We start from the raw sequence: 144,179 nt of genomic DNA, 5'->3' as shown, positions 1-144,179 counted from the left end.
ACATGAGTCAGGCTTATGGTATGGTGATGAGATAGCGCTGTCTGCGACTTCAAAAGGGAGTTTCCTCTTGGTCTATTGGTCAAGACGTTGGTTTTTTCCGTTGGAGACCAGGGTTCAGATCCCGCCCGTGAGAGTTCCGCCTAACTGGGGGACTGTCTCTCATGGGAGAGGATGTCAAAGGGCAGATGAATGTAGCGGACATGAATCGGGCTCATGGTCTTGTGATGAGGTAGCCCTGCCTGCGACTTCAAAATCAGTGTCACCCTCTGCCAAAGAGGGAATTACCTCTTGGTCTAATGGTCAAGATGTTGATTTCACCTGTGGGTGGCCAAGGTCCATTTCCCTCCCGTGACATAAAATGACAAGTCAACATAAGGAAATTAATTTTCAGTTAAAAAACAAATAGTTCATTTAGTTAAAGGGCAAGTCCAGTATTTTGCAACTTAATGTTAATCCATTGTTTGGTTTTCTTTAAACAGCCACTACAAACTTCAGCTAACTTCAGCCATCGCTAACTAGAAATCAATGGAAGAGATAGGTGCAGCCGCACAATTTTAAAAGTAATTATGGCCAAATCAACCGGAATTAACTGAAATATTTGGTTTGGCTTTTTACAAACACTTCCATTGATTTTAGCCAGATGTAGCTAAAGTTAGCTAAAGTTTGTAGTGGCTGTTTAAATAACTTATCCTTTTTATTGCTATGAGTGACATCAAGGGTTTGTGAATAAAACGAAGCAATTTAAAACCTCCTGGGATGGATGAAGTTTGACAGTTATCTCTTAAAGAGTAAAGTAAGCCTTGTCCGAGCCAAAATGGCACGTAGGGCATAAGCCTATCTCCTGTTTCTGTAGATTATGACAGCTGATGTACAAGTACACTCCCTGGATAGGACGCTACCAAATACCTTACCACCAAATGCCGAGTGGAAAGCAGAGAGGCATCGGGTCCCATTTTTAAAGTCTTTGGTATGTATATCTTAGAGCAGGGTTCCCCAATTAGATTTCCAAAAGGGCCAAATTTGGTCAGGCATGCCAAGCCGAGGGCCAACATGTTTGTTTTTTTGGCGACAGTTTTATGTTTTATCAGTTTTCACTTCTATTGTGATTTTATAATTATTAGTAGTGGTGTTAGGAGTCACATAAGAGAAAAATGAAAAATACTGAATTAGTCCAAAACCAACAATTGAATTATGAAATGCCCCTGGAGCATATTCTGTGCAAACAGTCAGCAAACAAAAAGTCCAGCAAACACATTCTCACACACACACACACACACACACACACACACACACACACAGCGCCCACTTCTGTCTGGAACACCCATGCTTTGGATATCTGCATTCAGGCGGTCTTTCTAAGAGAAGAGACAGAAGGACAAACACAGACAGACAGAGATTTTTAGTTAGGTACTTTTCAAATGTGTTATCAGAATATGCAGAATATTAGTTTTTCAACTTTTAAAATATGTGAACCAAATAATATCAAGCTGTTAACAACCAAAAGTGTTTGATATTAATGTGACAATATCATTAATTAGCTTTTATTTGTGTATAATTGTTTTATTGCTGTGTATTAAGTTTTAAATTTTACTAACTAGTTGGATGCTCCACTAAGGCAGTTATTTATCTTATAACTTGTCCTTGTGGTAAAAATGATGTGGGTAAAACAAAGCGCAAATTAAAAGTACGAATCTCGGAGCATCGTAGCACCATTAGGTGCCAAAACTCGACATACCTAGTCGCTGCCCACTTTTTGGAATTGAACCACTCGATTTCTTCCTTACGTTATATCGGCATCGAACATGTCACCCTCCCTAGGAGAGGGAGTGACCTCGACAACTTATTGTTAAAACGAGAGGCTGCCTGGATCTTTAATTTAAAGACCCTTGCTCCCTTCGGTCTCAACGTAGACTTTGATTTGAAGCCATTCTTGTGATTTTGCTATTCATTGTAAATGTTGTGGGCCTATGTAGCTAAGTATCTATGATCATATGCTATCCATGTTTTTTGTATGTTGTTTTTATCTGTGAATTGGCCAATGCTATTAGGCCACACCCGGCCATGATTGCAGACACCTGTGTGTGTCCTTTCACACTATATAAACCAGTGACCCGCAGTGTTTGTCATTATACCCTGATGAAGACAGCTTGTCTGTCGAAACGTTGGTTATTAAGATATTAAATTATTGCATCTGAGCTCCTAGAGTGTGCAGCTTTCCTTTTCTTTTTGAAGTGTTTTACGCTGTCAGCCAGCACCTCGCCTAAATAGGTGTGCGTTTCTTTCGCCTTTACACTAACTAGTTGGATGCCATTTATTTTTATTTAAGCTGTGTAGCATATTTAGTAGGAAACATGCTATTAAATATGAAATGGTTATTTCATTGTAATAATTATTATACCACAAGAAGATTGAAAAATAGCAAAAAAATAATTGGATCTGGTTCACTCACCAATCAGTGAGAGAAGTGAGAGCGACGGGATGAGGCAACCTTTCTGATGTCAGGCTTGTATTCTGTTGTGGCAATCCTGAGGCGCTGTCCAAGATGTGAATCTGAGAGTCTGTTTCTGTCCTGGCTCTTGATAGCATTCATTGAAGAAAATGCTGATTCACAGATGTATGTTGAGGGGAACATCGTGAGTAGGAGCATTGCAATATCTCTGGTGTTTTTAAAACGAGCTTGGGGAACCACGTTGATCCAAAAGTCACTCACCAGTGCATCCTTGTGTTGAGCTTTGAGCAAATCAGATGTTCCCATCTCCAAGATTTCCATCTGAAGAGCAGCCTCATCTATGGAAGGCACCAGCTTTTTGGCCTCTGCAGTCCACTGGCCGTCAGCTGACACAGAAAACGGCTGTCTTACAAAGAGAAGGATGTCAGCTGAGAGTTTAGGGGAGCTTTCAAATATTTCCTTGAAGTTTTCTGTCAGCCTGGACACAAAGCAGGTCACACACCCTCTCCAACACACGGCCTTTGCTCAGCCAGCGAATGTCATTGTGGAGCAAAAGATCCTTGTGTTCAGCTGACATTTCCTCGAGTAATGGTCTAAAAAGGCGATGCTGCAGACTAGAGCTCTCACGGACAAAGTTAACTAGTCGAGTCACAGTATCCATGGTCTCTTTCATTTTCCCACACAGTTTTGCGCACAAAACTGACTTGTGAATAATGCAGTGAAATGCCAGGAGTGCTGGGTTAACGGTAGAAAGCCTGCTTACCAAGCCCTGGCGGTGTCCCACCATTGACGGAGCCCCGTCGGTAACAACGGAGACAATTTTAAGCCATTCCTTTCGAAGAACTGTGTCAGCTCGTTGAATATTATTTCCCTGGTTGTACGCCCGGGTAGAGAAATGAAACACAGCAGCTCCTCCCGGAATGACTTCCCATCAAAAAATCTTGCGAACACAGACAGCTGTTCCATGTCGGTTCGGTCACAAGACGAGTCTATTGCCAGTGAGAATGCTTCGGTTTTCCTCAAATCTGTGAGTAGACTGGAAAAACACTCCTCCGCTAAAACTTCGACTCTTCTGGTTGCCGTGTTAGCCGACAGCGGCACTTGCTTCAACAGCTCAACAACTTCTTTTTTTATTGGTTCCTCTTGGTTTAAAACTTCGGCAGCCATGTCGATTGCACATTGTTTAATTAACTCTGCATCGGCGAATGGCTTCTTAGCTCTTGCAAGCTTCCAAGAAACATGTAATGAGGCAGCTGTTGCGCTCTCTTGTGCCGATGTTGTTTTACACATAGTTAAAACCGAGTGCTTGTATGACGTTAACATGCTTGCAATTTTTTGTTTGCGCTGGTCAGATTTTTCTGGGTAGTTTGCATTAAAACTGGCAGCATGAATATAGTTAAAATGCCGCTTCAGATTGTCCGCTTTGATTACAGCTACAGTCTGCATGCATATTAAGCATGTGGGCTTAGCACTGTTGTGGTCCAGTAAAAAAAAGCAATACCTCTCAGTCCAGTCAGTTTTGAACTGACGGTTCTCCTGGTCTACCTTGCGTATTTTGGCGAATGCCATGTTCGTTTGATTGGATTTAATAATTTTTTGTAAGGAAATGGTCAGTCCTTTTGATGAAAGAGGGTTAACTGGTGAGCGGCTGCGGCTACTGTGTGTGTTTGACACTACACTAGGTAGCTAGTCGAGTGGAGACGAGTACGCAAAGTGCACAAAGCACGTCCTACGTATGCACGCGGTAAAGGCCACAGGTCAAGGTGTGGGATAATTTCAAAATAAAGCAGAGCCGCGGATATTAAATTCATGTTTATTATAACAAGTGAATGCCAATGCTGTCAGTGTGGGCCAGACATTTGGCTCTTGCGGGCCGGATCTGGCCCGCGGGCCGCTTATTGGGGTTGGCTGTCTTAGAGAGTGGCCAGGTTGATTCTCTGTGTTGTTTATGCTGCAGGTATTGGCGGAGTGGACAGCCTGACAGCTCTGGAAGAGACCATGGTGACTGTGTGGAACTCAAACACTCAGACCCATGGGGAGTGGGATGTCAAATCATGTTCTGTACACGAATCTGGATCTGTGAGAAATACGATTCTGATAGATACTCTCAGAACCCGTAATTACAGAACTGTTGCAACTATTGATCTTCATCTTCACTGCCTGCACATTTTCAACCCAACCGACTAGTTTAGCTTACTACATTTGGTATAATTTTCTTTAGCCTCTTATCCATCTACAGATCATATGTCTCAGCTAATTTACACTAACATCCACAGCAAAAAAATACAAGGTTGAGGTTTTTCGTCTGAAATTAATTGATGTGGTTACGTTATTAAAGAACTGTTGGTGATGATGAAAGACATTGCTGTAAATTTGCTACAAATGTAGCCGTTGAGTTTCTAACCAAATTAGAGCAATATGCGTGTGTTATCTAGATTCCAAAAGGGGCATAATAACGCATGATATTATTGTAGCGAGCTTACCATATCCAGAGCCTTATCCTGCATATTCTGCCTAACTTCAGCAACTTAACTTTTGGGGGATGAATATTGCACCAATCCTGTCAGTAGAGACCTTCAAGAGTAGGAATATGTCAATAAATAGTTCAAATGTAAAAAGGCTAAAAGCAAGAATTTTGTAGAAATTGGTGGCTCTGGCTAGGTTTATGGTATTTGTCTTGTTAATTAACTGGTTGTGTGCTGTGTTGCTCATGCATCTATCCCCAGAGAAAATTGACCAATATACTGTAACAGACAGTTGGGAAAGCCAATGAGGAAATGTTTTTGTTGCACCTCAATCACAGACACACACACAAGCACCTCAGATAGACAGCCATGCACACCCACACACATAGGCACACACATGCAGACACAGTTCAGACTTGTGGCTCAACCAGCACCACTGGCAAACAGATTCAAGTTAGTTTTTTCTATCGCTTTGGTACTATATTCACATGTATGTGATACATTTTCACAACTCTCAGCACAAAACCCCAAACTGGTCACACTTGTAACGCAGTCAGTCTTTCATTCAAAACCTGTCATTGTGCATTCATTTGGATTGTAAACATCTCTCACCACACAACCATTGATTCAAAATATAAGTTTATTGTGAAATGTAATGATAACATTGGTTTAATCACCGAAACACAACATAATGATGATATCTTTTCAATTTAGTCGTTTTAATTACCAGTTAATCCAATAGCAAACAATGCAAGATACGTCTTTCAAATGGCCCTTAGAAGTGCTGACAGTAATATGCTACAATACTGTAAATTACACCGTTTTCACATTAGGCAATACACTGACATTACCCTAAAACATTGACATAAATCTATAATTTCCATAATATCTATCCAATGTGTAATCAAAGGTGTGATCAATGAAGACATCCTCTACAATCATTCATGCAAAAAAAACATTTGCAACATAGGTGTACTGTCTGTAATCAAATGTAATAAATTAAATGAAACAAATTAAATGAATGAAAATAAAACATAACATTTAGCACGCATTAATTTGCATCAAGCCTGTCTTGAGCATTTGGCCATAAATTCTCATCCACATCACAGTGAATGTCTTCATTGCTCATGCACAATGGGAAAACCTTTTGGCATGGCGAATCCAAGCTTGACATTGGTCTGCATTGATGTCGTCGCATGCCTCATCCATGGCCAGAAGGAGGATGGCACGCTCATGGGGATGGCGATCGTACACCTTCCACCACCTTGCTGAAAAAAATCCTCAATAGGGTTGAGGAAAGGAGAGTATGGAGGCAGGTATAGGGTCACGAATTGGGGATGGGCCCGAAACCATGCCTGAACCACCTCTGCATGGTGGAACCTGACATTGACCCACACAATGACATAGGTGACCCCTTCACCTTGACATGCCTGCTCAATTTCATTAAGAAACAATGAGGTGTGCAGTGTTGTAGGATCCAAGTAATGGCCTACATCCTACCACACCATCTTCAGAGATAGCTGGAGATGTTTCCCCCACGTTGTCCAGGCACTTGGATGGTCACGCATTGGCCGATGAGGTTTTGGCCAGTTTGAAGCCCGCTTCATCAACAAAGATATACTTGCGATGATTTACAGCAGATCAAGCACCATCACCCTCTAAAAATATATTTTGGTTAGTTATTTTTATATGATACTGTGAAGTTCCAATATGATACTGTGAAGTAGCATGTACATCAAATAGTAATAGTAATACAGTATATAGTGCTGTACCTGAACATACTCGGCTCGCAGTTGTTTCACCCGGTCGTTGTTTCTCTCAAAAGGCACCAGGTAAATGTGTTTTATAGATACCTGGTGCCTCTTCAAAAGGCGAGCAATTCAAATCAAATTTTATTTGTCACATACACGTGTTTAGCAGATGTTATTGCGGGTGTAGTGAAATGCTTGTTGGTAGGCTGATGGATGCCACATTGGCAAAGGTGTCATCGTTCTCCTCAATGGCCTACTTTATTTCAGACAGCCATACAGTGGCTTGCGAAAGTATTCACCCCCCTTGGGATTTTTCTTATTTTGTTGCTGTCACGATAGTCGGGAACAGAGGAGGACCAAGGCGCAGCGTGGAATGCGAACATATTTATTAATTGATGATCACACGAACAAAACAACAAAACGTGACGTCCCTGGTTACATTCACAAACCAACACGGCACAAGAAACCACACCAAATGAATGCCTAACGGCTACCTAAGTATGACTCCCAATCAGAGACAACGAGCTACAGCCGTCTCTGATTGGGAGCCACCCTGGCCAACATAGATATACAAAACCAGAACAAACACAAATGAAAACTCACACCCTGGCTCAACATACTAGAGTCCCCAGAGCCAGGGCGTGATAGTACCCCCCCCCCCCCCCCCCCCCCCCCCCCCCAAAGGCGCGGACTCCGACCGCGCCAACCAAACACCACAGGGGAGGGACCGGGTGGGCACTCCGCCTTGGAGGCGGATCCGGCTCCGGGCATGATCCCCACTCCCTCTCTAACCCCCCAAAGTACCCCTGGTCCGGTCTGACCCTGCTGACTGGAGCTGGACTGCACACTGGTGGAGCGGATTGCTCTAGCTCCGGCGTGACGCAGCTGACCCGTGCCGAACCAGGCACCGGTAGAACGGGCACGGGCTGTGCCGTACTGACGACGCACACTACTGGCTTGGTGTGGGGAGCAGGTTACGGGCCGAGCCGGGCTGACGAAACGCACCACTGACTTGGTGCGGGGAGCAGGAGCGGGCCGGACCGGGCTGACGAAGCGCACCACTGACTTGGTGCGGGGAGCAGGAACGGACCGAGCCGGGCTGACGAAGCGCACCACTGACTTGGTGCGGGGAGCAGGAACGGGCCGAGCTGGGCTGACGAAACGCACCACTGACTTGGTGCGGGGAGCAGGAACGGGCCGAGCTGGGCTGACGAAACGCACCACTGACTTGGTGCGGGGAGCAGGAATGGGCCGGACCGGGCTGACGACGCGCAACACTGACTTGGTGCGGGGAGCAGGAACGGGCCGGACAGGGCTGACGAAACGCACCACTGACTTGGTGCGGGGAGTAGGAATGGGCCTGACTGGGCTGGCGACGCGCACCGTAGACTTGGTGCGAGTGGCAGGAACAGGCCGGACCGTACTGGGAACACACACCACTGGCCCTACGCGGGGATCAGGAACAGGCCGGACCGGACTGGCAACACACCCCAGTACCTCTCGCCGTGCCTCTACATCCTCCTTCCCCCTGGTGACCAGTGACTCCCGTAACCTGGCGGCCTCCTGCTGCCCCGTCGTCCACGGCGTGAGCCCCCCCCTAAAGATTTTCTGGCCGTCTCTCCTACCCGTGGACCAGGTCTCCATGTCCCTCGCCAGACTTTCGCCCTTCTGCTTCCAAGTCCAGCCCTTCTCTTCCTCACCCGGCTTGACCCAGTCGAGGAGGCGAAGGAGATCTGCTAGAGATCTCCCTGGCGATGGCTCCTGGACACGCTGCTTGGTCCAGTCTTGGTGGTTTCTTCTGTCACGATCGTCGGGAACAGAGGAGGACCAAGGCGCAGCGTGGAATGCGAACATATTTATTAATTGATGATCACACGAACAAAACAACAAAACGAAAACGTGACGTCCCTGGTTACATTCACAAACCAACACGGAACAAGGAACCACACCAAATGAATGCCTAACGGCTACCTAAGTATGACTCCCAATCAGAGACAACGAGCTACAGCCGTCTCTGATTGGGAGCCACCCTGGCCAACATAGATATACAAAACCAGAACAAACACAAATGAAAACTCACACCCTGGCTCAACATACTAGAGTCCCCAGAGCCAGGGCGTGACAGTTGCCTTACAGCCTGGAATCAAAATTGATTTTTGGGGGGTTTGTATCATTTGATTTACACAACATGCCTACCACATTGAAGATGCAAAATATTTTTTATTGTGAAACAAACAAGAAATAAGACAAAAGAACAGAAAACTTGAGCGTGCTTAACTATTCACCCCCCCCCCCCCCCCAAAGTCAATACTTTGTAGAGCCACTTTTTTACAGCAATTACAGCTGCAGGTATCTTGGGGTATGTCTATATAAGCTTGGCACATCTAGACACTGAGATTTTTGCCCATTCTTCAAGGCAAAACTGCTCCAGTTCCTTCAAGTTGGATGGGTTCCGCTGGTGTACAGCAATCTTTAAGTCATACCACAGATTCTCAATTGGATTGAGGTCTGGGCTTTGACTAGGCCATTCCAAGACATTTAAATGTTTCCCTTTAAACCACTTGAGTGTTGCTTTAGCAGTATGCTTAGGGTCATTGTCCTGCTGGAAAGTGAACCTCTGTCCCAGTCTCAAATCTCTGGAAGACTGAAACAGGTTTCCCTTAAGAATTTCCCTGTATTTAGCGCCATCCATCATTCCTTCAATTCTGACCAGTTTCCCAGTCCCTGCCAATGAAAAACTCCCCCATAGCATGATGCTGCCACCACCATGCTTCACTGTGGGGGTGGTGTTCTCGGGGTGATGAGAGGTGTTGGGTTTGCGCCAGACATAGCATTTTCCTTGATGCCCAAAAAGCTCAATTTTAGTATCATCTGACCAGAGTACCGTCTTCCATATGTTTGGGGAGTCTCCCACATTACTTTTTTCTTTAAACAATGGTTTCTTTCTGGCCACTCTTCCGTAAAGTCCAGCTATGTGGAGTGTACTGCTTAAAGTGGTCCTATGGACAGATACTCCAATCTCCGCTGTGGAGCTTTGCAGCTCCTTCAGGGTTATCTTTGGTCTCTTTGTTGCCTCTCTGATTAATGCCCTCCTTGCCTGGTCCGTGAGTTTTGGTGGGCAGCCCTCTCCTGGTAGGTTTGTTGTGGTGCCATATTCTTTACATTTTTGAATAATGAATTTAATGGTGCCCCGTGGGATGTTCAAAGTTTCGTATATTTTTTATAACCCAACCCTGATCTGTACTGCTCCACAACGTTGTCCCTGACCTGTTTGGAGAGCTCCTTGGTCTTCATGGTGCCCCTTGCATAGTGGTGTTGCAGACTCTGGGGCCTTTCAGAACAGGTGTATATATACTGAGATCTAAGTGTCACATGATCTGTCACATGATTGCACACAGGTGGACTTTATTTAACTAATTATGTGACTTCTGAAGGTAATTGGTATCACTAGATCTTATTTATGGGCTTCATAGCAAAGGGGGTGAATACATATGCACGCACCACTTTTCCGTTATTTTATAATTTTTTGAAACAAGTTATTTTTTTCATTTCACTTCACCAATTTGGACTATTTTGTGTATGTCCATTACATGAAATCCAAATAAAAATAAATTTAAATTACAGGTTGTAATGCAACAAAATAGGAAAAATGCCAAGGGGGATGAATACTTTTGCAAGGCACTGTATGTCATTCCTGATCCTCATCATTTCCACCACTGCCCACTCCTGCTGGTCGGTCAGCACACGGCTCGGCCACCACCATGGCGTCTTCTGTGAATTCTGAGGGTAGAACAGAGTATACTGTCAATAGATCATTCTGTAAGAATACTGTAACATGTTTTGTGAATTTACTTTCATTACAATATGTAATTTACTGTTAATGTAATGGTAAAGCATAGTGCATATCCTGCATACTTACCGGTTTTCTTGGTGAAATGTTCTCATGATTGAATTTACAGCTGATAATTTCAGATTGGGGTGAACTAATCTGGCAGCCTCTGCCATGGCAAGGCCTCTGTTTACCACATGGTCAACGACGATGGCCCGGACTTCATTAGTGTCACACCCTGATCTGTTTCATCTGTCTTTGTGATTGTCTCCACCCCCCTCCAGGTGTCGCCAATCTTCCCCATTATCCCCAGTGTATTTATACCTGTGTTCTCTGTTTGTCTGTTGCCAGTTCGTTTTGTTTCGTCAAGCCTAACAGCAGTTTTCCCCTTACTCCTGTCTTATCTTTTTTTTATATATATATATCAGACTATGATTTATTTGGTGTATAATTTCCAGGTAAATGCTCACTTTACCAGTAAGCTACCTATGACATTAACAGCCTTGTTGTTAACAGGATAGGTGTCTCAAGGGAGTCAGGCTGCCAATTCTTCCAGGTTAATGTCTCTATCTCCCCTCGAAGACTGTCAGTGTTTTGGTAATAGGTTGTGATAAGGATATAAGGGAAACACCATTCTTTGATGATAATATCCTCTGGGATACCATTGAGGAAGCATGTAGTGGGTGGACTGTCCATTGAAAAAGATCAGATAAATACCATCCTACCTCTAATGGGGCCATCCAAAAACGCATTCAAATTGACTTACTGATTACTGTATGTGTTGTGAATTACTGTACATTTTGGAATTTCCAACATTCGAGTACTACTCTCACAAGCCAGAAAGACTTCGCTTCTCAGGGGAAGCACAATGACTGAAAGCCTTACTGCTGTTTTTTAATCTACAGGGCACTATTGGTGCTACACTCACTGCACATGAAGTCTTTCCATGAGGCATTATTGATGAGGATTAAAACCACTTGACCTCAAAATGAAAAACTTTAGGCAGTTTAATTCCAATTTCAGACATGTATTATTATTATTTCTCTTGAAGACATTAAATAATAACTTGCCATAGAGTACCTTTAAAAAGTTGACAAAGACATGTAAACAGAGCTCAAAATATTGTGTTGTCGGTTGAGAACTTGAGGGTCATGTTGTTTAGAGTGGGGTCATTATTGTCCTCCGCCTGAGACTTCCCAGTTCCCACACTCAGCAGCAAAGAAGGCAGCCAAACCAGGGTGCAGACCTGGTTTGGGAGAGGTAAATGGGATACACTTCCTGGCTTGCCTCCAGAACCTCCCGGGTCTGTCTCCATGACAGGCCTCCCTTCCAGCACAGCAGGGCTGGCAGGTGCTCAGCAGCACTTGTACTGGAGCAGTCCCTCAGTATCTCACTGACTATTATCTTGAGACTTTCAGCGTCGCTGCTCTCTAGCACTTCTCTCACTTTAATCAGTATGATGTTCCACTGTTTAACATCAGGATTCAGGCCTGAGAAGATGGAGTGAAGGAGCTCGGCATCATGCATCACTCTTTTGCCCACATAATCCCATCTCTTCACCAGCTTCCCATGGTTACTCTGCACCAGGTGTTGGAGGTACAGAAAGGTGATGCGCTGATAGGCTTCATCAATCACAGTCTTTTGCGTGTCCTGGTCTTTGGGAAGGTAATGGAAATGTTTTTCAATCTCTTTCATTAGATTTTCCATTTGTTCATCCTCTCTTTTGAAATACTTCTTCAAGGAAATCTGTGCAAGTTTAATTGGTTTTTCCAGGAGAAGCTTCAAAGAAAGAGCTTCCAACCCCTTAAGTGTTGAAATGGGTTTCACACAGTCAAAACTTGTCATCTATGGCAATTCTTGAAATATACAGCTTGAGTTCATTGCAGGTGTTGAAAGTCTTGAAGAAGTGCATTGTACCTGACGTGCCCATTCTTGCTTGTTTCTGAAGGTGCTTCTTTTCAACATTGACATAACTTTCCACAAAGTCCTGTAGCTCTTGCCAACAGACTATTTGGACCTTGAGCGTCATAGTTTGGCTCATCAGCTTTGCTTTCTGGAGCACAGCATTGATGCACTGAATGACATCCAGATGCAGTTGGATAAAGGCCTCGTCTCCAGAGACACACACCTTTCTACCTGACTCCTCATTCTGAAGGATCCTCCTCAGTGATGTAGAGATGTCCTCCTGCACAGTGGCCAGGAGTTTCTGTCAGAAGGAGAAGGTCAACTGCATGTAGAGCCTCATCCCAGAGGTCAGGGTGTCCTAGCAGCTCCTGACTAGAAAAACAACCCAGATGTTATGCTGTTTCACTCACCAATTACTGATTTAGTATCAGAATCAGTACTATACCATCACAGTGAGAGTGAATAAGCGATATAGAGGGAGTGCGGGTGGGACAGGGTACCTCAAGTATGTGTGTAGTACCCAGTCAAGAACTGTGAAGGCCTCTTTTTTTGTGTTGACATGCTGTATGATCTGATGTAGACAGTCAAACATACGCTAATGATAGCAAGCAATCAAATGCTTCAGCAACTGAGCCTCTTTGAGCTGGGGTGCCAACCTCAGAAGCTCCACTAGCACAGGTCTTTGCACCTCTATCAGGTAGCAATCAAGCTGATTCACAGTGTTCCCTGCTGGCAGTTTGGGGAAGTGTTTGTCCACAGACGCTTCAAAAAGATGAAAGTACCTCTGGAGCAAGACTTCTGGGTGTGTATCGTCCTTCTTCTGAGCCTCATGGCACATAATCTCTTCCTGTGGCCCCTCCAAATTAGCTTCAAGTCTCTCTTGAGGGACAACATGGCTGACCCTCAAAGCTTCTGCAAGTACATTGTGCAACGACTATCCCTTCTCCTGACCCCCCTGATCGTCCAAATCCTGATGGTTGTTAAAGCCATTCTCCATGTAGGGGTTCCCATACCCCACATTCCCGGTTTGGTCCTCTTCTGTGAATAATCAAAATCTAATAAAATCAAATCAAATTGTATTGGTCACATGCGCCGAATACAACAGGTGCAGACATTACAGTGAAATGCTTACTTACAGCCCTTAACCAACAGTGCATTTATTTTTAACAAAAAAAAGTAAAAATAAAACAACTACTAAAAAAAAGTGTTGAGAAAAAAAAGAGCAAAAGTAAAATAAAATAACAGTAGGGAGGCTATATATACAGGGTGGTACCGTTGCAGAGTCAATGTGCGGGGGCACCGGCTAGTTGAGGTAGTTGAGGTAATATGTACATGTGGGTAGAGTAATAATGCAATGCATATGAATGAATACAGTGCTAAAAAATTTCATTTTTTTATTTTTTTAGGGGTAGATCAGCTTTAATATTGCAGATAGATTGTAACTTCCATCAATGTAATTGTCTGCATCTCTTCCAGTCCCCCATATGTTTTTCTTCTCATATATATATATATATATACATCCTTAAAATATATATATTTCCCTTTATTACTTTTCAACCCCACCACCCCTTCCCTAATTGGAGTAACTAGTGAACAACAATGCTTAGGCCTCTACTTCCAGCGTATACATACTATATACATTTTATGGACACAGTCAATTCTACAATAATTATATTTGGTTTGTTTTTACTCCTGAACTTCCTCTACCCTCAACCTTCTCCGATCATTTTCATGATGTCCATCTGGTTTGCTTCTATATGCTATATCTTTCTAACTGTGCTCTTTCACAAAACTTCTCACCTATAACCTATATACTTATTATGTACACACGCTTTACATTAGTTATCTTGTTGTTATTAGTTGTTGTTAGTTGTTATTAGTCCCATCCTTCAACTCCATTCAACACCTCCCATCTATCTCTTAACACTATTTACTTCTATTTGCCATATATTTTTTAACTGTACTGTGATGTTTTACAAAAGTTCTGAACCCTTCTATTCTCATTGTTTCTACAGATTGTAAATTGAAAATATTTTTTTGGGCTAAAGGTATTATTATATTATTGATCGATTGACTATGACTTTTCAGATCACCCAGTAGTGCTATCTGCAGGGTTAGCTCCAGGTAAATATTGCAATCCTTTAGCCATTCCTGGACTGTTTCCAAAAACAAGCTACAAATAGACAGTACCAAAACAAATGATCTAATGATTCTGTCTCTTCGCAGCAAAATCTGCAGACCTGGGAAGATTGTATCCCCCATATAAATAACATTCTATTGGTAGCAAGAATTTTGTATAATAATATCAATTGAAAAATTATAAGTTTTGAATCCGGCGTCGTTTTGCATATCAGTTCATAAACACTATGCCATGGAATCGGTATGTCAAAAATCTCTTCCCAACTATTTTGCAATCTATATGGGATGGCTGTCAATCCTTTGGTCCTTAAATGAAATGGGTATACTTTTTTATTTATCACAATTTTCTTTAACCAATCATGTTCTTTAATGCAGGGCCGACAGACAAGTTCCTTACTTTTTCCCCCTTCCACTTTCCTCTTCCATTTTTGCAGTAATGCGGCAATTATTTTGTTGTAATTTTGGGTAGAGCAAACATTTCCATACGTTTTTTTTAGCTGCATGTGCGACATAACTCCACCAGTCCTACCTATGATATAATTTACGAAGATTATACCTTTTTTAAACCTTTTTCAAATAATAACGTTTTTTTATCAATTAGTATATTTTAGTTTAACCACAATATTTGTTGCATTATTTGTTCTGTCGTTTCTGGAGGATTACATTGAAATTGCAACCAAGTTTCTATGGCTTGTTTTAGAAATAGTGATATTTGGGAGATGATTTCCTTTTCAAATAACTGAAAGTGAGAGGTTGTAATCTGAATAAAGGGAAAAATGCCATTCTTGAACATTGGGTGAGACAATCTTACTGATTTGCTAGAGAACCAGTTCGGATTTAAGTATAACTTTTGTATGACTAAAGCTTTTAGTGATAGGTCTAATGCTGTAATATTTAATCATTTCTGTCCTCCGAATTCATATTCATTACATACTGTAAATAGGCCTGTTTAATTTTGTCTGGCTTGCCGTTCCAAATAGAATTCTCATATAATTCAAAAAACTGTTCGCTAGGCGTAGGGAAGACCATAAGCAATTAGGTAAACTGGGATAATACTAAAGAGTTAATCAGGGGGAGTTTTCCACAAATTGACAGGTATTTACCTTTCCATGGTAGTAAGATCTCATCTATTTTTGCTAACTTTCTATTAAAATGTATTGGAGTGAGATCATTTATTTCATTTGGGATATGTATTCCGAGTATATCCACATCACCATCAGACCATTTTATTGGTAAACTACATGGTAACGTAAAATTGTATTTTTTAGTGATCCAATACGTAATATAGTACATTTATTATAATTTGGTTGTAATCCAGAGAGGTTAGAAAATGTATCTAGATCCATGAGGCTGTGGAGGGATTCAAGTTGTGGATTTAAAAGAAAACATGAATCATCAGCGTACAATGACACCTTTGTTTTTAAGCCCTGGATTTCTAATCCCTTGATATTATTGTTGGATCTGATTTTAATAGCTAACATTTCGATGGCCATAATAAATAGATACAGTGGGGAGAACAAGTATTTTATACACTGCCGATTTTGCAGGTTTTCCTACTTACAAAGCATGTAGAGGTCTGTAATTTTTATCATAGGTACACTTCAACTGTGAGAGACGGAATCTAAAACAAAAATCCAGAATATCACATTGTATTTTATTGCATGACATAAGTATTTGATACATCAGAAAAGCAGAACTTAATATTTTGTACAGAAACCTTTGTTTGCAATTACAGAGATCATACGTTTCCTCTAGGTCTTGACAAGGTTTGCACACACTGCAGCAGGGATTTTGGCTCACTCCTCCATACAGACCTTCTCCAGATCCTTCAGGTTTCGGGGCTGTCTGTCACGAACTCTGATGCAGATGTGGTGCGAATCAATAGCAGGACACAGGAGCTCAGTAAATCCAGACTTTACTAGATAATCCAAAATGAAAACACGGGTCAAACAACCCGGAGGCGAAACATACGCCACAGTGCGTAAAGTACTCCCAAACCGAACTGCGCACGAACAATAGTGCGACGGTAAAACAAAGAGAGTCTAGCAAACAGCACTGCACCAAGCGACAGGAAAACAATTACACACAACACAAGACAGAAACCACGAGAACTTATAGGACACATAATCAACACTAAACATGAACAGGTGTACTAAACAGACCAAACCAATCAAACATGGAAAACAAAGAACTGTGGCAGCTAGTACTCCGGAGACGACGACCGCCGAAGCCTGCCCGAACAAGGAGGAGGAGCAGCCTCGGCTGAAACCGTGACACTGTCGCTGGGCAATACGGACTTTCAGCTCCCTCCAAAGATTTTCTATTGGGTTCAGGTCTGGAGACTGGCTAGGCCACTCCAGGACCTTGAGATGCTTCTTACGGAGCCACTCCTTAGTTGCCCTTGCTGTGTGTTTCGGGTCGTTGTCGACCCATCTTCAATGCTCTTACTGAGGGAAGGCCAAGATCTCGCGATACATGGCCCCATCCATCCTCCCCTCAATACGGTGCAGTCGTCCTGTCCCCTTTGCAGAAAAGCAACCCCAAAGAATGATGTTTCCACCTCCATGCTTCACGGTTGGGATGGTGTTCTTGGGGTTGTACTCATCCTTCTTCTTCCTCCAAACACGGCGAGTGGAGTTACCAACCAGTAAGAATTCTGGCTCTCACAGACCTGTTAGTTTTTCTTTAAGAAGCCCTCCTGTTCTCCACTCATTACCTGTATTAACTGCACCTGTTTGAACTCGTTACCTGTATAAAAGACACCTGTCCACACACTCAATCAAACAGACTCCAACCTCTCCACAATGGCCTAGACCAGAGAGCTGTGTAAGGACATCAGGGATAAAATTGTAGACCTGCACAAGACTGGGATGGGCTACAGGACAATAGGCAAGCAGCTTGGTGAGAAGGCAACAACTGTTGGCGCAATTATTAGAAAATGGAAGAAGTTCAAGATGACGGTCAATCACCCTCGGTCTGGGGCTACATGCAAGATCTCACCTTGTGGGGCATCAATGATCATGAGGAAGGTGAGGGATCAGCCCAGAACTACACGGCAGGACCTGGTCAATGACATGAAGAGAGCTGGGACCACAGTCTCAAAGAAAACCATTAGTAACACACTACGCCGTCATGGATTAAAATCCTGCAGCACACGCAAGGTCCCCCTGCTCAAGCCAGCGCATGTCCAGGCCTATCTGAAGTTTGCCAATGACCATCTGGATGATCCAGAGGAGGAATGGGAGAAGGTCATGTGGTCTGATGAGACAAAAATAGAGCTTTTTGGTCTAAACTCCACTCGCCGTGTTTGGAGGAAGAAGAAGGATGAGTACAACCCCAAGAACACCATCCCAACCGTGAAGCATGGAGGTGGAAACATCATTCTTTGGGGATGCTTTTCTGCAAAGGGGTCAGGACAACTGCACCGTATTGAGGGGAGGATGGAGGGGGCATGTATCGCGAGATCTTGGCCAACAACCTCCTTCCCTCAGTAAGAGCATTGAAGATGGGTCGTGGCTGGGTCTTCCAGCAAGACAACGACCCAAAACACACAGCCAGGGCAACTAAGGAGTGGCTCCTCTTTGGTCTTGGCCATAGTGGAGTTTGGAGTGTGACTGTTTGAGGTTGTGGACAGGTGTCTTTTATACTGATAACAAGTTCAAACAGGTGTCATTAATACAGGTAACGAGTGGAGGACAGAGGAGCCTCTTAAAGAAGAAGTTACAGGTCTGTGAGAGCCAGAAATCTTGCTTGTTTGTAGGTGACCAAATATTTATTTTCCACCATAATTTGCAAATAAATTCATTAAAAATCCTACAATGTGATTTTCTGGAGAAAAAAAATCTCAATTTGTCTGTCATAGTTGACATGTACCTATGATGAAAATTACAGGCCTCTCTCATCTTTTTAAGTGGGAGAACTTGCACAATTGGTGGCTGACTAAATACTTTTTTTCCCCACTGTAAGAATGAAGTCAAGACGACTACCTTGATTGAGTCTCCGCCATGTATATCTCACTAGATCAGGATATTTAAGCCTCCATATATCTACTAGTTCTAATGTATCCATGACATTCACGATTTCCTAAAGAGCATGAGGGTGATAGTTTGTAGTGTGATTTCCTTTACGGTCCATTGAGCTATTTAAAACAGTATTATAATCTCCCACCATAATAATAGGGTATTGTATTGCTTGCAGGTTGATAATGTATTATATATAGTCAAATAAGTGTGGATCATCATTATTTGGTCAGTAAAGGTTAATGAGCCATATCTGTTTATGGTCCAATAACATATTTAAAATAATCCATTTACCTTGCGGATCTGTTTGGACAATTTGCACATTCAGATCGAAATTACTGTTAATATCATCACCCCTTTTGAGTTTCTTTTCCCATGGGAGAAGTATATTTCGCCCCCCCCATTCCTTTTTCCATGGAACTTCATCTAGAATTGTTGAATGAGTTTCCTGTAAACAATAGATATTATATTCCTTCTCTTTGAGCCATGTAAATATTGTTATTATTTTGTTATTATCTGCTAAGCCATTACAATTATAACTGGCTATACTTATTTCACCACATACCATAATGAGATACAAGTTTCAAATCTATTTATCATTATATATGTTTGTAAATTTACCAATAAAAAATACCAAAGTGATTGAGTGTCCATATAGCTGTACCATGATATTTGCATTGCTACTAAGTAACCCTCCAATTGTTCTCCACTATTCCCCCCCGCTAAAGCCCCTCCCCATCCCAAGTTGGGCCGTCATCCCAGTGATCGGCATACCACTCCCGTCCCCCCCGATCCCTAGGCCCCCGAGAGGCCAGGACCCATCCATCGAAAACAGCACACAGTGCCACCCACAAAACAGAAGCAGGTCAACCGCCAAAAGCATTTCCAATGCTCTCACCTCAATATATATATATATAGCTATTTAAAAATATATATCTATTCAAATATCTTGCATATCTTAATTTCCATCATTATCAATTAATATGCGTAATAATGTTGGCAGTTCATGCGTAGGGTTGTTACCTATAACCCGGATTGCCATTGTATTACATTACATATTTGTCAAGCAATTATTATTTTTGCAAACAATTATTGTGGTTCATCCTATATTCTCCCTAAGATCCTTACCCCCTTGCAACAGATGTGGGATAAACACACACACACACGCACATACTGTCACGATCGTCTAATGAGGGAGACCAAGGCGCAGCGTTGCGAGTGAACATATTCTATTTATTTAAATGCTCACACGAACAAAACAATAAACAACGAATGCGTGACGTCTATGGTTCAACACGAACACACACGAACAAAATCCCACAACCCGAAAGAAAAACAGACAGATTAAATATGGCTCCCAATCAGAGACAACCAGCCGACAGCTGACACTCGTTGCCTCTGATTGGGAGTCACACCGGCAAACATAGAAAATAGACAACCTAGAACACCCACCAAAGAAACAGAAAACATAGAATGAACACACCCTGGCTCAACATAATGAGTCCCCGAGCCAGGGTGTGACAGTACCCCCCCCTAAAGGCGCGGACTGCGACCGCGCCTAAATACGAGCAAAAACAGGGGAGGGCTGGGTGGGCATTCCTCCTCGGCGGCGGCTCCGGCTCCGGGCTTGATCCCCACTTCCTCTCCAACCCCCCAAAGTACCCCTGGTCCTGTCTAGCCCCGCTGGCCGGAGCCGGACTGACGACACGCGCCCCTGGCTTGGTGCGTGGAACAGGAACGGACCGGACCGGGCTGACGATACACACCCCTGGCTTGGTGCGTGGAGCAGGAATGGACCGGAATGGGCTGGCGACGCGCACCACAGACTTGGTGCGGAGAGCAGGAACGAGCCGGACAGGGCTGACGAAACGCACCACAGACTTGGTGCGGTGAACAGGCATGGGCCGTGCCGGACTGACGACGCACACCACTGGCTTGGTGTGGGAAGCAGGAGCGGGCCGAGCCGGGCTGGCGACGCGCACCACAGACTTGGTGCGGAGAGCAGGAACGGGCCGGACCGGGCTGGCGACGCGTACCACAGGTTTGGTGCAGGGAGCAGGAACAGGCCGGGCCGGGCTGGCGACGCGCACCACAGACTCGATGCGGGAAGCAGGAACAGGCCGGGCCGGGCTGACGACACGCACCACAGGCTCGATGCGAGGAACAGGAACAGGCCGGACTGTACTGGGGACACACACCACTGGCCCTACGCAGGGATCAGGAACGGGCCGGACCGGACTGGTAACACACCCCAGTACCTCTCGCCGTGCCTCCACACTTTCCCTCTCCTCTGTGACCAGTGGCCCCCTTAACCTGGCGGCCTCCTCTTCACACCCGCTGGACCGCTCCATCGCGGCCTCCTGCTGCCCCGTCGTCCACGTCGTGAGCCCCCCCCTAAAAATTTTCTGGGGTTCTCTCCTCCCCGTGGACCAGGCCTCCCTAGCTCTCGCCAGACTCTCGATCCATTGCTTCATAGACCAGCCTCTCTCCTCTTCACTTAGCGTGGCCCAGCCGAAACTCCTACTCCCCTGATCCAAGGTCCTTCCTCTCTCCTCTTCACGCTGCTTGGTCTGGTTTAGGTGGGATTTTCTGTCACGATTGTCTAATGAGGGAGACCAAGGCGCAGCGTTGCGAGTGAACATATTCTATTTATTTAAATGCTCACACGAACAAAACAATAAACAACGAATGCGTGACGTCTATGGTTCAACACGAACACACACGAACAAAATCCCACAACCCGAAAGAAAAACAGACAGATTAAATATGGCTCCCAATCAGAGACAACCAGCCGACAGCTGACACTCGTTGCCTCTGATTGGGAGTCACACCGGCAAACATAGAAAATAGACAACCTAGAACACCCACCAAAGAAACAGAAAACATAGAATGAACACACCCTGGCTCAACATAATGAGTCCCCGAGCCAGGGTGTGACACATACTCTAACACACTCAACCCCTTTCCTCCACAATCAACCATAAGATCAGATGCTCAACGGTTATTATATCCCAGAGCCCAACTCAAGAAAGGACCTGATTTACGAATGCATATACAGTTACAGCTGTTTGAGAAAGCATGCAAGATTGAGCAAAAATTAACATGAGATTTGATTAATCTATTTCAAGTCCTAGGTTATGTAGATCAGATCCACCCTCTTCCCTTGAGACACAAACACTCTGGTCCCCCGTTGTAACCATTTTCCCAAGCATCTCCGTGCAGTCAGACCTTTGATTATTTTGTGCCACCAGGGCCACAATAATATGCTCTGATTGTCCGAGTGTGACCCCCTCCCCATGGGTTACTGCAGCCAGTGTTGCCAGCACTGCCACTACCTGGGTGGGGGTACTCACAGCAGGGCCATAAAACAGATGGGGACTTCTCTTTGGTGTATGGGTCGTTCAGGTGGGTGTCTAGGATATAGGGTTGGGGATCGTTCCATCATGATAGGACAATAAAAAAATTGATTAGATGTATACTTTATTTTAAAATGAATATCCCTCATCTGCACAAAATTGCTCCTGTCTTTCTCAAGTTCATGTTTTCTAGTTTTCCCGGTTTTGACCATTCTGCCTGCCCTGACCCTGAGCCTGCCTGCCGTTCTGTACCTTGTGACACTGCCTTGGAATACTGACCTCTGCCTGCCCTGACCCTGAGCCTGCCTGACGTTCTGTACCTTTTGGACTCTGATCTGGATTACTGACCTCTGCCTGCCCTTGACCTTTGGTTTACCTGCCCCCTGTTTTCTTAATAAACTTTTGTTACTTCGACACTATTTGCATCTGGGTCTTCTCCTGAAACATGATAATTAGACACAACAGTTCCCTGCCGTCTGCCTCCCTCTCTCTGATGCCCACCTCTTTGACGGGGCCCCATGCCCACCTATTTGACGGGGCCCATGCTCACCTTTTTGACCGGGCCCATACCCACCTCTCTGACACACCCTTTTATATGGTGACCAATTGTGGTTACCACTATGTGAAATCAATTAGCAATAACAAGTAGTCATTATGTATGGTTATCACGTATCATACATGCAATTTAGATGTTTATACTTTACAAACACACATTTTGTTTCTGTAGTTCTCAAAATCCATATATAGTAGACAAACCAGTTTAAAATCTATAGGTTTACCAAACGGTTAAGTGATTAACCACAAAGCACAGTTGGATTAAGTGATGAGAAGAGAATCATATGAAAAGTATTGTGAGCATTGCATTGTGAAAGGCAATTACTTTATATGAACGGTATTTCTAGATTAAACACATAGGTTTGGTGAAAACGTTTCTATTGAAAGTTAATATTCATGTTTGGACACACATGATTACCATAATTTGTTCCAATTTGTTGATTTCCAAAATAAACATGAATTTGGGAGAAAAAAATATTGGAAGTTCTTATTTGAGTTGCTAGTAGTAGGAATTTAAGGTGCCATTTTTTTGTACAAGAAGAGAGTTAAAGGGATATATTTTTAAATACAGTTCATGTCATTTTTACAGTAATAAATCGTTTTGAAATAGCACATTCTTTATTTTCTTTCTTTTACATTTTGTTGTATATGTGTGCATTCCACTAAATCAATAAATCTATAAAATTTGATTTAAGGTCCATATCATTTACATGTCAGGTATGCTACTGTACTGTACTACTACGGTAGGTGTTAGAACTTGTCGGCAGAGGGCGGTGCTGCATTCTTTATACCCCAAGAGGGACAAACTGATACCTGCATGCGAAGCCATAGCAGTGGGCAGCACTTTGCAAGTTTGATCAACTATTAAGATATGAAAAGTTTTGATTCCATGTGGAATAGCACTTTTTTTTTTTTACTTATTAGTATGGATATCCTTACTGGGGGCAGCAGGTAGCTTAGTGGTTAAGAGCGTTGTGCCAGTAACCGAAAGGTCGCTGGTTCTAATCCCCGAGCCGACTAGGTGAAAAATCTGTCGATGTGCCCTTGAGCAAGGCACTTAACCCTACTTGCTCCTGTAAGTCGCTCTGGATAAGAGCGTCTGCTAAATGACTAAAATAAAAATGTAATATCCATTGATATGATTAGCCTATGAAACTTTTTTTAAAGATAACAATTTGGGGGAATTCTCCTGCATAGAAAATGCATCTAGGCTAGACCTACACAGTAAGTGAACTAAGAAACCATGGGATGGCACATGTATTTTTGGATAACATTCTGTTTTTAATGAACTCTCTCCCGGTCATCTGTCCATCCTTGAGCACTTCACTTCTTGCTGCAGTTTCTCAGTCCAACTTCGAGTGCCTCGAGCGCTATTGGCCAAGTCACAGAAGGGGGGGACAGACGGGGGAAATTCCTCCGTGGTGCTCAAATTTCCCCAATCAAATTTTCCTCACCTCCTTTGTCCGGGTCGGAACACAGCCGTATCCCGCTAACATGGTACGTTTTAGGGAAAAAGGAAGACGTCTTTGATTTCATAAATACTTACGTTTCTTCAGTTTTGCTATGTTTTGACTGTCTGGCTGTCACTGAAGCAAATGTCTCATTTGTGTTCTCCGCAGATGTTTCGAAGTGTAATTTTATTTCTACTCGTCGCAGTCGTTTGCTGTCATGCCGAGGTAAATGCTTTTTATTATTTAGATTAAAACATATATATATATATATACGATCTAGAGGACGATTCGTCTTGACAAACAAATGTTTACCTTTTTTTCAAAAGTTTATTTCTAAAATGATTTGCCTATTGTACATAATATAACAGTAACGTGCTTGTCTGATTGGTCAGTTTAACTTGGGACAGTCTGATGTGTGGACGTTTTTATATGAATAACTAAACACAGTAATTTAGAGAAGACAAAGAGTTCAGAAAAAGAAGAGGTGGAGCCTTGCACATCTGTCCAGCTTCAAATATGTAATGTCTACATTCACTAAACCAGTGCCTTTGAGTACATGTTGTGTGTACAGTATGTGCCAATGAAACAGCAGCATATTCTAATTAGCTCCAAACCATAAGTATCAATTAATCATCTTTACCGTACAGACTTGATTTGTAATATATTTTGGAGAACATTGGAAGATAATTAATGTGCTGTCTGCCTGCCGTTTACATCAAGCAAATCCTGTTCACTGCTGTTGAATGTACTTCACTTCAGCATTGGCCTTTATTTTTTAATTTTTGGGGGGTTGTTCACCCCTGTTTCCAGTAAACTACTTCTGATTGGTTGCCATGCAGGAACAGTGGTTCACAGTTGTTTGTAGAGCCGCCACTTTGGTCATTGACCACCAGTGTAGTATTGTTGACTTGTTGGTGGCTCTGGCTAGGTTTATGGCGTTTGTCTTGTTAATTAACTGGTTGTGTGCTGTGGTGGCCAGAGAGGTGATTGATGGTCCCAGAGAAAATAGACCAATATAACAGACAATTGGGAAAGCCAATGAGGATAATTTTTTGTCGCACCTCAAACACAGACACACACAAGCACTGCAGATAGACAAGCATCCACGCACACACACATGCACAAACGTAGGCACGCACACACACACACACACACACACACACACACACACACACACACACACACACACACACACACACACACACACACACACACACACACACACACACACACAATGCCAGTGCCCTGCAATGACACAATCCAGGTGTTTTCTTACTATGTATTTGTGTGCGTTTGTTTATCCTCTTTACCTGTTTAACCAGCTGTGAAATACCCAGCTTGGCAGCTCTTAGGTGTTGATAAACACAGATGACAGATGTGTCACTCTTTTCAGCTACAGCCCTGGGGCCACATCTTCTATATTTGTATGAATGTGTGTCTATGTCCTCATCTAGCTGCACATGTACACTGAGTCAGAGAACATGCCCTAGACCTCCACATCCGAAGACTTGCAGTCATGACAAGGAAGAAAGTGGTTGTTGTGTTTAATCCATTTGCTCTATCTGTCTGGATTTTCCAGTTGTTGGTCTAGATTTCTAAAGGTTTATTTCAAAGCCAGCCTCCTTTCCTACCTGTTTCACTCCAGATTATACTGTGGTTGACAGGCGTGTGGTGCAGTGCCCTCATGCCCTCACTTGTGGCACCACTTCAGAGCTATCCTCAATGCCCTCAGTGGAAACGCTTGTTTGCTCTCCTACACAGAGGAGGAGGAAAGGTTGATGTTATTCACTGTGTTTTATGTTAGTTTAAGGTTTCCCCCTCTCTGTCTTTCTCTTTTGTCTCTGCCTTTTTTCCCCCACTCTCTCCCTGGCATGTTTCCCAGATTCATGGAGTGAGAGAAAGAAAGGGAGAGAGAGGGAGAAGGAGAGAGAGGGGGAAAACCAGCCAATTTCTAGCCCTATTAGGGGGGCAATTAGTCTCAAACTGTGGTCTGGATGACTGAAGCTGTTGCCTGGATGGCTGATAAGGAACATAGCACGAATGAGTGCATAACCGCCAACTGATAAACACAACCTTGTAGTGTAGAAAGGCTATTTACAGCAAGGTTGTCTTGTATTAACACAATGGTCTATAACTGTTTATAACTGTTCATGGCAGTTTATAAAATGTGCTAGCTTGGCCTTACTCAAGAGTGTGTGATTGGAACAGTGCTCTGCTCAAGAATGCATGTCTTGTCCTAGAGTGTGTCTCCGTCTCCTCCTCCTCTAAACATCTGTCAGCCATTAGCTCACCCTCTCCGCCTGCACAGAGCAACACAGGAACAAGCCCGTTCTGCCATGACACCACTCAGCACCAGCCAAGACTATCCAGGGAGAGAGGGAGGGAGAGGAGTTATAGACAGAAAAAGAAGAGTTTGAGACAGGAGGGAGGAAGAAAGTGGGTGAGAGAGAGAGTGGGATGAACAAGTGAGAAACAAGAATGGGAGAGTGAGATATAGGCGAGTGAGAGTTAGTTGAGAGACTAGCCGGGGAGAGAGGGTGGGAGGACGAGGGAGAGGAAGGGAGAAGAGGGGAGCTATACACAGTTAGGGGGAGAGGAGTTTGAGACAGAGGAGGGAGGAAGGGAGCGGTTGGGAAGTAGAGGGATGTAGAGATGAGAAACAAGAGTGGGAGAGTGAGAGAAAAGAGAGTTAATGTAGAGAGGATGACAGTTGGAAGATGTGCGAGAGGGGTAGAGAGAGAGAATGCGTTGGCATTTGGTAGTCTCTCTCTGCTGCTCGCTCTTCTTGCCGAGCCCTTCACTGACGGTTACTCAGTCCATTCAGCTCCTACACCTCATTGTCTTCCCATTCACACGCCACCCTCCGTCAGCTCAATACACAACCACAAGATTCCCAAGGATTTATGGAAGATGTTATATACAAGGCTTTTTGGTGGGTGGGAGAAGCACTGTAACGGCATTCCATTCACCCAGCACGAGAACGGACTTGAAACAATAAGGCTATAGGCTGATTAGGCTGTTAGAGCCTGCCTTTTTGCTCATGACATCACCTTGGCATTCATTGGTTCAAACAGCCGTTAGGAACGAGACGCTCTATCTAAACCAATCACTTTTAATACAGTGAATGAATGAATGAGTGAATTTGTCATAGACCATCAAATAATGAATGAGAGCCTGTGGAATGCCTATTCATAACCTCCCCAAGATCTCATTAATGAAAGCTTTTAATACATAATGCATGATGCAAATGCATCTACCAATATTCTAATTTAAATGCATGGAATTCTTTAAAGAGAATAAGTTCTACAGCAGCAGCTAGGATACTGCAAATTCAGCCGAAACTTCCAAGAAGATCTATGAAGAGAACTGGAAAAGAGGGAGAATCAGAAAGGGCGTTTTCAAATAGAATTTGTACCTGAAGTTTTTGAACACGGACCGAGTTCTCAGTGCTCAGGTTGAATGTGTGAGTGGAGGAAAAGGCTGTGAGTTCTTGGGTTAGAAAGCTGGCCTTTTTGGATGCTAGCCGAGGCGTGAGAGAGCCTATGAGGAATTCACTGCCCCCCTTAACGCCCTCTTAGCTCTTTAAAGCTTAATTTGAAACTTGTGTTTTTGTCCGAGCAAGACGCTCTGACGAAATGTTCAGAGAATCCATGTTTTTATTTATTTATGCAAGCATACTGCTTGTTGGGAATGCAAAATAAAACAAGAAGTAGAATAAAAATAATTGCCAGCTTTAGAAACAACTGGAATTCATGACATAATGAAAGATGTATGCATTGACTCAATTCACTTTGTCAGGTACCATTTTAGGGGCGTATAGCGGCTATTATTAGTTCCTATTGACTTGCCTGACGCCTGATTCAAGGTCTAAAACTGAAAGTTCAACAAGTCACACTTGTCAAAGAATCACTTTGTGCTAGTGTCTTCTAATCCCGTCTCTGTCTCGTAAGTAGTGAGCACGAAACCTGTGGTCAAGCAGCTGCTTCTTCCCGAAGAAGTCTCATAAAGACTAAGTTTACAAAGTTTCCCTCCCAGCTAGGACACCTCAGGCCAGATGTCCGCTTACAAACCAGGGCCACACAGGGTCACCTCCTCCATGATCAGAGCCCTCTGACCCCCCCCATTGTGGAAGTCTAGTGGCCCCCCACCTCCCTCACCCTCCCAACAGCAGCTTACTTCCCAACATGATGATGGTGTCACACACAGCTCAGACCCTTGTGCGTGCATGTGTATTAGGTGATACAATATTATTACGATATGTATTGCGATTCTTACAATTCTAGATGTATTGCAATTCGATACTGTGTTTTTATTTGCGATTCGGTGTTCCAAACATATTGCTCACCATCTGCTGCAGACAAGAGACAGCCATGTTAAAATGAGTTTTGATCAGTCATGGAAATAAAAGTGCTGAAAACAAATGGGCTCTCTATTTAAAAAGAAGATGGAGAACAAGCTATGAAGGAAAAATACTGGAGTTTTGGTGCATATACAGCAGACTAGCACAAAAACAATATTGCAATGTTGTTAAAACGATAAGATATGATATATCGTCAAAAATAATATCTCAATATGTAATTGTATCTTTTTTCCCCCCATCACTAATGTGTATGTGCGCTCATGCATGGGTGCGAGCATGCCAGAGCGTGAGGGCGTTTGTTTGTTTGTGTGTGTGTGCGTGTGTGTGCGTTTGTTTGCGTGCACGCGTGTGTGTGTGTGTAGGCTAAGCAGCAGGAGCTGGGCTGTGCAAGTGCTAAATGGGTCAACACAGCTGGAGCGAGCAGCCATGGCCCTGGAAGTAAGAGGGTTTGTCTGGGTGAGCAGTCCCCCGAATCAGGCCTTTGACCTGGGCAGGAATGCCTGGTATGTGGGGTGAGCTCTTTCAATTGGGCCTAACCTGGGTCATTGACTGTAATAGATAAAAGAATGCTGTTCACTTTAGACACTCTTTAGACACACTTATTAAGGCACAACTTGCCTGATTGTTATTGGTTTGTGTATGTAGTTTATACTAAAATTGTGATGCTATGTAGATGGATCAGGCAAGTTTGAAGTTGTTCTGCAAATACATGTAGTTCAAGTTCTGTACTGTATGGAACGTAATTGCTGGAAAAAGTACCCAATTGTCATACTTGAGTAAAAGTAAAGATACCTTAATAAATGACTCAAGTAAAAGTGAAAGTCACCCAGTAAAATAGTACTTGATTAAAAGTTTAAAAGTATTTGGTTTTAAGTATACTTAAGTATCAAAAGTAAATGTAATTGCTAAAATATACTTAAGTATCAAAATTAAAAGTAAAAGTATAAATCATTTAAAATTCCTTATATTATGCAAACCAGACGGCACAATGTTCTTGTTTTTTATTTATTTACGGATTTGGCTACCATGGCTATGCCCCCATTGGATGACAATGCCCCCATCCACGGGGCACTAGTGGTCACTGAATGGTTTGAAGAGCATGAAAACGATGTAAACCATATGCCATGGCCGTCTCAGTCACCATATCTAAACCCAATTGAACACTTATGGGAGATTCTGAAGTGGCGCCTGAGACAACAAAACACCAAATGATGGAATTTCTCGTGGAAGAATGGTGTCAAATCCCTCCAATAGAGTTCCAGACACTTCTAGAATCTATGCCAAGGTGCTTTGAAGCTGTTCTGGCTCGTGGTAGACCACCGCCCTATTAAGACACTATGTTGGTGCGCCTGCTGGCTGACCCCGGTCGTCAGGTGAACGTGTTTCCTCCGACACATTGGTGCAGCTGGCTTCCGGGTTAAGCGGGCGGGTGGTAAGAAGCGCGGTTTGGCGGGTCATGTTTCGGAGGATGCATGACTTGCCCTTCGCCTCCTGAGCCCGTTGGGGAGTTGCAGCGATGAGAAATTGGGGAGAAAAAAAAGACACTATGTTGGTGCTTCCTTTATTTTGGCAATTACCTGTACATTCTCTCTGCAGGGAGACAAGAGGCCCTTCTTTGCTGTTTGTCCTTCTGTTTAGATGTATAAGGCTCCCTTCCCCAATAGCCACAGACAGCCTTACATGAGACAGGGCTACGGTACAAAAACAACATTTCGATGATTTCTTTGTCTGCTTGCAAAGGACTAATGTGACTCATATGTTCAGTTCACTCTGGGCCCAGTGATTTGGGTCTTTGTGAGTTATGAAGTATAGACATTACACACGCTCCTCTCCTGGAAAGCACTTTAGAGTTAAAGGTCTCAGCAGTCAGCCAGCTGGTAAGATTAGTCATAGACTATAATCAGCCTCTACAGCCTTTTTACTGGCTTTCAAAGAGAAATATGACATTGGCAATTACAATTTATGTAAAGCCATTTGAAGCTTTGATGACAAAGGACCTTGAAGTTACACCTAAGATGTGACTTTGGTTTGTCATTGAACAGTATCTTTTCATTACTCATCCAAAGTAGTCCATGCAAACACGCACACGCACGCACGCATTCACACACACACACACACATACACACACACACACACACACACACACACACACACACACACACACACACACAACAGAAAGGAGAGAGTATTTTCTTCCCATCTTAATGACCTAATTACAGTTATAGCTTATTATAACTCAAACCTTAACATCGTTTTTTGTTGTTGTGTGTGACCTCTCTTTGTTTTAGAAAATATTTATTTGCCAAATAGGACGATGAAAGTGACACTTCCTTTGTTTGAATCGAAGGAAACCATGTTTGTTTGTTTTTGGGAATAGGTCTGTTTCTTGTCTACAACTGGGTGCTGGAAGGTTTCTCCAAACTGAACACTCACTGTTGTGTAGAATAGTGTACTCATTGTGTTTTGCTCACAGTCTGTCCACACTTCCTGTGTTTGAGTCCTACTGGTCTCTAGTAGCTCTCTGTGTTGCTGGTATGAACCTCACAGAAACTTAGTGTTGACCTTATAGTTCATTCTGTCTGTAAAATGCCATTATCCAATATAAATCCAATAAATTGACCGTTGGTTGTCTGACAATGCATAGTCATTAGTCATAGTTTAGTGTAAGTGGTGGTCATCCCCACTACAGCACCTCCCAAGTGATAATTCAATCATGGAGTCTTAGTCTTGGCACTGGTTTGAATATTTACCACGGTTGGAGAACACAGTTGCTCTCCCCACACTGTGGAGTGACCAGACCAGGCCAATGTTTGCTGTCTGTCTCTCTGCTAAAGTAATCACTGTTCCCTGTGTGTTCTTCCTGCTCTCTTCTAGGCCTCTCCCTCCAAAAGACCCAAAGCGGCTGTGAAAAAAAGAGCAGAAACAGTTATCCCTGTAGCCATTTTAACATCTTCCCCTGAGGCCCCTCAGAACGTGCTGGTGGAGCCAGAAGCCATGTAGGCAGTGTTGTGTAGAATTGTGTACCCGTTATGTTTTGCTCACAGTCCATTCACACTCACTTCCTGTGTTTGAGCCATATGGGCAAAGATTGTGGATAAATGAAGATAGTTCACTCAGGCTGTTTACCATAGACACCAATGCAATAGCAGCTGTGTCTGGTCTAGTTAGTTCAGTGACTTTCATTGAACCCCAAAAAAAAACCAGCGAGTGGGGTGTCTCACGTCCTCTTCCGTCTCTGCTATGGGTCTCCAGTAGCTCTCTGGATACACCAGAGAGGAAGAGGCGATGTGAGAGAATTTACTCTGGCCAAAATCTGTCCACGAAAATAATACCAAGAAGTGAGGGATTTTGGTATGTAGGTCAATGAGAGAGTGTCGAATTTGGGGTAAACCGGAGTTAAGTTATACTCAGATAAGTAGGTCATTTAGAAACGAGGTTCCTTGGAGAACAGATGGAAGGCTCTCTCCCCAGCTGATTGGTTCTTCTAACCCTATTAAAGCCATGATTGGTTTGGTATGCCCCTGACTTAGTTATTTTTTTGTAAACATGTTTTTTTTTACAGTGTCTTCACTTTGCGCTATAAAAGAAAGGATTGGATGGGAGAGTCACAGGTTGGACATGCTCCCAAATTCCTCATCTTGGCTCTGCAGGGGAATGTTTGCGCCCTCGTTTCCCTGAAGAGTCTTTCTTCTTGTTGTCTTCCACTCACGCTATCCACCTCCCTCTGGGCACACAGAGAGAGGAGTCAGTCCAGACCAGACGCTCCAGCTGAGAATGCAAATCTGTGTGTGTGTTCAAGTGTGTACAGCTCCTCTGTTAGACAGCTCGAAGATGGAAGTATTTTCCCCATCAGCTCTTGGCCTGTGGACCGACCCTGCCATAAGTCTTCACATGGACTAATGAAAATAAACGCCTGAGACAGGGGGTCTCGACCTGACCTGCATATCGTACAGTGTGTGTGTGTGTCTGTGCGCGCATGCGTGCATGTGTGTGTCAGACCTAGGTTCAAATAGTACTCAAAATCATTTCAAATGCTGGGCTTGATTGGGCTTGCTGGGCGGCGCACAATTGGCCCAGCGTCGTCTAGGGTAGGGGAGGGAATGGCCGGCAGGGATGTAGCTCAGTTGGTAGAGCATGGCGTTTGTGACTTTTCTGTCGACTTATCTTTTTGTCTGTGAAAATCTCAACACACATGCCAGCCAAGCAGTGACATACCAGCAGATACTTATGATTGTTGCTAATAATTTCCTGGAATACTTAAGTAGGGCTGTGTGGCCGGGCAGGCAGGTCAACGGTGAGAGGTCGGAAGTCACTAGGCTCAGGCAGCTGATGCTCTCTGACCTCCCGTCATGCCATCTGTGACAACAGGCTGCAGTCTGTACATGAACCCCCTCATATATGCATAGAAAACATAATAACAACATATTAGTGCCATGCAGATTCCAACATGAAGGTATTGTATTGTGGTATACTGGAAGAATAGAGGGTATCCCATTCACCATCCTGACCCACTACTCTTTTGTGATGGAAGTTAGACCTCTTGGCTTCATAGCAGTCTTGTTCATTCTCTGTTTACTTCATCTCAGGGCTGTTCAAAGGACCACCAAATGTTGGATTCTCGTAGATTGATTGATGTTTTCCTGAATGGAAGGCCCTTTCTGGACAATGCTGTAGTGTGTCACTCAATGTTTTCTATTTGTTTGGAGGAATTTCCTGTTGTCTTCGTAACAGCAGAGCCTTGTGGGAAACAGTTGACCCGTAAAGGAATAAATCCCTGTCAAATAGACATTCCTCTGCCTCCTCTGCGTGTGTGTGTCCTTACAAGCATAGTAAAACAAGGAAAATATGGACAAGTGGGGACATTTTGTCCAACCCCACACGGAAAAATGATATTTTAGGCTTAAGGGTTAAGGTTACAATTAAGGCTTGGGTTAGAATTAGGGTTTAGGGTTAGGAGTTAGGGGTTTGGGGTTTGGGGTTAAGGTTAGGGTTAGGTTAAGTGTTTGGAGTTAGGGAAAATAGGATTTTGAACAGGAATCAATTGTTTGGTCCCACAAGGATAGTAAAACAAACGTGTGTGTGTGTGTGTGTGTGTGTTTGTGTGTGTGTGTATACAGTGAGGGAAAAAAGTATTTGATCCCCTGCTGATTTTGTACATTTGCCCACTGACAAATAAATTATCAGTTATAATTTTAATGGTAGGTTTATTTGAACAGTGAGAGACAGAATAACAACAAAAAAATCCAGAAAAACGCATGTAATAAAAGTTACCCAGTCCCTCCTGCAGCAAAGCACCCCCACAGCATGATGCTGCTTCACGGTTGGGATGGTGTTCTTCGGCTTGCAAGCCACCCCCTTTTTCCTCCAAACATAACAATGGTCATTATGGCCAAACAGTTCTATTTTTGTTTCATCAGACCAGAGGACATTTCTCCAAAAGTGCGATCTTTGTCTCCATGTGCAGTTGCAAACCGTAGACTGGCTTTTTTATGGCGGTTTTGGAACTTTGGCTTCTTCCTTGCTGAGTGGCCTTTCAGGCTATGTTGATATAGGACTCATTTTACTGTGGATATAGATAATTTTGTACCTGTTTCCTCCAGCATCTTCACAAGGTCCTTGTTCTGGGATTGATTTGCACTTTTCGCACCAAAGTATGTTCTAGGAGACAGAACGCGTCTCCTTCCTGAGCGGTATGACGACTGCGTGGTCCTATGGTGTTTATACTTGCGTACTACTGTTTGTACAGATGAACGTGGTACCTTCAGGCGTTTGGAAATTGCTCCCAAGGATGAACCAGACTTGTGGAGGTCTACAATTGTTTTCTGAGGTCTTGATTTTCCCATGATGTCAAGCAAAGAGGCACTGAGTTTGAAGGTAGGCCTTGAAATACATGCACAGGTACACCTCCAATTGACTCAAATGATGTCAGTTAGCCTATCAGAAGCTTCTAAATGTATGACATCATTTTCTGGAATTTTCCAAGCTGTTTAAAGGCACGGTCAATTTAGTGTATGTAAACTTCTGACCCACTGGAATTGTGATACAGTGAATTATAAGTGAAATAATCTGTCTGTAAACAATTGTTGGAAAAATTACTTGTGTCATGCACAAAGTAGATGTCCTAACCGACATGCCAAAACTATAGTTTATTAACAAGAAATTTGTGGAGTGTTTGAAAAACGAGTTTTAATGACTCCAACCTAAGTGTATGAAAACTTCCGACTTCAACTGTATGTGTGTGTTTGTGTTTGTGTTCTTTAGTCATCTGGACACTCCATGACATATTGGTCCAGTGTCTGTCTGTCTACCATCTGCCCTATAAAAGTGTGGGTGTCTTTTGTCTGACTGTGTTGGCTGAGAGAACATGTGTCGCCATGTGTGTGTGAGGACATTTTCTAAAACATTGTTATGCTAAAGTCACTGTGGCTTAGTGACCCTCGCTGTGAATGAAAGGTCACAGGTCAACGGGCTGTTCAGACTTCCATCTGGAACTGGGGGTCTGGATAGCAGTCTGGAAGATTTAGATAGCAGACAAAAGGGCAACACACTTCTCTCGCTCTCTCTTTCGTTCTCTCTCTCTCTTTCTCTCTCTGTGTGTTGGTGTGGATGTGTTTGGGTTTGAGTGTAAAACAAATATATATATTGAAATAACATGTAGTGTTTCTTAAAATGTAACATATGTCAAGACATCTAAAACAGAATGTAATGTTATGCACATTAGAAAACCCAACCACTAGGAAGTGAAGGGCATATCGCCATCTAGTGACTGCCTTCATGAAAGCATACTCTATCTATCTATCTATCTATCTATCTATCTATCTATCTACAGTTGAAGTCGGAAGTTTACATACACCTTAGCCAAATACATTTAAACTCAGTTTTTCACAATTCCTGACATTTAAACCTAGTAAAAATTATCTGTCTTTGGTCAGTTAGGATCACCACTTTATTTTAAGAATGTGAAATGTCAGAATAATAGTAGAGAGAATGATTTATTTCAGCTATTATTCCTTTCATCACATTCCCAGTGGGTCAGAAGTTTACATACAATCAATTAGTATTTGGTAGCATTGCCTTTAAATTGTTTAACTTGGGTCAAACGTTTCAGGTAGCCTTCCACAAGCTTCCCACAATAAGTTGGGTGAATTTTGGCCCATTCCTCCTGACAGAGCTGGTGTAACTGAGTCAGGTTTGTAGGCCTCCTTGCTCGCACACACTTTTTCACTTCTGCCCACAAATGTTCTATAGGATTGAGGTCAGGGCTTTGTGATGGCCACTCCAATACCTTGACTTTGTTGTCCTTAAGCCATTTTGCCACAACTTTGGAAGTATGCTTGGGGTCATTGTCCATTTGGAAGACCCATTTGCGACCAAGCTTTAACTTCCTGACTGATGTCTTGAGATGTTGCTTCAATATATCCACATCATTTTCCTTCCTCATGATGCCATCTATTTTGTGAAGTGCACCAGTCCCTCCTGCAGCAAAGCACCCCCACAGCATGATGCTGCCACCCCCGTGCTTCACGGTTGGGATGGTGTTCTTCGGCTTGCAAGCCACCCCCTTTTTCCTCCAAACATAACAATGGTCATTATGGCCAAACAGTTCTATTTTTGTTTCATAAGACCAGAGGACATTTCTCCAAAAAGTGCAATCTTTGTCCCCATGTGCAGTTGCAAACCGTAGTCTGGCTTTTTTATGGCGGTTTTGGAGCACTGGCTTCTTCCTTGCTGAGCGGCCTTTCTGGGTTTGTCGATATAGGACTCATTTTATTGTGGATATAGATACTTTTGTACCTGTTTCCTCCAGCATCTTCACAAGGTCCTTTGCTGTTGTTCTGGGATTGATTTGCACTTTTCGCACCAAAGTACGTTCATCTCTAGGAGACAGAACGCGTCTCCTTCCTGAGCGGTATGATGGCTGCGTGGTCCCATGGTGTTTATACTTGCGTACTATTGTTTGTACAGATGAATGTGGTACCTTCAGGCGTTTGGAAATTGCTCCCAAGGATGAACCAGACTTGTGGAGGTCTACAATTGTTTTCTGAGGTCTTGATTTTCCCATGATGTCAAGCAAAGAGGCACTGAGTTTGAAGGTAGGCCTTGAAATACATCCACAGGTACACCTCAAATTGACTCAAATTATGTCAATTAGCCTATCAGAAGCTTCTAAATTTATGACATCATTTTCTGGAATTTTCCAAGCTGTTTAAAGGCACAGTCAACTTAGTGTATGTATACTTCTGACCCACTGGAATTGTGATACAGTGAATTATAAGTGAAATAATCTGTCTGTAAACAATTGTTGGAAAAATTACTTGTGTCATGCACAAAGTAGATGTCCTAACCGACTTGCCAAAACTATAGTTTGTTAACAAGACATATGTGGAGTGGTTGAAAAACGAGTTTTAATGACTCCAACATAAGTGTATGCAAACTTCCGACTTCAACTGTATGTTATAAGCTAGTGAGCAAAATGTAAAATGTGGTCACTTGTGATCACAATAGAAAATTATCCATGTCAATACATGATATTATGTTATTGATTTAATTGTGCAGAATTTACAGTTACAATGTTATCTGACTCAGCCAAGTAGACCAGGTTCCGGTAAAATCACCTCTTTTTCTAAATCTAACATTACTCAAGAATTGTATAATAATGCATATTGCTCAAATAAACCTACAATTACTTCATTCCGGTCTATTTTTGTACTTGTAAATCTAGCTACTTTAGTCAACACTAGATGGCGATGGTCACCTTCAATGAGATCGCTCTGTTGTTTATGGCGGCAGTAAGAAGGACCCTTTCCTATTACTTATTACTGTTCATTCTTATGAATTTCCTTAGTATTTCCTTGTATCTTTCTGATGGTGTTGATTAGAAGAATGGATGTAATCTCTATTTCTTTGCAGGAGAAGATGTTCGTCATTGGAATTTATATAGGAGATGTTCATACATCATCACACAAGTAGAAGGCATCAGACATAGAATCTCCCATGTCTTCTGTGTCTCTGCCTATAGGAGGGGAAGAGCAAGTCCAAGGTGTGTGCCAATGTGTTCTGTGGGGCTGGCAGGGAGTGTGCTGTGACAGAGAAAGGGGAACCTTCCTGCCTGTGCATCGAGGTGAGTTTTAGCGTATACACACACACACACGCATGCACACACACATTCACACACACACATTCCTGAAAAAGACCAAATGTCTCACAGCTCAGAGTGAAAACGGGTGTGCTCTCTCTCTCTCTCTCTCTCTCTCTCTCTCTCTCTCTCTCTCTCTCTCTCTCTCTCTCTCTCTCTCTCTCTCTCTCTCTCTCTCTCTCTCTCTCTCTCTCTCTCTCTCTCTCTCTCTCTCTCTGTCCTCAGCAATGCAAACCTCATAAGCGCTCTGTGTGTGGCAGTAACAGTAAGACCTACCGCAACCACTGTGAGCTCCACCGTGACGCCTGCCTGACCGGCCTCAAGGTCCAGGTGGACCACGACGGACACTGTGAAGGTAGGGGACACTGAAAAGAATCCCCAGGTTGTGTAAGGCATAGAAATAGAATTACTAAAATGGACAAAGCCCCTCAGACCATGCACATTTCAAACTCAATATAGCTACCGGTCCTCCCATCACAGAGCATTACCTTGAATGGGAAAGTCTGTTCTGGGAATTCTATTTCTGAGGTCCAAGGAACATTCTGCAATAAAGAGGAGATTAAGCGAATCGTTTGCAGTTGTTTTGACTGTGTTATGATTTCTTTCAGAGACAAAGACAGACAAAGCTGTTGCTGCTAGCCCAAGTAAGTATACTGCTCAAGGTCATGGGGCCCATTGTCTCAGAGAGGTTAAAGAATAATTGATTAATAATAGCAGTATGTTCATTTTATGCTATCCTTGCATGCACTGTGGAAGATACACTGTTGGATATTCCTTTACACTTTCAAACAACAGCTATGCGCTCAAGGGAAACACACAGACACACACACTCACACTCACACCCAGCCCCCCCAACACACACACACACACAAACACAAACACACACACACAAACAGCAGTACTCTCACATACTTAGTTCCAGTAAAAACACACTGTAAATATTAGCGAGTCTGTATAATCATTCAGTTGTCTGCAGTACTGACCCTCTCCACTCTCTCCCTCTCTGCCTGTGTAGTCGTGTGCTACCTGGCCAACAGGAACGAGCTGCGCAGCCGGGTCATCCAGTGGCTGCAGAATGAGGTGGTCCCTGACGGCTGGTTCGCCAAGGGCTCCAACTTCTCTGACATCCTGCTCAAGTACTTCAAGGTAGGTCGGACTAGTGTGTGTTTGTGGGGTTGGGTGGGTGGGTGGTAGGTGTGTGTGTGTGTGGAGACATAATACTTTCATAGTTTAACTACTGCTGTAAAATAATGGAAAACTGCAGGGAAAAGTACCGAACAGCTTATTAAAGTGGAATGGAGTATTTATTTCTAAATGGTCCTGTCCTAGAAAGTCCTCCGCTGTCCTCATCTTAATAAAATGGCTAAGATTACAATCCGTTAGCATTTATGGCAAACCTAATGACTCTGGAAGCAGCAGAATGAAACATTTCACTTGCAGCAGCTCTACTGAGACAGAATATGTTGAAAGTTCACTGAGTTCTCCCCCTCTGTCCATTAGTTATTTATTTTGTTCTGTGGGCCAAGAGACACAGCATAGAAAAGGCCCCACAGCAAGCACAGACTGTTTAACATTCTTCCCACTGCCCAGCACTTGAACACATAACAGCAGTTATGCAACAGCTCTCGTACACTGGTCCCCCAAAGAATCAAGATCATCTCCCCCTGTTTGCCTGTGTGGTTAACACTTCACACAGAAAGCCCATATTAGAGCTCTGATGGTCGTCTCCACCATTTATTTTCATACTCAATAAAGCAAAAATAATCATACTAAAGAGTGGTGGAATTCCACTCTCCTCATAGGCTCAAAATGAAAATGTATGAATTAATATTCCTACAGGACTACGACAATGGAGACTCCCAGCTGGACTCCACTGAGTTCCTTAAATTCCTCCAGCACAACGAAACAGCCATCAACATTACCTCATATGCTGACGAGGAGAACAACCGCCTGCTCAGGTGAGACTCAACCACTTGCCCAGAGTCAGTAGCACACAGCTGTCAATCATCACAGACCAGCTCAGATGACCTCCACCCACTGTTCGATACTCAGTGAGCCCAAATAATAATCGGGTAACACTTCACTTAAAGCCTGCAGGTGTAATGCATTCTGAGGCATTGGTAATGCATTGCAAGTCATGAGCATGTATGACCCGATTATTATCTTATAATCATGTCATGATGATCCTGACTAAATACCAGCCATTTTGATGTTTATACATATAATGCCAAGTGTTACTTACTGATATTTGCATAGTGCAGTCCATCAAATTCTGTAGAATTCAGTTGTTCAGTTGTTGCCCTAATCAAAGTGTTAATTAAACTGTTAGGTTCTTATTGTCTAATCTCACCCTGCTGCACCTTTGCAGCCATGGTGAGTGTTCTGTAGATTACTACAGTTTTGACTGTATGTAATCATCAAATAATGTAATTGATAAGACTAGGATGAGTGATGTAGATTTGTTATATCACAGTTGTTTACATGGTGACCTCGAGACAGGGTGTACAGGGGCGGGGGTGGGGTAGGGGGATGGGCAATTTGGGGGGGGGCTGAAAGTGCTGTTTTGGCAGTTCTGCCATGTTGAGTTGGCTTGTTTTGATGGGAAGTGGTGGTGGGTCGGGGTGGGAATGGGGCTGGGGCTCAGTGGCACCACACTGGCTGTCCCGTGGGACCATACCCCTCTCCCATGCATCATGGGTCTGGGCACGGGCGCAGAGACCGACACAGGGATTTGGGCAGTATCAACTCTCATTCATGTGTGGAATCTTCCCTCCCAATGTGTGTCGGCTGGCTATCTGGGGTCATCTGTGAGATAGGCCAGAGTTAAAGGGCAACTGGACTGGCATTAGCCTGATCCCAGATCTGTTTGTGCTGTCTTGCCAACTCCTATGGTCATTGTCATTCCAACGTTTTAGTTTCAAAAGACGCCAAAAACAAAATAGTGAGGCATGGCTTGGTTTAGGCATGGTTTGGTTTAGGCCCAGTCTAAGGAACATTGAGGAACATTGGCAGTGCATTCGGAAAGTATTCAGACCCCTTCCGGTTTTCCACATTTTGTTACGTTATTCTAAAATTGATTAAATTCATTTTGTTCCTCATCAATCTACACACAATGCCCCATAATGACAAAGCAAAAACAGTTTTTTTTTAAAATTTCTGCTAATGTATTAAAAATAAAAAACGGAAATACCTTTGAACGGGGTATGGTAGTAGGTGCCAGGCGCACCTGAACTGCAACGCTGCTGGGTTTTTCAATGCTCAACAGTTTCACGTATGTATCAAGAATGGTCCATCACCCAAAGGACATCCAGCCAATTTTACACAACTGTGGGAAGCATTGGAGTCAACATGGGCCAGCAACCATGTGGAACGCATTCGACACCTTGTAGATTCCATGCCCTGACAACTTGAGGCTGTTCTGAGAGCAAAAGGGGCTGGGTTGCAACTCAGTAATGTTTTGTCAACTCAGTGTATATGCTTTAGCTCCAGTGAAATGGTAGTAACAGTAGTCTATTTTGCTGTATTTCCCTCCTGTGTCTTATTGGCCCTATTGTTAATGCCCGCACCTCTCCTGTTGGTCTCTAGAAGCCTGTGTGTGGATGCCCTCATCGAGCTCTCAGATGAGAACACGGACTGGAAGTTGAGCTTTGATGAGTTCCTAAACTGCTTCAAGCCTGGCTTCAACCCACCAGAGAGAAGTAAGACTTACACCATATACAGTATCTTCCTGTTATGTTTTTTTATGTCCAATGTTCAATCCCTACGTTTTTTAAAATGTGATTTGATTATTAGACCATTTTAAAAACACACAAAAAAAGACACGTTAATAAATAAAATACTTTTACCAAATCAAATATGCAGTGCATTCAGAAAGTATTCAGACCCCTTTACTTTTTCCACATTTTGATACGTTACAGCCTTATTCTAAAATGGATTCAATTGTTTTCCCCCCCTCATCAATCTACACACAATACCCCATAATGACAAAGCAAAAACAGGTTTTTAGAAATTTAGGAAATATTACATTTACATAAGTATTCAGACCCTTACTCAGTAATTTGTTGAAGTACCTTTGTCAGCGATTACAACATAGAGTCTTCTTGAGTATGACGCTACAAGCTTGGCACACATGTATTTGGGGAGTTTCTCCCATTCTTCTCTGCAGATCCTCTCAAGCTCTGTCAGGTTGGATTATTTTCAGGTCTCTCCAGAGATGTTCAATCGGGTTCAGGTCCGGGCTCTGGCTGGGCCACTCAAGGACATTCAGAAGCCACACCTGCGTTGTCTTGGCTGTGTGCTTAGGGTCGTTGTCCTGTTGGAAGGTGAACCTTTGCCCCAGTCTGAGGTCCTGAGCGCCCTCAAAGCTCATCACTAAGATAAGGACCCTGGGACTAAACACCTCTCTCTGCAACTGGATCCTGGACTTCTTGACGGGCCGCCCCAAGGTGGTAAGGGTAGGTAACAACACATCTGCCATGCTGATCCTCAACACGGGGGCCCCTCAGGGGTGCGTGCTCAGTCCCCTCCTGTACTCACTGTTCATACATGACTGCATGGCCAGGCACGACTCCAACACCATCATTAAGTTTGACGACGACACAACAGTGGTAGGCCTGACCACCGACAACGATGAGACAGCCTATAGGGAGGAGGTCAGAGACCTGGCCGTGTGGTGCCAGGATAACAACCTCTCCCTCAACGTCATCAAGACAAAGGAGATGATTGTGGACTACAGGAAAAGGAGGACAGAGCACGCCCCCATTGTCATCGACGGGGCTGTAGTGGAGCAGGTTGAGAGCTTCAAGTTCCTTGGTGTCCACATCACCAACAAACTATCATGGTCCAAACACACCAAGACAGTCGTGAAGAGGTCACGACAAAGCCTATTCCCCCTCAGGAAACTGAAAAGATTTGGCATGGGTCCTCAGATCCTCAAAAAGTTCTACAGCTGCACAATCGAGAGCATCCTGACTGGTTGCATCACTGCCTGGTATGGCAACTGCTCAGCCTCCGACCGCAAGGCACTACAAGGTAGTGCGTACAGCCCAGTACATCGCTGGGGCCAGGCTTCCTGCCATCCAGGACCTCAGGTGGACCAGGTGGTGTCAGAGGAAGGCCCTAAAAATTGTCCAGCCACCCTAGTCATAGACTGTTCTCTCTGCTACCGCACGGCAAGCAGTACCAGAGCGCCAAGTCTAGGTCCAAAAGGCTTCTTAACAGCTTCTACCGCCAAGCCATAAGACTCCTGAACAGCTAATCAAATGCCTACCCGGACTATTTGCATTGCCCCACCCCCCACCCCACCCCCTCTTTTACGCTGCAGCTACTCTCTGTTTATTATCTATGCATAGTCACTTTAACTCTACCTACATGTCCATATTACCTCAATTACCTCGACTAACCTGTGTCCCCGCACACTGACTCTGTACCGGTACCCCCTGTATATAGCCTCGCTACTGTTATTTTACTGCTGCTCTTTAATTATTTGTTATTTTTACTTTTATTTATCTATTTTTTAATTAACACTTATTTTTCTTAAAACTGCTTTGTTGGTTAAAGGCTTGTAAGTAAGCATTTCACTGTAAGGACTACACCTGTTGTATTTGGCGCGCGTGACAAATACAATTTGATTTGATTTGATTTGAGACTGCTTCATTTCCTGTGATGTCCATTGACTTCCTGTTATCCACTTCTTGCTTCCTGTAGAGTGTGCCCTGGAGGATGAGACCTATGAGGACGGGGCAGAGACTCAGGTGGAGTGTAACCGCTGTGTCTGTGCCTGTGGGAACTGGGTCTGCACAGCTGTGACCTGCGAAGGTGAGACTAGCTGTCACACACCTGCCCTTATAGTAGGCCCTTACTTATCTGTGTCATAGTGTGTGGGGATTTTGCTCTAATTATATTCTTTCTCTCTCTCTCTTTCTCTCTCTCTCTGTCTCTCTCTCTCTCTCTGTCTCTCTCTCTCTGTCTGTCTCTCTGTCTCTCTCTGTCTGTCTGTCTCTCTCTCTCTCTCTCTCTCTCTCTCTCTCTGTCTGTCTGTCTGTCTGTCTGTCTGTCTGTCTCTCTCTCTCTCTCTCTCTCTCTCTCTCTCTCTCTCTCTCTCTCTCTCTCTCTCTCTCTCTCTCTCTCTCTCTCTCTCTCTCTCTCACTCTCTCACTCTCTCACTCTCTCACTCTCTCACTCTCTGACTCTCTCTCTCTCTATTCCTCCCTCCCTGCAGGCACAAAAAAGGTGCCTGCTGTGGAGAAGACTGAAGGTGCTGACCAGGAGATGACAGAGGAGGAGTGGACACGGAGAGTGGCTGAGCTCAACAAACATCAGGTTAGTTTGACACCATGAACAGCACATGAGGTTTCACTGCTACTGGTTAAAGGGGCAATCTGCAGTTGCTACATCCATTTTTGAACGTATAATTTAATGATATGTACCCATTGATTCTTAAAGAGTATAACTTGTAAATGCCTCATGAACTTAGTTCAACTGTCGCACTCCATCCAAACCCAAAATATAAGCTTGTTTTACTCCAATGTTTGTAAGCAAAGTAAATGTAAACAAACATTGTATAGCCCCAAAACATTGTTAAAACTATAATTTTGATATCATGGATGGTCAGTCCTTACATCCATAGCTCTGTCTATGAATTTGAGAGTGGTTATAGTACATTTCTCCAGGCCATCCCTCAGTTTTTAACCGAAACACTAAAGAAGTGTTATTGTTTCAATTGTGGATTGCCCCTTTAAGGAACAGTATAGGTCAATGAGGCTGTGTACTTATACAACAAACACACCTGTACTTAGAACTTTATGAGTCCATTACTGTAATAATCAGGGCCTATATTTGGCATAGTTTACATGCCCATGCTGCTAGGTGTGTCTCACTTTTTGGCTGCATCTTTACTGTACATCAGACCTGGGTTTTGCTTTCTTTTTAATAATAGTAGCATTTGATTGAGCCTGACTGGGGTGCAGAAGAGCAGTGTTTGCACATTTGGGACTATTCCATTGGTTCCATTGTGTCAGGCAAGCTCAATCAAGAGCAGTTAATGTAATTGAAAGGGGAAAAACTATATGAACCCATACTATGTGGTCCTCAGTAGCTCAGCTGGTAGAGCACGGCGCTTGTAACGCCAAGGTAGTGGGTTCGATCCCCGGGACCACCCATACACAAAACTTTTTTTTTATGCACGCATGACTGTAAGTCGCTTTGGATAAAAGCGTCTGCTAAATGGCATATTATTATTATATACACTGTGTACCATAACGGTACTTGTACTACAGTAGCCAATAATCCTGATCCTTTAACTCCTGTTAGGAAACTGTGGAGAAGATGAAAGTGAGCACTAAGGACATCTAAGGAAGAGAGAGAGAGAGAGAGAGAGAGAGAGAGAGAGAGAGAGAGAGAGAGAGAGAGAGAGAGAGAGAGAGAGAGAGAGAGAGAGAGAGAGAGAGAGAGAGAGAGAGAAGCCCTCCTTCAGTCCCACCATCAACAATCTCTATCTGGCTGAAGCTTTGGAGCTTGTACTGTCGTTAAAGAAATGCATCACTATCGTTTTTATTTTTATATTTTACAATGTTCATTATTATGATTTTTTAAAAACTGTACCAATGTATATTATAATATTATTGTGTAGAGGGGAGACTAGTTGAATTGTGTGTACCTACAGACACTACTGTTATCCTATTTGAGTAACACTCCCAAGCCTTGGCAAGAATCCCCATCACCTAGTGGTGGGTTGATCATTTCATTATTTTTAGTTGATTTGTTGTTTTCGTTGTTGTTTCTGTCAGTCAAATTAGCTCATCTGTAGAAAAGACAAGAGTTTGTGACTTGGAGCTATAAAGAAAGCACAAGTTGTAAATAACGACTTTTAGCAGAAAATTACTTCACAGTTGCCACGTCACATACCAACCACATCACAGAGGATTGAGATAAGCAATTCAGCAAGAAAGTCTTATCAAATGCATTGACCTTACAGGGTGCTATTCCAGACACCTGGGTATTATATAGGGCCAGTAAATCATATCAAAGATGAACACATGGCTGAATTGTAAATGTTTCCTGAATGCCATTATAAATTCATCAACAGTGTGATTACACTTGCCTGTCAGTGTTACTACTCATATCATATATACAGTAAAACCCATTGACCCATAATATCTGATGGTGCCAGGGTTCAATCTGTTAGGAATAGGAAAATGAGGAAGGTCCGCACTCAGTCTTTGCAGTGAAAGACAATAATATTTATTCCATCTCTATTTTCTGGTCTATGCACCAACAATATAACAAGAATCTATGATTAGATGTGTGCAGGGTTTCCTCCTTTTTCAAGGTAAAGTGATGATGCTAGGGTTCAATCTGTAGGCTACATGTCTGCACTGATGAGGTAATGTTGTCCATCTATTTACAAATGGCTTTTCTATCATGGGGTTGTAGATGTATTACTCCATACAATGAATCTAATGCCAAAACACTAGCCTGGATACTGAATTGGATTGTGAAGTGAAACTGAAGAATTCAGTATGGATCCAGGCTACCAAAACACATATATGGTGCTTGTTTGAATCACTGTAGTGACAGTACTATATTGCTAGGAGAGTTTGTGATAACGTTTGTGTCTCCTTCTCAAAACCAGCAATAAAGTTGATCAATTCTAGAATGTTCGGGGTAAAATATTTCAAGGATGCTGCAGACATGGACTGACTAGAAAAATATGTTGATGGAGTGGATGAAATGTAGTTTTGGATTTGTAATGAACAGGATAATAGTATTTGATAATACAAGTGCTATGGGTCCCTCCTACTAGTTTGAAATACACAATTGTCTGGTCCGTCTGAGACATACATCATCTGTGCATGCTTTGCCAACATTACTGCAATTAATTTGATCGTTGATGTTTCTTTTGGAAGCTGATGCATGTCGGTCTCTCAGGATATAGGTGCTTTGATTGGATGACTTTGTTCGGCACAAGGATTGGGAAAAACTGCCAAAACAACCTCTAAAAGACATTTTAGATGGCATTACTGAAACCAAAGTTCAAATGCAAGTACAGTATGTGTAGTAACTTTTAGAAACTTGAGCTTTCCTTTCTTTGTTTAGAACTGTCTATGTCCTGTATGTCTATTTTTGACTTCAATGTCTTTATAATGTGTGGTATTCAGTGCCTTAAATGTTCACTAAGACCTATGGGACATCCTGCTGTCATTCTCTTAGAGCAATGGCTGTCACTATGAAACCATGTATGGTCTAATTGAAGTTAAAAACCTGTGTTTCTTTTCATTGTTATGTGTTATTGTCTCAATTTTAGAATAATACCAGCTCACTTTGTTCACTGTTACAGTAGACTTTTAGTAAAACATTTACTCCCTGTTGATTATTAAGACTACTGTACTGTCAAAAAGGTATGCAAGCTTTATACATGTCAATAAATACATTTAATAGACCTACTGAAATGGTTATGCAAATTGTTATTGTTACACATTTGACTGAATGTGTGTGTGTGCCTGCATGCGTGTGTTCATTGGATACTTAAGCAATAAGGCACGAGGGGGTGTGGTATATGGCCAACATACCACGGCAAAGTGCTGTTCTTAAGCAAGTGACTGGATACATCGGAGTGCCTGGATACAGCCCTTTGCAGTGGTATATTGGCCATATACCACAAACCCCAGAGGTGCCTTATTGCTATTATACACTGGTTAGGAACATAATTAGAACAGTACAAATAAATGTTTTGTCATACTCGTGGTATATGGTCTCATACCACGGCTTTCAGCCAATCAGCCAGCATTCAGGGCTCGAACCACCCAGTTTATAATGGTCATTATATCATTTCACATGTATTTTATGATGGAGTTGCAATCTACTGTAGAGATAGCCTGCAGAGCACTATCATACTATCCAGGTCTGTGCCCAAACAGTTTGAGCTCCTACTTCTAAAAATCCACCTTTCCAGAAATAAGTCTCTCACTGTTGCCGCTTGCTACAGAACCCCCTCAGCCCCCAGCTGTTCCCTGGACACCATATGTGAATTGATTGCCCACCATCTATCCGCAGAGTTGGTCCTGCTTGGTGACCTAAACTGGGATATGCTTAACACCCCAGCCATCCTACAATCCAAACTTGATGCCCTCAATCTCACACAAATTATCAAGGAACCTACCAGGTACAACCCTAAATCCGTAAACATGGGCACCCTCATAGATATCATCCTGACTAACTTGCCCTCTAAATACACCTCCGCTGTCTTCAACCAGGATCTCAGCGATCATTGCCTTATTGCCTGCGTCCGTAACGGGTCCACGGTCAAACGACCACCCCTCATCACTGTGAAACGCTCCCTAAAACACTTTAGCGAGCAGGCCTTCCTAATTGACCTGGCCCAGGTATCCTGGATGGATATCGATCTCATTCCGTCAGTAGAGGATGCCTGGTCGTTCTTTAAAAGTGCTTTCCTCTCAATCTTAAATAAGCATGCCCCATTCAAAAAATTCAGAACTAAGAACAGATATAGCCCCTGGTTCTCCTCAGACTTGACTGCCCTTGACCATCACAAAAACATCCTGTGGTGTAATGCATTAGCATCAAATAGCCCAATATACACAAGCAGTTAAGAAAGCAAAGGCTAGCTTTTTCAAACAGAAATTTGCATCCTGTAGCACTAACTCCAAAAAAGTTTTGGGACACTGTAAAGTCCATGGAGAATAAGAGCACCTCCTCCCAGCTGCCCACTGCACTGAGGCTAGGAAACGCTATCACCACCGATAAATCTACAATAATCGAGAATTTCAACAAGCATTTTGCTATGGCTGGCCATGCTTTCCACCTGGCTACCACTACCCCGGCCACCAGCTCTGCACCCTTCGCTGCAACTTGCCCATGTCCCCCCCCCCCCACTTCTCCTTCACACAAATTCAGACAGCTGATGTTCTGAAAGAGCTGCAAAATCTGGACCCCTACAAATCATCTGGGCTAGACAATCTGGACCCTTTCTTTCTAAAATTAGCAGCCGAAATTGTCGCAACCCCTATTACTAGCCTGTTCAACCTCTCTTTCGTAACGTCTGAGATCCCCAGAGATTGGAAAGCTGCCGCGGTCATCCCCCTCTTCAAAGGGGGTGACACTCTAGATCCAAACTGTTACAGACCTATATCCATCCTGCCCTGCCTTTCGAAAGTTTTTGAAAGCCAAGTTAACAAACAGATTACCGACCATTTCGAATCCCACCGTACCTTCTCCGCTATGCAATCCGGTTTCCGAGCTGGTCATGGGTGCACCTCAGCCACGCTCAAGGTCCTAAACGATATTATAACCGCGATCGATAATAGACAGTACTGTGCAGCCGTTTTCATCGACCTGGCCGAGGCTTTCGACTCTGTCAACCACCGCATTCTTATTGGCAGACTAAATAGCCTTGGTTTCTGAAATGACTGCCTTGCCTGGTTCACCAACTACTTCTCAGATAGAGTTCAATGTGTCAAATCGGATAGCCTGTTGTCTGGACCTATGGCAGTCTCTATGGGGGTGCCACAGGGTTCAATTCTTGGCCGACTCTTTTCTCTGTGTATATGATGTCGCTCTTGCTGCTGGTGAATCTCAGATCCACCTCTACGCAGACGACACCATTTTGTATACATCTGGCCCTTCATTGGACACTGTGTTAACAAACCTCCAAATGAGCTTCAATGCCATACAACACTCCTTCCGTAGCCTCCAACTGCTCTTAAACACTAGTAAGACTAAATGCATGCTCTTCAATCGAACGCTGCTGGCACCCGCCCACTCAACTAGAATCACTACTGTCGGCGGGTCTGACCTAGAGTATGTGGACAACTACAAATACCTAGGTGTCTGGTTAGACTGTAAACTCTCCTTCCAGACTCACATTAAGCATCTCCAATCCAAAGTTAAATCTAGAATTGGCTTCCTATTTCGCAACAAAGCCTCCTTCACTTATGCTGCCAAACATGCCCTCATAAAACTGACTATCCTACCGATCCTTGACTTTGGCGATGTCATTTACAAAATAGCCTCCAACACTCTACTCAGCAAATTGGATGTAGTCTATCACAGTGCCATCCGTTTTGTAACCAAAGCCCCATATACTACCCACCACTGTGACCTGTACACACTTGTTGGCTGGTCCTCACTACATATTCGTCGCCAAACCCACTGGCTGCAGGTCATCTATAAATCACTGCTAGGCAAATCCCCGCCTTATCTTAGCTCATTGGTCACCATAGCAACACCCACCCCTAGTATGAGCTCCAGCAGGTACAGTATATCTCACTGGTCATCCCCAAAGCCAACACCTCCTTTGGCCGCCATTCCTTCCAGTTCTCTGCTGCCAATGACTGGAACGAACTGCAAAAATCTCTGAAGCTGGAGACTCTTATCTCCCTCACTAACTTTAAGCATCAGTTGTCAGAGCGCCTTACCGATCACTGCACCTGTACACAGCCCATCTGAAATTAGCCCACCCAACTACCTCATCCCCATATTGTTCTTTATTTTGCTTATTTGCACCCCAGTATCTCTATTTGCACATCATCTCTTGCACATCTATCATTCCAGTGTTACAACTAAATTGTAATTATTTTGCACTATGGCCTATTTATTGCCTTACCTCCATAACTTGCTACATTTGTACACACTGTATATATATATTTTCTGTTGTATTTTTGACTTTATGTTTTGTTTACCCCATATGTAACTCCGTGCTGTTGTTTTTAGCACTGCTTTGCTTTATCTTGGCCAGGTAGCAGTTGTAAATGAGAACTTGTTCTCAACTGGCTTAACTGGTTAAATAAAGGGTTTGGGACATATGGCTTACCACTAAAACTAGTAGGGCCAATTACAAAATATTAGATATGGTTCCTCGTAGGCTAATAGAAATGAGACCTGGGGTTTCCAATTGCAAAGTTAATTGACCATGTATTTCAATGTGAAAACAGATAACGGCTTAGAAAGCATCCACACGAGTGCGCAAGCTCGATTTCTGGACATGGAGACGTTCTGTGGCATGCGAGCAAGCAGGCATGCACGAGTTAATTTAAACTGGGGGCGGAGAATCCAACGCTTGACCAGCCTCGTAACACCGACTACATGTCAATTTGGTGCAAATGTGACAGCTGTGCATGTGCGTATGGAGGACTAAAAGTGCCACAATTAAATAAATAAATACACCATTAAATAATTACTTAAATGTGTCATTAATTAATTCAAATTAGAATTAAATACATAAATGTGTAATTAAATGTATCATTAATTAATTCAAATACCGATTCATTTTATGTAAAATACATATATAATTATTTCACTATTTACATTTACATTTCATGATCCTGCATTGCAGTGATTCATGAATTACTTAAAACTGTCAAACTGACCCATCAAAGTCAGTGGGCGGGGCTAACGCGAATCTAGTCTGATCCATTGCTTTGGTCTGAAGTAGAGTAGGCCAACCTGGATAGAGACAATGGAGGATCTCCGTGAACTTTCCAGGGAGTTGGTTAGAGACATTTTAAACTTAGCAGAGGATGTAGAAGCAGGACCTGCTGACATTATCCGGAATTGATTTGTCTTGGCTTGATGCAGAGGGTAACCAATCAGGCGTTAGGTTCCGCCTACCAACTTTTGATGGGTCAGTTTGACAGTTTTAAGTAATTCAGGAAGCACTCCAACGCAGGACCATGAAATGTAAATGTAAATAGTGAAATTATTATATATGTATTTTACATAAAATGAATCGGTATTTGAATTAATTAATGACACATTTAATAACACATTTATGTATTTAATTCTAATTTTAATTAATTAATGACACATTTAAGTAATTATTTAATGGTGTATTTATTTATTTAATTGTGGCACTTTTAGTCCTCCATATGTGCGGTCTGTCGTGTGATTGAGTAAAGAGGCTAAGTAGCACAAGGCTATCCGGTCGTGATCAGTGCTGAAATACCTTATGCTTTTTTAAATCACATTGTAGTTCATTCATATGTTTGAACTTCCTGGATAGCATTGGTATTGAATATGGAACTATTTGCAACAGCTGATCAGGGGGGTTGCATTTTGGACATGTCCCATCTGAATTTGGAGAGTTTAAATTTGGACACTGTCGGTGACGAACGGAGGAGAGTGACCCAACAACTCTACCTGTATAACAACCGACTGACAGTGCTTCCCGCTTCGGTATGTCTATTCTCCAAACTGGAAGTTCTGGATATAAGCAACAATGGATTAACGGTTCTCTGTGAGGACATTCAACGTTTGTCAAACCTCAAAACACTAATAGCCAAGAACAACCGTTTGAACGAATTTTCGTTCCCAAAGGAATTTGGGTCCATGCAGATAGACACATTGAACTTCAGTGGGAACATATTTGAAGAGGTGCCCATTCAGTTTCTAAAACTGCAGCGATTAAAATATCTGTCTCTTGGGGGTAACAGACTCAAAGCTATCCCCGCAGAGATAGAAAATGTTACCAGGTAAGATAGATAGACTACCGATACATTATAGCGGTTAATAGAGTTTTAACAATGTAGGCTAATGGTATTTGTTACAACGCAACTAACTACCCACACTGTAGTACACCATGGAATTACCATGTAATCATAGGTTTTATAGCCACTTAATATAAAGGGGGACTTCTAACAAACAGCTATCTGTATACAGCTATGCATGACGAAGTGAGGTTGTTGAAACTTACATGCGCTTTAAGCTTTTAAACTTCTGAGCTTCTAAGCTCTTAGCTTCTAATAACCCAACGTTGGCACCCTTCCTGATAATAGCATGCTCATAACAACCATTATGTAGTAGTAGTCTAGAATATTTAGCTCTGTTGCCGTCTTAATGAAATGACTGGGGCTCCAGAACTGCAGCCGTAATTTCATGGTGTGCATGCAGGAACTAGATAGTGAAGGTTAAGATAACGGGCAAATAAGTTAGCATAAAATCAATACTGTTTCTGTATTTACCTAGATAGTTTTCACATGAGCATGTGGTTCCTGATTATGTCCTGCATGATGGTACAGGAGCCCATAGTCTCCTCCATCTTGTTGCTGCATTGACACATCTTTGGAGTCGGCTCATCAGTGTGACTTAGCCTGTCTGGCTGGCTGTGTGCCATGTTACAAAACCAGGTCATTTGACATATTGCCTTGCCCCAGTGGGGAACTGGCACCGTGAGAGGAAAATGGGGGTTTAGGATTTGTAACAGAGTGAATAATGTATAGAATAAAGACAGGATGAAAAGGTCCATTGGACACCACCCAAAAGCCTATAGCAGTTTCAGACTGTATTGTAGCTAAGTTAGCAGCTGTGCTTTGCACCATAAGGCCTCCCCTCTTGACCTTTATCATAGGATTCTCTCTCTCGCTCTCACTCTCTCTCTCTCTAAAAAGAGAAGACATTTTACAATCAGGGTTCTTTTTACAATCATCTCTTCTCTTCTTCTGTATATCTTCCATTGACATAAAATTGTCAAACACTGGATTTAAATTCTTAGCTAACATTTTTCCACTGTATGTTGTGATTTTAAGAATAAAAGTAGCCCAGACTTCAATCATCCTTGTAACACTAAACAATTCAATGGTACATAGAAGTGAATGTACAGATATTATATCTTAATTTGACCAGTTTCTCACAGCAGGTGTTTTTAAACCTTGGATACACTACACGTTTGCATTTCCTGCTGTGCAGGAAAATTCTCTGTGACAATACAGTTGTATGATCTTAATTTGAACACTCTTTTGTTGCTGTGAACTTTCCTGCATAGCAGGACATACAAACTTGTAATGTATTCAAGGTTTGAAAAGGCTTCTAAAATTTGTCAATTCCAATGTAAGATGTCAGACTTGATTTGCCCTAATGCAAAATGTATCAACCCATAAAAACAATGTATATTAATTATAATCCACATATTAATTCACCTTTCCTGTTGCTGCAGGATTATTTTTATGCTGTATGAACTGGTTCAAATTAAGATCCTATATCTGTATGTTAATTTGGCAATGTTCTCTGTCATTCCAAGTGTGAAGAAAAACACTTTTCTCTGTTTTGATGCAGTCTGGAGATGCTTTATTTGGGTGGGAACCTCATCACCTCCATCCCCCCAGAGCTGGCCAGCCTTCGCAGTCTCAGATACTTGGTCCTTTGTGACAACCAGATACAGAGTGTACCGCCCCAACTCACCAGGTGAGGGCCATCCAACACTGACTTTACATAATGTGAAAGTTAGTAGCTCGCTCATGTGACCGACTATTTAAAATAAAAAAAATTGGGTTTCCTTTGTGTCATAAGACTGTGTTAGCCTCCTGAGCTAAAGTCATGATTCACGGTCATGTCTGAATATGTCTGGTTGTAGACTCTACTCCCTGCGCTGCCTCAGTCTCCATAACAACCTGCTCACCTACCTACCGCGGGAGATCCTCAGCCTGGTGCACCTGCAGGAGCTCAGTCTCCGCGGCAACCCCCTGGTGGTCCGCTTCATCAAGGATATGACTTACGACCCTCCCTCCCTGTTGGAGCTGGCTGGACGGACCATCAAGTCCCGCAACCTGCCCTACCACCCCAATTACCTGCCTGGAAATCTGGTGCACTACCTGGACCTGGCCAGCAAGTGTCCCAACCCTAAATGTACCGGTAAGTAAAGGAGAGGGGACAAGTTTAGGTTACATACTTATGTACTAGCATTTGTGAGTGGAGGAGGCTCGTCCATGGAGGAAGAGGAGGCTGGTCCTCCTCAATAATTTCAGGAAAGATTCAAATAAAACATATTCAAAAATCCTCTTTGTAAATAAAATCACACCTTGAGATATTTGTATTGCTCTCATATTGTTGTGCAACTTGTCTCCTTCCTCTCAGGTGTGTACTTTGACTCGTGTGTGAGGCACATCAAGTTTGTGGACTTCTGCGGGAAGTATCGGCTACCCTTCATGCACTACCTGTGCTCCCCAGAATGCACCTCTCCCTGCAGCTCCAACCCGCAGAGCGACGCTGAGTCGGAGGACGAGAAGGGCGTGTCGGCCGACAGGCTGCAGAGAGTGCTTCTGGGATAGAAGGAAGTGGAAGGACCTTGAGTTCACTGAAACACATACTGGATGATGGACAGTTTCCATGACTCCCAACTGACCTGACTAACCCAACTTCTCCTGTACCAAACACGATAAACACTGAGCTGTTCACTTACAATAGAGTGCCACTTTCAACATGAGATGTAGGATTCCTCAAGGACTGATTGTAACGTAAATTAACCACAGATTATTATTTATATTTTGAGCCGTAGCGTTTTAAACATCTAACTGAAGCTACTGATTTTGTTGTAGAGCACTCATCAAATGTATTTTTATGTAGATCCTCAGTTTGTAGTTTCTGTGTTAACATGAAGGGATGAATGAATTGTATGTCAAATTGATTTTCTTTACAATATAGACTCAGAAACGCAGAATGTGTTCCATGCTTGTTTTAAATCACCTCTCTCTTCTTAAGTTACCCTTTAATTGTGATACTTCTGTTGACACTTTGGCTGCTTGCACATGCAGTGCTAATATAGTCGCTGTCGCCTGTAGCATTTACACACCATTACTGCCTTCCCTTATCTCACAAAACAACTCTTTGGTGTTACAAACCAAGGCGAAAGTTGTGTATGTTAATGTGATGATCTCTTGCACAAAGAGACTAATCCAGAGCTTGTACTGTGAATTAACATGTGTTTTACATTGGTTTGATTCATTTTGTCGTGACGTGACTTACTTTAATGTATGACTGTTATTTATCCAATCACCTTACCATGTTTAATTGTCACTTGATTAAATTAATCATGTAACAATTAACTCATTAGGAATTTGGGGCACCACGGAAGAAGTTGTTTAACGAGTTACCGTCTCCTGAATTAAAATATATATGTTATATATATCGATAACAGTCACTTATTAAATAATTACCTCTTATCAGTCTCATTCTGAACGTCGCATAATCCTTGAGCATGCAAGAACCCTAACCTTATTGATGAATCAGCAATACACAAATTGGCTTAATTATTTATTTACTAACAAAATAATTACACAATAATAAAACACACACACACACATAGGTTATTGATTACTAACGTAATACAATGAAAACTGGTCCCTAGTGGACTGGACTAACAATAGTATGAATGCTTGGGTAGAAGGAGGGTCAGTGTGGAAGGGAATCAGAGATTCAAACTATCGTAGTTACTTTGGAAACTACGCTCACAGTAATCATAATACTTATGCACCCTAATAGTCGTTCATTCGGATTAGAAATGCAACATGTATTTACGTGTTGCTGTCCTCGGTAGTTGAGTTGATGATGTAGGACTCATGTTTGCCCACCAGAGATCCCAATGACTTTGGAGAGTTTCTGGTCGTAGAAGTGGTTAGAATGGATACTTCAGATGTACCAGCGGTTGTCTGAGAGGGATTGTCCTTTCCAACTTGTGTCTTAGTGAAAGTTCTCTAGACGACTATACATGCCAGCTGCAGACTGAAATGATAAGGTCTAGTGCAGGGGTGTCAAACATACGGCCCGCGGGCCGGATCAGGCCCGCAAACGGGTTTAATCCGGCCCGCGAGATGATTTTTGAAAAAAAAAATATTTATTTTTTTAAGTATAAAAAATGCGCTGCAATTTTTCTATAAAATAAACTGCTGTTCCAATTGAGTCCACTGGATGGCGCAATAGCAATTGTGTTAAGCAAGCAAACTGTTTATACCGGTGCAGAGCAAGTAGGTCAAGCACGTGCAGCCAATGAGCTACTTTGTTTTGCCCGCGATATTTATTACGGCTTCTACTTTTAACATTATGTGCTTTGGCACCAGTGGCGGCTCCTGAAAAAATTCTCAGGGGGGGCAATTTTTCTGATGATTTAGGTGACCTACACACATTTTAAAAAAGATATGTCCAGCAACAACATGAAGACAGGGGCAGCATATAAGTCAATACCAGAAGCATTTATTGACTGATCTCAAAAGTGTTGGCTTACCAGGGTTGGTGGAGCCCTCAGTTTCATCTTTGCCTCGCAAAGCTAACTCAAACACTCCGCAAAACTTCACACACTGGATTAGCCGGCTGAGGATGTGGCGGTTCTTGCTAATGTCGTAGTAAATATATTTGTTATAGTGAATATGGAATATGATATGTTGAGTAAAATGTTGTGCTAAGATCTATTTAGGTCAGGAGCTGGTTATAAGTTCTGTTCCTATCCAATAACAATGGACAAAAGGGTCCTATCTTGTCAGCCTTGTCAGCAGGTGGCCAATGACAACACCCACGCCATAGGCCTCTCAGTTCTTCCAACTCACGAGTTCTTGCTCTGAGGACACACACATACACACACACAAACACACACACACACACACATCATCACTGTTAAACACACACACACACACACACACACACATCATCACTGTTAAACACACACACACACACACACACACACAAAAATCCCCTCTCTTAGGCTGAACATTTGAAGACAGAGAACCCGACTCAGAGCCAATGCAACAGTGACACTAGCCTGGAGGTGACCTCGCCCAACTCATCAGGACCAATCAGAAGATCAGAACTACTAGATTCAACCTACTTCATTTATTGCATAAAACGTCTGCACACAATGAAACATTGTCTTCAGATAACGAACGGGTCCGTGCACGCGATTCCAGATATCTTTACCTCTGAATAAACTGCCTTTATTATACCATATCCACCCTGTCCAAAGTCTCTACTTGGTCTCAGTTCTCCAGTAAACTTGTGATTATCAACACTAACCTCATCGTTGTGGCGGCGGACAGCTAGCCTGTATCCCTCATCCAGTTGAGTGGCAATGTTCACTCCCCAAAGCAGACCATCTCAAACAGCTATCCATGTGGGTCTTTGACAGCTCATGTTTCTTAATCTTTCCTGAAAGATGGTGCATGTCCGTTACACACCAGTCGCTGTCCAAGCGGTGCTGTCTGCCGTGCCGCCTTCAGGGTGAAAGAGTAAGCAGGGGGTAGCAGAAGACTGCATTAGCTACATCGCAGCCTGCTAGCCAGGTTTTTCGTTCGTACTAATTTTTGGAAAATCCTCGGGTGTAGGACTTTCCGCCTTTAGTAGAAACCTGTTGAATTATTAAATTTGGTCTGGGAGGTCCTAATTGTTTCGTTGCCAATTTATCTTGATTTGTTCGCCGACAAAAAGTAACTTATTTCAAAGAGACAATCGAGTTGCACTGAACGCTATAGCAATCTTACCAGTAGTACGTGAATTGATTGACGCTGCTACCCGCTCTTTTCTTAGTTACGTTCATGGTTACGTTACGTATGACGAAAGCGCGTAAGTGCAAGCCCTCAGAAACCCATAGAGATTGTATTGAAAGCTCAGATATTTGATTTTACATGGGAGTCTATGACAGACTTCTGGGCGATTTTCAACCTGACTGAAATCGCCCCAAAAGGGGGGGGGGGGGGGGGGGCATTTGAAGCACGACTTTAGCCTGATTGGACATTAAGTGGCAGATCAGACCAGACGTCTAGATTACAACACTGATAACTACTGTTGCCGTGATATAATTGATTAGAAAAAAAATCCCTTCCTTTTCCCGTTTGGCAGTGCGTCGCCCATATCGCCCTATTGAACACACCGCCCCTGTTTGGCACCCTCATTGCCCCAATATGTCTCTGTCAAAACAGAGAAAAGTGGACGCAGAGTGCAGAGTGTTCCAAGAAAAATGGTCATCCTATTTAATCACGGAATTGAATGGGAAAGCTGTATGTTTGGTGTGTTCAGAGCATGTTGCAGTGCTGAAAGAATATAACCTTCGTCGCCACTAGTCTTCATTCCGACAAATATGACAACTTTCAAGGACAGCGGAGATGAGAGAAGGTGAACTGTTGGCGGGTCTGAAGAAACAGCAGTCTGTGTTTACTCACAGCCGAGACATCAGTGACGCTGCAGTGAAAGCTAGCTACCTCATTGCTAATGAAATCGCAGTGGCTTCAAAACCATTTAGTGAAGGTGAATTTGTAAAAACATGCATGATGAAGGCAGCGGAGATTGTGTGCCCTGAAAAGCGGCAGGCTTTTGCAAATATCAGCCTGACAAGAAACACAGTTGCAGACAGGATTTCCGATCTTTCAGTGGATTTGGACAGCCAGTTGAAGCAAAAAGTAAAGTCATTTATTGCGTTTTCGGTTGCAATTGATGAAAGCACGGACATTACAGATGTTGCACAACTGGCCATTTTTTCATCTGCGGAGTTGATGACACATTGACCGTCACCGAGGAGTTCGTGCAGTTGGTGCCGATGACAGATACAACGACAGCAGCTGATATTTTTACCGCACTCGTCGGCACGCTGGACAGGGTCGGAGTGGACTGGTCCCGCGCTGTCAGCCTGGCTACAGATGGTGCGCCCTCAATGATCGGGAAAAAAGCAGGCGTTGTGACAAAGTTCAGAGAGAAAGTGCAATCTGCAAATGGAGGATGTGATTTTTTGACTTTTCACTGTATTTTGCACCAGGAGGCTTTGTGTTGCAAGTCATTAAAGATGGATAACGTCATGAAGGTGGTCATCCAAACTGTTAATTTCATCCGATCCAGAAGCCTGAATCACCGTCAGTTTGACAGCCTTCTCAGAGAGAAAGACCACATCTATGGCCTGCCATAGCACACTGAGGTAAGATGGTTAAGCCGAGGTGCTGTGCTGAGGCGTTTCTTTGATTTACGAGAAGAAATTGAACAGTTCATGGAAGAAAAGGGCAAACCAGTGTTAGAATTTCATTCCGCAGAATGGATGCCGGACCTTGCATTTATGGTGGATGTTACAGAGCACCTGAATAACTTGAACAAACAGCTGGTTGTCACGCAGTATTATGACAGCATACGTTCTTTCAAGTTGAAGCTGTCATTGTGGGAGACGCAACTTGCCGGTGGTGATGCAGCTCACTTCCCCTGTCTGAAAAATGTGTGCGCGACCCAACATGTGGCAGACATGAAGCGGTTCAAAGATAAAATAACTGGACTGTTACGGGAGTTTGAGCAACGCTTTCAGATTTATGTTTATATGTTTTTATGTTGATGTGCTATTGTTTTTAATTGATTGTATTTTATTTGTATATTTAACCTATTCTTGACTCTGTGGTTCTTGCACTTGCTTGGGGAACAGGATTTCATTATTTTTATCTACATTTCTGCCTGAGAAATGACACCCTGATATAGTTCTGTGATCTGTGAAACAGTTCTGTTAATCACTGAGGCATTGTGTGTTTGTGTGTTCTTTTTCTTTAGAATTTTCAAATAAACTTGACGTGTTTTATGATTAATAGTGATGTTGTGCTTGTACTATTTTGGACACACTGTCCTCAGGCTCCAGCTTTATGTTGTATGTTGATCGTATTAAAACAAAGAAAACAATCTGAAGTTGTTGTTTTTAAGTTATATATACCATGATTTTTCTGGTCCAGCCCACTTGGGAATAGATTTTCCTCCATGTGGCCCCTGAGCTAAAATGAGTTTGACACCCCTGGTCTAGTGCATTGTCTTCTTCACCTCGTGTAGAGGTTGAGAGTTTCAGAATTTCTCAATTTCAAATGTGTGGACTAATGTCACGTTTTCTGGTCTTTCTGGTCTAACCATTTTGTAACGTGTAGCTTCAGCTTCACGCTTCTTGGTCTTGTAGAAATTAAACCATTTGCAACATCCGGCTTATACCGTAGTATGCTTGGTCTTCCTTTGGTAATGGAGTTGTAGTTTTAAATAATTTTGTAACGTCCGCTGGTCTTGTAGAGTGTCAACCATTTTAAGCCATGGGGCTTCCTGGTCTGGTAGAAATTCAACCATTTGCAATGTTTAGCTCACGCTTCACATCTGCTGGTCTGAGGTGAATTTCGTCACGAGGCTTTTTATGCACTCGGGGTAAAAGGGGCGTTCCATCATGTTTGTGCTCATCTGGGCGTGGCCACTGACTGAGAACAAATCGATATGGAAAACAATAATCTCATCTAGAATGCTAAAATCACATTGTTATCTACACAAAAGTATTATTATACTTAATCATTCGTTTTATACATCAATTAGATGCAAACCTCATAACAGGGAAGTGTACACCCCCCAGAGATACAGTTATGTTGTTCCACCGTCTTTAATGACATCACAACAAAGTAACGAATTTGACACGATTGTTCTTTAAGTCCCCACCAACCATTTCCCACATTCTTTTAAGTAGGAATATTGTTTCATTATCCACTTTTGGATGTTGGAGTCTTGGCGGGAAGACTTCCTTGGTTAACAAAGAGGCCCTTTCTCCCAATACTTCATGGCAATTTACGTAGTGGAGTAGTGACTATTAAAACCTACCCTAACCAGAAACCGTGGATAAACGGCAGCATTCACGTAAATCTGAAAGCGCGAACCACCACATTTAACCATGGCAAGGTGACTGGGAATATGGCAAAATACAAACAGTGTAGCTACTCACCCCGCTTTGAGGATAACACAGTGCCACTGACGAGGCCCACTACCAAGGACTGTGGCCTCTCCTTCTCCATGGCCGACGTGATTAAGACATTTAAGCATGTTAACCCCCGTAATGCTGCCGGCCCAGACGGCATCCATAGCCGCGTCCTCAGAGCATGCGCAGACCAGCTGGCTGGTGTGTTCATGGACATATTCAATCTCTCCCTTTCCCAGTCTGCTGTTCCCACATGCTTCAAGTACCCAACCATTGTTCCTGTACCCAAGAAAGCAAAGGTAACTGAACTAAATGACTATTGCCCTGTATCACTCACCTCTGATATCATGAAGTGCTTTGAGAGACTAGTGAAGGATCATATCACCTCTACCTTACCTGTCACCCTAGACCCACTTCAATTTGCTTACCGCCCTAATAGATCCACAGACGATGTAATTGCCATCACACTGCACACTGCCCTATCCCATCTGGACAAGAGGAATACCTATGTAAGAATGCTGTTAATTGACTATAGCTCAGCATTCAACACCATAGTACCCTCCAAGCTCATCATTAAGCTCGAGGCCCTGGGTCTGAACCCCGCCCTGTGCAACTGGGTCCTGGACTTCCTGACGGGCCACCCCCAGGTGGTGAAGGTAGGAAACAACATCTCCACTTCGCTGATCCTCAACACTGGGGCCCCACAAGGGTGCGTGCTCAGCCCCCTCCTGTACTCCCTGTTCACCCATGACTGCGTGGCCAAGCACGGCTCCAACTCAATCATCAAGTTTGCAGACAACACAACAGTAGTAGGCTTGATTACCAACAATGACGAGACCGCCTACAGGGAGGAGGTGAGGGCTCTGGGAGTGTGGTGCCAGGAAAATAACCTCTCACTCAACATCAACAAAACAAAGGAGATGATCGTGGACTTCAGGAAACAGCAGAGGGTGCACCCCCCTATCCACATCGATGGGACAGCAGTGGAGAAGGTGGAAAGCTTCAAGTTCCTTGGCGTACACATCACCGACAAACTGAAATGGTCCACCCACGCAGACAGTGTGGTGAAGAAGGCGCAACAGAGCCTCTTCAAGTTCAGGAGGCTGAAGAAATGTGGCTTATCACCTAAAACCCTGACAAACTTTTACAGATGCACAATTGAGAGCATCCTGTTGGGCTGTATCACCGCCTGGTATGGCAACTGCACCGCCCACAACCGCAGGGCTCTCCAGAGGGTGGTGCGGTCTGCCCGAACGCATTACCGGGGGCAAACTACCCGCCCTCCAAGACACATACAGCACCCGATGTCACAGGAAGGCCAAAAAGATAATCAAGGACATCAACCACCCAAGCAACTGCCTTTTCACCCCGCTATCATCCAGAAGGTGAGGTCAATACAGGTGCATCAAAGCTGGGACCGAGAGAAAGAAAAACAGCTTCTATCTCAAGGCCATCAGACTGTTAAATAGCCATCACTAGCACATTAGAGGCTGCTGCTGCCTATTGAAATCACTGGCCACTTTAAGAAATGGAACACTAGTCACTTTAATAATGTTTACATATCTTGCACTACTCATCTCATATGTATATACTGCATTCTATTCTATAATATTCTTCTGTATCTTAGTCCATGCCGCTCTGTCATTGCTTGTCCATATATGTATATATTCTTAAATCCCATTCCTTACTTTTTTGTGTGTATTGGGTATATGTTGTGAAATTGTTAGATATTACTGCACTGTCGGAGCTAGAAGCACAATCATTTCGCTACACCCGCTATAACATTTACATTTACGTCATTTAGCAGACGCTCTTATCCAGAGCGACTTACAGATAGTGAGTGCATACATTTTTCATACTAACATCTGCTAAACACGTGTATGTGACAAATAAAAATGTGATTTGAGTAAAAGTAAAAGTAGTCAAAAATATAAATAGTAAAGTAATGTACAGATACCCAAAAAAACGACTTAAGTAGTACTTTAAAGTATTTTTACTGTGTACAACATCTAAAGACCTGCATCACTATACTGAGAGCTTTGCCATTTCTGAAAGGAAGTATTTGGGTGTTTTTGGAGCCTTTGTTGATGTTTATCCATGGCCCCCATACTGCAGAATGAGCAATGAGGAAGTCTATTGCTGGTGGGGTACGTTTCTCAAAACCAAGTGAAATCGCAAAAAACATGGTTAAAAGATTTTGTTAAAAAAAAGTAAACCGCTCCTTTAATGTGTACTACAGCACAGTAAAAACTAAACTTTCTTCAAAGTGGATGTAACCACATCGTTAGGGGCATTATTTCAGAAATGTATTTAATTACATGGGTAAGTGTTAGATGATGTTGCTAATGAACTAGTGCTTAGCTCAGTGTGGGGTGTCAATGTAAATAGTCCGGGTGGCCATTTGATTAGTTGTTCAGCAGTCTTATGGCTTGGGGGTAGAAGCTGTTAAGGGGCCTTTTGGACCTAGACTTGGCGCTCTGGTACCGCTTGCCGTGCGGTAGCAGAGAGAACAGTCTATGACTTGGGTGACTGGAGTCTTTAGAATTTTTTTTGGCCCTTCCTCTGACGCCGCCTAGTATATAGGTCCTGGATGGCAAGAAGCTTGGCCCCAGTGATGTACTAGGCTGTACACACTACCCTCTGTAGCGCCTTACGGTTGGATGCCGAGCAGTTGCTATACCACGAAGTGATGCAACCGGTCAGGATGCTCTCGATGGTGCAGCTGTAGAACTTTGTAAAGATTTGGGGACCCATGTGTTACAGGAGGGGGTCGCAGTTCCGGAGCGACCCACTAGGTGTCATCCTCCGACAACCTTAGGCACCTCCTCACTCACAGTCTGGACTAATTATTATCCTATTGGTGTCACCTGTGTCTAACTGTTCACCTGTGTATTTATGCCCTCACTTCCCTGTGTTCCCTTGCTCTGTTTTATCTGCTAGTTTCTCGATGCCAAACACTGCCAGTCAAATTAGCTCATCTGTAGAAAAGACTAGAGTTTGTGACTTGGCGCTATAAAGAAAGCACAAGTTGTAAATAACTACTTTTAGAAGAAAATGACTTCATAGTTGCCACGTCACATACCAACCACATCACAGAGGATTGAGATAAGCAATTCAGCGAGAAAGTCTTATCAAATGCATTGACCTTACAGGGTGCTATTCCAGACACCTGGGTATTATATAGGGCCAGTAAATCATATCAAAGATGAACACATGGCTGAATTGTAAATGTGCCTGAATGCCATTATAAATTCATCAACAGTGTGATTGCACTTGCCTGGCAGTGTCACTACTCATATCATATATACAGTAAAACCCATTGACCCATAATATCTGATGGTGCCAGGGTTCAATCTGTTAGGAAAAGGAAAATGAGGAAGGTCCGCACTCAGTCTTTGCAGTGAAAGACAATAATATTTTTTCGATCTCTATTTTATGGTCTATGCACCAAAAATATGACAATAATCTATGATTAGATGTGTGCAGGGTTTCCTAGTTTTTCAAGGTAAAGTGATGATGCTAGGGTTCAATCTGTATGCTACATGTCCGTACTGATGAGGTAATGTTGTCCATCTATTTACAAATGGCTTTTCTATCATGGGGTTATAGAGTTATTACTCCATACAATTAATATAATGCCAAAACACAATCCTGGATACTGAATTGGATTTTGAAGTGAAACTGAAGAATTCAGTATGGATCCAGGCTACCAAAACACATAGATGGTGCTTGTTTGAATCACTGTAGTGACAGTACTGTATTGCTAGGAGAGTTTGTGATAACGCTTGTGTCTCCTTCTCAAAACCAGCAATAACATTGATCAATTCTAGAATGTTCGGGGTAAAATATTTCAAGGATGCTGCAGACATGGACTACCTAGAAAAATATGTTGATGGAGTGGATGAAATGTAGTTTTGGATTTGTAATGAACAGGATAATAGTACTTCATAATACAAGTACTCAAGTGCTATGGGTCCCTCCTACTAGTTTGAAATACACAATTGTCTGGTCTGTCTGAGACTTACATCATCTGTGCATGCTTTGCTAACATTACTGCAATTCATTTGATCGTTGATGTTTCTTTTAGAAGCTGATGCATGTCGGTCTCTCAGGATATAGGTGCTTTGATTGGATGACTTTGTTGTTATGTGTTATTGTCTCAATTTTAGAATAATACCAGCTCACTTTGTTCACTGTTACAGTAGACTTTTAGTAAAACATTTACTCCCTGTTGATTATTAAGACTACTATATTGTCAAAAAGGTATGCAAGCTTTATACATGTCAATAAATACATTTAATAGACCTACTGGAATGGTTCTGCAAAGTTTTATTGATACACATTTGACTGAATGTGTGTGTGTGTGTGTTTATTCGATACTTAAGCAATAAGGCAGGAGGGGATGTGGTCTATGGCCAATATTTCACGGCTAAGTGCTGTTCTTATGCACAACAGAATGCCTGGATACAGCAGAGTGCCTGGATACATCCCTTAGCATATTGGCCATATACCACAAACCCCTGAGGTGCCTTATTGCTATTATAAACTGGTTAGTAACGTAATTAGAAGAGTAAAAATGAATGTTTTGTCATACCCGTGATATATGATCTCACACCATGGCTTTCAGCCAATCAGCCAGCATTCAGGGCTCGAACCACCCAGTTTATAATGGTCATTATATCATTTCACATGTATTTTATGATGGAGTTGCAATCTACTGTAGAGATAGCCTGCAGAGCTCTATCATACTATCCAGGTCTGTGCCCAAACAGTTTGAGCTCCTACTTCTAAAAATCCACCTTTCCAGAAACAAGTCTCTCACTGCCGCTTGCTACAGACCCCCCTCAGCCCCCAGCTGTGCCCTGGACACCATATGTGAATTGATTGCCCCCCATCTATCCTCAGAGTTCGTACTGCTTGATGACCTAAACTGGGATATGCTTAACACCCCGGCCTCGTAGGCTAACAGAAATGATAGCTGGGGTTTCCAATTGCAAAGTTAATTGACCATGTATTTCAATGTGAAAAGCATCCACACGAGCGCGCAAGCTCGATTTCTGGACATGGAGACATTCTGTGGCACGGGAGCAAGCAGGCATACACGGGTTAATTTAAACTGGGGGCGGAGACTGGAACACTTGACCAGCCTTGTAACACCGACTACATGTCAATTTGGTGCAAATGTGACAGCTGTGCATGTGATGTCTGTCGTGTGACTGCATAAAGAGCCTAAGTAGCGCAATGCATAAAGAGGCTTTATCCGGTCGTGATCAGTACTGAAAGACCTTACGCTTTTTAAAATCACATTGTAATTCATTCATATGTTTGAACTAGCTGGATAGCATTGGAATTGAATATGGAGCTATTTGCAACAGTTGATCAGGGGGATTGCATTTTGGACATGTCCCATCTGAATCTGGAGAGTTTAAATTTGGACACTGTCGGTGACGAACGGAGGAGTGACCCAACAACTCTACCTGTACAACAACCGACTGACAGTGTTTCCCACTTCAGTATGTATATTCTCCAAACTGGAAGTTCTGGATATAAGCAACAATGGATTAACGGTTCTCTGTGAGGACATTCAACGTTTGTCAAACCTCAAAACACTCATAGCCAAGAACAAACGTTTGAACGAATTTTCGTTCCCAAATGAATTTGGGTCCATGCAGATAGACACATTGAACTTCAGTGGGAACATATTTGAAGAGGTGCCCATTCAGTTTCTAAAACTGCAGCGATTAAAATATCTGTCTCTTGGGGGTAACAGACTCAAAGCTATCCCCATAGAGATAGAAAATGTTACCAGGTAAAATAGACTACGGATACATCATAGCGTTAACAGAGTTTTAACAATGTAGACTAACGGTATTTGTTACAATGCAACTAACTACCCACACGGCAGTAAACCATGTAATTACCATGTAATCATAAGTTTTATAGCCACTTAATATAAAGGCGGACATTTAACAAACAACTACCTGTATACAGCTATGCATGACGAAGTGAGGTTGTTGAAACTTATGATGAGCTTTAAGCTTGTGAGCTTCTAAGCTCTTATCTTCTAATAACCCATCTTTGGGACACTCAAATGTGAATAAAGAAATTGCAATATTGTAGCGTGGTTCGTTCTGCGTTGTGTACTTTTAATTAGGACACTGCCACAACTGGAATTCTGATGGTTGGATCATTTTTATTCGACCTGCACACGAAGAGACAACACACAATATGTTAGCCCTTGGTGCAGCCACAGCTCTCGGGCACCTTGCTAGTTGAAGGTCAGGCAAAAGAGAACAATAAGAGGGTAAGTACAGATAACCCACGATGGACCAAACCAAAATATACAAAACTTTTACAATTAGGTGTATTTACAATATAGATATATAAAAATGTTGTACACCAAAAAATAACATTAGCTTTGCAGCTGTAATTAAATAAAGAAAACACATTGAATTATTATTATTATTAACTTATTAATATCCCCTCTTCACCTGGCCTACTTGAACTGTCCTTGTGTGCAATTTGGTGCATAATCTAGGGGAACAACATCACACTACTACACAATATCAAGGTTATGTTTCCCTTATCATATATAATTTACATTTTAGGCATTTAGCAGACACTTATCCAGAACGAGTCATAGGAGCAATTAGGGTTAAGTGCCTTGCTCAATGGCTCATCGGCAGATTATTCAACTAGTCAGCTCAGGGATTCAAACCAGCGACCTGTCAGTTAGTGGCCCAACCCTCTTAACTGCTAGGCTACTTGCTGCCCTACCTGATAATAGCATGCTCATAATAACCATTATGCAGTAGTAGGCTAGGATATTTAGCTCTGTTGTCGTCTTAATGAAATGACTGGGGCTCCAGAACTGCAGCCGTAATTTCATGGTGTGCATGCAGGAACTAGATAGTGAAGGTTAAGATAACGGGCAAATGAGTTAGCATAAAATCAATACTGTTTCTGTATTTACCTAGATAGTTTTCACATGAGCATGTGGTTCCTGATTATGTCCTGCATGATGGTACAGGAGCCCATAGTCTCCTCCATCTTGTTGCTGCATTGACACATCTTTGGAGTCGGCTCATCAGTGTGGTTTAGCCTGTCTGGCTGGCTGTGTGCCATGTTACAAAACCAGGTCATTTGACATATTGCCTTGCCACAGTGGGGAACTGGCACCGTGAGAGGAAAATGAGGGTTTAGGATTTGTAACAGAGCGAATAATGTATAGAATAAAGACAGGATGAAAACGTCCATTGGACACCACCCAAAAGCCTATAGCAGTTTCAGACTGTATTGTAGCTAAGTTAGCAGCTGTGCTTTGCATCATAAGGCCTCCCCTCTTGACGTTTATCATAGGATCTCTCTCTCTCTCTCTCTCTCTCGCTCTCTCTAAAAAGAGAATACGTTTTACAATCAGAGTTATTTTACAATCATCTGTTCTCTTCTTCTGTCTCTTCCGTTGACATACAATTGTCAAACACTGGAGTTAAATTCTTAGCTAAGTCTCCCTCTATCTCCTCTCTCTTTCTTCTATTGTCAGCTTTATCAGAGAAAGTTGGCAGGTGTTCTGGAGGTGTTCAAGAGTGTAGAATGTGCATGTGTGTAAAGTTATCACAGCGGTTCTCCAAAAAAAAACAGATCACTCAGTCCAATACAGCTGGTTCTCAGGGATCTTTGAACCCATATGCTTCTTCTGGATTTAGACTCAAACTGTTTGGCCATTATTGATCTTTGAACATTGTGCATTATATACAATCCACATAATAATTCACATTTCCTGTTGCTGCAGGATTATTTTTATGCTGTAGAAAACTGGTTCAAATAAAGATCCTACATCTGTATGTTAATTTAGCAATGTTTCCTGTCATTCCAAGTATGAAGAAAAACACTTTTCTCTGATCTGATGCAGTCTGAAGATGTTTTATCACCTCCATCCCCCCAGAGCTGGCCAACCTTCACGGTCTCAGATACTTGGTCCTTTGTGACAACCAGATACAGAGTGTACTGCCCCAACTCACCAGGTGAGGGCCATCCAACACTGACTTTACATAATGTGAAAGTTAGTAGCTCGCTCATGTAACTGACTGTTTTAAAAGAAAACTTGGGTCTCCTGTGTGTCATAAGACTGTGTTAGCCTCCTGAGCTAAAGCCATGATTCACGGCCATGTCTGAATATGTCTGTTTGTAGACTCTACTCTCTGCGCTGCCTCAGTCTCCATAACAACCTGCTCACCTACCTACCGCGGGAGATCCTCAGCCTGGTTCACCTGCAGGAGCTCAGTCTCCACGGCAAACCCTTGATGATCTGCTTCATCAAGGACCTGACTTACGACCCTACCTCCCTGTTGGAGCTGGCTGGACGGACCATAAAGTCCCGCAGCATGCCCTACCACCCCAATGACCTGCCTGGAAACCTGGTGCACTACCTGGACCTGGCCAGCAAGTGTCCCAACCCTAAATGTACCGGTAAGTGGAGGAGAGGGGACAAGTTTAGGTTACATACTTATGTACTAGCATTTGTGAGTGGAGGAGGCTCGTCCATGGAGGAAGAGGAGGCTGGTCCTCCTCAATAATTTCAGGAAAGATTCAAATAAAACATATTCAAAAATCCTCTTTGTAAATAAAATCACACCTTGAGATATTTGTATTGCTCTCATATTGTTGTGCAACTTGTCTCCTTCCTCTCAGGTGTGTACTTTGACTCGCGTGTGAGGCACATCAAGTTTGTGGACTTCTGTGGGAAGTATCGGCTACCCTTCATGCACTACCTGTGCTCCCCAGAATGCACCTCTCCCTGCAGCTCCAACCTGCAGAGCGACGCTGAGTCGGAGGACGAGAAGGGCGTGTCGGCCGGCAGGCTGCAGAGAGTTCTTCTGGGATAGAAGGAAGTGGAAGGACCTCGAGTTCACTGAAACATATACTGGATGATGGACAGTTTCCATGACTCCCAACTGACCTGACTAACCCAACTTCTCCTGTGCCAAACACAATAAACACTGACACTGAGCAGTTCACTTACAATAGAGTGCCACTTTCAACATGAGATGTAGGATTTCTCAAGGACTGATTGTAACATAAATGAACCACAGATTATTATTGTTATTACAGCGTTTTAAACATCTAACTGAAGCTCATGGAGTACTGATTTAGTTGTAGAGCACTCATTAAATGTATTTTTATGTAGATCCTCAGTTTCTAGTTTCTGTGTTAACATGAAGGGATGATTGAATTGGATGTAAAATTGATTTTTTTTACAATATAATTTAGATTCAGAAACGCAGAATGTGTTCCATGCTTGTTTTAAATCACCTCTCTCTTCTTAAATTACCCTTTAATCGTTATACTTCTGTTGACACTTTGGCTGCTTGCACATGCAGTGCTAATATAGTCGCTGTCGCCTGTAGCATTTACACACCATTAATGCCTTCCCTTATCTCACAAAACAACTATTTGGTGTTACAAACCAAGGGGAAAGTTGTGTATGTTAATGTGATGATCTCTTGCAAAAAGAGACTAATCCAGAGCTTGTACTGTGAATCAAATATTTTACATTGGTTTGATTCATTTCAATAAATCATTCATTTGAATAAAATGAAATTAATATCTTTATATTATATCTGTATATTTTATACATACAGTATATCATTGATATGAGTACTGTTCTGTTAACTGGATACATAAGATAATGCTGTTCATACCTGTGGCAATAATCATTCCAATGTGAAGAATGTAGCATAATGTACTTTCATTCATAATAAAGTGTAATATTTCATGATATTGTGTTGTCCCATTTTATTCTATGTCTGTGTCCGGGTTGCGTTAAACCTCTCAGGCCAACCCCTTTGAAGGGATTTTGCACCTACATGGATATAACCTATTTCAGAACCGTCACATACAAAAGTGATTTTGTCTTCCATATTGTTGATGAACATGTAAGATAGCAACAAAAGTTTAAGCATTCCTAATCTTATACCATGGCCATCCCTTTTACGTGCTCTTAAACAGCTCTTAATTGGGTGGTAAAGTAATCCTGCAGATAAAGAGATTGCGCTGAATGCTCTCGCAAAAATCCCCCATTTGTCTGTGCCTGGCTTGCACTCTTCACCCCTACAGAACTGAAGTGGCAGTGCCAGTGGTATGATGACACATCTCTTTTGAGATATACTTAGAGGTGAGTGAAAGAATTCCCCATGTCTTCTAATTTCAAGGGGTGAGGACAGAAGGCTTAGTTGGCAAAGGGAAGTCCAAAGACAATTGTATAGGATTTCTATTGTAATTTGGATATAATGGATAATTATTGTGAGATTTAAAAAATATATATAATAACATCATGCTTCTTTTGTAAACTACCCATGGAAGGCTCTCACCATTAATGTTAATCAATTCCTGGAACTGTAGAATTCTGATATCAGGAAAGTGTTCTCATTATGGAGTTGAATTGCTTCAATTATGCATTCCATAGCAATACTGTCACACTTGTGTCTTGGCTGAAGTACAGTACATCTACCTGGGCACTTATATTTCAGTAGTGTTCAACTGGGAGGCAGCTGCGTGGGAAGATAGTTGAAGATGGTATGGCTCATGAAGATACCTGAGATAATCTTCTCTCCATTATCTATGAGTTTCTATAGATAAGACAGCACTACGAACGTGCAGAACTGCAGATATGGGAATGTGCTGACTACAGTGGGTGGGACATGTTACACGTGGCATTTGAAACTTCATGTGTAAAACCAGTGGTGGAAAAAGTACTCAATTGTCATTATTGAGTAAAAGTAAAGATACTGTACCTTAATAAAAAATGACTCAAGTAAAAGTAAAAGTCACCCAGTAAAATACTACTTGCGTAAAAGTCTAATAGTATCTGGTTTTAAATGTACTTAAGTACAGTGGTGGAAAAAAGTACTCAATTGTCATACTTCAAAATAAAAAGGTAAATGCTATACATCAAATTCCTTACATTAAGCAAACCAGACAGCATGATTTTCTTTTTTATCTTTACGGACAGACAGGGGCACACTCCAACACTCAGACATAATTTACAAATGCAGTATTTGTGTTTAGTGAGTCCGCCAGATCAGAGGTAGTAGGAATTACAACGCGTTATATTGATAGGTGTGTGAATTGGACCATACTGCTGTCCTGTCTAAGCATTCAAAATGTAACGAGCACTTTTTGGTGTCAGGGAAAATGTATGGGAGTAAAAAGTACATATTTTCTTTAGGAATGTAGTGGAGGAAAAGTAAAATATAAATAGTAAAGTAATGTACAGATACCCCAAAAAACTACTTAAGTAGTACTTTATTTTTTACTGTGTACAACATCTAAAGACCTGCATCACTATACTGAGAGCTTTGCCGTTTCTAAAAGGAAGTATTTGGGTGTTTTTGGAGCCTTTGTTGATGTTTATCCATGGCCCCCATACTGCAGAATGAGCAATGAGGAAGTCTATTGCTGGTGGGGTAAGTTTCTCAAAACCAAGTGAAATCGCAAAAAACATGGTTAAAAGATTTGGTTAAAAAAAGTAAACCGCTCCTTTAATATGTACTACAGCACAGTAAGAACTAAACTTGCTTCAAAGTGGATGTAACCACATCGTTAGGGGCATTATTTCAGAAATGTATTTAATTACATGGGTAAGTGTTAGATGATGTTGCTAATGAACTTGTGCTTAGCTCAGTGTGGGGTGTCAATGTAAATAGTCCGGGTGGCCATTTGATTAGTTGTTCAGCAGTCTTATGGCTTGGGGGTAGAAGCTGTTAAGGGGCCTTTTGGACCTAGACTTGGCGCTCTGGTACCACTTGCCGTGCGGTAGCAGAGAGAACAGTCTATGACTTGGGTGACTGGAGTCTTTAAACATTTTTTTGGCCCTTCCTCTGACGCCGCCTAGTATATAGGTCCTGGATGGCAGGAAGCTTGCCCCCAGTGATGTACTAGGCTGTACACACTACCCTCTGTAGTGCCTTACGGTTGGATGTCGAGCAGTTGCTATACCACGAGGTTTAAGTTTAAGTTTATTTTTACAGGGACAGTGCACATTAATCAACGTTTCAGTAAACGTGCCGGTTTTAGCCAGCCGGCTAATTTTCAACCGCAGTCCCTGGGCAGGTTATTAAAAACAATTACAATATAGACAATAACAACATAGAACAAGACATAGCATACAGACATAGCAACATAGGACAAGCAAGACGTAGCATACAGACAGAGCAACATAGAACAAAAAGCAGCAAGACAAAATTCATAAAAGCAACAAAGTGTTGATGCAACCGGTCAGGATGCTCTCGATGGTGCAGCTGTAGAACTTTGTAAAGATCTGGGGACCCATGTGTTACAGGAGGGGGTCGCAGTTCCGGAGCGACCCACTAGGTGTCATCCTCCGACAACTTTAGGCCCTCCTCACTCACAGTACTCATCTGTACCCCAGTACCCCAGTATCTCTATTTGCACATCATCTCTTGCACATCATTCCAGTGTTAATACTAAATTGTAATTATTTTGCACTATAGCCTATTTTATTGCCTTACCTCCATAACTTGCTAAATTTGCACACTGTATATTAATTGTATTTCTGTTGTATTTTTTTTTTTGATTTTTGTTTTGTTTTACCCCATATGTAACTCTGTGTTGTTGTTTTTATCGCACTGCTATGCTTTATCTTGGCCAGGTCGCAGTTGTAAATGAGAACTTGTTCTCAACTGGTTTACCTGGTTAAATAAAGGTGAAATAAAAAATAATAAAAAAAACAGTCTGGACTAATTATTATCCTATTGGTGTCACCTGTGTCTACCTGTTCACCTGTGTATTTATGCCCTCACTTCCCTGTGTTCCCTTGCTCTGTTTTCTCTGCTAGTTTCTCGATGCCAAACAGTACTAATCAGTGTCTGATCGCGAGACGTATGTACAGGTACTTGAGAAGTGTTCTCCCTGTTTCATTGTTGTTTTCAGTCGTAGTTAGTATTTCCTATGTTTGCTGTCAGCCTTTTTGGAGACCAATTTGCTCCTCCTTTATTTTATCGTGACAAGTCCGTTATTTTGTATCCTGGTTTTGGGACCACCAGTAAAGATCCTTGTTTCACCATCTCTGCCTACTGTCTATCCTGCACGGCACCTGGGTCACACCTCACACCAGCCCTTACAACCATTCCAAATCTTTTCAGTCTCCTGAGGGGGAAAAGGTGTTGTCGTGCCCTCTTCACGACTTTCTTGGTGTGTTTGGACCATGATAGTTTGTTGGTGATGTGGACACCAAAGAACTTGAAACTCTCGACCCGCTCCACTACAGCCCTGTCGATGTGAATGGTGGAATGTTCAGCCCTCCTTTTCCTGTAGTCCACGATCATCTACTTTGTCTTGCTCACGTTGAGGGAGAGGTTATTGTCCTGGCACAACACTACCAGGTCTCTGACCTCCTCCCTATAGGCTGTCTCCTCATTGTCGGTCTCACCGTTGTGTTGTCAGCAAACTTAATGATAGTGTTGCCTGGCCACACAGTCGTGGGTGAACGGGGCGGTAGTCATTTAGGCAGGCTACCTTCACTTTATTGGGCACAGGGACTATGGTGGTCTGCTTGAAACATGTAGGTACTACAGACTCGGTTAGGGAGAGCCCACATGTGTTGTTAGAACCAGACCCCTTTACTGTCAATGGTTTGATCTTCTTGTGGGCTGTAAGAAGAGGTTTTTCGTATTGCAACGAGCACTTATTCTTGTTCTTGTCCTTGTGCATGAATCAATGGTAAATTAGCTGTGCAACTCTGTGAAAAGAACCTGTCGTTACGGTGCTTTGTTATGAGTTTCCCAAATTACATAATTAATATTCTCTGACAAGATACACTCAGATGAAGGGAAAGAGGAATGAGAGGAGCACACAGACCTTGCAGGAGAAAGGATTGTAGCAACTATAGATTTGACTGTATTGAACAGCCTCATAAAGAGTCAGCATGGCATGCTGGGACAGTATTCCTCAGGTCCTGACACTGCATGAATGCCAAGGCCTGTATAGTTATTTCACTGAAAAACACCTCCCACTGGTTGAATCAATTTGTTTCCATGTCATTTCAATGAAATTATGTTGAACCAACGTGGAATAGACGTTGAATTGATGTCTGTGCCCAGTGGGCTACGCTTCAGCAGCTCTCTGTAAATGGACTAAAAACACTTCAACATTATAATGAGTAGACCTAGCAGGCCTGACTTTACTGCAGCAATATATTTACTTATTTGGTTTAAAAGCAGTCCTCCCAAGTTCAAATATAGAGTAGGCCTAATCAGCACCACTTAAAAGCAGGTTCCCACCCATGATTTTCTTAGGCTATAAAACTCTTGGCTGAGTTTCCCTCTGTGGATTTTGAGGTACTCCCGGGTTGGGTCTGGAGATCCTCCTGGCATTTAGACATTTTGATGGAACATGATTTATGGAACTCGTTGCTGCCCTGGCTCGACAATATGACTCAGCAGGAATCCCAGTCCCAGTTTTCATTGGGCCTATTAAACATTGGATAACTAAATAAAGTCATGCATCTAAATCTAAGGCTACTGTTGATTATTTTTCTAATTTAAATGATCCTGTTGTCCAAGTCCAGATGTGTCAAGAATGCCACCATAAATGGTCTAGCCTGTGCCACATGCCATTATAATCCGTAGCATAACGATAGGAACATTTCTCTCCGTTCAGATTTTCCATTAAACTTTAATGTGTCCCGCATCTGTCATCCTTGAAGAAGATGCTATGAGGAAACCCATAAGCCTGCCTGTTACTCATAAGGATACTAAGCCTACCTAAAGTAATTAAGGGTCTACTCACACCAGAATGGACAATGAACGGATGAATTAATAAAACAGGGTGAGGGAAATAAACTACACAGTTTACTTCTGGATTATCTTTCAGACTACAAGGTTTACATATTTAAAGAATTATGTAGTACAGCAGCATTATTCCACTAGTGCAGTCCGGCTGGTGTAGCATCATCCTTCATGTCTACATCCTTCATGTAGCCTACCTGGTTGCACTGTTACAGTAGTGGTGTGTGGGTAAAATCACTGAGGAAGCCAAATCAAACCAGTAAAAAAGCCATACAGTGGGGAAAAAAAGTATTTAGTCAGCCACCAATTGTGCAAGTTCTCCCACTTAAAAAGATGAGAGAGGCCTGTAATTTTCATCATAGGTACACGTCAACTATGACAGACAAATTGAGAAAGAACAATCCAGAAAATCACATTGTAGGATTTATAATGAATTTATTAGCAAATTATGGTGGAAAATAAGTATTTGGTCACCTACAAACAAGCAAGATTTCTGGCTCTCACAGACCTGTAACTTCTTCTTTAAGAGGCTCCTCTGTCCTCCACTCGTTACCTGTATTAATGGCACCTGTTTGAACTTGTTATCAGTATAAAAGACACCTGTCCACAACCTCAGTCACACTCCAAACTCCACTATGGCCAAGACCAAAGAGCTGTCAAAGGACACCAGAAACAAAATTGTAGACCTGCACCAGGCTGGGAAGACTGAATCTGCAATAGGTAAGCAGCTTGGTTTGAAGAAATCAACTGTGGGAGCAATTATTAGGAAATGGAAGACATACAAGACCACTGATAATCTCCCTCGATCTGGGGCTCCACGCAAGATCTCACCCCGTGGGGTCAAAATGATCACAAGCAAAAAAAAATATAAATCCCAGAACCACACGGGGGACCTAGTGAATGACCCGCAGAGAGCTGGGACCAAAGTAACAAAGCCTACCATCAGTAACACACTACGCCGCCAGGGACTCAAATCCTGCTGTGCCAGATGTGTCCCCCTGCTTAAGCCAGTACATGTCCAGGCCCGTCTGAAGTTTGCTAGAGTGCATTTGGATGATCCAGAAGAGGATTGGGAGAATGTCATATGGTCAGATGAAACCAAAATATAACTTTTTGGTAAAAACTCAACTCGTCGTGTTTGGAGGACAAAGAACACCATACCTACTGTGAAGCATGGGGGTGGAAACATCATGCTTTGGGGCTGTTTTTCTGCAAAGGGACCAGGTCGACTGATCCATGTAAAGGAAAGAATGAATGGGGCCATGTATCGTGAGATTTTGAGTGAAAACCTCCTTCCATCAGCAAGGGCATTGAAGATGAAACGTGGCTGGGTCTTTCAGCATGACAATGATCCCAAACACACCGCCCGGGCAATGAAGGAGTGGCTTCGTAAGAAGCATTTCAAGGTCCTGGAGTGGCCTAGCCAGTCTCCAGATCTCAACCCCATAGAAAATCTTTGGAGGGAGTTGAAAGTCCGTGTTGCCCAGCGACAGCCCCAAAACATCACTGCTCTAGAGGAGATCTGCATGGAGGAATGGGCCAAAATACCAGCAACAGTGTGTGAAAACCTTGTGAAGACTTACAGAAAACGTTTGACCTGTGTCATTGCCAACAAAGGGTATATAACAAAGTATTGAGAAACTTTTGTTATTGACCAAATACTTATTTTCCACCATAATTTGCAAATAAATTCATAAAAAATCCTACAATGTGATTTTCTGGAGAAAAAAAATCTCATTTTGTCTGTCATAGTTGACGTGTACCTATGATGAAAATTACAGGCCTCTCTCGTCTTTTTAAGTGGGAGAACTTGCACAATTGGTGGCTGACTAAATACTTTTTTTCCCCACTGTATGTTGTGATAATTGCGTTGTTTGCTCTATAACCCATTTGTTCATACGCCACCGTGATATACAATAAGCCTGTGACAACAAAAATACAACAGTCACACAGTGGTGGAATAAATTCAACTACACACATGCATTTGCTTCATCCCAAAACCGGAGAGCAACATCTGTCCGGTGAAGTCCACAAAGTAAATATTTACTAAACAACTACTGATTTAGAACCACGGAGTTACCACAAGTCAGCAAAAAGACAACAGGAGCACTGCCTCCGCTATTCCAGCACCATTTCAACTTAAACATAATCAAATCAATAAGGCCATATATGCTTAGTTTAATACACTGAAAACAAACTTAAAGATAAAAAAAAATGTAAGTCCAATCCGGTGGCAATTTTAAAATGTAAATCTTGGTGGGACAAAATATATATGTTTTTAGATGCATGCCAACGAAGCGACTAGATAACACTAAGCAATACATTCATTGCCACTATAACGGTGACAAACGGTGCCCACAAACTGAGAGCTTTCTTTTCAGCACCATGGAGTGAATCCTTACCACCACTACACCTGGTTATCAGCGGAGCCTTGTCTGGCAGCGAAACAGTTCATTCAGCCTCATTTACTGCCTTTAAAAAAAACATACAGTTGAAGTCGGAAGTTTACATACACCTTTGTCAAATACATTTAAACTCAGTTTTTCACAATTCCTGACATTTAATCCTAGTAGAAATCCCTATCTTAGGTCAGTTAGGATCACCACTTTATTTTAAGAATGTGAAATGTCAGAATAATAGTAGAGAGAATGATTTATTTCAGCTTTTATTTCTTTCATCACATTCCCAGTGGGTCAGAAGTTTACATACACTCAATTAGTATTTCGTAGTGTTGCCTTTCAATTGTTTAACTTGGGTCAAACATTTCGGGTAGCCTTCCACAAGCTTCCCACAATAAGTTGGGGGAATTTTGGCCCATTCCTCCTGACAGAGCTGGTGTAACTGAGTCAGGTTTGTAGGCCTCCTTGCTCGCACACACTTTTTCAGTTCTGCCCACATATTTTCTTTAGGATTGAGGTCAGGGCTTTGTGATGGCCACTCCAATACCTTGACTTTGTTGTCCTTAAGCCATTTTGCCACAACTTTGGAAGTATGCTTGGGGTCATTGTCCATTTGGAAGACCCATTTGCGACCAAGCTTTAACTTCCTGACTGATGTCTTGAGATGTCGCTTAAATATATCCACATCATTTTCCTTCCTCATGATGCCATCTATTTTGTGAAGTTCACTAGTGCCCTCTGCAGCAAAGCACCCCCACAGCATGACGCTGCCCCCACCGTGCTTCACGGTTGGGATGGTGTTCTTCGGCTTGCAAGCCACCCCTTTTTCCTCCAAACATAACGATGGTCATTATGGCCAAACAGTTATATTTTCGTTTAATCATACCAGAGGACATTTCTCCTAAAAGTATGATCTTTGTCCCCATGTGCAGTTACAAACCGTAGTCTGGCATTTTTATGGCGGTTTTGGAGCTGTGGCTTCTTCTTTGCTGAGCGGCCTTTCAGGTTGTGTCGATATAGGACTCATTTTACTGTGGATATAGATACTTTATTACCTGTTTCCTCCAGCATCTTCACAAGGTCCTTTGCTGTTGTTCTGGGATTGATTTGCACTTTTCGCACAAAAGTACATTCATCTCTAGGAGACAGAACGCGTCTCCCTAGGAGACAGAACGCGTCTCCCTCCTGAGCAGTATGACGGGTGCGTGGTCCCATGGTGTTTATACTTGCGTATTGTTTGTACAGATGAACATGGTACCTTCAGGCTTTTGGAAATTGCTCCAAAGGATTAACCAGATTTGTGGAGGTCTACACATTTTTTTCTGAGGTCTTGACTGATTTCTTTTGATTTTCCCATGATGTCAAGCAAAGAGGCACTGAGTTTGAAGGTAGGCCTTGAAATACATCCACAGGTACACCTCCAATTGACTCAAATGATGTCAATTAGCCTATCAGAAGCTTCTAAAGCCATGACATCATTTTCTGGAATTTTCCAAGCTGTTTAAAGGCACAGTCAACTTAGTGTATGTAAACTTCTGACCTATTGGAATTGTGATACAGTGAATTATAAGTGAAATAATCTGTCTGTAAACAATTGTTGGAAAGATTACTTGTGTCATGCACAAAGTAGATATCCTAACCGACTTGCCAAAACTATAGTTTGTTAACAATACATTTGTGGAGTGGTTGAAAAACAAGTTTTAATGACTCCAACCTAAGTGTATGTAAACTTCCGACTTCAACTGTACACCTACTAACTCAAGGGTTTTTCTTTATTTTTACTATTTTCTACATTGTAGAATAATATTGAAGACATCAAAACTAAGAAATAACACATATGGAATCATGTAGTAACCAAAAAAAGTGTTAAACAAATTAAAATATAATTTATATTTGAGATTCTTCAAATAGCCACCCTTTGCCTTGATGACAGCTTTGCCCACGCTTGGCATTCTCTCAACCAGCTTCACCTGGAATGCTTTTCCAACAGCCTTGAAGGAGTTCCCACATATGCTGAGCACTTGTTGGCTGCTTTTCCTTCACTCTGTGGTCCGACTCATCCCAAACCATCTCAATTGGGTTGAGGTCGGGGGATAGTGGAGGCCAGGTCATCTGATGCAGCACTCCATCACTCTCCTTCTTGGTAAAATAGCCCTTACACCGCCTGGAGGTGTGTTGGGTTATTGTCCTGTTGAACAACAAATGATAGTCCCACTAAGCCCAAACCAGATGGGATGGCGTATCGCTGCAGAATGCTGTGGTAGCCATGCTGTTTAAGTGTGTCTTGAATTCTAAATAAATCACCAGCAAAGCACCCCCACACCATAACACCTCCCCCTCCATGCTTTACGGTGGGAAATACACATGCAGAGATCATCCGTTCACCCACAACGCGTCTCACAAAGACACGGCGGTTGGAACCAAAAATCTCCAATTTGGACAAATGTCCATTGCTCGCGTTTCTTGGCCCAAGCATTTATTTTTGGCTGCAATTTCTGAGGCTGGTAACTAATGAACTTATCCTCTGCAGCAGAGGTAACTCTGGGTCTTCCATTCCTGTGGAGGTCCTCATGAGAGCCAGTTTCATCATAGCACTTGATGGTTTTTGCGACTGCACTTGAAGAAACTTTCAAAGTTCTTGAAATGTTCCGTATTGACTGACCTTCATGTCTTAAAGTATTGATGGACTGTCATTTCTCTTTGCTTATTTGAGCTGTCCTTGCCATAATATAGACTTGGTCTTTTACCAAATAGGGCTATCTTCTGTATACCCCCCCTACCTTGTCACAACACAACTGATTGGCTCAAACGCATTAAGAAGGAAATAAATTCCACAAATTAACTTTTAAGAAGGCACATCTGTTAATTGAAATGCATTCCAGGTGACTACCTCATGAAGCTGGTTGAGAGAATGCCAAGAGTGTGCAAAGCTGTCATCAAGGCAAAGGGTGGCTATTTGAAGAATCTTAAATATAAAATATATTTTGATTTGTTTAACACTTTTTTGGTTACTACATGATTCCATATGTGTTATTTCATATTTTTGATGTCTTCACTATTATTCTACAATATAGAAAATAGTAAAAATAAAGAAAAACCCTTGAATAAGTAGGTGTTCTAAAACTTTTGACCGGTAGTATAGCTGATATGGCTGACTTGCTTAAACAAATGTGGTTTCTAATGACAATTGAGATGTACAAGCTATAGCATAAGGGAACGACGAACGGAGAAGAGGCAATCCGTAATTTCGATTAAGACATTAATGAGCGAGCTAGGACAGAAGTGGTCAATATAACTATTTGTTCAGCACTTTTGAAATGTACAGCGACAGAATTCAGAACATGGGCCGTTCTTACAGTATTCTCCCTGTACACCAAGTCAGAAATGTAGGATAAATAAAGGGGGCATATAAGCAGACAATGAAAGTTCTTACAATATTAGATGATTACATTTCTCTAAAACAGGTTATAGGCTACATGTGCACCACCAAGTCAGAACAATAGGCAAAATTAAGAGGGGAAAATATACCAAATTATTAGGGTGAGGCACATGGGCTACTAACAGCTTACTACACAACATACACTTTGTATAACTTTCTTAGCTACAGTATACATATCTCCCTGGCATATTATTACATCATTTATGCAGCAGCATAAAATACATTTTTGGACTCACCTTGTTGTGCTGTGCTCACTCGAACAGGAAGGTAGCGCAGCAGTCATTCTTCTGCGAATTATGTCATCAAATTTTTCATCAAAGTCTGGCATTCTCTGGATTTATGGTGCTTTCAAGACAATTGGGAACTGAGAAAAAAACAAGGTTGAATCATGATGACGTCAATGATCTTCAGGTCGGAGCTCTTGCAATTCCGAGTTAGATGAGCTCATTTTTTTCCCGAGTTCCCAGTTGTCTTGAACTCACTGAAGTCTGAGATTTCCCAGTTCTGAGTTTCCAGTTGTTTTGAGCGCGGCAGAAATCATGCTGGATTGACAGCATGGCCAATGTTGAATGTTTATCCCTTTAAGCTTGGTAAGAATGCTGTTCATTGACTATAGCTCAGCATTCAACACCATAGTACCACCCAAGCTTATCATTAAGCTCGGGGCCCTGGGTCTGAACCCTGCCCTGTGCAACTGGGTCCTGAACGTCCTGACGGGCCACCCCCAAGTGGTGAAGGTAGGAAACAACACCTCCACTTCGCTGATCCTCAACACAGTGGCCCCACAAGGGTGTGTTCTCAGCCCCCTCCTGTACTCCCTGTTCACCCATGACTGCGTGGCCACGCACGCCTCCAACTCAATCATCAAGTTTGCAGACGACACAACAATAGTAGGCCTGATTACCAACAATTACGAGACAGCCTACAGGGAGGAGGTGAGGGCCCTGGGAGTGTGGTGCCAGGAAAATAACCTCTCACTCAACGTCAACAAAACAAAGGAGATGATCGTGGACGTCAGGAAATAGCGATCCCTATCCACATCGACGGGACCGCAGTGGAGAAGGTGGAAAGCTTCAAGTTCCTCGGCGTACACATCACTGAAGATCTGAAATGGTCCACCCACACAGATAGTGTGGTGAAGAAGGCGCAACAGCGCCTCTTCAATCTCAGGAGGCTGAAGAAATTTGTCTTGGCACCTACAACCCTCACAAACCTTTACAGATGCACAATTGAGAGCATCCTGTTGGGCTGTATCACCGCCTGGTACGGCAACTGCACAGCCCGCAACCGCAGGGCTCTCCAGAGGGTGGTGCGGTCTGCCCAACGCATCACCGGGGGCAAACTACCTGCCCTCCAGGACACCTACAGCACCCGATGTCACAGGAAGGCCAAAAAGATAATCAAGGACAACAACCATGTGAGCCACTGCCTGTTCACCCCGCTATCATCCAGAAGGCGAGGTCAGTACAGGTGCAGTTTTTTTTGACTCACCCTATTTATAGACTAGTTGAGCACCAATGCTATCCTCCTTATAGACTAGTTGAACGCCAAATGCTATCCTCCTCTTTCATGTTGGCAACATGGTCTTTGGCTCTGTCATACAGTACACTTTAAGTTTCTGTTGTCATAGGCTACCTAGCTAAAAATGCTTGCTAGCCTAACTTCCTTGCATGGGCAACAATGAACCTGCTAAATTAGCTAACTAGTTAATGTGAGCCTCCATAACTTGCTACATTTGCACACACTGTATATATATTTTCTGTTGTATTTTATGACCTTATGTTTTTTTTACCCCATATGTAACTCTGTGTTGTTGTTTTTATCGCACTGCTTTGCTTTATCTTGGCCAGGTCGCAGTTGTAAATGAGAACTTGTTCTCAACTGGCTTACCTGGTTAAATAAAGGTGAAATAAAAAAATAAAAAAGCCTACTAAGCTACATATTGAACTTCAATCGTCTCAGGCCAGTGGCACAACTGGTGGTCCTCTGTAGCTCAGCTGGTAGAGCACGGCGCTTGTAACGCCAAGGTAGTGGGTTCGATCCCCGGGACCACCCATACACAAAAATGTATGCACGCATGACTGTAAGTCGCTTTGGATAAAAGCGTCTGCTAAATGGCTTATTATTATTACAACATATTAATTAATGGTTAGATCAGAATCGCCGTCATAATCATTGGCCTGTACAGAGAATTAAGCCCAACTCCCCATCTCCATCAAATGTTTAGGAAATGTACACTTATTGGTGTAAAACCAAGCCTCCCTTGGGGGGCGTTTTGCTGCACCAGAACAACCCACAGTTGAGCTCAGCTCAACGCTGATTGGCTAATTATTTAATCAAAGGAGGCCAAACGCTTGCTGGCATCAATCAATCAGATGCTACGGCGGTAACATAGTATTTTGGTCCAGACAGCATCAGATACATAGGCTACACATACTTAGACAGAGGGGCGCTGTTTCCCTCGCTTGGATGCTTTTTCCGGTGACACTTGCGAATTGACGGAAAATTATTAAAAGAGAGAGAGAGACGAAAGAGAATGTTTAAATTGTTTTATTTGTCAAATATTTGGCGACGCCTGGCTTTCCTTGGCATCCATGAATACACTCTACTGCACCATTATAAACTCTGTGGTTATGTCGAAATACCTTTTCTTTTTCTTGACAATAGCGGCAGTAGGCTATCGACATCAACGCGCTCATTGGGCTTGCGGTCTCTACCCAAATTTCGTATGGATTCGCTTTGGATTGGTCGACGTGACATCCTCGCGTCTGCCTGCGCGTGCACAATTCGAGATTCCCGTAGTTTAAGATTTGCGTAGAGGCCGTCGAAGAGGGTCGTCACTAGTTACCACATCCACAAAGTCACAAACCCCGCCCACTTCTAATATGTATCTTCTTAACATTTGTTTTTAATCCAAACCTCACTGCTAACCGTATGCCTAACCATAGCCTTAAATGAAGACCAAAAAAAGCTATGTTTTCTTTTCTTGAATCTTTACGATATAGGCACTTTGACTTTGTGGCTGTGCTATCTAGTGGAAACCGTCAAAGAGAGTCACCCACTCAATAGTTTAAGTAATTTGCGTTGTATTGGTCGTAGTCTGACAAAGAGAAATAGCAGACAGAGAAAGAAGGAATCAAAAGAGAATTTCACATTTAGTAGAGCTATATCATGACTATTTTGAACAAAAAAATACATTTGGGATAGTCTTTCACGTCGCCGTCAGCCAGCAAGGACTATCGACAATTACTTCCGTGTTTATGGGGGCGAAGTTGTCAAAGAAACGTCCGTGCGTTTCTTTCGGCCTGAAATCGGGAATTTTGTTCATTTCGTCCGATTTGAATGTTGGTCGGTCTGAGACTGGGAGCCGCCATGGCTGGTGCTGTCGGATCCTTTAGTCTCAATATAAGAATATGAGGATTAGCTATTGGACCTGATATTGTTTTTTTTGGAGAATCATTAAACGTAAGCAGACTTGTCGTTCATGCCAGTGTAGGTAGCCTATTCCTTTTTACGGCTGTGCTTTTTTATGTACTGGCAACTTTGAGAGGCCCAATTCATGAGACACCTGGCTCAGGCCGTTATTTTATAGAATGCCTTTATAACGTTAGCCTAGGTAAGTGAAAAGAACATACAAAATAAAATAAATGACAGATTCTTGCTGAATGTGGCTGGACGACATCTCGAGACCTGACACAGCTGACCAGTTCGAAATTGGTTTGCTAGCTAGCTGGCTGGCTAGCTCGTGCTAGAACGATATAGGAAGAAGCAGACCTCTATCGTGGAATTAGCTACCAATTTTCTTTTCAAATTTATTTTTAAAAAGCATTCTACAGAGGACAGTCAAAGACTAATAGAACTGGGAAAAGTACGATTCGACTGAAGACGAAGCAGGGATATCTTGGATTGGAATATGTCGGGTCGGCCCAGAACCACCTCCTTTGCAGAGAGCTGCAAGGCACTGCCGCAGCCCTCAGCATTTGGCAGTATGAAAGTCAGCAGTAAGTATGACCATAGAGCTAAACGCTAGCTTACAAAACATTTTCTGACATTTTCTATGTGCTTTTCTGTCATAATACTCTGCTGCTGTTATTATGATACAAGGGTAAATATTTATCTGAGTGGACTAGGCCTAGCCTAACTCATCAAAATACACATTTAATACTGAAATGCCATATGGGTCCATACATAGAATAACCCCATATTTTCAGACAGTACTCTCCCATTCACTGTCCAAGTCTTTTGCTTAGTTAACCGTTGTCACCAAGACCCAACCAGTGCACTTATAGCCACTGTCTGGTATTTTACATTATGTTATTAGCATATGTCTGGGATTATTGAGAAACGTGATCATACAAAATGTAAATGGGTGGTAAGATACCATTGGAGCTTTCCAAATGATCACTGATGATTATTATTATCAACCAGTAACTTTGCTTGTAGTGCTCCATGTGAAAGCTACTCAAAATGCCTCTGGTGATCACTGCATTTAAGCCATCCCTACTAGACTCTAGAGATTTGACCATCTATGGACCCCTCGGTTTTTGGGACCACTGAAATAATGGATTGGTGAAAGAGCTGATAGGGCATGGATAGAGGAACACTGTCATGTCCGCTCCTCTCATATCCCAGCATGCAGCTCTGAGGCAGTCAGACACTCCACGGGTGGTGTTGATCGAGCACTCTCGGGTAGTGTTGATCGAGCACTCTCGGGTATCGAGCAGGGGTAGGTCAGACATGGCTGGTCAGATGAAGCCTCAGGGCTGCAGAATGTATCCAGATCAGTGGACTTAAAGAGCAGGTCGGTTTTGCTAGACTGTTGGGTCAGTTGTGACCCACGGTGTCTGACCATTGGGCTTTGACAAAGGGTTTGTCAAAGTGGGATAAAAACCTAAAACGCTGCTTAACTTTTCCATAGGATTCCATTGTAGCTCCATGTCATTATACTCAAATCTAATGCCAATATGAGATTGCTTAGTTCATCAAAAGAATAACTGGCACATAGGAGCATCAGCCTTTTACTAAATTATCTCTATATTGGATGCTTTGGCTTCATAGGTCTACTTCTAATAAAGCTTCAACATCTGGTAAATTAGGAAAGTTCAGTCTACTACTGTTGGAGCTTCACACAGCCAGCCAGCCAGGTCACACAGCTCATCAGCACTTTGTTCAGCTCAATAATTGACGAGTTGCTCAGCGGATGGAGTGCTGCTGGCCAATGCTCTGCCGTGCAGCATCAGCGAACCCCAGGCAATGGGGGCAGCACCGGGACTTTCTGATTGGTCCGCAGAATCTGGTGTCTGCCTACGTTTCTGAAGGTATCCATGGTTGGTCATATGACTCCACACAGTCAGTCCTCCTGACCTACTAGTGTTTTTTAAAATGCCTGTCTACTGAAAAGCCTGGTCAACCCTTGGAGAGCGGATAGCTGTCTAGTTTCAACACTTCGACTTAATGACATTAAAAATAGGCCAAAACCAAGTTACCATCTTTGGAGAGTCATCCTGTTTATGTGTGCACATAAGATGACAGTGGGCTATGCTCTTTTCTCACACATCAGTGTAGACTTACAGGGCTTGAAATGAACTTTTTAGCCACATTTTGGAGAAGTAGGACTTTTATTTTATTTTTTACTTGTCCTAAAGCTCAAAGTACTTGTCCACTTTACAAAATAAAATACATTACTATCTTTTTTACCATAGAGAATCAGACAAAAAAGTAGGCTACACTCTGCCTATTTGCTTTTTTTTGTGCATATTCAAGCCTGTCTCAAAATGCAACACTGCCTCTTTAAGGCTCTCCTGGAGGATGGTTGGCCACCCTTGGTAGCCTCTAAAATATTGCAACATTACAATTACAACCAAATACTTATGTCTTGAAATTAAGGGACATTTCAAAACAGACTGTGGGACAGTTCTGGGACGACGGATCCAAAATTCATACAACCACTGCACAGCAATGAGGCTGATGCAGCAGGTCAGACCGTTTAGCTTAAAATGTTGATAAATATTTATTTATTCATTTATACGTTCAAAAATGCGCACCTGGCTGTAGGCCAGGTTCCAAAATGCAATAAGCGGAAAAACACTGTCTCAAAAGCATACCGCACGCACGAGTGGTTTCATGTGACAGAGATAAATATCCTTTAGAAATTAAGAAAGAGGGGAGATCTAAAGATGCATCAACTAGCATGGGTTACTAATATGACTTGGATCATACCTTTTGGCTGCTGGACAATAAAATAAAATAGATTTGAAAACCAATAGAACATGAGATAAATGCTGGTTTCAATGGCATATTAAGTGTTTATAAAATAATTCCCTCAACATTTCTGTGGTTGTATTTTGGCTAAGCTAGGCTACTTTTTCACAAGGTAAGATATGCTTCATAAAATGACATAAAACGTTCAGGTGTTAAACAATTACGTTTATGGTTAAATAGTTTCAAAATGCTGACCGCCCCCGCTCAGATTCAAGGTGAATGATGTGGGGTGTGCAACAGGCACTGTCCTTCACTCTCCGGTCTTGTGACCATTTGATCTGAACCAACCGTGTCTCGAGTATGTCGACAGAATCAAGCCTTTAGACATTAATGTTAATTATCCTTCATTATATTTGTCAAACATGACTGGTATTTAACCTATATTTATGTAATTAAAAGTCTCATTAAAGTTTGACCACATTTTCTGGCGCTTTCCTCATATCAGCATCGGTTTGGACATGAGACTGTAGCCGATATGCATATCACCTACACTTTGACATGTAGGCTTTTGTAATATGAAAAATAGATTTGAATATTATTCTGATCTGAGTAATTGTGTGATATTGTGATTTTTGTGCGATTTTATAGTTTTTTTTACTTGTCCATTCGGACAACTTAAATCTATATTCTTCTTGTCCACTAATTTGTTTTACTTGTCCCGGACAATAGGACAAGCGTTAATGTCGAGCCCAGACCTAGCTAGGTCTTGGTGTTTGCTTGCTTGCTTGCTGATGTACAAATTAAGTAACCTGGACAAAGATGTTGGGAAATAGCTCACCATAAGATGACCTTTTTAGCCCTCATTTGTATTCGGAGAAGGCTTTGCCCCCAGTGGTGTATTACATAATCTACTGTGTACTAGCCACTGCAGAAAAGGAAACATGGACTAAGGAGGAAATGGAAATAGGGATCTGGAGAAGAAAGTGTCAGATGTAATGTCCAGCTGGGAAGAGGAGGAGAAGGATGATGTGAAGGCTGAGTATGTGAGAATGGACGAATGACTGGGTGATATGGGGGTGGGTGAGGTGGCGGCATTGATCAGAAGACTGTTAATTAGACACATTCTCCATCATTTCCAAGGCAAGGGAAACGTTCAGTAGGCACCAAATGGTTGAAAATGGAGTAAACCCTAATCTTGGCGGCAGGTAGCCTAGCGGTTAAGAGCGTTGGGCCAGTAGCCGTTCTGCCCTTGTGCAAGGCAGTTAACCCCGAACAACAACTGCTCCCCGGGCGCCGTGGACGTCGGTTAAGGCAGCCCCCCGCACCTCTCTGATTCAGAGGGGTTGGGTTAAATGCAGAAGACACATTTCGGGTTGAATGCATTCAGTTGTGCAACTGACTAGATTTACCCTTCCCTAAAGCTGGAGGAACTTCCTGGACCTGTCCAATTAGAAATGCAAATTTTCATTTGTTTGCTATGGTGTGTCCTACTGAACATAACCATGGTAATGAAGGGCCGTTAACATGCCTTGGGCTGTGTTTACACAGGCAGCACAATTCTGATCTTTTTTTCACTCATTTGTCTTTTGACCAATCAGATCAGCTCTGAAAAAGAGCTGTGAAAAGACCTGATGTGATTGGTCAAAAGACCAATTAGTGTAAAAAAAAATCAGAATTGGGCTGCCTGTGTAAACGCAGCCTTGGTGATGCAGTTAAAACAGTTGATAAAGAACCCTAATTGACTTGGGAGTCTACTGAAGGGAAATGTAAGTTTAAAGTCCTCATCTCCTCGGATCATATGAGAAGACCAAAGTCCACCACATTTTCAAAAATAGCCTTTTTTATGGTTTGTTCAAGTCATCGTATATTATTTACGCCCAGATGTTATCATCAAAAGCTCTTAATTTGTCTCATTCTTCCATGTGGTCTTGGCTATGCTAACAGCATAACGCAGTGTGAGATACTCATAAAGAAGGGACGTGCCGTTATGTAATTCCATTTCAGCTGCCCTTGATCTACTCTTACATGCTGACCACACCGCTCGCATAACAAAATACATGTACACATAAATGTTATTCAATAATTTCATCCAAACTGCTTGCGTTCGTAAACAAGCGTCTGTGTAGCCAGGCGCTAAAATAGAACTTGGTTATATTTTTTACGCTTGATGCGCTGCAAATCCCGCCTCTCCCATCTCCTCATTGGTTTTTAGGACCATATACCCACGTGGGTGATTGAAAGCTGAACTGAGGTCCACACTCCAGTCCAGTTGGTGGTGGTAATGCACCTTAAAGTTGGTTGCCAATCGCCATATAAAGTCAGAAGAAGAAGACTGAAGGAGGAGAGATTACTAGAAACTAACTAGGTATACCCTTTTATCTGTGGATTAATTGTCGGAGTAGAGGACCTTGTGCATTTCAGGTAAAATAACAATCCAATGTTTATATACCAGGACAAATTAGCTAGCAGCAGCAAGCTAGCTAGCTAAATGGCCATGAATGTTTCATGCATTTCGACCTGTCCCAAATTAATACAGGTGGTTTTGATATTTCAACCTGCGCGTCCTGATCGCGTCTGGTGTGGTTGGACAAAATCAACATGCGGACGCATGGGCGTGCCCAGTCTAGTCAGCATGTTAGTAACTCTAAGGGGAGAAAATTGGAGCCAGACATGAGATCTCAGCAAATCCTTCAAGACTGTCGCTAGCTGCCTGGCTTGTTGAATTGGCCTTTTTTCGCACTGACTTACTCTCCTTTGAATGAAAAGTAGGTTTCCATTCGCCGTTTATTCTCAGCAGGCTTACTACGGCCTGACTGTCACGGGGTCGTGCGTCTCCTCTGGTGTCCTGTATCCTTCCTGTTGCCGAGCTACTGCAGCTCCGGCGTCAGGGCTTCTCCCGTGGCCTTCGGGATTAACCCAGCTGGGAACCGCAAATATATCGGGGTCCTTATTGGCGGAATATACACATTTCACAATGTCAAAGAAAAGGGTTTTGGAATTTTTTGGGTAGCAGTTACTGCATTACATCCCACAGGTGTTAAGCCCTTGGTCTCAGTTTATGGGGTATATCTCTGTTTATTTCAAGGGATTGGCCTCACCTACAGGGCAGTATTCTGGGCTGAATGTGTGTATGTAGCAACAGTGAAGCATCCTCCCCTTATAACACACTACTTAGTGGTACGGGTGCTCTTTCCCTCCCCGCACCTTATCAGAGGGAATCACCTGCTGACTCACCGTGGCAGAAGCACCATGGCAACCTACAAACCAAGCAGCATTAGGGTACATCCTCACCTGGGTATGGTTTGTGTTGGAGAAGGATGCCAATGTGTTGATACATTCTCGTATAAAAAAGCTGAAATTCATAATTTCTATGAATTTCTGTCTGATAGCTTATGAGTATTGCTCATCAACATTCTGAATGAGGGCAAGAAAAGGCTGGTTCCACCCATCTCTCACTGGTAAACTGAAAAAGCTTAGGGAATTGGATGATAATAGCAATACCCTCTGGTTAAAAAAGGTGGCTCTGTATGAAGAAGGTTGTTCACAGCCTAGCTCGTGTGTGTCAGAGATAGGGTGGGTGGGAAATGTGCCTGTGCTGTCACAGGCTCTGCACTGACTCGTCACATAGCAAAGTGCTGAGCAGGTATCAGGCTCCTCGTCACTGCTCACCTGGCTGTCCAAGGAACAGCCCTTGATCCAGTGGCCCTAATCAAACACATGCTGGAGGGCAACGTTGAACACTCACACACCCACGCCTACAGTAGTATCACTAACTTGTTTCAGTTCTCTTCACACACACCAGCTTCTGGCAGTATTGGGCTAAGACACAAAAACACAAGCCATACCTTTACAGGATTGCTCAAGCAAATCAAACAGTCATTGCATTCATCCTCTCGCCTCATTGAAGTGACACATTTTCCAGTGTATGAGCTGTCGTGTGCGATGGAGCCCCCCCACCCCCCACTCTGGGCTTCACCTTCTCCCCAGTGCACTGCCCTGCTGTGTACAGAAGGTAGCCCCTTGTAATATAACAGCTAACTGTATAGTGCTCAGGCCCAGCTGTGGCCCTGCAGGCCTGCGCTCCAATCATAATTGCATCCCTCTGTCTGTCTGTGTGAACGCATCGGTCTCAGTCTGTCTGCTGAACGTGGCGGCTGGGAACGCGACCCCAGATCTGAAGAACTGGTATTAGCAGCAACATGATGCAGCTGCAAACCTAGAACAACTTGAGACTCGCTCGCTTGCTTAGTTACTCGCTCTGCATCCTGCCCCCTCTGAGGAGTTTCCAAAGCAGCTGGCCAAGAACAAAAAAAGTATTTAGCTTTTATCCCCTGCCCTTATACAGATTCTTAAAACGCAATCTATACTGTAGTCTGTGTGTGTGTGTGCAGGGTTGGGTAGGTTACTTTCTAAATGTAATGTTAGTTACTAGTTACATGTCCACAGTTGTAAACAGTAACGTAACTTTTGGATTACTCGAACTCGGTAATGTAATCTGATCACTTTCAGTTACTTTTGGATTACTTTCCATCAGGCATTAGAAGAAGACAAAAAGGATCTATCAAACTTATTTGTTGTGTCATCATAGTGGTCTCTGACTTGGGCCTTGTTTCAAAGCTGAATTGAATGTCATTGAGAAAACAAAGGTGCCATAATGTATTTTTCGCAATCATCCTTTCTGAATGTAAAAGTAATCCAAGAAGTAATCATCTAGTTTTTCAAAAGTGTCTGTAATCTGATTACAATATTTTTGCTGGTAACGTAACTGATTAGTTTGTTGTTTTGTAGTCAGATTACATGTAATAATCAAATCAAATCAAATTTTATTGGTCACATGCGCCGAATACAACAGGTGCAGACATTACAGTGAAATGTTTACTTACGGCCCTTAACCAACAGGTCATTTATTTTTAACAAAAAAAGTAACAATAAAACAACAACAAAAAAAGTGTTGAGAAAAAAAAGAGCAGAAGTAAAATAAAATAACAGTAGGGAGGCTATATATACAGGGGGTACCGGTGCAGAGTCAATGTGCGGGGGCACCGGCTAGTTGAGGCAATTCACTCCCCAACCCTGTGTTTGTGTGAGGAGGAAGACCGTTTTGATTGCGAAGCATGTTTTCGAGAACTGAGTGACCACATGGCAGCTGTGTCTCTGAAACCAGATCTCTATCGTTTCCAACCGAAGAGCATCATGTGTTGTCTGCGTCCGCTTGTTTGCGCCGGCTGCAAGTCTCTGTGAATGGTTCTCTGCTTGCATCCCTCCCTGCGTACATTTGATAATGTACATCTGGGTAGCGTATCGACTCAGTGTTGATAATGTGCGCCTGGGTAGCGTATCGACTCAGTGTTGATAATGTGCGCCTGGGTAGCGTATCGACTCATTGTTAATAATGTGCGCCTGGGTAGCGTATCGACTCATTGTTAATAATGTGCGTCTGGGTAGCGTATCGACTCAGTGTTGATAAGGGTAGCCAGTGTGATGGGATGATGATGATAGTGTGAGTCAGTGTACAGAAGGAAATGAAAGGCTTTGATGTAGTTGTTGACGTGGGCCGATCCTCTGGCCCCTGTAGGGAGGGGAAATGGCTCACCACCAGCCAGGCTCTGGAATGTGGGAGGTAAATGTAGGTATCTGTGCTCCGAACTCAGTACTACCAGGAACACAGTACATGATTTCTGCAATCCAAGAGGTTTCGCATTACCTTTCCATTACACAACTTTGAAAAATGTCTAATTAAAAGTTATAAGATGCCAGGCTTTCACGTGTAGGTCACAGCAGAACGTTGGGCATTCCATGGAAAGTGTATTGGTGACATAACAATTTTAGACATAGTAATATTATTATCTCAATATTAATCCCCATGATAATTCATGGGGGATGATATTAATCTGAAGTTATCAACATAATACGGCAAAATAAATCCTGTGACACTGTTTGAGACAGTCCTGTAACTCTGACTGTCAGCCAGGCAGTATCTCTGTCTGTTCAGCAAGAGGTAATATTTTTCTCTGGACTTGAGGCAGTCTAAACTAAGCCTTTCCGATCTAAGCCTTAAGGGTGTCCCACAACAAGGGGTGTAAACCTGTTGACAGAGCAATAATACTAAACCCTTTGATCAGATATGGTACAAAGCTATATCTGGTCAATTGTTTCCATGTGTTCTGTGGGGCTGACCACATCCTAGCCCTGACCTTAAATCATTCCTCATACTAGTGCTAATTTCCTCTAAGGAAATGGGAAGCTGTCTGTGTTAGGGGATGTCCCTTCTCCTGCTATTATAAGGCCAGTCAGTCAGTCCCCCGTAGGAATGAAGGGAGGGTTGGGCGGTCAGTAGGCCTTTGAACTAATGACCAGATCATGTGATCCGTAGGCTAGCCTAGTCTGACTGCTGGCTCTCAGCTGTCGCAGTGACATACTGCACAGTAGTCAGGTGGTGGTGGTGACGACTGACTGGCTAAAGTGGATGGCTAGACTGTCAGGGGCAGGTCCATAGAAATATATTTACTCGAAGGGACAGAGACCCTTCAGACCAGGTCAATTTGACTGGAACACTTGCGTGTACACTCAATATGACCATCGGCCAGGCCCACCCATCGCAGAACAGGACTTGAATAGGAATGTCTGTTCTAGTAATTGCATTTCTATGGTAGGAATCCAATTGGCCAGTCTGTCAGACCCAATCTCTTCATGCAGTGCTAAACGTCTAGCCAATGGATAGACGCTCCAGTGTGTGACTAGAGGATTATTGCACAGCTGCCCAGGGCGTGATGCAGCGGTCATTAAGGGCCTTTTGCTCTAATGTGCTTTGCCCTGTCTCCTTTCAGACCAAGGCATGGGTAGTGTTAGAGGATTTACCACAGGGAGAGGTGTTGCGGCCTACTCCCTGGTGTCTGGTTTCTCTTTTGACATTTTGAGGGTAAACAATAGTCATTGACTTTAGACACTGTCAAACGCATTAGGATAATGAAAACGGTCATCAGATCTGTAATCTCTGATTGTCATGATCTCTAACTTCAGTGATCACCATCATAATCGGCATCGTCCTCATTACAATTCCATCCCCTGCAGTAGTAACATGGTGTCAGGCTTCCAGTTGGGTGCTTGCTCTCTTTGTGTGTGTGTGTGTGTTCAGAGGAGGAGGAGATGCCTAATTTGGCAGCACTCTGCTCCGTCCCTCCCTGCTCCGTTAGGCTTTGGCAGCGCTGACATTTTGCTCCACTTCCTGCTACTCAGCAGAGAAAGGGAGGAAGTGTGTGTGACCTTAAGTGGTCCGACCCCAAGACCAAATTCCCATATATTCTACCGCATTACGAGCTCAGTGGCTTCCTACTGTTCAGACAGGATTGACACGTTGATAATGTGTATTTAACAGCTTGTTAAGACTCTAGTATTTCCTCTATCCCTTGACTTCTGACCCAGACGGTAGCAACGCTGGAGACAGTGCAGAGTTCAGTGCTGGATCCCTCGACATAGCTGTGTTGGACCTGTTGTGAAATTCTGCTGCTGCACTGTCTCTTCCCTTGTCAGGCCTCTGCAGTAGCCAAGGCAGTAGTATCGGAGGTCAGGTGACCCTGTCACTGTTAGAGGGGCATTAGGACACTGTGTGTGTGTGTGTGTGCACACCGCAGAGTTATGTAAGTGCTGGTTGTAAAACAGATTGCAGGGTGCTAAGAGGTCAGTGCTGCACCAACGCTCCTACAAGGTATAATCCCTAGAATATAGGCCTAGAGCTAAATCTTTAAAGTATGGAGTGGCCATTTTTAAATTGAATGGAAAAAAGAATCCCCCTGTATTTAACAAACCACCAAGCCCACTTGCCTACGTTCCTTACAAGATCTGAGATGATAAATTATCTCTAGTAAATTGGTGAGAGTGGTTATTAGGACTTGCATCTGGAATGCTTTAAAACATTTTGCCAAGGAATGCAATGAGGCTTTTCTTATTGGACATTTCCAGGTAGTCCCTCCTTGTTCCAGAGTGTTTTCTATTTATTCCGTTTGGTGTCTAATGGATACCCAGGCCTAATATTTTCCAAACAAGTAATGGATTTTAAACTTCTCCGCGTGTCTTCCTTGGCGTAGAAAGGCTCATTGTTAAAAATGGATCTTCTCCATTTCTAATGTTGCTAATTCCTATGCAGGGGGGACTGTGAAGTCACTCATGGACAGAGCTCCAGCAGTTCTTGTGAGATCTGGTTTTTCATTCATTATGTTTGAAGACCAAACTCCTTCAGCATATCATTCACTTTACGGAGTACTTCGCCACTGGTGTCTTTCATGCTCTTCATGCCAATTGGAATGTTGCATGACTACTGATGGGGCACGCTGGTGGAGTTTGCTAGCAGTTTTAGGCTATGTAATGTCGTTTTGGCTTGTCAATTTCCAGAAACAGCATTGTGGTAGACGTTGTCATGATGACGCACTTCTTGGAGCGTTAAACCACATTTTAGTTGGTAGAAGAGTAGTTTGTACTTTTGTGATTGACAGGTTAAGTCACTGCTATTGATAAAGCTTACAGCAATCTAGGATTGTTTGGTGCTCTTTGGGTTTGTGTTGAGGTCCACGACCAGGTGCCGGCCATAAACGGTAGGTTAGAAGGGCCCTTCAGATCTGCAAACAACGAGTGGTTAGGGCCAAGCGGGATGGGTAAAGAGCGATTTGGGACCGGCTGTTAGTGTTCGTCTTTGTCTGTCAAGCTACACCTCCAGTAGACTTTCATTTTCATGTTGTCAAAAGTTGCGATGGCAAAGTGCAGGTGTTGAATTGGAGGTGTTATGTATGGAAACGTTTGCTGCCTGCAGCGCTGCTTCAAAATAGGAACAGTACTAGAAAAGTGCTTAGCTGTTTCCAGTGCACCCTCCCACACGGTATCTGAGACTAAAACTACATCCTCATTTTCACCACAACCTTTACGCCTTTTATCCTTCTACTGTACTTTCAGGCTGTCGTCATTTGTGTCTGCCAGAGCTAGTTAACGTGGGTAGCCCTGCTACTTGGAAATGACTCATAGCTGAAAAGTGGGTTAGTACAGCTTCCTATTTCTTGCTTACAGGCTTCAGTCTGAGCCTACGTGTAGAGCTGCAGTGATGAGAGAGGATGAGAAATGTTACAGGAGCGTCTTAGTGTAAAGACTGTGTGGGTGAATGAGTTGTCCTATACTGTACCTCTTGTATGACATTGATTATTCTCTTGCTTTCTCTCCCTCTCTCTCAGGAGACAAAGATGGCAGTAAGGTGACCACGGTGGTAGCGACTCCAGGCCAGGGCCCCGACCGGCCGCAGGAAGTCAGCTATACAGACACTAAGGTCATCGGTAACGGCTCGTTCGGCGTGGTCTACCAGGCCAAGCTGTGTGACTCCGGGGAGCTAATAGCCATCAAGAAGGTTCTGCAGGACAAGAGGTTCAAGGTGAGGACCACTTCACTGCAGAGAAGACTACATCAGAGTTGTTATGTATTTTTATGACAGTTCTTGTTGCACCGTGTGTTTTTGAGTAACAACAGTTATTTGTCTTGGGGTCATTGAGTCGCGGTCAGTATGACGTCACTGAAACTAGATCCCTCACTGGAATAGTGTTTAGATTTTCTTCCCCAAAAAATGAAGAGCCTTCTCAGTGTTTTCTACAATGTGTCTTTGTTCCTTTTTTATCCGGAGCTCATATGAGCTCACATTAAATGGAGCAGTCTTTCTACTGTCTTTCGAACGAGTGGACTTTAGGAGGTTAGTCAGGTCACTTACCACTGTGAAACTGCTCTCATGGTGATCGCATAGCACTGCCTGCCGTACCACACTGATAGGCATTTGGGTAATCATCCTGGAAGTCGGCCTGAGCATGACACCCTAGTCCCCAGTGATGTCATGTCTTGTGAGAACACGCCCCTCCCTGTTGGAGCTGAAACGGGGCGGAGTCTCGTCCCTCCCTAGTCCAGCTTCAGCTCAAGCGTTGAGTTGATGAATAGTTCTTCATCTCTTCTATTGTCACACCCTAAAGGAGACTCAACCCATGGATTTCCTCAGTCATCTTGAATGGACTGCCTGTAGCCTACAGTATGATGATGTCTATCATGTGTCTCTGTGGGTAATATGCTTCCTGTTCAGATATCACTGACATGATTTGACCCCCATTCAGTTATGGCTGTCACTGTGTTACAATGTTATATGATGGTTGTAGCTGCCCTAAATGAACCATGTGTGGGCTTCTAATTCAAAACAGTGATAGGGTGCCAAACTCAGTCTGCATATTCTCAGATTCTTATCTTGAACGTTTCATTAGCTGTGTGATAGACACCCATGGTTGTGTTTTAGCTGTTTCCCAAACCTCTCCTCGAGTACCCTTTGCCATTCCCCTTGTTTGATCTATTCTAATACTAGCACACCTGATTTAACCCACCAGTTGACAAGTTGAACCAGGTGTGCTAGTACTGGATTAGATCTGATAAGTGGAGCTGCTAGGCTGGGGGGTACTCAAGGAGCGGTTTGGGAAACACTGATTGAGGGCTTTGGGGGAGAAGTCTGGATGCTCCATGTTACGGTCTCGCTCTCTCTCTCTGAACAGTCTTTTCTCTAATCCTGGATCAGTCAGCCCCACTCAGATGAGCCTCAAAAGCCTTTTAAGACTAATTTAAGAGAGTGTGTCTGACTGGTCCAGAATCAGAGGAAAGTTTGTTCTGGGAGAAATACTGTCTGTAAGAGTGCAGCTAGCTCACAGCGGGAAGCTAGCTTCCCTAGCCTGTTTGACTTCTCTAATGCGCACTGGTTGTCAGATTTTCTCAATGTCGCTCTCTCTCTCTCTCTCTTTCCTTTTCTCTTCCCCCCTCTCCCTCACGTCTCAGAACCGGGAGCTGCAGATCATGAGGAAACTGGACCACTGCAACATAGTGCGTTTACGCTACTTCTTCTATTCCAGTGGAGACAAGGTGGGTGGTCGCTGCTCATACGTCTGTCTGTCTGTCTCTGTGTGTTGTTGCAGATGATGGAGACTCACTATTCGCCAAGTTTTTGTTTGACACTGTTTATACCTCTTATTCTTTCCATTGTGAAGATTTCCATATTAAGTTAAGCTGTTTAGGTTTATACTCTTATATAGTTGGGATTAGGGCTGACCCCATTTAGTCGACTGGCCGATTGTTTGTTCAATCGGCTGTTGGTCGACCGAGACTTCTTTAGTCGAGCAGTTGCAAAAAAATAAATAATAATAACTGGTGTACAAGACATCTGTCTGATTGGCGCTGAGTGGACTGATCCACTAAGCCGTTGCCTTATTGTCTAAGAGGAGAGAGGAAACCCCAACTTAATTAGGTCTATAATTAATAGCCTAACTGTTAAATGTGCCTGGCTTCATCAATATATCTACAGAAATAAGACAGATCCTGCTTTTGTTGCCAGTTTGAGTGTTTGTTTAATAGCCTACTGATTCCGTACTCACGCAACAACATGTCAGGTAAACAATTTCACAAATTTGGCTGTTTTTAATCTTTGTTTTGCTGTAATAAAGGCTTGACACTTTTTTTCCGTTAGAACAGCCTCTGGTATTATTTCTAATTTATTTAGTGTTTACGCTGTTCCAAATTGTCCGAAAAATTATATTTATAATAATGCTCCTTTTTCTTGATCTCCTTCTTGTTATTATTATTATTATTATTATTATTATTATTATTATAATAATAAGTAATGTCATTCTCATTAGTAGGCTTAGTATAGCAGCCTTGTGTAACCACCACTGAGCTGTAGGCCTAAGAGCGCATCCTGTTTAGTCTTAATACAGTAACTTACTTAGGCCTATATTTCAATACTTATATAGGCTACTGTATCAATCATTCATTCGTTCATGTCATCACACAGCATACGAGTCATTCATGATTTGAAATGCAATCAAGCATTTTAGTTTTAAAATAAAGCTAGCCTTGAATAATTAGCTTAAACAATAAATAAACCGTTCCATTTCAGAAATTACATTCACGAATGAATGCAACTGTTTTTAGTCTTTGCTGTAATAAAGGCTTACCAAAAAAACTTTACAACAGACTCTCTGGTATGCTTAGAATTTATTTAGTGTTCCAAACGGTCAGAAAAAGCAGCGCTTGCTCCTTATCTTTTTTTTCTTGATCTCCAGTATTTTCCACAACTAGTCAAATAACCATAACCCTTACTTTCCCTTTACCTCCTGAGCCACCAGTAAACATTCCCCCGTTGCGAGTTTATTTGTCACGTCCTCTGCATCCATTTTGCTGTCACGTGTTACGGTGTTCAGAGTTTGTTATAACCAATTTATTGATGCTATTATGATATGCTATAGGTCAGGCCCTATTGTGCCCTATTCGGACGGGATTAGTTTTACTGGGAGAGGTCGGGTAATGTAATTATGTGTACGAGCACAAAACACCACATCTGTAATTTTAGTTCCGAATCTACCATGGCAGTAATTTTTACATGGCAGGAGAGTAACAATTCCAGCCAGAATAACCTACTGTTTTTTGGCGAACTCCAAGGTCTTCTGATACTAGTCCCGAGCGAATCGACATCCCAGTGTTTTGAGAGAAATATCTGAGTTTGGCAGGTTTTGCTTGCGGTTTGCGCAAGAAAACAATAACTGATTAGATAAAGTGCTGCGCATAAGCTGTATATGAATGGCCTACATGTAGCCTATCAACTTTCACAGTTGTTTATGTTTTGTGCATATGAATTGAATATTGCCAAATGCATCAGTATAAAATATTGAGCCTGTTTAATGCAGCCTTTGCTGTTAATACTAATGATTATGATCACACTTCCTCAATTCAAATATTATGGCGACACTATACCAAAGATGGTTTGGTATGGTTTAGAAACTTCATCATTGTGGCCCAATCACCTGGACATGTTGAAATACTGTATCTTCACACCTCAAATAAAAACCTCCAGGCTTCCGTCGTAACTGTGAATTTATAAAATAAAATAAATAATTACAGGGGGCAGTTTGGAAAAAACTGATCCCGTCCGCTGGAATAACGGACATTCTGGAGTAATAATTACATAACCAACGTTCTCTAGTAATACTAGTCCCGTGCAAATAGGTATTTGGTCATGTGCATGCGATGCATACATGTCACGTAAAGAGAGCAAGGGTTGAGGGAGTAGGGAATGTTTTACCTAAACAAATGAGGGATTTCGGTAACAGAACTTTTCAGTCAGAAATGGCTGTAATTATGTTGCAGCTTCAGCAACACGGACAGCGCGATAAACACTTTGATGTTCTGTGGTGGTCACTGCAGCAGGGAGGAGAGAGCGACAACGGGTGCTAGTCACACAGTCACTTGGTCATTTCTTTTTTTACACCACAGCAAGTCTGAGCCCGGCCCGGCACAATCAAATCAATTGCTGGTCGGACTCCCTCAAGTCATTTGTGTGTCTTAATTATTTAGTCAAACAGTGTTCTTAAAGCATCAGACAAGCTCAGTGAATATAGTTGATTTGATTAAAACACATAGGATGTGTCAATATATGAAAAAATACACGTTTAAAAATGTTGACCAATCGATTGGTCGAAAGAACAGACGACCAAGATAATTTTTTTTGTCGTGGATAGCCCTAGTTGGGATATACATTAACAAAGGGACATTAGGATTGGGGAAGTAAATCCTAATGTATATGGTATTTGTGTCATTGTGGCTAGACAGACTGACCTGGCCTATGGTGGTGTGCAGTGTAGGTCTATTTCCGTAGACTGAGAGACACAGCCAGTCTGCCACTATGACCTGTAGCGTATGTGTTTTAATGTGATGTGATCCTGCAGCCTGGCACAATGTGGTGGGTATGCTGACGCTGGGTGTCTGGCCTCTGGATGTGGGCCAGAGGAAACCGGAGCCTGCTATGTGACCAGACTACAGGCTGCTGTCCTATTCTGCCCAGTGATGGGATTACGTCTCTCTGGCTGACCACGGGTGCTTCTCAAGTGGCTTCCTCGCCTCCTCTTGTGATGGGAGAAAAAGTTAATACAGCTATCGGGGTATTATTTTTGACTCCAGATATTATTTTAGACAATATGGCAATATTATTTTTGCGCTAGTCTGCTGTACCTGCACCAAAACTCCACTATTTTTCCTTCATAGCTTGTTCTCCATCTTCTTTTTAAATATTGAGCCAATTTGTTTTCAGCACTTTTATTTCCATGACTGATTTAAAGCCCGTTTTCTCATGCTCTCTCTTGTCTCTCTGCAGCAGACATTCACTACCGGTCAAAAGTTTTAGAACACCTACTCATTCAAGGGTTTTTGTTTATTTTTACTATTTTCTACTATGTATAATAATAGTGAAGACATCAAAACTATTAAATAACACATATGGAATCATGTAGTAACCAAAAAAGTGTTAAACAAATCAAAATATATTTTATATTTGAGATTCTTCAAATAGCCACCCTTTGCCTTGATGACAGCTTTGCACAATCTTGGCATTCTCTCAACCAGCTTCATGAGGTAGTCACCTGGAATGCATTTCAATTAACAGGTGTGCCTTGTTAAAAGTTAACTTGTGGAAATTCTTTCCTCCTTAATGCGTTTGAGCCAATCAGTTGTTTTGTGACAAGGTAGGGGGCGGTATACAGAAGATAGCCCTATTTGGTAAAAGACCAAGTCCATATTATGGCAAGAACAGCTCAAATAAGCAAAGAGAAACGATAGTCCATCATTACTTTAAGACATGAAGGTCAGTCAATACGGAAAATATCAAGAACTTTGAACGTTCCTTCAAGTGCAGTCGCAAAAACCATCAAGCTCTCATTAGGACCGCCACAGGAATGGAAGACCCAGAGTTACCTCTGCTGCAGAGGATAAGTTCAGTAGAGTTACCAGCCTCAGAAATTGCAGCCCAAATAAATGCTTCACAGAGTTCAAGTAACACACATCTCAACATCAACTGTTCAGAGGAGACTGTGTGAATCAGGCCTTCATGGTCGAATTGCTGCAAATAAACCACAACTAAAGGACACCAATAAGAAGAAGAGACCTGCTTGGGCCAAGAAACACAAGCAATGGACATTAGACCGGTGGAATTTTGTCCTTTTGATCTGGAGTCCAAATTTGAGATTTTTGGTTCCAACCGCTGTGTCTTTGTGAGACCCGGTGTGGGTGAATGGATGATCTCTGCATGTGTATTTCCCACCGTAAAGCATGGAGTAGGAGATGTTATGGTGGGGGGGGGTGCTTTGCTGGTGACACTGTCTGTGATTTATTTAGAATTCAAGGCACACTTAACCAGCATGGCTACCACAGCATTCTGCAGCGATACGCCATCCCATCTGGTTTGGGCTTAGTGGGACTATCATTTGTTTTTCAACAGGGCAATGACCCAACACACCTCCAGGCTGTGTAAGGGCTATTTTACCAAGAAGGAGAATGGTAGAGTGCTGCATCAGTTGACCTGGCCTCCACAATCTCAACCAAATTGAGATGGTTTGGGATGTGTCGGACCTCAGTGTGAAGGAAAAGCAGCCATCAAGTGCTCAGCATATGTGGGAACTCCTTCAAGACTGTTGGAAAAGCATTCCAGGTGAAGCTGGTTTGGAGAATGCCATGAGTGTGCAAAGCTGTCATCAAGGCAAAGGGTGGCTATTTGAAGAATCTCAAATATAAAATATATTTTGATTTGTTTAACACTTTTTTGGTTACTACATGATTCCATGTGTTATTTCATAGTTTTGATGTCTTCACTGTTATTCTACAATGTAGAAAATTGTGAAAATAAAGAAAAAACCTTGAATGAATAGGTGTGTCCAAACCTTTGACTGGTAGTGTACATGGTACTTTTATTTTCAGCAATCACATAACAATAATACATTACTGAACATAAGCTCTTTAATCCCACCCCTCAGGTATTTTTCTCCTACAGTATCTAATATCTATTATATACTGGGTGGTTCGAGCCCTGATTGCTGATTGGCTGAAAGCCGTGATATGTCATGTACTTTTACTGCTGTAATTACGTTGGTAACCAGTTTATAATAGCAATAAGGCACCTCCGGGGTTTGTTGTATAGTGCCAATATACCACGGCTAAGGGCTGTATCCAGGCACTCCGCTTTGCGTCGTGCATAAGAACAGCCCTTAGACATATACCACACCCCCTCGGGCGTTATTGCTTAACTGTACCATTCCGGAAAATACACAAAATTGCTACTTGTTTACTGTTTAATTACCACCATCTAATGGTTAATCAGGGTTCTTCGTAGTCTGGTTGAAACAGATTTGCCTTTCCTAACTTGATTGGGGAAGCACAGCATTGTGTCATTATAAGTATATACAAGGCTTGTAGTGAGACTCTGTAAAACAGAATCTCATTTAGACTCATGCAGCCATGGCACAAATTGGCACACAAACTACATACCCCATCTAAAAAGTAAATGATTTTTATAACATTTGTGCCACATTTTTCCAGTCTAATAACATTGCCTACCACATGATTAACAGATGACCTATGTTTTTCTGAGTTCATTTAGCGAATACTGGCAAATGCAGAAAATAGACAGAAGGAGACCACACACATGAGCACTGAGCAGTCACTACCTGTTGCTGTCAAACCAATCAGCTATTTACATGGTCAGGAGGGAGCAAGGCGTGGATCCAATCACCTGCCTTCTGTGTGAGCCGATGAGCCAATCAGAGGGGTAATTTAGGGGCTGCTGTTGCCGTAGTGAGGCAGGCAGGAGAGTGAGCAATCCTTTGTGTTGGGCTTATTTTAGTGCATGGGTCTATCAGAAAGTGTGTGTGTGTGTGTGTCTCTGTGTGTGTGTGCGTGCGTGCGTGTGACTGTGTGTGTCTTGAGAAGACTTAATAAGGCTGAGCACAGGGAGCAAACACCTCTAAGCCTGACTTAGCCTTTTTTATTTCCTGTTTGTAGGAACAGATGATATACAGTTTAAACATACAGTACCAGTCAAAAGTTTGGACACTCCTACTCATTTGAGGGTTCTTGTTTATTTTTTACTATTTTCTAAATTATAGAATAATAGTGAAAACATCAAAACTATTAAATAACACATATGGAATCATGTAGTAACCAAAACAGTGTTAAACAAATCAAAATATATTTTATATTTGAGATTCTTCAAATAGCCACCCTTCGCCTTGATGACAGCTTTGCACACTCTTGGCATTCTCTCAACCAGCTTCATGAGGTAGTCACCTGAAATGCATTTCAATTAACAGGTGTGCCTTCTTAAAAGTTAATTTGTGCAATTTCTTTCCTTCTTAATGCATTTGAGCCAATCAGTTGTGTTGTGACAAGGTATACAGAAAATAGCCCTATTTGGTAAAAGACCAAGTCCATATTATGGTAAGAACAGCTCAAATAAGCAAAGGGAAACGACAGTCCATCATTACTTTAAGACATGAAGGTCAGTTAATACGGAAAATGTCAAGAACTTTGAAAGTTTCTTCAAGTGCAGTCGCAAAAACCATTAAGCGCTATGATAAAACTGGCTCTCATGAGGACTGCCACAGGAATGGAAGACCCAGAGTTACCTCTGCTGCAGAGGATAAGTTCATTAGAGTTACCAGCCTCAGAAATTGCAGCCCAAATAAATGGTTCACAGAGTTCAAGTAACAGACACATCTTAACATCAACTGTTCAGAGGAGACTGTGTGAATCAGGCCTTCATGGTCGAATTAAGGACACCAATAAGAAGAAGAGACCAGCTTGGGCCAAGAAACACGAGCAATGGACATTAGACCGGTGGACATTTGTCCTTTGGTCTGGAGTCCAAATTGGAGATTTTTGGTTCCAACCGCCGTGTCTTTGTGAGACACTGTGTATGTGAACGGATGATCTCTGCATGTGTATTTCCCACCGTAAAGCATGGAGAAGGAGGTGTTCTGGTGTGGGGGTGCTTTGCTGGTGACACTGTCTGTGATTTCATTAGAATTTTTTCAACAGGACAATGACCCAACACACCTCCAGGCTGTGTAAGGGCTATTTTACCAAGAAGGAAAGTAGTTTGGTGCTGCATCAGATGACCTGGTCTCCACAATCCCCCGACCTCAACCCAATTGAGATGGATTGGGATGAGTTGGACCGCAGAGTGAAGGAAAAGCAGCCAACAAGTGCTTCTCGAATATGTGGGAACTCCTTCAAGACTGTTGGAAAACCATTCCAGGTGAAGCTGGTTGAGAGAATGTCAAGAGTGTGTTATCAAGGCAAAGGGTGGCTATTTGAAGAATCTCAAATATAAAAAATATTTTGATTTGTTTAACACTTTTTGGGTTACTACATGATTCCATATGTTATTTCATAATGTTGATGTCTTCACTATTATTCTACAATGTAGACAATAGTAAAAATATAGAAAAACCCTTGAATGAGTAGGTGTGTCCAAACTTTTGACTGGTACTGTATATACAAAACATTTAGAATACCTACTCTTTCCATGACATAGACTGACCAGGTGAATCCAGGTGAAAGCAATGATCCCTTATTGATGTCACTTGTTAAATCCACTTCAATCAGTGTAGATGAAGGGGAGGAGACAGGTTAAAGATTGAGACATGGATTGTATATGTGTGCCATTCAGAGGGTGAATGGGCAAGACAAAATATTTATGTGCCTTTGAATGGGGTATGGTAGTAGGTGCCAGGCGCACCGGTTTGTGGCAAGAACTGCAACACTGCTGGGTTTTTCACACTCAACAGTTTCCCGTGTGTATGAAGAATGGTCCACCACCTAAAGGATATCCAGCCAACTTGACACAACTGTGGGAAGCATTGGAGTCAGCATGGGCCAGCATCCCTGTTGAACGCTTTCAACACCTTGTAGAGTCCATGCCTCGACGAATTGAGGCTGTTCTGAGGGCGACAGGGGGGGGCAACTCACTGTTCTTAATATTTTCTACACTGCGTGTATATGTGATCATTCTTGATCTTTTAGTGGTTCATTGAAGACATCTGCAGGGATGGATTCATAGAGAAAGTGTGATATCCCATTGCCCTCACTAGAACAGTCATCTGTTCGTCTGTTGCCCTGCCAAAGAAAACAACATCTGACTCCCTTGATGTTAAGTCTAGCTTAGTGTCTCTGCCAGATTAAACAGTAACCGTTTTTCTTTCTCTCGGTCTGGCCTGTTTAGTCACCCAGCGAGGCCTGGGTAGTGTTCATTAGGCACACAATGGAACGTGTATTTTGCAACAGAAATCGAAAAATGAGCCTTTCTTATTGGACAAGACCCGTTAGCCCCTCCAATATTTCAGTCCGTTTTCTTTCGTTTGGTGCCTAATGAACATGAACCATGTTACATTGTGATCACTCCAAAGGAATTCATATATGCTTCTAACCTCCTCAGCCCACTGTCCCAAAGTCTGACCCATACTCTAAATGTCCTCTCTGTCTGTGTGTGTTACAGAAGGACGAGGTGTATCTCAACCTGGTTCTGGACTACGTTCCTGAGACGGTGTACAGAGTGGCCAGACACTACAGCCGAGCCAAGCAGACCCTCCCCATGGTTTATGTGAAGGTAAGACCACCTCGAGTCTATCCCTTCAAGGTACTACTCTCTCTGTATGTTCATTTTAGATCAGTGTTTCTCAACTCAGGTCGAGCACCCAACAGCACACATTTTTGTTGTCGCCCGGACAAAAACACCTGTTTCAACTCATCGAGGGTTTGATGATTAGTTGACTAGTTGAATCTGATGTTCTTGTCCAGGGCTTCAATAAAAATGTGTATTATTTGGGGTACTGGAGGACTAAGAAACACTGCTCTAGATGCACTATGTGGTAGACGTGGGTCAAATACGAATGTCAAATACTTGAGCTGCTCTTGATTTAGTTTGCTCGGTACAGAATTGTCCCAAAAGTGCATGTGGTTATGTGTGTCTGGGCAGACAGACTCCTCTGGGCATGTCTTCCTCACCATGCTGTCCTGCGTCATCGTGTAGCGGCCAGTTGAGATGGCGTCAGCGGCCTTATTATAGCACCCCCGCCGTCTCTGCCTTTCCAGCTTGCCACTTAAGGAAGTGGAAGTAGTGGCATAAACAAAGGACTGGACTGGAGTCAGAGCCAGGGACCGCTGCCTGCTGGCTGGTGCTTTCTGGGGGATTTGGACACTGGCACGCTGTTATTTTTAGCCCATTGATTACGAGGCAGGAGGAATTGCTGCAGCTCTATAGGCCTACGACTCATGTCATTATGTTTAGCTAGCTTAGAGCATGTACTCATTTGTGTGTGTGTCTCCACGTCTCTCTCTGCAGTTGTACATGTACCAGCTCTTCCGGAGCTTGGCTTACATCCATTCCTTTGGGATCTGCCATCGGGACATCAAGCCCCAGAACCTGCTGCTGGACCCGGAGACAGCCGTGCTCAAGCTCTGTGACTTTGGCAGGTGGGCTGGAAGATTGAAATACAATGGAGCCGTATTGATGGAGGAAGCAAGGATTTGACAGCTAGTAATGTTTTCAGACACAGACCCAACCTAGCCCAGCTCATAGAAATATAATTAGTAGAATGGACAAAGCCCCTCAGTTCTAGTAATTATATTTCTATGAGCTGGGTTAGGTTGGGGCTGTGTCTGAAAACATTACTAGCTGTCAAATCCTTGCTTCCTACGTCCTTTTTTTATTTGAGAGGAATTGAGGAAACTACTAACTGGTATACATAAAAGAAAGCGCAGTTTCAACTCAAATCCTTGAAGTCTTAAATCCTCCTTTTGACCATCCTTACCCGCTATCTTTCATTCCTTTCCTTCCTTCCTTCCTTCACTCATCATTGGTTGTCTTTGGCAGTGCGAAGCAGCTGGTCCGTGGTGAGCCCAATGTGTCCTACATCTGCTCACGGTACTACAGAGCCCCCGAGCTCATCTTTGGGGCCACTGACTACACCTCCAGCATAGGTATGCTTCCACTACTAACACCCTACTCTGACTACACCTCCAGCATAGGTATGCTTCCACTACTAACACCCTACACTGACTACACCTCCAGCATAGGTACGCTTCCACTACTAACACCCTACACTGACTACACCTCCCATTACTAACACGCTACACTGACTACACCTCCCATTACTAACACGCTACACTGACTACACCTCCCATTACTAACACCTTACACTTACTACACCTTACACTGACTACACCTTCCACTACTAACACCTTCCACTGACTACACCTCCCATTACTAACACCTTGCGCTGACTACACCTTCCACTACTAACACCATACACTGACTACACCTCCCATTACTAACACCTTACACTGACTACCTACATATTACACCAACTACACCTCCAGGGTACACTCCCACTACTAGTGTGTCTGTGTGTGAGTCCTCACAGTATTTCTCCATCCTCTGCAGATGTATGGTCCGCTGGCTGCGTTCTAGCAGAACTGTTGCTAGGGCAACCCATTTTTCCCGGCGACAGTGGGGTGGATCAGCTGGTGGAGATCATCAAGGTAAAAACACCTGCCTTCAAATGTCAACAGACAGACGTAAGACGGACAGATGGTAAGCCAGACAGACAGTCTGTTTTAGACAGACAGTCTGTAAAACAGACAGTCAACCAAAAGAATGCACAGAGATACCGTGACGAGATCCTGAGGCCCATTGTCGTGCCATTCATCCGCCGCCATCACCTCCATGTTAAAGCATGATAATGCACGGCCCCATGTCGCAAGGATCTGTACACAATTCCTGGAAACTGAAAATGTCCTAGTTCTTCCATGGCCTTCATACTCTCCAGACATGTCACCCATTGAGCATGTTTGGGATGCACTGGATCGACGTGTACGACATCTTATTCCAGTTCCCGCCAATTTACAGCAGCTTCACACAGCCATTGTAGAGGAGTGGGACAACATTCCACAGGCCACAATCAAAAGCCAACTATGCGAAAGAGATGTGTGCATGAGATGTGTGCATAAGTCAAATGGTGGTCACACCAGATACTGACTGGTTTTCTGATCCACGTCCCTAGCTTTTCTTTTAAGGTATCTGTAACCAACAGATGTATATCTGTATTCCCAGTCATGTGAAATCCATAGATTAGGGCCTAAGTTATTTATTTAAATTGACTTATTTCCTTATATGAACTGTAACTCAGTAAAATCGTTGACATTTTATCATGTTGCGTTTATATTTTTGTTCAATGTACATATTGTACATAAAACATAAAACATTCGTTATATACATGCATATAAAATATTGATGAAACAATTGATTTTCAAGCTAAACAAAACCTGTATGCGAGTATTCTAAGTTATTATATTTCATTAATCACTTACATTTGTTTATCCCTCAAGTTGACCCTAAACCCTTCGAAAAGAAGCCAAACAAATGAAATGGTTGGTGGAAATATAATTGGCTATTCTAAGCACTAAGGTTAAAAGAGTATGAACATTGTTTCCAGAGAAAAGTGATGTATTCTTTGGTATCTGGAAGTGTGACCTGTCAAATTCAATGAAACTCCCATGTTCTATGACTGAGTGGAATTTCTTTGAATTGTACTGAATGAAATTATATTTCATGTCACTCAAACTCTACATCCTGTGGGGTGTGGCCAATCCAATTAGAATTTCAACTCGAGTTGAATGGGAGTCAATTCCCAAATTCTGAATTGAGAACAACCCTGTTGGTAATGTAATGAGTGATAAACTTCTGTTTTGCCATGCAAGTACTAAGTACACACCAAATACTTCAAATGTACATAGTTGTACGTATCGATGGGCAAACGGTTTCTCTGTCTCCGTGTCTCCCCAGGTTCTCGGCACTCCCACTCGGGAGCAGATCAGAGAGATGAATCCCAACTACACTGAGTTTAAGTTCCCTCAGATCAAGGCACACCCATGGACTAAGGTGAGTCAACAGGTACAGGAACCGTTTTTTACTATTTTAAAATCTCTGTCGCCTACATCTGAGTGTCTCTCACTCTGTCACTGAGTGAAAATGTAATTTAAGAGAAAGTTCGGATTCTCCCCCGTCTTCAAATCTCACTCATGCATCAGTGAACTCCAGTGTTCTTAAGCATGTTAAACGCTTTCACCAGCCCCAGGGGCAAGCAGAGGAACAGCAGTGTACACACACATACTCACACAGAGCGCGTTCTAGAATCTGCAGGTTGAACAGCATGTACTTCACCACATTGGTGGCAAAAGGGACAGCTGGTCCAAATCCGCTGACTATTGCTCTCCCCATAGGCTCTAACCCTTCAATGTTTCCAGATCTGAAGGGTTGGGAAAGTATTCCATCTTACAAATCTGCAAACATCGAAGGGTTAGGGCCAAGGGGAAGGGATAAAGGTAGGGAGCAAATTGGGACCGGCGTATTTGTCCCACAGTTTTACACCAGCTCTCCCCTCTGTAAGAGCCAATTTATGCTTGATCCAAAAATGTGGTCGGAGGTGCCGTATGGATGGTGTGACGCAATTGCGGAGCCGACGGAGGAACTCAGAGGCCAACTTGAGCTCCATACCGCATCTACGCGCGCCTCTCAAATGTTGTAACAATGCGGAGGGCTCCGTATAGCTCCGCATTGACATGATTGGTTGACGGTAGGTGAGGGTGGGAGGTCCTGTATAAACACAAACTCACTTCCTTGACAACTTCCTTCAACAGCTTTGTGCTGCTCTGTGAAGTGCAAGAAGTATGAATGCCCTGACTTCTGCAGAGGCCATATAACCTTAAATGCTGCACGGCCAATGCAGACATCGGATTGATCATGCAGCGCCTTTAAGACATGTTAACACTCCCTCTGGTGGTGTAGTATCAAATCAAATCAAATCAAATTTTATTGGTCACATGCGCCGAATACAACAGGTGCAGACATTACAGTGAAATGCTTACTTACAGCCCTTAACCAACAGTGCATTTATTTTAAACAAAAAAGTAAGAATAAAACAACAACAAAAAAGTGTTGAGAAAAAAAAGAGCAGAAGTAAAAAATAAAGTGACAGTAGGGAGGCTATATATACAATAGAATAAAGTGACAGTAGGGAGGCTATATATACAGGGGGGTACCGTTGCATAGTCAATGTGCGGGGGCACCGGCTAGTTGAGGTAATATGTACATGTGGGTAGAGTTAAAGTGACTATGCATAAATACTTAACAGAGTAGCAGCAGCGTAAAAAGGATGGGGTGGGGGGGCAGTGCAAATAGTCCGGGTAGCCATGATTAGCTGTTCAGGAGTCTTATGGCTTGGGGGTAGAAGCTGTTGAGAAGTCTTTTGGACCTAGACTTGGCACTCCGGTACCGCTTGCCGTGCGGTAGCAGAGAGAACAGTCTATGACTAGGGTGACTGGAGTCTTTGACAATTTTGAGGGCCTTCCTCTGACACCGCCTGGTATAGAGGTCCTGGATGGCAGGGAGCTTTGCCCCAGTGATGTACTGGGCCGTACGCACTACCCTCTGTAGTGCCTTGCGGTCAGAGGCCAAGCAGTTGCCATACCAGGCGGTGATGCAACCAGTCAGGATGCTCTCGATGGTGCAGCTGTAGAATTTTTTGAGGATCTGAGGACCCATGCCAAATCTTTTTAGTCTCCTGAGGGGGAATAGGCTTTGTCGTGCCCTCTTCACGACTGTCTTGGTGTGTTTGGACCATGATAGTTCGTTGGTGATGTGGACACCAAGGAACTTGAAGCTCTCAACCTGTTCCACTACAGCCCCGTCGATGAGAATGGGGGCGTGCTCAGTCCTCTTTTTTTTCCTGTAGTCCACAATCATCTCCTTTGTCTTGGTCACGTTGAGGGAGAGGTTGTTGTCCTGGCACCACACGGCCAGATCTCTGACCTCCTCCCTATAGGCTGTCTCATCGTTGTCGGTGATCAGGCCTACCACTGTTGTGTCGTCGGCAAACTTAATGATGGTGTTGGAGTCGTGCCTGGCCATGCAGTCATGGGTGAACAGAGAGTACAGGAGGGGACTGAGCACGCACCCCTGAGGGGCCCCCGTGTTGAGGATCAGTGTGGCAGATGTGTTGTTACCTACCCTTACCACCTGGGGGCGGCCCGTCAGGAAGTCCAGGATCCAGTTGCAGAGGGAGGTGTTTAGTCCCAGGATCCTTAGCTTAGTGATGAGCTTTGAGGGCACTATGGTGTTGAATGCTGAGCTGTAGTCAATGAATAGCATTCTCACGTAGGTGTTCCTCTTGTCCAGGTGGGAAAGGGCAGTGTGGAGTGCGATAGAGATTGCATCATCTGTGGATCTGTTGGGGCGGTATGCAAATTGGAGTGGGTCTAGGGTTTCTGGGATTATGCTGTTGATGTGAGCCATGACCAGTCTTTCAAAGCACTTCATGGCTACAGACGTCAGTGCCACGGGTCGGTAGTCATTTAGGCAGGTTATCTTAGAGTTCTTGGGCACGGGGACTATGGTGGTCTGCTTGAAACATGTTGGTATTACAGACTCAGTCAGGGACATGTTGAAAATGTCAGTGAAGACACTTGCCAGTTGGTCAGCACATGCTCGGAGTACACGTCCTGGTAATCCGTCTGGCCCTGCGGCCTTGTGAATGTTGACCTGCTTAAAAGTCTTACTCACATCGGCTACGGAGAGCGTGATCACATAGTCGTCCGGAACAGCTGGTGCTCTCATGCATGCTTCAGTGTTGCTTGCCTCGAAGCGAGCATAGAAGTGGTTTAGCTCGTCTGGTAGGCTTGTGTCACTGGGCAGCTCGCGGCTGTGCTTCCCTTTGTAGTCTGTAATAGTTTTCAAGCCCTGCCACATCCGACGAGCGTCAGAGCCAGTGTAGTATGATTCAATCTTAGACCTGTATTGACTCTTTGCCTGTTTGATGGTTCGTCGGAGGTCATAGCGGGATTTCTTATAAGCGTCCGGGTTAGAGTCCCGTTCCTTGAAAGCGGCAGCTCTACCCTTTAGCTCAGTGCGGATGTTTCCTGTAATCCATGGCTTCTGGTTGGGGTATGTACGTACGGTCACTGTGGGGACGACATCATCGATGCACTTATTGATGAAGCCAGTGACTGATGTGGTGTACTCCTCAATGCTGTCTGAAGAATCCCTGAACATGTTCCAGTCTGTGCTAGCAAAACAGTCCTGTAGCTTAGCATCTGCGTCATCTGACCACTTTTTTATTAGCCGAGTCACTGGTGCTTCCTGCTTCAGTTTTTGCTTATAAGCAGGAATCAGGAGGATAGAGTTATGGTCAGATTTGCCAAATGGAGGGCGAGGGAGAGCTTTGTATGCGTCTCTGTGTGTGGAGTAAAGGTGGTCTAGAGTTTTTTCCCCTCTGGTTGCACATTTAACATGCTGGTAGAAATGAGGTAGAACGGATTTAAGTTTCCCTGCATTAAAGTCCCCTGCTACTAGGAGCGCTGCATCTGGATGAGCGTTTTCCTGTTGATTAATGGCCTTGTACAACTCATTCAGTGCAATCTTAATGCCAGCATTGGTTTGTGGTGGTAAATAGACAGCTATGAAAAGTATAGATGAAAACTCTCTTGGTAAATAGTGTGGTCTACAGCTTATCATAAGATACTCTACCTCAGGCGAGCAAAACCTTGAGACTTCCTTAGTATTTGATTTTGTGCACCAGCTGTTGTTTACAAAAATACAGAGACCGCCACCCCTCGTCTTACCCGAGTCTGCCGTTCTGTCCTGCCGATGTAGCGTATAGCCTGCTAGCTGAATGTTGTCATTGTTGTCATTCAGCCACGACTCCGTGAAACATAAGATATTACAGTTTTTAATGTCCCGTTGGTAGGATAACCGTAATCTTAAATCGTCCATTTTATTATCCAAAGCTTGAACGTTGGCTAATAGGATTGATGGGAGAGGCAGTTTACTCGTTCGCCGTCGGATCTTTACAAGGCACCCCGACCTACGTCCACGGTATCTCCGTCTCTTCCTCACGCGAATGACGGGGATCTGGGCCTTGTCTGGAGTCTGTAGAATATCCTTCGCGAACGCCTCGTTGAAAAAAAAGTGTTCGTCCAACGCGAGGTGAGTAATCGCTGTCCTGATATCCAGAAGCTCTCTTTGGTTATAAGAGACGATGGCATAAACATTATGTACAAAATAAATTACAAATAACGCGGAAAAACACACATAATAGTACAATTGGTTAGAGGGCTGTAAAACGGCAGCCATCTTCTTCCGGCGCTGTTCTTGAGTAGTACTGCACTGTCCTCTGGCCTGTGGGCTTCTGAATAAAAGTGAATCTACTAGACATTTTAGGTCCCACTTTAAACAGTCACTGACATTTACATTTACATTTTAGTCATTTAGCAGACGCTCTTATCCAGAGCGACTTATAAACCCTTTATAAGTCTATAAATGCTTCAGAAACCATTCATAGGATTATGCCGTGTGTGTATGTATGTGTATGTGTATATATATATATATATATATATATATATATATATATACTACCGTTCAAAAGTTTGGGGTCACTTAGAAATGTCCTTGTTTTCCATGAAAACATACATGAAATTAGTTTGAATAGGAAATATAGCAAAATGAATAGGAAATGTAGTCATTGACAAGGTTAGAAATAATGATTTGATAATAATTGAGATAATTGTGTCCTTCAAACTTTGCTTTCGTCAAAGAATCCTCCATTTGCAGCAATTACAGCCTTGCAGACCTTTGGCATTCTAGTTGTCAATTTGTTGATGTAATCTGAAGAGATTTCACCCCATGCTTCCTGAAGCACCTCCCACAAGCTTGATGGGCACTTCTTACGTACCATATGGTCAAGCTGCTCCCACAACAGCTCAATAGGGTTGAGATCCGGTGACTGTGCTGGCCACTCCATTATAGACAGAATACCAGCTGACTGCTTCTTCCCTAAATAGTTATTGCGTAGTTTGGAGCTGTGCTTTGGGTCATTGTCTTGTTGTAGGAGGAAATTGGCTCCAATCAAGCGTCGTCCACAGGGTATGGCATGGCGTTGCAAAATGGAGTGATAGCCTTCCTTCTTCAAGATACCTTTTACCTAGTACAAATCTCCCACTTTACCACCAACAAAGCACCCCCAGACCATCACATTGCCTCCACCATGCTTGACAGATGGCATCAAGCACTCCTCCAGCATCTTTTCATTTGGTCTGCGTCTCACAAATGTTCTTCTTTGTGATCCGAACACCTCAAACTTTGATTTGTCTGTCCATAACACTTTTTTCCAATCTTCCTCTGTTCAGTGTCTGTGTTCTTTTGCCCATCTTAATATTTTATTTTTATTGGCCAGTCTGAGATATGGCTTTTTCTTTTCAACTCTGCCTAGAAGGTCAGCATCCCGGAGTCGCCTCTTCACTGTTGACGTTGAGACTGGTGTTTTGCGGGTACTATTTAATGAAGCTGCCAGTTGAGGACCTGTGAGGCGTCTGTTTCTCAAACTAGACACACTAATGTATTTGTCCTCTTGCTCAGTTGTGCACCGGGGCCTCCCACTCCTCTTTCTATTCTGGTTAGAGCCATTTTGCGCTGTTCTGTGAAGGGAGTAGTACACAGCGTTGTACGAGATCTTCAGTTTCTTGGCAATTTCTCGCATGGAATAGCCTTCATTTCTCAGAACAAGAATAGACTGACGAGTTTCAGAAGGAAGTTCTTTGTTTCTGGCCATTTTGAGCCTGTAATCAAACCCACAATTGCTGATGCTCCAGATACTCAACTAGTCTCAAGAAGGCGAGTTTTATTGCTTCTTTAATCAGCACAACAGTTTTCAGCTGTGCTAACATAATTGCTAAAGGGTTTTCTAAGGATCAATTAGCCTTTTTAAAATGATAAACTTGGATTAGCAAACACAACGTGCCATTGGAACACAGGACTGATGGTTGCTGATAATGGGCATCAGTACGCCTATGCATATAATCCATTAAAATCAGCTGTTTCCAGCTACAATAGCCATTTACAACATGAACAATGTCTACACTGTATTTCAGATCAATTTGATGTTATTTTAATGGACAAAAAAATTGCTTTTATTCCGAAAACAAGGACATTTCTAAGTGACCTCAAACTTTTGAACGGTAGTGTATGAATGGGAAGCATATATGCAGTGCTTATGAAAATGTAATGAATGCTATAAGGCTTTGTGAAGTTGTTTGTTTAAAGTGGGACCACATTTTATAACCCTGTCATTCTACCTGTAGTGTCGTATATACAGTGCCTAGTGAAAGTCTTCACCCTTGCACAGTTTTCACATTTTGCTGCCTTAGATTGAAATAAATAAAAATCATTACATTGGGTTTTTGCACAGGCGTTGTGTAATATTTAGCTGTCATTGTTTTAGCAGGTGTAGGGTGAAGTTGTCTCTGGACGCTGATCTTGGGTCAGTTTAGCATATTCCCCATTAATTGTTACGGTTAGGATTGGGGGAAGCTGATCCTAGATCTGTACCTAGGGGAAACTTCACCCAGGCGCTTTAGCTGACGTGTCACCTCTAACCTGTGTCATTGACCGGTTTCAGCCTTGTGTGATTGGCTCTCAGGTGTTCCGGCCGCGCACGCCCCCTGAGGCCATCGCTCTGTGCTCGCGGCTGCTGGAGTACACGCCCACAGCGCGCTTCACGCCCCTTGAGGCCTGTGCCCACACCTTTTTCGACGAGCTCCGGGACCCCAACCTCAAGCTGCCCAACGGGCGTGAGAAACCCCTGCTCTTCAACTTCTCCACACATGGTATGGATGGAGCTCAGACATAGCTCTGTATCACCTACAGAATTACTAGAACGGACAAAGCCCCTCAGACCACTGCAAATCGACTGAAACACTCATGGGACCACTCAATATGGATGCCAGTTTACCCATCACAGAAATTTGACTTGAATAGGAATGTCCGTTCTAGTAATTGTATTTCTATACATGATAATGGGGTATGTGGCTATTACTCCATTAGAGGATTATGATTTAAATTTGATCACAGCGAATTAATGCTGTGACTATGATGTAATTGTGTCACTATTCCTTGCTGCTTTGTAATGCAGGGCTCCCTTGTAAAAGAGACCTTGGTCTCAATGGGACTTCCCCTGCTAAAATAAAGGCTAAAGATGCTATGATGGTGAATGTGAAAGTTGGGCCTGTAGTTGTAGGCCAAATGGTAGAATTTGTGTCTATAGGTAACTGTGTTTGGGTAGTTGGGTCTGTGGTTGTAAATGGTAGATGTGGTTGTATCCTGACTCTCCACCATTCTCACAAAGTGTGCACTTTCACACTTCTTGTCATGGATTAGTGTTGGAAATGCCCTCTAGTCACTATTTACACCAATCCAAGTGTGCAAGTGCAAACTTTGGGTGTATGTAAATTTGGTCCATAGACTTACTGAATTTGATGATGGTGATTGATTACGATATAATCATAGTGAATGCATGCTGTGACTCAGGTAGGATGGTGTTGAATGTGATAGTTGGGTCTGTAGTTGTAAATAGAAGATGTGCTGTCTGTCTATAGGTGATTGTGTCTGACGTCTTGTTTCTTTCTCTCTCTGCTTCCCCAGAGTTGTCCAGTAACCCCTCCCTAGCCTCCATCCTCATCCCCGCCCACGCCCGGAATCAGCCCGGGGCCTCCACCCCTACCAACTCCTCCGCACCCTCAGGTCAGTACACCCCCCACCCCCTTTCTCTCTCTTTCTCTCACCCTGTCTCTCTCTCTCACCCTGTCTGTCTCTCTAACCCTTTCTCTGCCTCTCCCTCTATTGCCATTCCTAAATCGACCCCTAGACACATTTGTAGATCTGACAGGGTTGGATAGGTGTAACCTAGAGTTCTTGTGGCAGGGGCTAGGGCCAGTGGAGGATTGGGAACCTCTCTCTCCTCCTCTGTCCTCACCCTTACCTCTCAGTACTCCTGGCTAGAGTCTCTTCTCAGTACTAACCAGGGCCCGTGTTCACAAAGTGTCCCAGAGTATAGTGTCTAGAGTGCTGATCTAGGACCAGATTTCCACTTTAGATAATAATGAATAACATTATATGGAAAGGGCGGACCTGATCCTAGATCAGCACTGTTACTCTGAGACGCTTTGTGAATAAGGGCCCAGAGCTCTCCTCATTAAAGGCGAGTTGTGTAACGTGTTGTTGTACTGCTTCCCATTCCAGATGCCAACAGCGGAGACCGCGGCCAGACCACCAACGCTGCCTCCGCCTCCAACGCCTCCACCTGAGACCTCCTCCTGACCCGTCTGCCCGCTGCCCATGCCCCAGCTCCTGGACAACAACAGTGGAATGGCTGCACACCAACCAACTAATAAAGCAAAGCAAGAAAACTGACGCGTGACAAAGATGAACACAAGAAAAACCGAATCGGAACTTCATGATTACCCTACCACCTCCACCCGAACCTCTCCTCTCCCATCGTTTTAATGTTTGTTTATTTATTTGTACAAAAAGGACAACCGTGATACGTTCTCAGAGCTGCTCTGCATCTTTCTGTGCTTTGAAGAGGAGGGGACCGAGTGCGGGTGTGTTTAGTGTAGAGATAATGTATAGCTATATAAGTATACAAAAGTACTCTGACGTGTTTGTTTCCATAGACAATCTTCCTTTTTTCTTATGCTAGCTATAGTCATCCCACTCTCTGTGTAGGAGAGGCCCCTACATGCGTCTTGCAACAGCCTTACGTTCAGACTGTGGCCCCTTGGGGCCCCTGTCGACCCCATCCACCCATTCATGTATATACATCTGAGGACCTTGATGACGTCGTGACTTGTAATGGTTGACCTCGATATCTGTGTCTGTGTTCAATGTACACATACACAGTTGATATGTTGTAGAATTGTGTCAGCTACTCTCTCTCCCACTTCAGAAATCATAATTCTGCTATGCAGCACCATTTTGTGATTCTGCTCGTAAGGCAACAGTTGTCTCGCACCTCATCACTTTTTTTGGGTTCGTCCCCCTTTTAGCTCCCAGAAACGGTGCATAAATGAGTTTTACCCTGTTTTTCTCCGAAGGGTAATGCAGTACCGACAGAACTTTGCCAGTACAGACCTAAGAGCAAGAAAGAGATTCTGCTGGTCTTTCAGACCAGGACCTCTGTTTTACTTTTCCTGCTGCTTGTCAGATAGACATTGTGACTAGTAAAGCCTGGTATTGTTCCGTTTCTTGTTAGGGTGGGTTTGGGGACTGGCTATGAAGGATGCTTAGATGAAGGAGTCTGCTGTTGATTGTGCTGCATTTCATCACGATCTCTCTTTGTTACCATTCTGTGTCCAAATGTACCCTGTTCCCTCTAATTTAGTGCACTGCTTTTGACCACAGTCCACATAGCTCTGGGCAAAAGTAGTTGGGAATAGGGTGCCATTTCAGACGTAGCCCCATGTAATTTTAAACCACTGTTGGAAGTCCTTTCTCATTCTGACTTCAGCCTTTCCTGCTTTCCTTTTGAAACTGAAAGTCCTTCCATCCCATCCCTCAACACAACACTTTGAAGACCTATACAAAAAGTACACACAAATGTGTATGTATTTATGTATGTAGATGCTCCTCACCAAACTGGCTTACGTGTGCGTGTCTTCCTGTGTATGTATGGTATGTAAATAGGCAGACCCAAGAACTGTTAACGAGCAAAAACAAAGACGAACGATATAAAGAAGAATACAAAAAAATAACATTCAGGTTAAAAGTTATTGTATAGTCAAACTGTAGATCAGCTTTGCTTTTTTTTTTCCTCCAGCCATATAGTTAAATCTCGACTGTACAGTAGGTGCCAGCTGTATCATTGTAAGACTAACCAGTAATGTATAGTGTATCTATAGGTTGGAGTGCCTTTGCTTCCACTCGTTCTCTCCTCTCTTCCCCAGGTTCCCTCCCTCCATGGTCCTACCTGGAGGCTCCGGTGTGAAATTGCATAACCATAAACTTTAGTGGGGAAAATGCAAAACTGGCTCGAGACCAGCATACAAGGCAACTTCACCCTATTCCTTCCTGGAGTGCTGTTGACTTCCCCTTTCCACCTCTGATCTTTCATGTACCACAATGCACTGCAATAGCCAGGCGTCACACAGACCACACTCATCACATCACCCCTCCACCTCATCACTGTTTCTTTTTGTATGATTGGCTCTGTGTCTTTGACTTTGGGATCCCCTTTGCTTGTGGTTGGTTGGGGGAGTTGTCTCATTGTCTTTTTAAAGGATCTGAGAAAATCATTCTCTTTTCAGGAAGGTTTGTTTTAAAATGTGTTTTTATGGTTTTATGAGATGCACGTACAACCCCACACTGTTCGGGGGGGTCTTATCGTATTCAGTATTACTTTCTCAACTATGGCAATAAACAATTTGTCTGTAGGATTTGTGTGTCCACATTCTCAACAGCACTCTGGGAGAGATGTCATGTAGCACCAATCCTTCCTGTTTTTTATTTTATTTTTTAAAGCATATATTTATATGCTTGCTTGTAATATTTGCATTCGTAGATGTGTTGCTATCCAATCACCTGGCCTGTAAAACAAACAATGTGACCACTTCTTGTGACTTTAAGGATTACCGGTAATATAATATGTACAAAACACAATGTTTAAAAAAACAATATAAAAATAAAAAAAGGACTGGGTTATATTCAGAAATTAAGAATTTACAACTAAAAACTATAACATTACTACTACTTGAATGCCTCTGTTTGTGACTGAAATTTTGATTTCATTTTGAATATAAACTTTTTTTTCTGTGAAGGTATGCTTAATGTCCCCTCTCCCTGTAGATATTTCTGTCTATGTGACTTGGTTCAGAGAAATAGTTACCTGGTACTGTAATTTGCATTAAATAAACAGTAGGTTAGCCTGGAAATGAACAAACTGTTGTCATGTCTTTTGTGTCTTGGGTTATGTTCTCATATGCTACTTGGGTTGTGTTTACAATAGAGAAAACATTGAAACGGAATTACCTGAACTTTGTATAATAAGAATGCACATATTTGTTTTTCCGTTGCAAAACATTTTTGCTATGTTGTGCCCTACTGAGCACGACCCTGTTTGTTGTTAGCTCAAAGTTGGATGCGTTCCAGTAGAAAAGGAGCCTATCCCATGGTCCTGGTGACTCTTCTTTTGAGGCCAAAATTAAGAAAATCTGTCAAATTGTAAGATGCAAGTCCACCCCAGGTTGTGGCCTATGGTATTATAATATAGATAGTTGGACTCCTACATTCCCCATTTAAGATGGGGATTAACATCAAATACATTTCAAATTAACATAAAATATATTTCATTTTCAGATTTGACATACATTCCCTTGTTCCCTTAATTTCCTCTACCTTTCTGCAGTATTTACAAATCTGCTTGAACAATTTACAGAAATGTTTTTGAATCGTTAATTCATTAAAGAAATACAGGTGTTTATCTGGATTTGAGGAACTGCTGTACACAGTTGATTTGGATGGTTCTGGATACAATATTACTTCCTTTTAGCAGTACTTCCTCTTCAGTGGTCTGTGTCCAATCCAAAGTACAAAAAGCAGTCATTTCCGTTCTTAAAAAAGTTGGTGCCCTTGAATCGGTGCTTGGTGGTCATATATCCCTCTGGTGTGTTGGAGGAGACCTTGGCACAGATCTCGCTGTTTCTCCAGACTGTTTGGATCGAAGCACCGGTCACAGGGCTCACATGGCTTCATCTTGGAAATAATAATAATAATAATATGCCATTTAGCAAACGCTTTTATCCAAAGCGACTTACAGTCATGCGTGCATACATTTTTTTTTTTTGTGTATGGGTGGTCCCGGGGATCGAACCCACTACCTTGGCGTTATAAGCGCCGTGCTCTACCAGCTGAGCTACAGAGGACCACGGACCAGAGGAAATACATTGAGTTGCCTCAGCCATGTGAATACAACACTACACATTAAAAACTGTTATCTCTGTTACCTTGGTCTTCAACCTCAAGTTTTCATCTAGTAGCATGTTCTATATTTTATGGTGATAACTATCTCAGGATACATTTGTTAGATTGTCTTGATACTGGTGTTCTATGTTCAGTAGTCAGGCACCACACTAGAATGTTCCATCGTAATGTTTGGGATGTGTTGATTGTGACATCATGGCTATAGTTGTGATGTCATAATGGACCAATACTGTGCAAAATGGTGATATAATGGTTGTGTTCATAAATTCACTGTGGAGTGCCAGAGTGGGCTCAGAGTGCGCTCTGGGCATTTGTAAATTCAGAGCTTGTCAGATTGTCAGTTCATAAATTCAGAGGGTTTCGCTCTCGGTGAGTTCAGAGTGCACAGTGGATGCTCTGGCCCAGGACTAGGGTTGATCTGAGTGTTTTGAACTCACAACGGCAGACAAGCAACTGGTTAAAGTTGGCTAGCTTGTTAGCTACTTCCAGACACAAATGAGCGAACACCTGACTCTGACCATTTTACTCGCCCTAGCAGAGCAGGTTAGGCTGTTTTCATGTTATCTAGAGTGTTGGTGACTAACTGTGCTGCTGGCAACAATTTAATTAGGGCCTCCCGAGTGGCGCAGCGGTCTAAGGCACTGCATGGCATCGTGCTCTAGTGACTCCTGTGGCGAGCCGGGTGCATGTACGCTGACACGGTCGCCAGTTTCCTCCGACACATTTGTGAGGCTGCCTTCTGGGTTAAGCGAGCAGTGTGTCAAGAAGCAGTGCGGCTTCGCAGGGTTGTGTTTCTGAGGACGCATGGCTCTCGACCTTCGCCACTCCCGAGTCCGTACGGGAGTTGCAGCGATGGGACAAGAATGTAACTACCAATTGGATATCACAAAAAAGTTTTTTTTTTTGCAGGTGTTGCACGTTCATAAATTCATCAGTTATTCTGTGCTCTGGCACACAGATGAAAGTGCTCTGAAATCGGAGTAGATAGCCAGAGTGAATTTACGAACGTACTCAATGTGACCTACCTGTGTTGAACTGCATGCCCTCATATTTAAACCTGCTCTATGGGTGGTAAATATTTGTGACATCACAGTCAAAAAACCCAGTCAAATAAACAAAAATACAAAACCCAGTGGAATCTAAAGTAGCCTACCCCATGTACCCAGCTGATGCGCTTCTTTCGAGCCCAAAATTGTAGGACGCAAATTCGCCATGCACCAGTTTGTGGCATACGGTATAATAGGCCAAATGTAGATGTTTGCATCTTGAATATACAGTTGAAGTCGGAAGTTTACATACACCTTAGCCAAATACATTTAAACTCAGTTTTTCACAATTCCTGACATTTAATCCTAGTAAAAATTCCCTGTCTTAGGGAAGTTAGGATCACCACTTTATTTTAAGAATGTGAAATGTCAGAATAATATTAGAGCTTTTATTTCTTTCATCACATTCCCAGTGGGTCAGAAGTTTACATACACTCAATTAGTATTTGGTAGCATTTCCCTGAAATTGTTTAACTTGGGTCAAACGTTTCGTTTCGTGTAGCCTTCCACAATCTTCCCACAATAAGTTGGGTGAATTTTGGCCCATTCCTCCTGACAGAGCTGGTGTAACTGAGTCAGGTTTGTAGGCCTCCTTGCTCGCACACGCTTTTTCAGTTCTGCCCACACATTTTCTATAGGATTGAGGTCAGGGCTTTGTGATGGCCACTCCAATACCTTGACTTTGTTGTCCTTAAGCCATTTTGACACAACTTTGGAAGTATGCTTGGGGTCATTGTCCATTTGGAAGACCCATTTGCGACCAAGCTTTAACTTCCTGACTGATGTCTTGAGATGTTGCTTCAATATATCCACATCATTTTCCTTCCTCATGATGCCATCTATTTTGTGAAGTGCACCAGTCCCTCTTGCAGCAAAGCACCCCCACAGCATGATGCTGCCACCCCCGTGCTTCACGGTTGGGATGGTGTTCTTCGGCTTGCATGCAACCACCTTTTTCCTCTAAACATAACGATGGTCATTATGGCCAAACAGTTCTATTTTTGTTTCATCAGACCAGAGGACATTTCTCCAAAAAGTACGATCTTTGTCCCCATGTGCAGTTGCAAACCGTAGTCTGGCTTTTTTAGGGCGGTTTTGTAGCAGTGGCTTCTTCCTTGCTGAGCGGCCTTTCAGATTATGTTGATACAGTGAGGGAAAAAAGTATTTGATCCCCTGCTGATTTTGTACGTTTGCCCACTGACAAAGACATGATCAGTCTATAATTTTAATGGTAGGTTTATTTGACCAGTGAGAGACAGAATAACAACACAAAAATCCAGAAAAGCGCATGTCAAAAATGTTATAAATTGATTTGCATTTTAATGAGGGAAATAAGCATTTGACCCCTCTGCAAAACATGACTTAGTACTTGGTGGCAAAACCCTTGTTGGCAATCACAGAGGTCAGACGTTTCTTGTAGTTGGCCACCAGGTTTGCACACATCTCAGGAGGGATTTTGTCCCACTCCTCTTTGCAGATCTTCTCCAACAAGGCTGACGTTTGGCAACTCGAACCTTCAGCTCCCTCCACAGATGTTCTATGGGATTAAGGTCTGGAGACTGGCTAGGCCACTCCCGGACCTTAACGTGCTTCTTCTTGAGCCACTCCTTTGTTGCCTTGGCCGTGTGTTTTGGGTCATTGTCATGCTGGAATACCCATCCACGACCCATTTTCAATGCCCTGGCTGAGGGAAGGAGGTTCTCACCCAAGATTTGACAGTACATGGCCCCGTCCATCGTGCCTTTGATGCAGTGAAACACCCCCAAAGCATAATGTTTCCACCTCCATGTTTGACGGTGGAGATGGTGTTCTTGGGGTCATAGGCAGCATTCCTCCTCCTCCAAACACGGCGAGTTGAGTTGATGCCAAAGAGCTCGATTATGGTCTCATCTGACCACAACACTTTCACCCAGTTCTCCTCTGAATCATTCAGATGTTCATTGGCAAACTTCAGACGGGCCTGTATATGTGCTTTCTTGAGCAGGGGGACCTTGCGGGCGCTGCAGGATTTCAGTCCTTCACGGCGTGGTGTGTTACCAATTGTTTTCTTGGTGACTATGGTCCCAGCTGCCTTGAGATCATTGACAAGATCCTCCTGTGTAGTTCTGGGCTGATTCCTCACCGTTCTCATGATCATTGCAACTCCACGAGGTGAGATCTTGCATGGAGCCCCAGGCCGAGGGAGATTGACAGTTATTTTGTTATTTTGTTTCTTCCATTTGCGAATAATCGCACCAACTGTTGTCACCTTCTCACCAAGCTGCTTGGCGATGGTCTTGTAGCCCATTCCAGCCTTGTGTAGGTCTACAATCTTGTCCCTGACATCCTTGGAGAGCTCTTTGGTCTTGGCCATGGTGGAGAGTTTGGAATCTGATTGATTGATTGCTTCTGTGGACAGGTGTCTTTTATACAGGTAACAAGCTGAGATTAGGAGCACTCCCCTTAAGAGTGTGCTCCTAATCTCAGCTCGTTAACTTTATAAAAGACACCTGGGAGCCAGAAATCTTTCTGATTGAGAGGGGGTCAAATACTTATTTCCCTTATTAAAATGCAAATCAATTTATAACATTTTTGACATGCGTTTTTCTGGATTTTTGTTTTGTTATTCTGTCTCTCACTGTTCAAATAAACCTACCGTTAAAATTATAGACTGATCATTTCTTTGTCAGTGGGCAAACGTACAAAATCAGCAGGGGATCAAATACTTTTTCCCTGACTTTATAGGACTCGTTTACTGTGGATATAGATACTTTTGTACCTGTTTCCTCCAGCATCTTCACAAGGTCCTTTGCTGTTGTTCTGGGATTGATTTGCAATTTTCGCACCAAAGTACGTTAATCTCTACGAGACAGAACGCGTCTTCTTCCTGAGCGGTATGACGGCTGCGTGGTCCCATGGTGTTTATACTTGCGTTCTATTTTTTGTACAGATGAACGTGGTACCTTCAGGCGTTTGGAAATTGCTCCCAGGGATGAACCAGACTTGTGGAGGTCTACAATTTTCTACAAAGGTCTTGGCTGATTTCTTTTGATTTTCCCATGATGTCAAGCAAAGAGGCACTGAGTTTGAAGGTAGGCCTTGAAATACATCCACAGGTACACCTCCAATTGACTCAAATGATGTCAATTAGCCTCTCAGAAGCTTCTAAAGCCATGACATCATTTTCTGGAATTTTCCAAGCTGTTTAAAGGCACAGTCAACTTAGTGTATGTAAACTTCTGACCCACTGGAATTGTGATACAGTAAATTATAAGTGAAGTAATCTGTCTGTAAACAAAAGTACTTGTGTCATGCACAAAGTAGATGTCCTAACCGACTTGCCAAAACTATAGTTTGTTAAAAAGAAATTTGTGGAGTGGAAGAAAAATGAGTTTTAATGACTCCAACCTAAGTGTATGTAAACTTCTGACTTCAACTGTATATTTCACCAGTAAATGTCTAATCATATAGATTAATCGCAACCTATGCAAGTAGTTGACCATCTCAATTTATGTAACAAAGTTGAAAATGGCACCAGGGTATTGTTGCTATTCAAGTCAAGGACTGACTGTTGAGCCAAATGGAGGGTGCTACGAGCCGTCTTTCAATGCTAATGTTACTGTTACAATGTTATCATATTGAGGAACAGAATGTGAAGTCATTTTCATTGTCTGAATGTGACTTTAAGAGACTGCACAATCAGAGATAGAAAGTTTATACACTTTTTGAAAGAATGCTCAAGGACTTTCACTGGACAGTAAGTCAGACAAACCAGGATTCTGTTGTATGTGTTAGTTAGTCCGGTCTTCTCTGCTCTGCCACAACGAGGGAGTCCCATTGAATTGAACCGAGATCCCCTCAAACCAATCAGGTCAGTTTCCTTTTATTCCCGAAACCAGGAACTCTGTGTAGAATAGCAGTGTAGATGTGAGATATTACCTGATAAGTGTATTTTTTCAATCAATGTCTGAGCAAGTGAATCTTTCATTGCGCTCATCCCAATCAAACATTTGTAGACAACATTAGAATTACTCAATATGTCTTTGTGAAAAAACCTTTTTTATGAAGAAACCTTGTCAGAATGCTTTTGCTTCAAATGTTTTTTTCTTTATGTGTAATTCTTGACTTTAATTACTTACTTACCCTCTGGTGTTTAATCCCAGTAGGATAAAGACTTCGGCAGCATTATGAGTAAATATAGAAAGTATAAAGATCTACTGAGAGATATTCCTCTCTTTCCAGGTAATGTGTTTTATTTATATTTCTATTATATGATATTATATTCTATTCCTGTCTGTTTCTTAGTAATAACAGAATCATAACTGGAAAAACAAGTCAAAGGTTTCTCAAAATCCAGTGTTTTCTAAACTGCAGCCCAAAAAACAAAATAGGCCTCTTAAGAAATGTTATGATTTCTTGTGAAAAATTATCATAATTTGACTAATGGGCTGCTGTCCCATTTAAGACAATGGCTCAAAATAGTTTAGTGGACTGGCCCATTTGCCCCTGGTAGGCCGGTGTGTCAGATATGGCCAGGCCGATTTCTGGTAGCATTCAGCCAAGGCTACAGCCTCATGATGATACATTGGAAAGGATATACAGTTGATGTTACATTCCAGTCTCCTTTTTAACACAACATTTCAGTATAATTTATATCAACCACTTCCAACTCTATGTTCTATTTGATCAGCATAGATGTTTGAATGTTCAGCCATGAGTGCCAGTTAACGTGAATGTGTCATGTGTGTCCTTCAACTGTCATTCATTTTGGCACTTGTGTCACCTTGTGATTCAGACATTTTTACTAATGGAATAACGCGCAACTTGGCACACCCCAAGAAAAGCTTCATGGGCCTCTACACTAAGCGGACCATGGAGAAGTACAACAATGTGATGATCAAGAACACTGTCAAACTGTGTCAGATCCAGGCCCATCATGCTATCCTGGAGGTAACAGCTTACGCGATACACTTATACCTATTTAAGACAGAAGATGCGGTTACCTGTAAAAAATACAAGGCAATGTTTACATGACCCCCTTTCAAACCCTTATTTACCACTTTCTAGCAGGTACTGTATACCCATTTTATACGTATCAGTCGGTCACTGGCAAATTGGGAGGGGTGGGGGGCTGTTGTTAAACCATGGGGGTTGTTTGCAATTTAAATTAGGGACATATTAAACAATGGAAGTGTTAATGAATTTACCTGCAAAAAAGCTGAGAACCATTCACACAGACCCGATACCTGTATTTTGGTTACAGGGTTTGTGAAAATGCAGGTTTCATGGCTCGGTCTCGAGGTGGGATTTAATATACCTTGTTTTTTTACAACATACCCCTTTCAGATACACAAAAAAGCAGGTAGAAAGAAGGTGGGATTTCTGTCTGTGTATGAAAGGGGAATTAATTTATTTCGCATAGACACACAGACACGCTTACATTTTAGTAATTTAGCAGAAGCTCTTATCCAGAGAGATTTACAGTAGTGAGTGGATACATTTCGCACTGGTCCCCCGTGGGAGTCGAACCAACAACCCTGGCGTTGCAAGCACATTGCTCTACCAACTGACCCCACACTGGTACCATACACACACACACATACACACACACTCCAATTGATCCAGTGTCATCAAATCTACTCTGTAATCCAGGTTGGCTTTGGTCCAGGCTTGGGGCTCCAGGAGGCTCTGAAGTACCTGACGGACCCCAGGGGCAAGCTGTTCGGCCTGGACGTCTCTGAGTACATGCACAAGGTGGCCCGGGAGCGCCTGGGCCCTCAGCTGGCCTCGGGGAGGGTCCACCTGCTCCAGGGCAGGGTGGAGTGTATTCCCCTCCCGGACCACTGCATCCACGGGGTCTTCCACTCCAACTGTCACCTCTACTGGTCGGACATGGCCACCGCCACCGCCGAACTGCTCCGTGTCATGAGGCCTGGTTAGTGGAAGTACGGCACACACACACATGTGTATGCCACAGGCACACACAATATGTAATTCCTTATTGCAAACAGTAGAGGGAAATGTGAGTGCAGTCGGAGCCATACTATACAAGTTGTATTACAACATGCACTGAAATGTTACTGTATCTCTAAGGCACTGCATATCTATAGAGTTAGCACAGTAGCCTATACAGAAGACAGTATTGCAGTGCACAGAACCTGTTGGTGTTGGTTAATACAACCATATAAATAAAATGATCATTCTAATTCTATGAATAGAACCCCCTCCTTTTCTTCCTCCACGGTAGGAGCGAGGATGTTGGCCACGTGTGATCTGGGTTTCCTGCGTCGGGGGGTGGACCAGGGCTTCTTCAAGGGGATGACATTGGAGCCTGAGCCCTACCTGCAGGCCCTGAGGGCTGTGGGCTTCCTGGGGGTCAGCATGGAGGACCTGACAGATGAGGGAAAGAGCTTCCAGGTCATCTATGCCACCTCTCCACCTCCCTCCACCACCGAGACTCAGACCAGTTAGGAACACGCTCTGTATGCACACTCCAGATGTGTTTGATAGATGTTGTGTCATAAAAACAAATGTTACTTCCAAAGAGAGTACGTCTGTTCATACTCAAGGTTTTATATTGAGCACTTGTATGTTACTGTGATGATTGGTTGTCAGAAATAATTTCGTTTTGAGTTAAGAATAAAAGTATTTACCTGTCATTCACTTTGCATGGGAGTGTTATACACAGTACAAGCCTTGACTAGTAAGGTTTGTTGGTGACCACAGAGCGCACAGTCACCTAGTGTTGAATACCAGCTTTACTGTATAGAGACATGTTGAGGATTTTGTTATCAGTGACAAATGCACGTATGTTCAGCAATCCATTTTATTATCATTTTCACTTATTTGCATATGACAGATTTCTGTCAATAAAAAGCAATCAATCAATCGTTCAAACAGGGTCTCACAGTCCCCTCTTCAAATAGACTACATTTGAAGGAAACCAAAAGATCAAGACATTAGAATATGTGGGTGAGCTATCTGATCTATCTGAAGCCAAGACAAGACAACACCTGGGTTTTCAAATGCAATGGTTGCATTCAGTGGCGGCTGGTGAAAAATATTCTCGGTGGGGCTGTGCCATACTTTTTTTTTCCTGTAACCATCGCAATATATTTTAACACAAACTGCAGGACAGCAGTGCTCAGTGAAACATTCAGTAATTATTTAATGCCAATATTAAAAAGTTGAGGCATTCTTACACAAAAACATATTACACAAACCCAAGCCTTTCATTTGCATTTAAAGTGAACTTTTCACCATTGGTAGTAAACAGGCAACGCAACAGGCATGCTGTCAGAACAGAGTGGAAAGTGGACAATAACATGAAATTATTATAAAGTTTATAGGAAATCTTACACTGTATAAAAGGATGTATAATATAGAAATGGATATCAAGTGGATGAACTCAAACCTTTGACTGGAAGAATAGCATACAGTATTTTATGATCATACTAAATGTGACTAATTGTTAATGTGCTCCAGAACTGCAACAATTAATTGATACAAAACAACATATATACAGTAATATTAGCAAAGACACTATTAAGACTTTCTAGAGTACCATATATAACTGGATTTTTTATGCTAAGGTCAACTATATACAAAGAAACATGCGGCCAGAGCTGCTCTGTGTGTGTGTGTCTGTCATCTTATTTGTACAGGAATTTTGCCCGTCTGTCCTTCTGAGTGGCAAACCTCTCAATGACCCTTTGATTAAAGTCAGGAATGTCCCTAACAAGTTTCTTCTCCATGGAGAGCATGGCCAGAGCGTTCAGGCGATCCTGTGTCATGCTGTTTCTCAGGAAGGTCTTGATCCTTTTCAGTGTAGAGAAGCACCTTTCTGACTCAGCAGTTGTCATGGGTGTGGTGATGAGGATCTTGAGGAGGCTGGCAGTCTCTGTGAAAGTGCTCTGAAGGTTGTTCTCCATGAAGAACTGGTACAGGGGCACTGCACCACTACAAGCCTTGAACTCACTGTTCTCATAGATGAGGGACAGTTCGGTTTTGAGCTTGGCCTTGTTCAACATGGGGTACGCCTCCACGGTTGTTTCAAGCGCTGTATCGGGGAACTTCACACTGTGTTGTGGGAACAACTCTCCGTGCAATAGTGTTGCGCTGATGAGGTGCTGGGTGAAGGAGAACCTCTCTTTGGCATGACTCAGGATGGTATCACATACCTGTAAAAGATACATCATCAGCTTTAATTTGCAATTAAGCTATTTTGATGCAAGTGATCCTGACTGACACATGCCTATGTCCAACTCAAGTATATGATTACCAAGGTGCTGATTGTTCAGGGTTTTGGCTACATACTACCAGGCCTGAAAAAAGTTCTAGGGGGAAACACTGACAATTACATCACAACTTACCTCTATAGCCAACCTCTGTTGTTCTCCTGGTCCCAGCATCCTCCGTCGCTTGATGGGCTGTTGCTGCTCGTCAGATGCGCTGTCCCCACACAAAGAGGGAATTGAGGCCCTGGGTCCAAAAAATAAAGTTTAATTTGATAACTTGCAATCAGACTTCTTAACTCACTGTAATTCCCCCTCAACACACAACCAGTGACTTTTATATATATATATATATATATATATATATATATATATATATATATATATATAGACAGACAGACAGACAGACAGACAGACAGACAGACAGACAGACAGACAGATAGTGTGTATATACACACAAACTATGTCTAGTAACTGCTTTTAACCTGTGATGTACATAATTAACTGATGTTATTACGTTTTAAAGCCTTTTTCTATTACATTTGTGAGAGGGATGCAACATCATTTTGTTCTGCTGTGCACTTAGCAATAAAGTTAATCTTCAATAACAACTAGGCCTCTTCTAGAAATTGACCTGGTGGACACCTGAATAATTATTACAAACTGTGTAGTACTTTCCTGCATTATTATCAACGTCTGATTGTGTCTTCTCTTTCCTTTTAAAATACTAAAACAAATATAATTGTGACGGCTCTATGATAATCACTCACTTTGATGACCAGACACATTTAGGCTTTTAAACTGTTGTAAGTGAACTATTCATCTTTCTAACAACATCTTTATCAGCCAATAGTAAATATAGTTATTTACCTGATTGTTAGCATGCTGTCTGTGAACCTCTGGACAAGTGCTTTAATGAAGACAGGGTCGATGTTCCTCTTCTGCAGCTGGCTGAAAAGCATGTCCACATTTGGCATGATCTTGTGGAACAGTGCCAGGAAAAAACAGAAAGCCTCGTCTTCGAGCATCCTCACAAAGCCCCCCGCCTCTCTGACAGTCGGGGCATCAAAGTTCCCAGAGTCTCTGATGGTCTGGAAACACGTTAGGAGGTCATCCCTGTACTCGTACACAGTGTTTACAGCGCGACTGTGGAAGTTCCACCGTGTTGTAGAGGCTCTGGGGAGTCTATGCGCAACCACTTCGTCAAGCACGGTGGTTCGCTTGGGAGACCTGGAGAAGAAAGCAGAAAATCCTGCAAGGTCGGAAAAGAAAGTGCCGATCCTGGGGATGCGTGAAGTAGCCTGCTGCATGATGAGGTTCAGCTGATGTGCATAGCAGTGGACGTAGTGCGCATTTTCGTACACATCCACTATTTTACGCTGCACTCCGCCGGTGGCTCCCCTCATCACACTTGCTCCGTCGTAAGCCTGGGCAATAAGTTTGGCCTTTTGTCCATGTGAGAGTATGGTGCTGAGCCTCTCCAGCAGCGCTGTAGCGATGGTGTCGGCGGTTGCGTTCTCGATCAAAATGAACTCGAAAAAACGCTCTTGGACGTTACTTTTAGCATCGATGTAGCGTATCACAAGCACCAACTGGCAGTGGGTGGAAACGTCAGTCGTCTCGTCAGCTTGAATGGCGATAAAATCAGCACTCTTTACTTCCTCCAGGATGTAATCCTTAAGCACTGACAGCATACAGTCCAACAGCTCGTTCTGTATCGTCTTTGACGTGCCCTTAAAAACGGTAGCTGTCTTCAGGTGCTCCTCCAGCACACTGTCGAGGGAGGCAACAAAATCCACTAAGCCCCGGAAAATGCCGGGGTTGTCCGAGGAGTCAGTCTCCTCGTGCCCACGCAAGGCCAACTCAAAAGCCCCACAGAACTTCACACAATCGATAATTTTGGATAGAATGTGCCTGTTTTTATCCACCTCCTCATTGTGTTTCCTCACCGCAATCCAGTGGCCGTCATCCAGCTGCGTAGCAATGTTCACCCTTCCTAATACAGCTAGCTTTACAGAGTTGTCCATGTGTGCCCTGGTGTTCTCATGTTTCTTTACCTTCTCTGACAGGTGCTTCATATCCCTCACTCCGGTACCTGTCCATGCTGAATCTGACCCCGTCGTTTTAAAAAGCAAGCACGGAAAGCAAAATAAAGCATTAGCATCAGTGCACCCAGCTAGCCAAGCCTTCCTGGTGTACCAGCTACGGGAGAAGCCGCGCATATACTGCTTCCCTTTCTCGCTAGCCTGCTGTCTGATTGAGAGGTCAGGTTGATCTGGGCCCAGCTCTTTCACCCGAACTTTCTCTGACAAAGTTCTCCTCTCAAACGGATCTTGGAGGAGAGATTTCACCGAGTTAGGGTTGGGTCTTGGAGGAGTAACGTTTGCGCTCGCCATTGTCGTCTAGTAAAAATGGCGCCACTGGAGCCCGGTCCTTATTTTATCAGGGGCGAGCTTGGGGCGATAAAATAATCGCCCTCCTTGGATTCGATTTAAGATCGCTGATTGGCTACATTTTATGTCATACATTCATATCTTAAATTAGCAATTGGCTTAACTGCTACGTAGACCCGCCTCCTCGGGGCACTTTCTGTATCGCCCAGAGCTGACGAGGCGTTTGACAGGCAGAGGAAAGGTTGCGAATATGATTTTCTATCATATCTTACACATATTACTGTGTGCATTCCATATTTCAAACACACAAATATTGACATACTGATGTTTTTATTATTATTATTATTATTTTTATTTATTTTTTATTTTATTTTTTAAAATAATTTTATTTAAGGGGGCGGCGCCCTAGCGCCCTCTATCGGCCAGCCGCCACTGGTTGCATTGCTTTTTCTGACCTCCAGCAGAGCGTTTGGCAGCACTCAGTGGGCCGTAGAGAACTCGGTGAGGGAGGTGGTGTTCAGGTATGCGGATCACTAGGCCGAGCCAACAGTGATGTCCTTTAGCCATGCTTGATTCAATGCAGGTCGACTTGGGGCTCGATTAAATCCGTATTGCTGTTTCGTATTGTAAGTTCAGCATTGTAGCGCGATTGAAATGTAAAGGTAATTTCCAATTGAGCCCATATATGCAGTGTTTACCGTGAATGCAGTCTCTGCTAACTAACGCAGTCTCTGTTAACGTGGAAACATTGCCTTTAGATTTCTATTGCGCTGTTGTACAGCTCTTCAGCACTACAAATTGAATTGAGCCCTTGGTGTTGGCAAGGATCTCATTGTGGGGTACTCACTCAGTCCTCCCAGGTTAGCCTTAAGATGCGTTGGAGGCATCTGATGTGGAAGGATTCCAGGATGTTGATGTGCCACCTATATTGGGTCCAGGTCCAGAGCCATAAAGCAGGGTGGAGACACAAACAGCATTGCATACTGCCACCTTTGTGTGAGTATTATCGATTTTCAAAGACCCTGGCCCGAGGCGTCCGAAGGAAGCAAAGGCTCTATTGACACAAGTATGAACTTCTGATATCAAATAGAGCAGGAATGTATCTTCTCTCTGGGGTCTAGATGTGTGGAAGGATGCCAGTGGGGTTTCTGAGAGGAGGTGGTGTATAAACACATATCTGATTACATAAAAATAGCTAGATAAAAGTTAAAAGGAAAGGAGGAAAGACTAAGAGAGTGGTCGAGTCTGGTTCTTGGTTGTTTAATGGAGTTCTTTGTTCAGTATTCAGGGCACATACAGTATAGTTGGTGGCTGTGCCCTGATAGGCTCCCTGCTAAGTTAGCCACGGCCCCGGGTGATGTCAGGGTTGCTGGGCGGCTGAGCAGGAGCTAATGCTGCTACGGTTGCTGCTGATGCTACTGGTTCTGCTGTTGTAGCTGCTGCTGCTTAGGTTGCTGCTTTTGATGTTACTGCTGTTGATGTTACTGCTGTTGATGTTACTGCTCTTGATGTTACTGCTGTTGATGTTCCTGGTGCTGCTGCTTCTGCTGCAGCTGGGTTCAGTAGAGTGAACAGAGCTAGCATATCCAACACCGATGGAGCTGCTGGTCCATGATCAGCCACAGCAGGCTGGACAGAAGCCCCAGGGTGGAGTTGAGCTCTGGCTTGGGAAGGGGCATGTGGGAGATGCCTTCTAGGGGACTGTCCCTTGGGGGGTGGGCAGTGGTGTTGGCCTCTGGGTCTGTGGGCACCAGGTGGGATTTGGGCACCAGGTAACAGAGGTTTGGCACCAAGTGATAGCATGACACCAGGTAGGACTTGTTGGACATTCTGTGTGAGACTGGGGGAAAAGCAGCGGAAGATCCATGCCTAAATAGAGTTTTCTGATTAGCTCAGATAGTTCCTCTAGAGCAGGGGTATTCAACAAAATTTAAAAAAGGTCCAGTTAGAGAAAATGTTTTGAAGCAAAGGTCCAGAAGATCATAATGTCTAACAATTTAGTGGTATATATATTTAAGTAGCCTAGTAGTTCTGAATGTAATCAATAACTGACCGTCTAATCAAATTAATTCAGTACAATTCAAAAACTTGTTGACAATATTTATTATCACGAAACATAGAACTGAACATTAGGGTTGTCCTCGACTAAAGAAATTCTTAGTCGACTAACACTTATATGAGTTTGTCGACTAATCGATTAGTTGATTTAATCGACAGAGCTGTGCAAGACTAGAATTTTAAACCTGGGCTTGAATGGAGTCAGGGCCATTCTCATACACATGTGAAGGTGCTCATTGGTGAGCCTGGAACAATATTTAGTTTTAATTATGTTCATTGTGGAGAAAGCTGCCTCGCAGTTGTATGTGGAGCCAAACATGGTCAAGATGTATAGGGCTACTTTCCTCAGACCCGGGAAAGCAGTCTCAGGGACCATTTGGAACCAGAAAGTGGAAGGGTCAGTTCTTACAAACTGCTCTTTCAGGGCCACATCTGCTTGGAGATCAACCAATTGCATCTGGAGAGACCCAGCATTTACCCATTTAAAGTGCTGTGTGACTTCCTTTGAGAACCCCCTGACATCTGTGATCAGAAATGGGTTCTGAATGAACATGGTGAGCTGCTCTCCAAAGCTGAAGCTGTCAAAACGGTTGCTGAAGTTTACAATCAGCTTATCAATAAAATCAACAAAAGAAGACAAATCTCTCTGTCCCTGAACCTGTTCCTGCACTGCTGGGAAGTGTACACAGTCTCCCTGCAGGTCTTCCTTGAACACTTCAAGTTTCCTCTGAAAGGAGCGAACAGCTGTCATCAGTTCACAAATTGAATTGTCCTTGCCCTGTAGCCTCAAATTCAGTTCATTCAGATGTGACGTGATGTCAACCAAAAAGGCCACATTATCCATCCATTTCTCATTTTCTAAAAAGAGAGAAAACTGTGTTGCCTTCTGACTGCTTAGCTCTGCCAAAAAATATGCTAATTCCCTCCTGATGGACCAAAAGCGCTCTAGCACCCTGCCTTTGCTGAGCCATCTCACATTGTTGTGCAGCAAAAGATCATCAGCATTGGCATCAACTTCTCTGAGGAATTCCCTAAGCATGCGATGCTGGTAGGAAGAGGATGCCCTGAGAAAATTTATCATTTTCATCATTGTATTCATCACCTCAGCATGCTCATCTGACAGGGAGGCACAGAGGACAGATTGATGAATGATGCAATGGTAAGATAAAAGCTCAGGATTGTCCCCTTTCAGTCTTGCTACAGCTCCTTTTTCTTTCCCTATCATAGAAGGGGCTCCATCTGTGGTTATTGAAACCACTTGTTTTGGCTCTATTCCTCTTTTTGTTAACATCTCCTTAATGGCCAGGTAGATATCCTCTCCTCTTGTACTGGTCTGAAGGGGAGTGACACCTAACATGTCTTCACAGAATGTTTTCTGGGCTGTGTTGAAAAACCTGGCAAACACTAACAGCTGAGCATTGTCACATATGTCAGTGGACTCATCCACAGCTAAGCCTACACATGGTGCCTTATGCATGGCTTCATCTAGCTGGGTTAGCACATCCTGAGTTAATATTTCACTTTTCTTTGTGGCAGATGATGCTGACATGGGAATTTGCTTTATTTTATCACAAAGCTCATTTTTTTGTTTTCCCTCAAGTAGTGTTTCAGCTACTGCACTCATGCATTCTTTGACAACCCCTCCATCTGTAAATGGCTTTTTGTGTTTACCCAAAATCCAAGAAACTCTGAGGGAACACTCAAGAGCACGTTGTTGGGCAGTGAATGTGTTGCTCAGGATCCTGGTGGACTGGTCATATTGGGCTCTGAGACTACTTACTTTCTGTGATCTCAATTCAGATTTGAGTGGGTACGTTTGTTCAAAACCTTTATGTTTTGTCTCATAATGGCGTTTCACATTGCCACTTTTAATAAGTGCCACGGTTTCTGCACATATGAGACACACTGGTTTAGTGCTCCCATTGGGAAGTATGAACAGAAATGAGTCTGTCCATTCTGGATTAAATGCTCTGTTTTCATTGTCCACTTTTCTTTTTTTGGAGAGTGCCATTTGTTCCTTATTTTCTCTAACTGTTACCCTTTTTCTGCCTCACTCGTCTGTTTCGCTCCCTTTCTCCGTCTCACTCATATTTTCGTCAACTTTCTCCGTCTCACTCGTATTTTCCTCAGCTTTCTCCGGCACACTCGTCTGTATCTCTCCCTTTCTCCGTCTCATTCGTCTGTTTCTCACTCGTCTGTTTCGTTCCCTTTCTCCGTCTCATTCGTCTGTTTTCGCTCCCTTTGTTTTCTACATATATCGCTATCTTTTTAATCCGACTTTCTTTTCCTTGGTAACTTGCCTCTAAAACTCTCATCTGTCTGCACTGTAGAGTCCCAATGTTTACCGCCAGGAATGCAAAGACTTCATTGGCTGAGTGGTATCACGTGGGATGGCTTAACTCACATGCAATTGGTCGGTGAGTTTCCTCATTCACAAAACGAGTACCGTAAAGACTACAAAAGCTGTGCATATTAAAATAGAAGCGCCCCGTCAGGTTTTAATTCATAATCTTTTGTTTTGGTCCGGGTCCGTATGGGACGGCTTCTGGGTCCGGATCCGGACCGCGGTCCGCCTGTTAGTGACCTATGCTCTAGAGCATGGTTCTAACATTAAAATGGCTGCCTAGCTCTAGTGTGTGACAGAGGGTAATGTTTAACAATGGTCTAAGTAAACCATGTAATTAATAGGCATTGGAATGTACGTGTGTGAATTGTTGTGTATGTTTTCCAAATCCATCCCACTGGTCACCGATGTCAGTTCAATGTCTAGTTTTGTTTGAGTTGTCAACTAACGTGAATTCAATGTGAAATCAACAAGAAATGTCACCATGTCATTGGATTTACAGTATCTCACAAAAGTGAGTACACCCCTCACATTTTTGTAAATATTTGAGTATATCTTTTCATGTGACAACACTGAAGAAATGACACTTTGCTACAATGTAAAGTAGTGAGTATACAGCTTGTATAACGGTGTAAATTTGCTGTCCCCTCAAAATAACTCAACACACAGACATTAATTTCTAAACCGCTGGCAACAAAAGTGAGTACACCCCTAAGTGAAAATGTCCAAGGGCTCAAAGTGTCAATATTTTGTGTGGCGACCATAATTTGTACACTCACTTCTTTACATTGTAGCAAAGTGTCATTTCTTCAGTGTTGTCACATGAAAAGATATACTCAAATATTTACAAAAATGTGAGGGGTGTACTCACTTTTGTGAGATACTGTAGGTTAAAAGTTAGGTGAAAAAAATACGAAATTCAATTTTTGCAAATCCAATCAGTTTTCCACGTTGATTCAACGTCAACAACAATGGAAACAACTTTAATTGAACCAGTTTTTGCCAAGTGGGATTGTATATCTATAGTACAATGAACTCCATTAATGGTCGAACTGAATATTTATATTAGTTATTGGACGCACCTGTGCTGGAGGACTGCCATTTCCCTCTCCCTCTCCTTCAACACATCCATAGCAGCACAGGTTTCATTCTAGAAATTAAGTTACAACTTTAAAGTTCCAATGCAGTCATTTTTATCTGAATATCAAATAATTTCTGGGTAGCAATTAAGTATGGAGGATTAAAAGTGCCACAATTAAATAAATAAATACACCATTAAATAATTACTTAAATGTGTCATTAATTAATTCAAATTAGAATTAAATACATAAATGTGTAATTAAATGTATCATTAATTAATTCAAATACCGATTCATTTTATGTAAAATACATATATAATTATTTCACTATTTACATTTACATTTCATGATCCTGCATTGCAGTGATTCATGAATTACTTAAAACTGTCAAACTGACCCATCAAAGTCAGTGGGCGGGGCTAACGCGAATCTAGTCTGATCCATTGCTTTGGTCTGAAGTAGAGTAGGCCAACCTGGATAGAGACAATGGAGGATCTCCGTGAACTTTCCAGGGAGTTGGTTAGAGACATTTTAAACTTAGCAGAGGATGTAGAAGCAGGACCTGCTGACCCAGAGCATGTAGCTAGTAAAGCAGAGGAACTTATTGAAGTTGTTGGAGTCATTTCCGCACTTTCCGACGAAGATATCGACCACAGAGTGATTGCAAATCTAGAAGAAGTTGTCCACCGCTTCTCTGGTACCAGGGCACTTCAGGCCCAACACACACAGGGACCGGGGCGTTTGACGTTTGACATACCGAGTGCAGTTCTGGAGCATCAACTTCTTTGTGGAGTTCCCGCAGTTCAAATTGCAGCGATGTTCGGTGTGTCAAAGAGGACCATCAGGAGGCGCATGCAACAATACAGTTTAAGGTATTTACACTAAATTCATGAGTTTTCTGTTTATGAATTGCTGCTCTCATACACTCGGAAAGAATATGACGTTTAAGGTAACATTACTTGATGTTGTGTTTTTCTTGTTTGTACAGAAAGACAGATCTCTATTCAGCTGTGAATGATGAGGAGTTAGACCGTATTGTAAATGAAATTCACAGAAGTCATCCAAACACCGGCTACAAGCTAATGCGTGGTCACCTGAATGCAAGAGGTGTGCATGTTCCAAGTGAGTAGATAATAATATGGGCATTATTTAAATGTATTTTTAATTTGGAGCTCTGCCCCTTTGAAAGGTGAAGGAAGCCCGCTTATGGAAAGACATCGCCTCTGAGATGTAGAATGTGTAGAAGAAATGTGAAGAGAAACACACATTTCAGGACGGCTGACTTGTATCATCAGGATAGACATGTCCTGTGATTTTTAGCCTCCTGTTTAATAGAGGTGGAACAATATCTGACAGTAATATTCTCAGCTGTCCGGATGTGCCCCTGCTGTAAAGGGTATAATATAATCATAGAAAAGCAAAATATCATAGGAGGCAAAAAATCTCAGGTCATCTCTGTTCGAGCATGTGGTATCTATCTATCTATCTATCTATCTATCTATCTATCTATCTATCTATCTATCTATCTATCTATCTATCTATCTATCTATCTATCTATCTATCTATCTATCTATCTATCTATCTATCTATCTATCTATCTATCTATCTATCTATCTATCTATCTATCTATCTATCTATCTATCTATCTATCTATCTATCTATATATGTGTGTATATATATGTATATGTGTATATATATGTATATGTGTATATATATGTATATATATGTGTGTATGTATATATATATATATAAATATATATATATATATAAATATATGTATGTATGTATATATATGTATGTATATGTATGTATACAGTGGGGAAAAAAAGTATTTAGTCAGCCACCAATTGTGCAAGTTCTCCCACTTAAAAAGATGAGAGAGGCCTGTAATTTTCATCATAGGTACACGTCAACTATGACAGACAAATTAAGAAAAAAAATTCCAGAAAATCACACTGTAGGATTTTTAATGAATTTATTTGCAAATTATGGTGGAAAATAAGTATTTGGTCACCTACAAACAAGCAAGATTTCTGGCTCTCACAGACCTGTAACTTCTTCTTTAAGAGGCTCCTCTGTCCTCCACTCGTTACCTGTATTAATAGCACCTGTTTGAACTTGTTATCAGTATAAAATACACCTGTCCACAACCTCAAACAGTCACACTCCAAACTCCACTATGGCCAAGACTAAAGAGCTGTCAAAGGACACCAGAAACAAAATAGTAGACCTGCACCAGGCTGGGAAGACTGAATCTGCAATAGGTGAGCAGCTTGGTTTGAAGAAATCAACTGTGGGAGCAATTATTAGGAAATGGAAGACATACAAGTCCACTGATAATCTCCCTCGATCTGGGGCTCCACGCAAGATCTCACCCCGTGGGGTCAAAATTATCACAAGAACGGTGAGCAAAAATCCCAGAACCACACAGGGGGACCTAGTGAATGACCTGCAGAGAGCTGGGACCAAAGTAACAAAGCCTACCATCAGTAACACACTACGCCGCCAGGGACTCAAATCCTGCAGTTCCAGACGTGTCCCCCTGCTTAAGCCAGTACATGTCCAGGCCCGTCTGAAGTTTGCTAGAGTGCATTTGGATGATCCAGAAGAGGATTGGGAGAATGTCATATGGTCAGATGAAACCAAAATAGAACTTTTTGGTAAAAACTCAACTCGTCGTGTTTGGAGGACAAAGAATGCTGAGTTGCATCCAAAGAACACCATACCTACTGTGAAGCATGGGGGTGTAAACATCATGCTTTGGGGCTGTTTTTCTGCAAAGGGACCAGGACGACTGATCCGTGTAAAGGAAAGAATGAATGGGGCCATGTATCGTGAGATTTTGAGTGAAAACCTCCTTCCATCAGCAAGGGCATTGAAGATGAAACGTGGCTGGGTCTTTCAGCATGACAATGATCCCAAACACACTGCTCGGGCAACGAAGGAGTGGCTTCGTAAGAAGCATTTCAAGGTCCTGGAGTGGCCTAGCCAGTCTCCAGATCTCAACCCCATAGAAAATCTTTGAGGGAGTTGAAAGTCCGTGTTGTCCAGCAACAGCCCCAAAACATCACTGCTCTCGAGGAGATCTGCATGGAGGAATGGGCCAAAATAGTGTGTGAAAACCTTGTGAAGACTTACAGAAAACGTTTGACCTGTGTCATTGCCAACAAAGGGTATATAACAAAGTATTGAGAAACTTTTGTTATTGACCAAATACTTATTTTCCACCATCATTTGCAAATAAATTCATAAAAAATCCTACAATGTGATTTTCTGGAGAAAAAAATTCTCATTTTGTCTGTCATAGTTGACGTGTACCTATGATGAAAATTAAAGGCCTCTCTCATCTTTTTAAGTGGGAGAACTTGCACAATTGGTGGCTGACTAAATACTTTTTTCCCCCACTGTATATATATAAATATATATATGTATGTATGTATATATGTATGTATATGTATGTATGTATGTATGTGTATATATATATATATATGTATATGTATATATAATTTTTATATATGTGTATATATATATGTATGTATGTATATGTACAATATCTGACAGTAAAGTACATTTTTGAAGCTGTGGTGGTTCTGTAATAGTTGACTGTTTTACACACATTATTTATTTTATTATGACACCACTATATCCTCAAAATAAGTAGCCAGTGAGTGTGTGGTTATTCATTTTAAATTCCTCCCCTCAGTCTCAAGACTGCAAGAGTCTTTACGCAGAGTCAATGCAGAGGGAGTCTACATGAGACGTCTGAGGCTGCGTGTATTAAGGCGACGGCAGTATTTTGTTCCTGGCCCAAACTCTTTGTGGCATATAGATGGCCACCATAAGCTTATCAGGTCAGTGATATTAGCAGATAAACAATGCATCTTTCTATATGTTTCATTACAATTGTTATACAATAAAGTTATATTTTTTCATGTGTTTGCAACAGGTGGAGATTTGTTGTCCACGGTGGGGTGGATGGATTCAGTCGTTTAGTGGTCTACCTGACTGTGGCCGGCAATAATAGAGCTCATACGGTCTTACAGAGCTTTATCGCCGCTGTTGAGCAGTATGGGCTGCCATCAAGGGTACGGTCTGACAAAGGGGGGGAGAATGCAGATGTAGCAGAATTCATGATCAGAAGCAGAGGTACCGACAGGAATTCACACATCACAGGCAGAAGTGTCCACAATCAGCGGTAAAGAAATATGTTTGGCAACTAGGCTCACACAACTAACATACTAGTTGAATGTACTTTAGCATATGTCATAAATTAACAATTTCTCAATTTTATCCTAAACACAGAATAGAGAGGATGTGGAGAGATGTTTATGAACATGCCCTGGACCTCTTCTATCAGATCTTTACTTCATTGGAAGATCAGGAGACACTGAATCCAGACAATGAAGTCCATCTTTTCGCTCTGCACCGGATTTTCCTTCCACTGGTTCAACAAAGCCTCGACTCTTTTCGAGATGCTTGGAACTTCCACGGTCTTAGAACTGAAAGGAATCAGTCACCACAGCAACTCTGGAGAAGTTACAGAGAGCAAGGCCCTGAGGAGGATCCTACTGAGGTTAACAATGAACTTTAAACACTTTCTTAAA

General features: G+C 42.8%; 4 protein-coding genes, 1 long non-coding RNA gene and 1 pseudogene across 9 annotated transcripts; all 6 read left to right on the top strand.

The window, feature by feature from the left end:
• The first annotated feature begins 23,859 nt into the window (after window positions 1-23,859).
• On the top strand, window positions 23,860-44,891 carry LOC311112033 (follistatin-related protein 1-like). Its single transcript, XM_084155001.1, has 12 exons — window positions 23,860-23,965; window positions 24,088-24,144; window positions 37,299-37,400; window positions 37,641-37,770; window positions 38,024-38,059; window positions 38,431-38,561; window positions 39,255-39,373; window positions 41,001-41,113; window positions 43,122-43,232; window positions 43,636-43,736; window positions 44,727-44,798; window positions 44,877-44,891. Exons 1-11 carry the CDS (start codon window positions 23,963-23,965, stop codon window positions 44,766-44,768), a joined length of 945 nt encoding a protein of 314 aa, XP_084011127.1. The 5' UTR covers window positions 23,860-23,962; the 3' UTR covers window positions 44,769-44,798; window positions 44,877-44,891.
• A 6,555-nt stretch (window positions 44,892-51,446) lies between these two features.
• LOC311112014 (leucine-rich repeat-containing protein 58-like) lies at window positions 51,447-54,472 on the top strand (the record flags this gene model as incomplete). The annotated part of the gene is made up of 4 exons (XM_084154972.1): window positions 51,447-51,901; window positions 53,481-53,609; window positions 53,779-54,056; window positions 54,279-54,472. The coding sequence occupies 4 exons, from the start codon at window positions 51,447-51,449 to the stop codon at window positions 54,470-54,472; spliced, it is 1,056 nt and encodes a 351-aa protein (XP_084011098.1).
• An 11,681-nt stretch (window positions 54,473-66,153) lies between these two features.
• Window positions 66,154-69,749, top strand: LOC311111987 (leucine-rich repeat-containing protein 58-like; annotated as a pseudogene). The gene is made up of 4 exons: window positions 66,154-66,673; window positions 68,777-68,888; window positions 69,056-69,333; window positions 69,556-69,749. The product of its transcript is annotated as a leucine-rich repeat-containing protein 58-like (transcript).
• A 14,880-nt stretch (window positions 69,750-84,629) lies between these two features.
• On the top strand, window positions 84,630-121,396 carry LOC311112442 (glycogen synthase kinase-3 beta-like). Of its 4 annotated transcripts, none has more exons than XM_084155574.1 (11): window positions 84,630-85,510; window positions 96,926-97,119; window positions 98,544-98,627; window positions 107,077-107,187; window positions 107,923-108,053; window positions 108,454-108,560; window positions 109,024-109,121; window positions 110,425-110,520; window positions 117,110-117,296; window positions 118,111-118,209; window positions 118,708-121,396. In XM_084155574.1, exons 1-11 carry the CDS (start codon window positions 85,423-85,425, stop codon window positions 118,770-118,772), a joined length of 1,260 nt encoding a protein of 419 aa, XP_084011700.1. In that variant the 5' UTR covers window positions 84,630-85,422; the 3' UTR covers window positions 118,773-121,396. The 4 variants fall into 4 exon arrangements, with proteins under 4 accessions (XP_084011700.1, XP_084011698.1, XP_084011699.1 ...); XM_084155572.1 differs by having other exon boundaries at window positions 117,089-117,296; XM_084155573.1 differs by having other exon boundaries at window positions 110,425-110,532.
• A 6,919-nt stretch (window positions 121,397-128,315) lies between these two features.
• LOC311112500 (putative methyltransferase YdaC) lies at window positions 128,316-129,938 on the top strand (the record flags this gene model as incomplete). Its single annotated transcript, XM_084155633.1, has 3 exons — window positions 128,316-128,417; window positions 129,120-129,402; window positions 129,715-129,938. The coding sequence occupies 3 exons, from the start codon at window positions 128,316-128,318 to the stop codon at window positions 129,936-129,938; spliced, it is 609 nt and encodes a 202-aa protein (XP_084011759.1).
• Window positions 129,939-143,156: 13,218 nt separating this feature from the next.
• On the top strand, window positions 143,157-144,016 carry LOC311112573. Its single transcript, XR_014610886.1, has 3 exons — window positions 143,157-143,426; window positions 143,522-143,770; window positions 143,878-144,016. It is a non-coding gene; the product is annotated as an uncharacterized lncRNA (long non-coding RNA).
• The last annotated feature ends 163 nt before the right edge of the window (window positions 144,017-144,179 follow it).

This window comes from Coregonus lavaretus (assembly GCF_964263955.1).
Source record: "Coregonus lavaretus genome assembly, chromosome: 38".
NCBI classification, from domain to species: Eukaryota; Metazoa; Chordata; class Actinopteri; order Salmoniformes; family Salmonidae; genus Coregonus; species Coregonus lavaretus.
Note: the sequence above shows the minus strand (reverse complement) of the source record. Positions and strands in the feature narration are given on the sequence as shown.

Coding starts and splice junctions, on each gene's coding strand:
- LOC311112033 (XM_084155001.1), top strand. Junction 38,562..39,254: donor TCCTGCTCAAGTACTTCAAG/GTAGGTCGGACT, acceptor ATATTCCTACAG/GACTACGACAATGGAGACTC. Junction 39,374..41,000: donor GAGAACAACCGCCTGCTCAG/GTGAGACTCAAC, acceptor GTTGGTCTCTAG/AAGCCTGTGTGTGGATGCCC.
- LOC311112442 (XM_084155571.1), top strand. CDS start 85,423: ATGTCGGGTCGGCCCAGAACCACCTCCTTTGCAGAGAGCTGCAAGGCA. Junction 107,188..107,922: donor TCCCCATGGTTTATGTGAAG/GTAAGACCACCT, acceptor CTCTCTCTGCAG/TTGTACATGTACCAGCTCTT. Junction 118,210..118,707: donor CAACTCCTCCGCACCCTCAG/GTCAGTACACCC, acceptor TTCCCATTCCAG/ATGCCAACAGCGGAGACCGC.